This window comes from Pogona vitticeps, chromosome 1 (genome assembly GCF_051106095.1).
Source record: "Pogona vitticeps strain Pit_001003342236 chromosome 1, PviZW2.1, whole genome shotgun sequence".
Lineage (NCBI taxonomy): Eukaryota > Metazoa > Chordata > Lepidosauria > Squamata > Agamidae > Pogona > Pogona vitticeps.
Genome location: NC_135783.1, coordinates 120,574,020 through 120,704,147, shown reverse-complemented (window position 1 = coordinate 120,704,147; position 130,128 = coordinate 120,574,020). Strand labels below are relative to the sequence as shown.

General features: G+C 41.9%; 2 protein-coding genes and 1 long non-coding RNA gene across 3 annotated transcripts; 1 reads left to right on the top strand and 2 right to left on the bottom strand.

Annotated features, from left to right (window-relative positions):
- The first annotated feature begins 20,174 nt into the window (after positions 1-20,174).
- On the top strand, positions 20,175-27,524 carry LOC144586989 (uncharacterized). The gene is made up of 2 exons (XR_013542105.1): positions 20,175-24,451; positions 25,436-27,524. It is a non-coding gene; the product is annotated as an uncharacterized LOC144586989 (long non-coding RNA).
- Positions 27,525-29,185: 1,661 nt separating this feature from the next.
- LOC140708128 (uncharacterized) lies at positions 29,186-32,333 on the bottom strand. Its single transcript, XM_073003191.2, has 2 exons — positions 29,526-32,333; positions 29,186-29,273 (listed from the first exon to the last, which is right to left on the bottom strand). Exon 1 carries the CDS (start codon positions 31,874-31,876, stop codon positions 29,540-29,542), a length of 2,337 nt encoding a protein of 778 aa, XP_072859292.2. The 5' UTR covers positions 31,877-32,333; the 3' UTR covers positions 29,186-29,273; positions 29,526-29,539.
- A 17,721-nt stretch (positions 32,334-50,054) lies between these two features.
- LOC140707324 (protein eyes shut homolog) lies at positions 50,055-129,069 on the bottom strand. Its single transcript, XM_078386198.1, has 4 exons — positions 128,914-129,069; positions 112,903-113,056; positions 66,881-66,989; positions 50,055-66,410 (listed from the first exon to the last, which is right to left on the bottom strand). The coding sequence occupies exons 1-4, from the start codon at positions 128,966-128,968 to the stop codon at positions 66,084-66,086; spliced, it is 645 nt and encodes a 214-aa protein (XP_078242324.1). The 5' UTR covers positions 128,969-129,069; the 3' UTR covers positions 50,055-66,083.
- Positions 129,070-130,128: the final 1,059 nt, after the last annotated feature.

The following is a 130,128-nucleotide window of genomic DNA, read 5'->3' as shown; positions in this document are numbered from 1 at the left end:
GAGAAGACATCCCTTTTCTTTTTTGGAGGTGGTCCCTCGACGCCGACTGGCGCTGTCTGAGGCTGTGACGGGACTGCAGCCGATGCCGACGTTGAAGGTACTGGTTGCGGTGCAGGGGCAACCGGTAATGAAGGGGGTTTAGCCCCGACGCGGATAACTCGACGTCGACCTCGAGGACGGGTGGACTCCGGCGAAGAGGACAGATAAATGTACCGGATCTTTCTATGATACCGATCCCGAGACGCGGACATCGAAGACGAGGAAATGGACCTCGAACGACCATGTCGACGTCGATGGTGTTTACGACGTTTGGGTCGGTCCGAATCCGCGGAATAGGAAGAAGAGGATCGACGTCGGTGCTTGCTATGACGTCGATGGGACCTGCGCTTCTTCCTAGAGCGTTTACGCTTCGAAGATTTCGATTCCGAACGGTGGGAAGAGTCGGACTGGGTCGAAGCTCGATGCTTCCTCTTCGACCGTTTTCGTCGAGGAGACTTCGATCTCGAGTGGTCGGTAGAAGGGGACCGACTCGAGGAACGGTGCTTGTCCGTGCGAGGACGCTTGTCTCGAGGGGATTTCGACCTCGAACGCACGGGAGAGCAAGGACACTTGTCCCGTGAAGATCTCGAGCCGGAGTGTACGGACGAGATCGACAGAGGAGACGACCCCTGGCCCGCAGGAGATGGGCTATGTGGGGCAGAAGTCAGGCCAGTAGTGGCTCCAACCAACTGGCTCGGCGTCAGGGAAGACATTCCCGTCGGCGGCACGGCTTCAGTGCGTCGAACAGGAGGTGGAACGGCTGCCCCGGACGAAGCATCGAAGCGTCTCGACAACTCCTCGAGGATCGGAGAAGGTATCGACCCGGAGCCTGGAGACAGCCGAAGGGACGTCGCCTTAGGCTTGGCAGACGCCTTGGCTTTTGACGTTTTGGACGGCTTCGATTTCGGTGGAGCAGGAGCCGGCGGCTCGGGGTTCGAAGCAAGAGTGGTCGACTTCGACGCCGCGGACTTCTTCGACATTTTTGAGACTTTAGAAACCACCGATTGTACGGGGGCTGCTCTGGAAGTGGAAGCCATTTCTCCCTCCGAAGGCGCTGTGGAAGATAATGTTGACTCCCACAGGTGAAGTTTAAGGCGCTGTTAGCGAGCCTTAAGGGCGGCTTTAGTGAAAGCTTTGCAGTGTGGGCAAGTTTTGGAGTTGTGCGATTCCCCTAAACAATACAAACAAGTATCGTGGCCGTCCTGGTGGGGGATTTTGCGATCGTACACCACACACCTGCTAAAGGGTCCGGACGGGGACATAGGGTGGTAAGACACCGACGTCGACTAGTCCGAAGGAGAAGGCAAAGAAGTCCGTAAAACAGTCCGAGTGAAAGCCGAGGAAAATAGAAAAAGAACCGAAGTCGTCTAGTTTGAAGGGAAAAGACACGAGGGTAGTCCGTATAGCCAAAACTTTAGGTCAAAACGAAGGAATAAATCCAATTTTCTAAGATATAAGAATGCAGCTAGAAACGAGAGGTTCCAAACCGCCAGGCGGAAAAATGGAACTGAGGGACGGTTAGGCTGGGCGTGCGCAGTAGGGGTAGTCCTAAACATTGTTACTTTTCTCTTGCAGCTAGAGAATGTTCCGAGAGGACCGACGCTGGCGCTGGTATTAACCCTTTGTGTGCATTCACAGAAGACCACGATGAAGAACCACTTTTACCTGTTATCCACAACCAAGTGCACTGTCACCTGGGGCTGATAGGCATTGTAGTCCAGCTGCGTATGGGTGGCCACAACGTTATCCAGCCCTAGTGGAGAGCTGTGGGAAAGAATCTTTGACCGGCACCTCTACCTTCCCTTCTGGCAAAGTAATAAGAAAACTGCCTGCCATTAATTGGGGGAAATCTCTGCTGTGCTCAGACTCAAGAATGGCCTGTGATCAGTTTATGAGTTAATGAGCAAGCTAGAATCATAAATGAGGGGTTGATTCTGGTTTGTTTTTGTGAAACTGGAACTCTGAAGTACATGTGTTGCAGTTTGTACTTCAGAATCCCCATGTTGACACACATAAAAAGATGAGGAGCAGGTCTTCTGTAAATTTAATGGCTCTTAATTGCCAATTCAAAACTAAACTAGTCTCAATACTTTTACATTACAAAAGGGATAGTTTGAAACAATGTACAGTTCCCAGGCAAATCCATTTCTCCTTCAGTTACTGAGAAGATTGCAGCTAATTTCAGAAGGAATAGTGCAGCCTGAGGAGGGTGGCAGATGATGTCATAGTCTCTGTTGCTCAGAAAGTCCCAGATCTTTGACTACGTGAGCCCTACCACCACTATATTAGCAGCAGACATATATTTCTCCATGCATAATTGAAAAATATCCATAGAATCATATAATGCGAAATGTGCACAAAACTATTTTTAAACCCATTGACTATTTACTTAGCTTTAATCGGCTAGCCTTCCTAAAGATCATGCTTCTACCAGTGAGATAAGCATAACAGTGAGAGTCCACCACAAATTCATGCTCATAATGTTTCCTTAAAATGATGGAAATTTATTTGTTTGTTTGTTTGTTTACTCAGGGCAGGTTCCATTAAACATTATAAACTAAAACAGTTAAAAACAACTCAAAACTATAATGTTAGTAATGTATTCATGAAGGCTTTCACGGCCGGGGTCTCTAATGGTTGTTCTGGGTTTTTCGGGCTCTTTGGCCGTGTTCTGAAGGTTGTTCTTCCTAACGTTTCGCCAGTCTCTGTGGCCATGGGCATCTTCAGAGGACAGTGCTGTACCAATGTTAGTAATGCTCAAGATGGGAAAAACTGAAAATTATACTGTAGTAAGAATAAAGTCAAGTATTGACAGGAGGGAAGGCCTGCCTGAAGAACCAAGTTTTTAATTGGCTCTTAAAAACATCCAGCGAGGGAGCCAGGCGGATCACTGATGGAAGGCTATTCCAGAGCCAGGGGGCCACTGCCGAGAAGGCCCAGTTTCTTGTTCTTTCTTTCCAGGCCTCTCTCGGCGTTAGGCCCCTCAATCATCCCTCCTGGCCATGGCGAGTGAATCAGGTAGTTCTAGGTGGGAGAAGGCGATATGCCAGGTATCGAGGTCCTAAACCGTTTAGGGCTTTATACATCATCATCAACACTTTGAAGTCAATGCAGAAGCAAATGGGCAGCCAGTGCAAGGCAGCCAGAGTGGGAGAGATGCATTTAGACCATCTGTATGATTGGAAATACACACACAGCTGGAAAATAAAAATCAAAGAAAAAGAGATGGATCTCATCCCATTGCCCCTGGCAACAGCACTATGGATATAGGCATGGAGGTGGGAAAGACAGGACATATTCACCTGTAGATTTTTATAGATGGGCTCTCCTCTACAGCAAATCACAAACAACTGACTATCAGCAAGAACAGCTGGAAAGCTCAGTGGTTTAGGTACCTGGCTGTAGAGCCAGAGATTGGGAGTTTGATTCCCCACTGGATGTCCTTGACAGGTGCTGGACTTGATGATCTATGGCAGTGGTGTCGAACTGTGGCCCTCCAGATGTTCTTGGCCTTCAACTCCCAGAAATCCTGGCCAGCAGAGGTGGTGGTGAAGGCTTCTGGGAGTTGAAGTCCAAGAACATCTGGAGGGCCACAGTTCGACACCACGGTCCCTTCCAGCTCTGCAGTTCTGAGATTATTATTATTATAAGTTACAGAATTACAGATGTTCAAGTTCCATTGGTTTCAGAGGACTCTATGAGCACAGCTGTGCGTGGTGGTATCTTGCTGTTAAATTTATATTTATAATGGTGCAATATTTGATAAGTTTTGCTGGAATGAAGCTAAGGCAATAGTTCCTTTTAAAAACTGTAATTCAGCGCTTCGACAATAGAAGAATATACACAACCATATCACAAAAATCCAGAGCGAAAGAGGCTGCTTTTATTTTATTTTATTTTATTTTTAAAAAACCCTCTCCTGACACTCCTGTGCCTAGCAGTTCATTAGTGTATTTCAAAGCGGCCCACCCACAGTTCTGAAGCAGGGAGAATCTTGGCTGGGAAGCCAACCAGAATGAGTCCTCTTGAATAATGTCTCGGCCAGACAGCTTTTAAAAGGAACATTGCTATCAGCTGAAATAATAAATGTCTGTGAATAGTGCATTGTATGGAAAGAGCAACTGCTGGAGTGGAGAGCCAGAGATGAATGTCAATGGATGTACAGCACAGAGGGGTCCTGTATTTTCAATCATTTTGATCCCCGTGGTAGGCCTGCCATTTGATCACAGTTCCTTGAAGGGCTGAATCCGCTGTGACATTTTCTTGTACAACCCCAGTGAAAGGAACGGATAGAACTCTTATTCCATCTCCACTGACATCCATGGACTTGCAGCGGGAACTATCTCGGACTTTTGCCGATGGCACAAGTGCAAGGACATTGGTTTGGATTGGTTTAGCCCAAGACCTCTAATATTTTGCTTTGCCAGAAAAAATGCAGGAGGGATGAGTGGCAGCTGACCCAAGGGAGACTTCAGAAGGAACCACCACCATCGCAGTGCCCTAGAACAGTGGTTCTTAACCTTGGGTAACCCAGGTATTCTTGGACTGCAAATCCCAGAAGACCCAACCAGCATAGCTGGTGGTGAAGGCTTCTGGGAATTGCAGTCCAAGAACACCTGGGTTATCCAAGGTTAAGAATCACTGCCCTAGAATAACAAAACAAAATGGCAGCCAGGCTGCCAATCCAGTAGCTGCTGTTAGGACATTTCTCCTCCTCCTGATGAAATTTCCTTCCTAATTTCTTATCCCACAAGCAGTTGTGTCATGGGCAATTCTAAACAGGCATTGGGTGACAATGTCATAGTCCCCATGACTCAGAAAGTCCCGAGTCTTTGATCCGGCAAGCCTGCTTCCACTTCGTCATTACTCACAAACAGAGTGGAGAATTTTGAAAGGTTTAAAAATGCCTAGATTTTTGGAGAAAAGAACAAGTGTGAAAGTACTACTTATCTTGATAATTTTTACAAAATAACTGCAGGTAAGCCAAGTGGGTTTTCATCCTAAGTTGTAGACCTTTGTGTTAAACAAAGGAAAATCTAAGAGACCTCAGAGTGGGGAGAGAGAATAGGAGCAGGGACTGAACTCTGCTTATACGCCCAAGGATACTATGATTCTATGTGTGTGCCATCATTTGCCTACTACCCACTGAGTTTAGTGCCTTGGAGTGAAATAAGAGTAAATAATTTCCGGTTTTGAAAAGGTGAAAGTGTGGCTCCCATGGCCAACTCTGATGTGGAAAGCTTGGCTACTGCATCTGAAGGTGACACAAGGCTAAATAACACAAGGCACATTACTGCTCACAGTTGGTCTTTACAGCACCACAACTCCACCTCCCCCCCACCTTTTTTTGCTCTTGTCTTGTTTTCCTTTTTCTGTCTCTTGTGGGAATGTTTACAAAACCAGACTACAAAAGAACCGAACTCCAAACATAGCTCATAAATCAGTACACATGTGAGATGCAACCACACACTGCTGACTCTTAAAGTGGGCATGCATGTTTCACTTGGAAACTCCATATGTCTGAAGAAGTGGACTTGTCCATGAAAGCTCAAGCTCACGTAAAGATATATATATATCTTTATATATATATGTATCTTATATAACAAGGAGCCACGAGGTTTTGGTCTCTTTCCCCCCTTTTTCTTTGGGTTTTGCCTGAAAGGCTAGGAGAGATGCCAATATCCAAGAAGATGGTGGTCAGCACAAAATGAAAGCATTGGCTTTGGTTTTTAGCTTCCCCAAAACAAAACTAACCAACAAAACCAATCAAAAGCCCACGTGTAGGATAGATGAGATCCCACTTGCCAACAGCACTTGTGAAAAGGGCACAGTTGTCCTGTAGTGGACTGTAAGGTGAACGTAAGCCAACAACAGCTAAGAGGACAGCAGCTAAGAGAACTAAAAACAATCTTGGGCTGCAGTTCCAGAGTAAAGATGGCCAGAAAGAGCTTTTCAAAACTTTCCACACCATTTGTGGATAGAGAAATGGGGGGATGGGAACAATTCCAAATTTGATGAGATGAGACCATTTCATCTAATTTGGAATGAGAAAGTCTCCCGGAGTTTCTCAGAGGCGGGGCACACCAATTAGCAGTGATTGCAGCACATCTTTGCTATGTTTTGGTTTTGGCAAAGCCAATGTCTGGTGTTTTTTTGGCACTGCCATTGCAAGGGGCAGCCACTATTGCCCGCAGCCTGGTGTCATTCTAGGGCATTCTGATGGTCACGGTGGGGAGACAGCCATCAAATAAAAGGTAGGGAAGTTTTGGGAATAATTCTGTGACGTGGCCTCCTACTTCCAAGAAAGGCAGAATGATGGTCAGAACAATGTCTTCTGAGAAATTTCGGATCAGTATTTGGCTCAGTATCTCATAGAGCACATTTATGTTCTGTTACTACAGAAGACCGGATTAGAAACCAAGAGTGGACATTCCAGGTAATCAAATCTTCATTAACATCATGAGGAACTTCCTAATATGAAATCTGTTCAGCAGTGGAACAGATTGCCTTGGGACATGGTGGGTTCCCCTCTGCTGGACATATCCAAGCAAAGGTGGGACAGCTACCTGTCAAAGATGCTCTTTCTAGCTCCTTTCTTTATTGCAAGGATGGAGAACATATGGACTTCCAGATATTTTGGGATTCCAGTTTCCATTATTTCCACCCAGCTGATCTAATGATGATGCTTCACAAGAGTTGCAATGGAGCAACATCTGGAGTTCACATATTCCCCCTCTCTGCTTTACCCAATTCTGGGCTATCATGGAAGTCCTTTCTAATTTTGTATTTGTAATAGGGAGAAGTAAGTGAAGAATTCTTCACATGTATGTACATTACTGTGTTCATCTCTATATCTCTATCTCTCTGTAAATTTTATGCATAACAAAGGAAGACTATAGAGTTGCTGAGTATTGACCTTTTACTTACACTTTTAGCACTGCATTTTGCATATTTCTGGGTGATGGCTATATATTATGAAAGTGATTTATAAAAAAAGTGTGAAACCTAATGCTAAAAAACTGAATGTTGACATTTTTCAAATGTGCAAAATGTATGCTTTTGCAAGCGTAGAGGCACTAGAAATGAAATGCAAGTGGATCATACAGTAGATGAAATGATTCAAAGTCTAGTAAGGGGAGGAAATCCTTGCCAAACAGCCTGACCTTTAGAGCCAATTCAAAAGGTCATTGGCTCTCTATTACCTCAAGTGAAATAAGGCGAAATAAACCCAGTGGAATTAAATGTTGTCAGATTAGGCATTCAGGAGGTCAGCTGGGTTAGATAATACACGGACGTGCTCTCTTACAAGGAATGGTGAAAAATCTTCAGAATGTGACCTCATTTGATGAGAACTGATCTCCAGGACATGTTTACCGCTGGATTTTACCAGCAAAGGGACATTCAGAAGAAATAGTAGACCTATTCATTTTCTGGGTAACTCATACATAGAGAGCAGTGCTCTGGCCCCACCCCTGTGTCACAGATTTTGATACCCTCCTATATGTGGAAAGTGACAAGTGTGAAGAGAGAGCTTCACATCAGGGTGTGAATGTCTCTGCCTCAACTGAGGCTGTGATTCTCCAAAGTCCTGACCTTCATGGAGAGTCCCACTTTTGCAGAGCAGAGGCTGTCCTGCCTCAAACTCGTCACCTTCCATTGTGTTTGTATATGTGCACGTGCACATCTGTGTGTTTGTGTGTAAGAATGTTTTATGGGCAAATAAGCAGAGAGGCTGTTTGTTGTGGGTTTTTCAGGCTCTTTGGCCATGTTCTGAAGGTTGTTCTTCCTAACGTTTCGCCAGTCTCTGTGGCCGGCATCTTCAGAGGACAGCACTCTGTGTTCTGGTGTAGTTGGCTTTATCTCACAGCCATAAATACTGCACTCCCAAGCCAACTACACCAGAACACAGAGTGCTGTCCTCTGAAGATGTCGGCCACAGAGACTGGTGAAACGTCATGAAGAACAACCTTCAGAACACGGCCAAAGAGCCCGAAAAACCCAGAACAACCATAGATCCCAGCCGTGAAAACCTTCATGAATACATTGAAAGCAGAGAGGTTCTTCGTGAAACCATTGGGTTTCCTCACACATCCCTAATTTTAATCAAATGCATGACCATTTATAACCAGTAGCTGAGATGGGCTTTATAGGTAGGGCAGAAAGGGGCCAGGTGAAAAACAGGACAGAGCTTCTGCATGTTTGATACCTGCTCAGGAGGGATTTCTATAGGCATTGCAGCAACATCTCTGGAAATTACTTTTTCTGCAAAAGAAGACGCAGGAGCCACATCATTTTTTCAATTGTCTACTCTTCGTAGGAGGCATTTTCCTTTCCTAATTTGTTCTTAACCGTATAACAAACATTTATGTGGGTGGTGAATTATTCTCTTCCATTGTTCTACCTCTGGAATGTCTGTCATAGTTACAGTTGAGCTGGGGTTGAGTGAAGACATGGAAAGCATCTGAGCTATGACCAGGAAACTGAGACAGGGAGCTGACCACAGCAGCAACAGCAGCTGGAGGGAGCTGTCTTTACAGAGATGATGGGGAGAGAAGAAATCTGGAGAAGTTATCACATGGCTGTTACAAGCAGAGCCCTGCTAATGGGAGGAATAGAAGGTGTGATGGACAGGCCAGAAACCACACCTGTCCATCACAATGGAACACTGGTTCAGTAGCCAATGATTGTGCAGGAGGGCGGAACCAGGAAATATAAGAAGAGAATGGAGGACAGTTGGAGTTAGGATTTCAGTTAGCCAGGAGTTAGGGGCGTTGGTTAGTGATGAGATAGGACAGTTAATCAGGAGTTAGGGAAAGAGTTAGGTAATTTGAAGAATTGTTTTGGAAAGAAACACTTGAAAAGAAACGTATAAGAGAACTGAATGCAACAGTTATAAAGTGATTGAAACTAAATACAAAGTAACCAGCATATTTCTAAGTTAAATGAAGTTTAATGAATGGCAAGTACAATTCCATCTATGATTTCCTTGATTCTTAAATATGTTAATCTATTAATAAACAATAATATACTTGACACGATTGATTCAGTGGTCCTAATTGGTAATTGAGGAAGGATTTCCTTTGGTGGCAGCAGAAGTGGAGACCAGAGAAACTGTCATGCCCGAAGGCAAATCTGTTTGTTAGGGAGAACATACAGAGTAGCTGGGTGTGTGTGACAGAAGGCTTTCTCTCTCTGTGGGATGATACTGGATTTCTACCTGTAACCATGCTTTTTGGTTCTAGGTGGGTGGGAAGGCAGAAGCAGCAGCTACACAGTAGCACAGAAAAATGTTCTGCCTATGAAATCTCTCTGAGATTTGAAATCTCTCTGATTAAAAATGCTCTCCCCATGCTCTTTGTTCTGATTTATTGTTCTTCAGTATTGCAGTGGATCCAGGTTGTCTAAGTAAAATAAAGATATTGTTCTTCATTAACCTTCCTCAGTCTAAACGATCCACACCATGTTTTTGAATGGCGAGTTTGAGCGACCTACAACGTTGCTGAGGAGTGGAGCGTGGGACAGAAGAAGGATGCAGAGAGCAACAAAGCTTCATTGAGCAGATCGTTAGACTTGTGTTTTAGGGAAGCCATCTCCAACCTGGCACTTTCCAGATAAGTTGAACTCAAAGCTCTACTCTAGCCAGACATGAACTGAACTGTGTCATTTGTAGTTCAAGGCATTTGGAAAGTGACAAGTTTGGGAGACCAGCTTCAGAGAGAGCTGGCTTGAAGAAGCGAAGAACAATGTCACCCACAGTAACGTGCCATTTTCTCACAGAGTTCCTTTTAAAACTAATTATCTAACCAGTTATCTAATGTTGACCTTAATGAATGGGAAGCTTTACTCACTAATATAAATCTAAGCTCAGAGCCTTACATGAGGAAAATATGTGAAGTACTATGGGTTTGGGGCAGGCTGATACACAATTTTTCCCATTGATCACAGGATGCAGTGGGAAATGTGAATAAACCTGGAGTCCCACAGCCCCAATCCATAGTTTTCCTTCCTCACCAAACACCTTCACTTTTTAAAAAAAGCTGAATCCTTTCACTTTGGTTCAAAGCATGGAGTTACTTTGAACCAAAGCAGAAAGGAAAGACTAGATGAGCACATGCACACACACAAGGTAAGTTTGGCCTTGGAGTTCAAAATGAAGCAGGGCAAAGGCTAATAAGAGTTTTGTCAAGAGAACAAGCTGGTCATCACAAACACTCTTTTCCAATAACACAAGAGGTGACTCTACACATGGACATCACTAGATAGGCAATACCGAAATTAGATTGATTATATTCTCTGCAGCCAAAGATGGAGAAGCTCTATACAATCAGCAAAAACAAGACCTGGAGCAGATTGTGGCTCTGATCATCAGCTTCTTATAGCAAAACTCAAGCTTAAACTGAAGAAAGTAGGAAGAACCACTGGACTAGTCAGGTATAATCTAAATCAAGTCCCTTATGAATACACAGTGGAAGTGAAGAACAGATTTAAGGAACTCGATTTGGCGGAGAGAGTGCCTGAAGATCTATGGATGGAGTCTCGTAATATTGTACAGGAGGCAGCAACAAAAACCATCCTAAAGAAAAGGAAATGCAAGAAAGCAAAGTGGCCGTCCAACGAGGCCTTACAAATAGCAGAGAAGAGAAGGGAAACAAAATGCAAGGGAGATAGGGGAAGTTGCAATGCAGAAAATGGAATGCAGACTTCCAAAGAATAGCAAGGAGAGACAAGAGGGCCTTCTTAAATGAAAATCTGAGATGTTAAAGGAACATTTTTTGCAAAGATGGACATGATAAAGGAGAAAATGGTAGGGACCTCACAGAAGCAGTCTCTCTGCATATTTAACTTATATGCAGAATACATCATGCGAAAGGGTGGACTGGATGAATCCCAAGTTGGAATCAAGATTGCCGGAAGAAATATCAACAACATCCGATATGCAGATGATACCACTCTGATGGCAGAAAGCGAGGAGGAATTAAGGAACCTTGTAATGAGGGTGAAAGAGGAGAGCGCAAAAACCAGTCTGAAACTCAACATCAAAAAAACTAAGATCATGGCCACTGGTCCCATCACCTCCTGGCAAATAGAAGGGGAAGATATGGAGGCAGTGACAGATTTTACTTTCTTGGGCCCCGTGATCACTGCACACGGTGACAGCAGACACAAAATGAAAAGAGGCCTGCTTCTTGGGAGGAAGGTAATGACAAACCTAGACAACATCTTAAAAAGCAGAGACATCAGCTTGCCGACAAAGGTCCACATAATGTTGTATGGAAGTGAGAGCTGGACCTTAAAGAAGGCTGACCGCCAAAGAATTGATGCTTTTGAATTGTGGTGTTGGAGGAGGCTCTTGAGATTCCCCTGGACTGCAAGAAGATCAAACTTATTCATTCTGAAGGAAATCAACTCTGAGTGTTCACTGGAAGAACAGATCCTGAAGCTGAGGCTCCAATACTTTGGCCATCTCATGAGAAGGGAAGACTCCCTGGAAAAGACCCTGATGTTGTGAAAGTGTGAAGGCAAGAGGAGAAGGGGACGACAGAGGATGAGATGGTTGGACAGTGTCATCGAAGCTACCAGAATGAATTTGACACAACTCCGGGAGGCAGTGGAAGATAGGAGGGCCTGGCGTGCTCTGGTCCATGGGGTCACGAAGAGTCAGACATGACTTAACAACTAAACAACAACAACAAAACTGTGTTTTAGATTCCTCTAGCTAAAATTATAATGGATTAGGTCTTTTATACTAACATTCAGGAAGGATGTCCCAGTTCAGACTAAATGATTACTTCCAGACTAGGGGTGGACAATTTTGGCCAGTTTGAGGGGGAGCAATTTTCTCCCCCCTCCCCCAGGATCTATCATAAATAGAAAACCCTCAAATAAAACCAGGAGTTGTTTTGAAAAAGATTTTTTCAGAAGCAAAATGGTACAGTGGGTCCTAAAGCCTACCAGAAAGCCAAATTGCAGGTCCTGAAGGCTTCAGTAACAACACTACAGGGCTTTTACAAATGGAAACTTTGTTGAAGTGCAGGAATTGGGGGGGGGGGTATAAAAGCAGCCGGGGGTGGTGAGTACAGAACCACACTTTGCCCGTCCCTGCTTTAGACCAACAGCTCCTGAGTCCCACCCATCAAACAATGGATTCCCCTTTTCCCTTCCTTAATTGATTTTCTTTGGCATGAAAGAAAGCAGAAGCAGCACAGGGAAGACATGAGCAGCACATTGGCCAGGAAAGAGCCCAGTCGAACAGGGTGGCAAAGGGGTCCAGGAGATTTGGGCCTGCAACTTCCCATCTGTTCTAGCCAGCACAGCCAAGTGGGAGGAACGTTGGGAGCTGCAGGCCAACAGCGCTCGGAGTGCTATACTTTCCTCATGCCTGCTGTAGAAAAAGCAGCCTTTATGTGCGTAAATGTCTGAGGACAGGTAGGATGGTGGGGGGGGGAGTGTTGTTTACTAGACCTTATTAATTTGTTTTCCTCCCCAGAAGCACAGAGAATATGCTTTGATAGGTTTGTAAGTGGGAGTAATTAATATGATGCCTCGCATACTGAACAGGTGCCTGCAGCTTTAGCATTGCGGAGAGTTGCCTGGGTCTGCAATTTATCCCTTCTGCTTACGTTGGCAGCAATTCAACAGAGCTGTTTGCTCAGAAAGAAGATTGCGTGTGTGGAAAAGGGCAGGCGGAACGTGGTGCACAAGACAAGCATACTAAGCTGGCTGCAATATAAGCAACTACAAAGCCCACACAGAACAGCTCAGGTTAATCCTTAGCCTTGAGGAAACTCACACATTCTCTCTTTGAAGGTAGGCATGATTATCTGGAGGCATCAAGTGCAGGAGTGATGGATCAGTGCAATTATCTTCCCTTTTAACCATGAGAAAAGTCAACAAGGGACTTCAGATTCATCTCTTACGTATAATCTCTTCAAATTTGTCAGACCGTTCCCCCACCCCCCAAGTAATCAGAATCATGAAAGGATCTGCTGAAGAAAATGGAAATTAGCTTTTGTTGGTTTAATTGTTTTGAAAAAGCAATATGTTGACTTAGATTGAAAGTACTTCTTCACACTGCTAGAAGGTATGGAAAAGGCCACGAGTTTACACAGAAGAATCAGATACTGATGCTCAAGAAGATACGAGGCACTAAGGCAGGGGTTACTGGCCTTAGTCGAACCCTCTCAGCCCAAGAGCACTGTTGAAGGCCACTTACTCCCTCAGGGGACGAATATCCCCACCATATCTAACCCCAATGAGCCCTCTATAAGGATGAACGCTTGCAAGGGTAGGATCTCCCCACAAAAGAAACATACCCAGGTAGAGCCGCCTCCAGTGCAGGTATTGCACCCTGGCATCTCATCTACTTACACCCCAGTGGGCCTCCTGTCGTCAGCCTCTCCACTGTCTACTGGTGCCCAGTTCATTGGAGCAGCTCAAAAATCGCAGGATGACCAGTCAGGACATGGCAGCAAGGGGTCCAGCAAATCCTCTCAGTCATCAATCCCCCCCTCAGTGGCATAACACCAAAGAGACTAGGCAGAGCAAGGAACCACTGGCACCACTGCAAACATCCCGCCCCACTTCAAAGTCAATCAATGTGAACATGGACACTCACAACTATGTGAAGCTCAGTGACTGCCCCATGGACCCCACAGGTACTGCTAGAACCCTTGGCTACCCCTGCTGTAGACAACCTATCCAGGGTGGACTCTCATGCAAACAGCCTGCTGCTGAACCCCATGGTGTGTGCCCCACCGTTGTCTGCCAACTGACACACTGCCCACTTGCCCATTGATGCCCCCTCTGATGCCCTAAGATTGATCTCTTGGAATGTGGCCGGGTGACACAGGAAGCTGCAGGACCCTGAGTTTATCAATCTTCTCCGAGGCTTTAACATTATCCTACTTCAAGAAACATGGGCAGTTTATTCTGTACTACTAGCAGGATATGCCTCATATTCCCTTCCAGTGCAGAGGCTCAAGGCAAAGGGCCGCCCATTGGGGGCCTGGCAATACTGGTTGCTGACTGCTTATCCTCAGACTATGTTCTCATGTTTGATAGTAGCTGCAAAATCCAGGCGATTACACTTAAAACTAGGAACCAAGAAATATTGATTGCCAATTTTTATATGCCCCCAGCCTCCTCTAAGTCACACTGGGTCTGTCAATGGAAAGCCTTGAGTCATGCCTTAGATGATATTGATCTTAGGTTTCTAGGGATCCCTCTTCTGCTATCAGGATACTTCAATGATAGAGTAGGTCAGGGTGAGGCTATATTCGATCGTGTATTGGATACGACTAGTGATGCCTCCCTGTTACATCTTTATGTCCCAGAGAGGCAGTCCAAATGCCATCAAATCAGTGATGTGGGACTCATTTGCTAAAACTCTGTCTACTTAGAGGCTTAATTTGGCTAAATGGCCTTACAGAGCTCGATGACGATGGCAAGTTCACATACATTTCTCTCCATGGATCTAGCACGATTGACTCTATCCTGATCCCTGTTTCCCTACTACCATGTGTAGTCGAGTTCCAGGTGCATGAACCCCTTGCTAGTGACCATGTCCCCTTATGTTGTAGTCTTGCTCTTGATACAAACTCTATAGTTTTGCCCAACATGGCACTTCATGAGTGCCTATTGATCCTGCCGAGAATTAAACGGAACCATAGAGCAAAGTATCTCTTCGAAAAAGCAATTAAGCAAGATACTACACCTCAAGGCTCCCTCAACTGGCTATCTTCAGTAAACCCTGAAGATCTCATCAAAGGCTTTGGGAACCTAAGAGACACTATAATAGCTAGCCTTGGCCAGTTCCCTCAACAATCTCAGAACAGACAGGCCACAGACACATGTCCTAGGCAAGACAAGGAATGTTTTGCTTTGAAGCTGGATATGCGGAGCATCTATAATCACTACGAACCTCAAGGACCTCCAGGCTCCCTTTACAGTATTTTGTGCTGGAAAACCACCCCAGAATAGCCATTAAGAAGCTCCATCATCATTTTATCCTGGACCACTGGTCTCATTTAGCCCAGGCAACAGCAAAAAATTTTGGGAGGTGGTTTCAGATTCTTCCATCTTCAATAAGAACTCACAGGACTTTCCCTATATACCAGCTGGGACGTGGGAACAGCACTTCTTGGCACTTTTTTATGGTAGCTGCAAGCCCACAGTGCCAACCGATCTGCTCCTACCCAGAGATCTCCCAGAATGGTCCCCAGTCACAACTAGCAAAATGAAAAAGCTCATAGGACACCTTAGAACTGGAAAGGCACTGGTCCTGATGCCCTTCCTCCGGAACTGCTAAAGGCTGACCCCGATTGGTGGGTGCCTGTTCTTGCTGCTCTATTTACTTCTGTCAATCAAGCTGGTATCATGCCCAAAGCATGGATACAGGCCATAGTGATTCCCATCCATAAGAAGGATGATAAGAAATCCCCTGCAAATTATAGACCAATAAGCCTTCTTGCCATCACTGTAAAGTTGTACGCCAGCTACTTACTCCAAAAATTACAAGACTGGCTTCTAGACCAAGATATTCTGGGCCCTGAACAAGTGGGTTTTAAGGCAGGATGACCTGAGAAAAATTCGACACCTCCTAGGTGGCACTATTAAGGAACGTAGCCTGATAATAGCCAGATACATCTACTTCATCATGCAGAGGTGATGCAGTGTACTGCTGCTGAACCCTAAATAGACATTTGGCTGTTCCCTGCCACATGTCAGCTGTTGAATGTTTTATGGTGGATGCTTCCCATGCATCTGGTTCTCAAATAGGATCACATGACCATCTGTCTTCCAGCACTATGAGTCTGCTTGCAAACAATCACACCTTAGGAGTATTCAGGCATTATATCCTCAGGGCATAAATAATTATGATAGATATGTGAATCCATCCCACGTCACCAGATGTCTGTTGGATCTTCGTATGAAGAACATGTAGGCCTGAAGAAGAGCCTATAAATCTGTGTGCCTCCTGTGACTGAAACCATATTTTTTCAGGACTCACAATCAATACCAGGAGGTTTCTCACTCTTGAGTTGTTGGCATGTTGATGGGATGAAGAACCTAGGATCCTGATGATCCTCAGTCACTCCACTACATACCTGCAGGCCGCCCTGTTCTGGGCTCCATCATCTGGCAGCCAGCAGGGCAACCACACGGACAGAGCTTTCTGCCATCAAGACATGCCTTTTGGGACAGATCTCATCACGGGTCTCCTCCTCTGCTCGTAGTAGCAGAGGAGGCTATCCTTTCAGCGAACACTGACTGGCTCTCTTTGATGGCTTGGAAAGGGGAACAGACCTTTTCATGGAGCACAAGTCTCAATGACTCACCATCATGAAGCCTACATAGAGCCTTCACTATCACTTGTGGAATGGTAGCAGAGGGAGAAACTATTTTCATTGTTTTTAGGACTTACTAGAGCAGGGGTGGGCAATTAATTTCTATAGGGGGGCCACATGAAAAATCTGAACGGTGTTCGGGGGCCGAACCAACTTTACTTAAAAATAAAATGAAGCAGTGATGTTATGATTGTTTATTATATTTATTTTAAACTTGTTAATCTTCACAAATACTAAAGAGTTTTTTTTGCAGTATGTTAAAGATAAGCAACTGATCAACTTTAGACAAAAAAAAGCTATAAATGGTTTTGATGTTCAAAACTGTCCGCGGGCTGGACAGGAGCAGGCCGTATGTGGCCCTCAGGCTGCACTTTGCCCAGGTCTGTACTAGAGCATCTGTTGGGCTGCTGTGGGACCAGACGAAGGACTAGAAAAACTTTTGGTGTGATCCAGCATGCCTTTTGATGTTCTTAGTTTTTACTTAGGTTTGGTATGTATGATGAAAGGTGGCTGCAAAGCTCACTGAGTTGGGTATCTGACTTCAGAGGTAGAGGGTGGGAGTCTGACTCCCCTCTGTCCCTGATGGGAGAAGAACCAATCAATCTAGCCTGCTGCATGCTCTCAGAGCATCCCGAGAAGGAGGTAATTGCAAACCACTTCTGAGTACTATACTCTTTACCTAAAAAACCCTGGAAAGGGTCACTAAAAGTCAGAATCAGTTTGATGGTGCACAATGACAATGATGTAGGATGCAAATGACAAACGTTTAGTCTAATGAAAGGTATTGTCTGTGTTCAAGAGAGACACACACACTATGTTTTAGGATCTGGGTGTTCTATTCTTTTGTTGCACCCAGGTCTTGATAACAGCAATACTTCTAAAAAAACAAGTCCTGCTTTTGCCAAAAACTATGAATCCCACTGACAGGAGTCAATAACACTTGAAATGCTCACTGCTGGACTGAGGAGATCAGAGCTTTCATCTGTTTTGCCCTTAATATATGATGTGCTTTCATTCTTTCTACATGTTGCTCATGCTTATCAGATGGGAAGTTCAAATGCTTTCTTCTTTTTCTCATGTAGGGCAGTAGGTGACTGTCAACATGAATCCCAATTAGAAGACACCTTAATTTGCCCAAGGTATACCTTTAGGCAGGCCTGCAAGCCAACAAGCAGGCACACACAATAAGCAATGGGGAAGAAAGTTCAAAGTAATATTTATCCAATAACCTGTCCTTGGGAGTAGCTTTTATCATTGTAAGAGGATGCTAACCAGACCAAAATAAAAGCTGCATGACTGCTCACAAGGAGTAAGCCTGACAACTTTTACATGTTTTCACAAAAGGAAAGTAGGAAGTGTTGAATATATTGCACCCTCATATGATGCTTTTGAAAGGTTGTAGTTGAGAGGGAACTACAGTGAATGCCAATCAACTCAGTAACAATATATTCACGAAGGCTTTCACGGCTGGCATCTATTGGTTGTTGTGGGTTTTTTGGGCTCTTTGGCCGTGTTCTGAAGATTGTTCTTCCTAACGTTTCCTCAGTCTCTGTGACCGGCATCTTCAGAGGACAGCACTCTGTGCTCTGGTGTAGCTTGCTTGGGAGTGGAGTATTTATGGCTGTGAGATAGGCTTTTGTCTTATTCAGGGGATGGGTGATTAGTGTGTCTTGTTGTGGGTGTATTGTTGTGATAAGGAGGAGAGATTATCTGTCACTGTGATTGATGGGTGTCATTAGCTGGTGTGTAGTGATCCCCAGTCCTTGTGGCTGGGTAGAGGTCATTGATCTTTTGCACACTGTACAGTATTTTTCAGAGCTGGAAGCCAAGTTTTGTTGAGTTTCAAACTTTCCTCTTTTTTGTTGAAGTTCTGCTGGTGCTTGTGGATTTCAATGGCTTCCCTGTGCAGTCTGACGTAATGATTGCTGGTGTTGTCCAGTATTTCAGTATTTTGAAATAGAATTTCATGACCAGCTTGTTTTAGGGCATGTTCAGCTACTGCAGATTTTTCTGGTTGTTTTAGTCTGCAGTGTTTCTCATGTTCTTTGATTCTGGTGTGGAAGCTTCGTTTTGTGGTTCCAATATATACCTGGCCACAACTGCAAGGTATCCGGTATACTCCTGCAGTGGTGAGGGGGTTGCTTCTGTCCTTTGCTGACTGTAACATTTGTTGTATTTTTGTGGTGGGCTTGAATACTGTTTGTAGGTTGTGTTTTTTCAAAAGTTTCCCCATGCGGTCCATGACCCCTTTGATGTCTGTTTCTCTCTCTATCTCAGATTCTTTGTTACATCTTTTTTCCAGTCAGGATTATGTCAGTGTTCTGTTAGTGTGTGTGTTGCAGAGTCAGAAGTGTGCTGTCTACAGTGTAACTAGTCAGTCAGTTAATAATGAACAGTTGAGCAGTTATTGAGCAGTTGAGTTCAGTAATGTAACAAGTTAACATTTCCACAAAATATGTATTTTTTATATAAGAAGAACTGTGAGTAAATTGAAACATTTTATTCTTTCTAATTTACCAGAGTCTCTGAGTGAATGTATTGAAACAAATAAGTGTCAGTTGAGGTGAACTAACAAATAAAGGGTGGTCTATTAAGGAAGAATGTCGTTAAATCTGCATTGGTTCCTGCCAGAACCATTTTCGTCTGAAACACATACTTTCTTATTTTCTTAGTATAAGTTTGGATGTGATTCCTTTACCAAAGTGGGGGGGGGGAGTGCATTTTGGAAAGCATCCTGCCTTTAAAAAAGAGGCTGAATTCACAAATTTATGTCACTCTTCTTCTGCCGTGTGCTTCTTTCCCAACAGTCTGCCACTGACATAGATTATGACAAAGCTGTAATTCCTAGGATTACTGGGATAACAATTCTGGAAGGAACAGCCTGAAGATACAAACCAAATTCTTAACTTGGCACTGGTTTTCCATCCTCCTAAAATCATGTCTGCTGCACAAGTGCAACATCTACACATCACTGGCAGTGTTACCAGTATATTTTCATGATCCCTTCTTTTTACATTCTAGACTCACAAAGAGAGTATGGCTTAATAAGAAGCTGATGCCATATACAGTACCAAGATCCAGGTCTATAGAGCCTGTGTCCTGAGCACACTCCTGTACTGCAGTGAGTCCTGGACCCTTTGTGCACGGGAGGCGAGGAAGCTGAACACGTTCCCTATGTGTTGTCTCCAATGGAGTTTTGGTATCACCTGGCAGGACAAAATTCCAAACAGAGTAGTCCAGAACGAGCTAGAATTTTTAGCACGTATACATTACTGAAACAGCGACGTCTACATTGGCTCAGACATGTTGTAAGAATGGCTGACGATCAGATTCCAAAAGCTCTCCTGTATGGAGTATTAGTACAGGGAAATCGCCCCAGAGGGAGACCACAGCTGTGATACAAGGATATCTGCAAGCAGGATGAAAGCCTTAGGAATGGACCTCAACAGATGGGAAACCTTGACATCTGAGTGTTCAGCCTGGAGGCAGGCAGTGCATCATGGCCTCTCCCAACTTGAAGAGGTACTTGTGTAGCAGGCCGAGGCAAAGAGGCAGCCCCGAAACCAGCAAAATCAGGGAGCTGGACAGGGGAAAGCTTGTATTTATCTTCAGTGTGGAAGGGATTGTCACTCCTGAATCTAGCCACACTAGACGCTGTTCCAAGTCCTCCATTCAGAGCACGTTACCATAGTCTCTCAAAACTAAAGGATGCCTAATGTCATCTTTTTACAGTGGAAAAAAAACAGACAATACTGAGTAAACAAACAAACAAACAAAAGAGGTGGGGGGAGAGCATAGATTAAGCATACATATTACATAGGAATCAGCAGTTGATGTAGCATCCAGAATATCTAAAGAAGTGACTAGATGGCTCTTTGACCTATTGTTTATGCTGATTCTCATTGTTCCTTCAATATTTATTCTGTTGACTACACAGCATTAGTGCTAACTTCAAGTAGAACTGTTCTTTTGGCATAAGTATGCAGTATGTTTCGTTCAACTAGTAGGGCTTCTGGGGACTTCTTTTTTTGCAGAATTTCAACTTGCATTATTTTGACTTCTTTTTGCCTGGTGTGATTGCTTATGTCAGTCCTTTCAGATTGTTGTTGGGCATGTCCAGATGACATCACTGGTGATGCACTAAGTGGGGCACTGTGTGGGAGTGAACCTTACTCCTTTGGCCTGCCTTCTACTCACACTAGTAAGGATTGCAATTGCAATACAATTGGTAAATTGTATTTCTTTTCCCCTAGTTTAGCACTATAGCACTTAATTGATACACCACTAATTCAAATTGTTCCCATGTCTATTTAGTTCATCTTTATTTTTCTTGCTAAACATTTTTAAAGGATGTGGAAGCTGCTAAAAGAGGTGGGTGAGAAGGTGGTGATAATGGTAGAAAGAAATTAGGTTGTTTTGATTTAAGGGTCAATCACACCTACCAAAAGAACTCCAGCTAAACCAAATTGGTAGTTATTTAGATGGTTTCATTATTTTCCATTCACATGATGCATGGCCAACATTGATTCATTTGTCCCAGCAATTGGTTTATTTCCCCCTTGCCAAAAGGGTTGTTTTAAATTGTACCCATGATGTATTACTTCATTCCTTATCATTTCAGCATGTATGAATGTAGGGGTTGATTTATTTCCTTTGTGAAGAAGTCAGGTCTCTGGGTACTGTGGGCACTTCATGGCCACTGTGCTTGTACCCTTATTTTTTTAAAAAACCTAGTAGCCACTGCCACCGCTGGCACAAAACAAAATGAATACATGGCTTACAAAGAGACAGCCTCCCCACCTCCCCTTCTGCCCCACTTGCAGGTGAAATAGGGCTTGAGATTTCTTGCTCTGAATTGTAAAGAAAGGAGCGTTGCATTTTAAAAACCCTGCTCTTCACAATCCTTTGCAAATTTTTTAAACCTCACTTCCTCCTCCTGACCCTGTTTAAAAGAGAATAGAAAAATGAAAGCCCCGAACTGAGAGGAAGAGATAGACAGAGAATGTAAGTAAAGGAAGGAAGGGAAAAGAGGAGGGGGAGAGAAGCCTTGTACCACTTCATTGATAATTTAATTACCTTTGGTAGTTTTAAAAAAAAGGACAAGGAGGGAGCTGATTGCCCCAAGAAACAGTAGGGAAAATGAAGTGATGCAAAATTCAAGAGTAGTGTAGCCTGCTATAATGGTTCAAATAGAAAAAAATGAATCAAAACAGTTAAAAACAATGTGAACACTCATGCTGATAGATATACCACATGACTGCTGAAAAAAATGTATTGATACAAAGGAGGTATGAAAAGTATTGGTGTAACTAGGGTTCTTTTCTCACATGTGATCAAGCCCTTGGATACTGCCCCATAGTGCTAAAGCACTCCCTGAGTGGTTTATAACATAATTATTTGAACAACACTTAGATGAAACGGGACTGTGTGATGTGTAGACACTGTGTGATGTGTAGACACCTTCCTGGATAATTAAACATTTCTAATGGCAGCAATTTAAATGCAAGATGGTAGTGCTGAGAAGTTCGCACCAATTCAAGACAAACCTCTGTGTAACCATACTCTATGAATGATAGCCTCTACAACACCTTGTAAAGACCTGCTTCTTCTTCTAGATCAGAGGCTCTCAAACTTGGGTAACCCAAGTGCTTGGACTGCAATTCCCAAAAGCCTTCACCATCAGCTGTGCTGGTTAGCTGGGGTTTCTGGAAGTTGCAGTCCCATAACACTCGGATTACTCAAGGCGAGAACCACTGCTTTAGATCCTTGACAACATTATGGAAAGGCCAGTACACCTCCAGAGTGGGATAAGCAATTCTTTCCTTACAATACCCTGGTCTTGAGTCATATCTTCCTTGCTTCATATTGGCACCTGCTTGGCAATTCACAAGCTTCCTTCTTTGTATCAATCCTTTGTGCCAGAGCATAATATGTATCATACTTTGGATAAATCATGAGAAGAAAGACCCACTGGAAAACACAATAATGCTGGCAAGAGTGGAGGACAGCAAGATGAGATGAATCAACTCACTAAAGGAAGCTACAGCCTTTTGCATCCGCAACCTGAGCAAGGCTGTTTATAACAGGATCTTTTGGACATCAATAATTCCTAAGGTCACAACAAGCCACAAGGATCGTAACTGTACAAAGTAACAGCAATGTGTACCCATCAGCTCAGAAGAACGAAACATCATTTGTCATACTGATGGGAACTTTTCTAATTATAATTAAATCAAAGATTTAAAAAATGGCTGAAGATGGCTGGATGTTGGATGCTCCTAAATCTTTTCACTGGAAATCATCATCATGATCTTAGAGCTGCAGAGCTGCAGGGCACAATTATGTCAAGTTGATTCTTGCTGGACTACCCTGACCATTTAGGTCATGCCTTATTTCTCAGTGGGACCTACGCCCTGTGCAATTTACAGAGTAAATGATAACCCACCACAAATATTCACCAGGATAGGACTGGCAAAGCTCAGGCCCCTACAGTTGAATCCAAGGTGCCTGGGGACTCAAAATAGCCATTTGGTGGTTCCCCAGCATGGGTACTTTTTTCTCCACGCCAAAGCGACACTCTTTTAAGGAATACTGACTTGGCAGAAGAGACTCAATCTAAAATACACTGGTACATTACCCCCCATCCTTTTGTATTAAGTAGCACCCATCACTGGAACATAAGTCTCAAGAACTTCTTTGAAATGGAGTCTAGCTTTGAGGCTGAAAGAGCTTTTCCACCTTGTGGAATGCCCACTTTTGTCAGAATAAGAGTTAGAATACAGCGACTACATGTTAAAACAACCATGTAAGGCTCTAAGACAGTGATCACCACTATCCCTTTATCTTAGAGCCTTTACCATGTAGCCTCTGTGCTCTAACTCTTATGTCTGACAAAGGGGACATGTTCCATGAAAGCTTACATTTAAATGTACCAATTAGTCTTTAAAGTGCCACAATGTCCTCCCCACCTCCCTGTTTTCTTTTGTTTTGTGTTTCTTGTTGAAATCGTTTATTTTAGTGGTACCAACTTCACCAGGACCTAAGTTGAAGTTAAAAGTTTTGTTGAGCTTGATTTCTAGATGCTGCTGTTGCCTATCTTGATAATCCCCATGGCAGCCATTTTAAACATATCCATTAACAGATGAATCAGATAAACATCTCGAAGTCTCTTGTTTTATTTTCTTTATGCATCAATGCCAACATCTGAACTTTCAGATTCAGTGTTAAAAATGGAGGTGAAAATTGCTGTGTCTTTCAAGGCTGTGAAAAGCCTTATTCTTAGAGAAATATATATGCCACTACATTTCCAAATATTAAAGGTGAAAGCTAAAAAAGCCAGCCTCCAAATACACAAAACCTAACTCAGCATGTTATCTCATTGTTCAGTGCAAGTTACATTAGACTAATTCAGTCTGACAAAACTTCAGAGAGATGTTATTTTGTTATTTCTTCAGTAAATTTGGAAACAGGTAAGCATATAAAAATGCACCGTGGAACGGTCCTTATTTTGTTCCTTGTTGTAAGTATAATGCGTATAATTATCTGGATTTGCACATGACACTGACATCCTGATTTTGAGAACACAAGTAGTCAGTCTGAGGTCTGCAAATCTAGGGCACTGCTGAAATTCCACTTATACCAGAAGATCAGAAAGCTGTTAACAGTGTTGAGGTTTTTCCTCTCACTCTACCAACACAGTAATCTTCTTCAAATTGGTTGTTGTGAGTTTTTCGAGTTCTTTGGCTGTGTTCTGAAGGTTGTTCTTCCTAACGTTTTGCCAGTCTCTGTGGCCAGCATCTTCAAATTGTTTGATATTTCTCATTGCTAATAGCTTGATTATGGGTGCCCAACAGATCTACTTTAAAACTGTTAATAGAACATAATTATAAAGTTAACTTCACAGCCATCAACCCATATCATGGATGTGAAACTTTGGCCCTATTTTTTTTCTTTGTTTCAAGCTGCAGCATCTGGAGCATCCATCGGTACATCTGTAGGTGCTGATAGGCATAGCAGACCAAGACTTCCAGAGGGCCAGCATTTCCTCACCCCTGATTTACATAAAGGTGAGGTTTCACTTAATTTAGGTGTATGCTGTGGTGATCCCACCCTTTCCTAAACTCTCAATGTATTAATGTAATTGACTATGCCAGGTTTGTAAGAGGATAACATCTTATACCTAAATAGTGAATCTCTTATGGGTGGAGTGGTAGGGTGATTGGCAGCTGAAGGAAACTGAATGCTGATTGATTAGTGAGATTAGAATGTTTCGAGGAAGAGCTCCGTTTTAATTTTGTTAATTAGTTAGAAAGTTAGATCAGAGAGTTTAAAAAGCAATGCTAGAATTGTTTAAAAAGAAAAGTCTGTTTAGAGAGCTGTGTGTGTGTGTGTGTGTGTTAGAAAGATTGAGAATCTGTTAAGAAGTTATTTTGATCTTTAAGAACAGAAGAAATATATCTACATTCTACTGTTGTTTTAACTTATCATTCACATCCCTTCCCTTCATCCCTATTATCTATGATCCCTCAATAAAGATCCTATTTGTTTATTTATATCAAACTCTCCTTTTAATTTATTTTATATGTAACTAAGAAGAAATAGAATAGACTACAAATAGACAACAATACACTCACACAGAACTACATTCTACTAGTAGGAACAGAGTGATTAATTTAAAACAGAAAAACTGCACCGGGTTTGTATCCTTGTAGACTACAGTTAACTCTCAGCAACCAAATAAATGAACACCAAGGACCAGCTCATGCTCTGATACAATAGATTTCTATCCCAAGAGTATTTTCTTAAAAATATTTTATTTATCACTTCTTTTGTGTACCTTATCCGTCAATGCAAAATGAGTAAGAAGCAATAACACAAACCCCACCCAGCCAAAACAAAATACAAAACACAACAAAACCGGGGAGGGGGAGGTGCCGGGGAGGGGACACGCAACAACAATCTCTCACAAACCTTTAACCAGATAACTCAGCAGTTCTTAAACCTTGCATTGAGGGATGAGGCCATAGTATGCTTTGGTTTTGTATTTCTAGGGCAACTGGAAGACAGAGTCTCCTGTGGACTCCCAAGAGATGGTGCCAAACCAGCGCTCAGACCTGCAGCCTGTGAACTGCTCTCTAAGCTACATTCACAGAACAGTCAGTGGAGCTCAAAGCTTGCGAAGCATGTTGCAAATGTCTAGTGGGTGCCGTTTGTTACCGGGGCATAATGAGCTACTTCAAGGTTTGCTATCAATAGGCGAAGAAAATGTTAAAGTTCTCGGCAGCCCAGTCAAGTGGCTTCATCCATCAGGTTTCAGAATTGTTTTATGACCATTTGTAATGTTTATGGTGCTGGCAACTGCCTCTAATGTAAACGCTGCAGCCATAAGGATAAAATAACACCCTGGCACTAATACAGTAAATCAAAACTATCCACAGAGCTTTGCCCTTATATTTCTGCACCTTTCATTTAAAGTTATCTTAATGGATGGCAGTGCAATAAGCAACTGTACATTTTGCAGTAATGTGCTGTTGCTTAAAAAAAAAAAAGCTGAAAGCCTTTATTGAAACCATACCATTCAGTATTACTATTGTACAGTATTGCTGAGTATGCTTTAAGACAATGGTGTAATGTACTTTGAAAATCATGGATAATAAAATAATCCATGGGATCCTAACAGTATACTATGCGTATTTTTCTTCTCAACGTATATAGTCATGTTCACATAGTTCTAAATTCCTTTCTCTTGTACAGTAGCCCAAAATGTTAAAAAAAAAAAAAGATTCCTGGTTGCTTGCTTGTTTCTCGTGTTTTCGCTTATTCATTGCACAAAGAGCAATCAGGGGCCTCCCTGCATTGCAGGCTCTTTTTTTAATAAGCGTTTCTTTCATGCAGTAGATGTTCCAAAAAAAGCTAAAGGCTTTTCAGTACACCTTTGGGTAGGGGGCCCGTTCCTTTGTGTACGTGAAGAACAACGTAGGAGGTGAGCGAGCAGAAGGAGCATTCTCCCCTTCCTCATACACTGAGATGAAAAGAAGGGTAGTTTAAATATTCTGTATTTACAAGTGTAACACACATATGAGTGTAATATATAAAGGGACTTACTGTAAATTGTATGTCAATGTTCATTTTTAAATTTCATCCACACAACATACTGGTTTCTAAAAAGACCGCACTGCTCTCAGGTGTTCTAAATTGGGCTTCCCCAACTTGGTTCTCTCAAAGTTTTTGGACCTCAGATGCCACTGACCACAGACATTATAGCCAATAGTCAGGGACACTGGGCACTGTAGTCCAGAACATGGGGCCATGGAAGGCCTGTAAAAAAACAAAATATGAAACTCGTGTCTTGCCGCCACATGCTGATAATAATTATATGTGGAAGCGAACACAGAAAGGAAGAGTGAGGACAATCTTGTGTGTTCTGGCACACTCATTTTCCGTTCTCTGTTCAGATGGAAATGACATCCTATTTGGCCTATTTGCCCATCATGATCAGATCAGAATCCCACCGTGATTTGTATTTATACCAAAGTGCACTAGATGGCAGCAAAATCCATGTATCGGTCAAACCTCCGAATTAAAGCACCAATGGAGATTTTGTGTGGCAAAGAAGGTTCAGTGAAACAACAAAACCTTTCCATTGTTTTTCCTGTGAAAAAAGAAGACCTTTTGAAAAAAAATACTGTGCTCAGCCAATTATCCTAGGTAAATATTTTTACACTTGTTCTTCCTTAAGACCGGGTTCTTCTTTTATGTATGCCTGTGCTCCTCCGCTATTAGATGGGATGCAGCTACAAAAACTGTCAAATGCTGTTTCTTATCCTTTATTCCACTAATATGACAGTGTCAGTGAGCATAAGCGCAGTAACTAACACCCAAACAGTGTTAACATGAATTATTTTTAAAATGCTGCTTTGCAGGGTTTTATGCCATTCGAACAGATCCAAGAGAATATACAAGAAAAGGACAGAAATGAGGCTGCCTTGGGGCAGCGTAGTTAGAGGGCAGAAAGTTAGTTTTTGAAAGTAGCTATAGTTACAGTTCTGACACTCCTTTAGATAGTTTTCATTATTGTTTCCATTTTGAGTTGTTCCAATATTCTGTTCCTGTAGTGGCCGATTTGATGCCAGTAGAAAACCCAGTAGAAGACTAGCTGCAATGCCCACTTGCTCTCCAGCAACTGGCAATATGATGCCTACTGCTTCCAATACTTGGCAAGTAATGACTGACACCCTTGACGTCCCTGAGTGTGCGTATTCACATTTATGGCTCCCTAGATTGACTGTTTTCAACCAGGGCAAGGTGGTGCTACAACAGGCATCCCAAACATCAAAACAAAATTTTATTGGCACCCTGAAAAGGCCCGGATCTACATAGCTCAGTGTGAGCCTTCATGGATTACACTGTTTCTGAGGCAGTGGATTGTAATCCATGAAAGCTCACACTGAAATTAAGGCCACCAGCCTTTAACTGCCACAACTCTTTTGCATGCGTGGCCTTGGGCAAGCGGCACAGTCCCAGGGTATCTCCTGAAGAACAAAAGGGTAAACCACTTCTGAGTATTCGCTACCTGAAAAACCCTGAAAAGGGTTACCATAATTCACAATTGACCTAATGATGATCATGGTTAGATAGAGTAGCTTAGTTTTCTTGTTATAAACTCCTACTTGCTTCACTTTGTATTGCTGTCTTTAATGCTTTTACAAACTATTTGGACTTTACGCCTTTTGTCTTTTTACTCTCTTCAATAAAAATATAAAATCGTTCTAATGGTTTTATTTCCGGATTGCTTTGGTCTACCTATTGAGAGTTTTGTTTCTTTTTTGGGTGTGGTGGCAATGCCACCATAAAAGTTTTGGACTCCTTTGAAGCTCAGTTGTGTCTAGTAATACTAGACTGGGATACTGGAAGATAACTGCAATTCACTTCTCTGGTTCACTTACCCTGGGGCAACAAGGGTAGAGTTGCCTAGTGGTTAAAGAGGGGATATCCTGATTGGACCTTTTCCCCATAGATCCCTCAGGAACTGTTGCCTATATACAATTTGAGCTCTAATATGTCAGGATCATGGGGCCAGATATGACAAAGCAGTCATTTAGCTTGGTCTTCTTTCCAAGCCAAATTAGGACTGTCTACTCACAAATACCTCCCCAGAACAACTTAGACCGCAATGTACTGCATGTCACATGCCCCAAAGTTGGTCACTACCCCAACCACTTAAAAGGGGGACTATTAGCTTTTGTAGAAGGACAGGACTAGAAGTGAGCCTAGAGCAACACTCTCTGTGTGGAAGGTCCTATATTTAATTAATGGCCTCTCCAGATCAAAAACCTTGGAAAGCTCTTGAAGATGATACTACACTAGGCAGATAACTAGACATCAGGTTTGGATGTGTTCTTATGTCTGAACCCTTGATGATATCTGAAGCAGCTCTCCTAGTAACTTCAGTTGCAAACACAGGCATAAATGCAAATGCAGTTGCTACTCAGCGCTGCTTTATTCAGAGGGAAAAGTGGGCCTTTGAACAGTGGCCACTGTCTGTAGGGGCCCACATGAAGAGGCGGATTTTTTTTGGTGTGCTTCCCATAATGGTGCTGTGCAGTGTGCACTGCTTGCTGGGGCTTTGAAGTTTTATGTACACTGACATCACATGACAAGACCATGATGTGTGACCTCACGTCATCTGAACAGTGGCAGCATGTACAGTGGACCCTCGACTTACAGACGGCTCGGCTTACAGACTTTTCGAGTTACAGACTTCTCTGGCGGCAAAAGAGTGGTTACTTACCTGTAAATATGGTTCTCCAAGTGATACTCTGTGAATTCACACATTTGGGTCTTGTCCACGCTTGCGTGGAACGTTCGGAATATTCTAGAGCTTCTTATCTGAAAGATCAAAAGGATACATTGCCCCTATTGCGCATGAGCAACCTCCCTTTCCCTCCAGTTCCACACATCCGTCATCGCCAAACCAAGGCTTGCACGTGGCAGCAGTGACGGACAGTGGGGAAGGATGGGAGGGTATGTGTGAATTCACAGAGTATCACTTGGAGAACCATATTTACAGGTAAGTAACCACTCTTTCTCCCAAGTGAACTCTGTGAATCACACATTTGGGTGACTGACAAGCTAACTTACCGGACGGTGGGCCGTCACTGGAGAACTGATGTGAGGACAGCCCTTCCGAAGGATGTTTCCTTTTTAGCCCGAAGGTCCAGCCGGTAATGGGTGACAAAAGTGGACACCTTGGACCAGGTAGCCGCCCTGCAGATATCAGGTAAGTCGACCCCTCGGAGCAAAGCGGTAGATGTTGCCATTGATCTCGTCGAGTGTCCACGAATACCTTCAGGAACATCCTTCTTGGATAGCTGATAAGCCAGAACTACAGTGGAGACTAACCACCTAGATAAGGCAGGAGCTGAAGCAGCTGACCCCCTGCGTGAACCATAGTAGCACAGGAAAAGTTTAGGAGAAGCCCTAAAGTCCTTAGTCCTCGAAATGTAATAGGACAAAGCCCTTTTGACGTCCAGAGAATGCAGCATCCTTTCAATGTCCGAGGATGGGTCAGAGAACAAGGTTGGCAATGATATGGGCTGATTTAGATGAAACTCAGATACCACCTTAGGAAGAAAGGAAATGTCTGGAAAGAGAACTACCTTATCCTTGTAGAACTGTAGATAAGGTGGATCTGACCGTAGAGCTGCTAGTTCAGAGGCTCTCCTGGCGGATGTAATAGCCACCAAAAACAGAGTCTTTAAGGAGAGAAACTTGAGATCACAGGATGACATAGGTTCAAAGGGGTGCTTCATTAACACATTCAGAACAAGAGTCAGAGACCATTGAGGGATAGGAGGTCGGACAGGTGGGCGAGCGTTGATAAGTCCCTTAAAAAAGGTCTTAACAGTCGGGTGAGTAAACAGCTGTGCAGAACGTGAACCAGAAGGCTGATGAGCCACAATAGCAGACGCATAAACTTTCAAAGTGGAAACAGACAAACCAAGGTCAAACAAATGCCTTAAATAGACCAACAAAGTCCTCAAAGAAACAGGAGATGTTTGAAGGTTCTTAGAAGAAGCAAAACGGACAAAGTTGTCCCATTTGTATTTGTACAGGGATTTAGTAGAAGGTTTCCGAGACTTATCTAATATTTCTTTAATTTCTGGCAGATCCTCCAAGCGGTCAGGTGAAGGGATTCCACGTCCGGGTGAAGAATGGACCCCGAGTCCCTGGAGAGCAAGTCTGGCATCATCGGAAACTTGAAGACGTCCGTGGCTATCTCCTGGAGGACTGGGAACCACGGCTGACGTGGCCAGAAGGGGGCCACCAGGATGGCAGAGGCCTTGTGTTGAATCAGCCTGACTATGGTCCTTTGAATCAGAGGAATCGGCGGGAATAGGTAAATGAGATGTTCCTTCCAGGGAATCATGAAGGCGTCTCCCAGGGATGAGGGATCCTTCCCTGCTCTTGAGGCATAAGCGTGACATTTTCTGTTCACGCTCGAGGCAAACATGTCTATGTGAGGATGGCCCCATCTGTGGCATAACTCCTGAAACATGAGTTGGTTTAGTTCCCACTCGTGGGACTGACTTTTTCGCCGGCTCAGAGTGTCTGCTAGAGAGTTGTCTGTTGTCGCTATATGAATGGCCATGGGATAGACATGATGGACACAACACCATTCCCAGAGTAGTACAGCTAGATAAAGTAAGGAGAGAGACTTTGTTCCTCCTTGCTTGTTTATATAAAACAGGGTCGTGGTATTGTCTGTTACAACCTGCACACCACGACCCTGTATTATGGGTAGAAAAGCTTTGAAGGCCTTTATTACAGCTATCAGCTCTAGATGATTTATGTGGAGGCCCTTTTGACGAGAGGTCCACAGGGCATTTATGGTGTGGCCGCTGCAATGAGCCCCCCAACCCGTGGGGCTCGCATCCGTTGTAACTTGAGCCGACAGTCGCAGTGGTCGAAAAGGGCGCCCCATGAGAAGATGTGGTCGGAAGCCCCACCATAACAGTTGCCTTGCCAACTCTGGAGTGACTCTTAACTGCTTCTTTGGATGGTCGTACAACGGGTTGAAGTGATGAAGGAGCCATGCTTGTAGTGATCTCATTCTGAGCCTGGCGTGAGGCAAAGCAGCCGTTGTTGATGCCATGAGGCCTAGCAAATGCTCGGCTTGATGTGCTGACACTAGGGCATGAGGTAGGAATCCCTGCAGGGCTATTTGAAGCTTTTGTATGCGTTCTAGAGGCAGAAACAGCCTTGCCTTTTTTGAGTCCAGAGTGGCTCCTATGTAGGACATCACTTGAGAAGGCGTTAGCGTCGACTTGTCCCAGTTTATGGTGAGACCTAAACTTTGTAACGTGTGTATAGTGAAGTTTGTGTCCTGAACTGCCCGTCTTCTGGAGGGTGACACCACTAGCCAGTCGTCGATATAAGGAAAAATTTTTACACCTTGCAGGCGAAGAAAGGCAGCAACCGGCGCCATACATTTTGTAAAAGTGCGTGGAGCCGTTGCTAAACCGAAGGGTAAGGCCATATACTGTAGAGCGGTTTTGTTTATGATAAACCTGAGGTATTTTCTGTGACTGTGATGAATTGTAATATGAAAATATGCATCTTTTAGGTCTATGACCGTAAACCAATCTCCTTTCCTCAATAGGTGGACAATGGACTCCAGTGTTACCATCCGGAACCGACGAGGATGCAGGTAAGTGTTTAATTTTCTGAGATCCAGGATCGGGCGAAGTCCCCCGTCCTTCTTGGGGACGGCGAAATATCTGGAATAAAACCCTCTTGGGATTTTGTGATGAGGGACCAGTTGGACAGCTTTCTTTTGGATCAGAGCCTGAACTTCCTCTTCTAGGACAGGGTTGGAAGCTGTGACTTTGAGGTATCCTAGGGGAGGAAGTTTGAGGAACTCTAGACGGTATCCGAATTGTATGATGCTTAGGACCCAGGAGTCCTGAGTTATGAGTTGCCAATTTGGTAGAAACGGGGAGAGTCGAGTTTGATGGTGGGGGCCAGCGACTGTCAGGAAGTCAAAGAAACTGTCTGGACTTCTTAGAAGGAGGACGGAAAGACTGACGTTTAGTCTGCTGTTGTTGTCTATATGCAGGTGTGAAGGACGACTGCTGAGTGGACCTAGTACCAGATGTTCGGAACTGGCGGAAAGATTGCGAGCCCTGCTGCTGGTATTGCGACTGAGGATACTGTCGCTGCCATTGATGCTTTTGGAAACGTGGCTGCTGATGAATAGTGTACGCCTTGGCCGTTTTCTTACTTTCATGTATGGATTTTAAGGATTCATCAGTCTTTTCGTTAAATAAACCCTTGGTGTCAAATGGCTGGTCTTCTATTTGTTTTCTTACGTCTTCAACAATACCTGAGGCTCTAAGCCATGCATGCCTCCTCAGAGTAATAGCAGAATTAAGAGATTTAGCTGCCACATCGGTGGCGTGTCGGGCTGAGAGAGTCTGATGCTTTGAAAGAGTCATGGCCTCAGCATGTGCATTAAGACAGTCCTGTCTGATATCAGGAGAAGCAGATTGCAGGGCTGGAAGAACCTTGTCCCATAAGTGCTTTTGGTATGCACCCATCATGGCCTGATAGTTAAAGATCTTAAGCAAGAGAGATTGAAAGGAATAAAGTTTCCTTCCCAAAACGTCTAATTTCCTGCCTTCCTTGTTAGGAGGGGTCACATGAGGCCTCCCCGAGGCTTTGGATGCATTAGCGTGAACTATAACTGAATTGGGGGCTGGATGTTTAGACAAAAAGTTCACTTCCTCCCCATGAACTCTGTACATGTTTTCAGTCCTGCGTGTGACAGCAACTGGGTTGGCAGGTTGGGAGCAGGCATCCATAATCAAAGCATAAAGCTTAGCAATAAAATTGACACTCAGAGGTTGAGCAGAATCCTTATCAATCTCCCCAAAAATGGGATCAACAGTAGGAGCAGGTGGAATGTTTGCCTGCATTGAAAGAGCCTTTGCCATTCTCTCTATCATTTGAGAATAAGAGGAGAAATCCTCAGTAGGGGAGGATGGGTGAGGATTCCCAGTATCAGAATCAAAGGAATCAGCTTCAATAGGAGATTGCCCTTGTGGAATCTCAAAATCCACTGCTTCTCCATTGGAAGACAGTTCGCCAACTTCCTCATCCTCTTCAGAAGGAATAGCGTGAACAGAGACCTCAGCTAGGGAAGGTTGAGGGCCAGTACCCTTTGCCTTCGACGTCGAAGAAGGGGGAACCTTCTTAGTAATATCAGCAGTCTGAGCAACATGGGTAGAATGAGGCTTACGACGTCGTACAGGGGAAGGAGAGGACGACGTCGTGGACGAGGAGGAGTAATGCCTCTTCCTGTGCCTACAGCAACTCGATGATGAAGCAGAAGTGTCATCCACGTCGTAGTGACGACGTCGATGTTTGACACGACCCCGTCGGGAGTGGGAGTGCTTAATCTTAGTATGCTTATGCTTTCTACGACGTGAATCGTCCTCCACGTCGGAGCCACCCTCGGGATCGGTGGAGAGATGCTTCCTCTTTGAGGTCCGTTTATGAGGGACCTCTCCCTCTTGAAACAGAGGAGGAGACTTCGACGTCTCAATCGCCCGGCCGGCAGGAGCAAGGCCAATAGGGGCAGAGTGAGGGCTGGATAATGCAGCCTCTTCAAGCCTGACTGGGCTCGGAGAATGCCCACGTCGACCGTCGTCCTCTCCACGTTGGGAAGGAGGCAATGAAGGAGCTGCCTCCGATAGGGAATCCCTATCCCTAGACGAATCCTCCAATATAGGGGAGGGAAGAGAGGCAGAGACAGGCTGCAAAGCCACAGCATCCTTAGTTTTTGCCTTTTTAGCGTGAGCAGGCTTCTTTGTCTTAGAGACCTCCTTCCCTGCGGTCGACGTCGAAGGCTTTTTGGCGGGAAAGGCAGTTGCCTTCTTAGAAGTTTTGACAGACTTAGAAGTGCCCGCCGGAGGAATTGAGCCTGTTGCCTCAGATCGAGGGGTGCTAGAAGGCTCAGAAACAGATTCCATAGCCGATGAATGGGTTGATGATAGGGATGTCTCCAAAAGGTGAAGTTTAAGCCTTTGCTGGCGCGCTTTAAGAGCCGCCTTAGTGAACTCTTTACAAAAAGAACAAACAGCCGTATTGTGCCCCTCACCGAGACAAAAAAGACATTTAGAGTGCTTATCATAAAAGGGAATTTTCTTATTACATCCCTGGCACTGTTTAAAGGGACCGGATACGGGCATAAACACAATAATAAAGGGCTAGAAGCCCTAGTTCCCAGGACTATTAATGTTAAGTGGATAATGAGCCTCCTGCTGAGGCGATAATAGGCCTCCCCGCTGAGGCGGGAAGCCTCCAATTAAGGTCGCAAAGACCTGTACCAAGCGTCAAAACGAAGCCAAAGTCCGAAAAACAGAAGAATGGTCAACAGTCCGTGGTCAGGGGCAAGAGAAAATCAGCAAGAAATACCGTGTAATGAATAGCCAAAGAGGAGCAAGCCGAAAACGTTCCGTACGCGATGGCGGATGAAAAGGAACTGGAGGGAAAGGGAGGTTGCTCATGCGCAATAGGGGCAATGTATCCTTTTGATCTTTCAGATAAGAAGCTCTAGAATATTCCGAACGTTCCACGCAAGCGCGGACAAGACCCAAATGTGTGATTCACAGAGTTCACTTGGGAGAAATTTAGATTCGACTTGCAGCCGGAGAATCGACTTACAGACCAGAAAAAAACCAAAATGGAACAAAAATAGAATAAAAACTGCAAGTTATGGGATTAATCAGTTTTCAATGCATTGTAGGTCAATGGAGATTTGACCTACAGACTTTTCGACTTGCAGCCACCGTTCCAATACAGATTAATTCTGTAAGTAGAGGGTCCACTGTACAGTCTTTTCTCCCACTGCCCATCATTGAGGACCCCAGCTCAGCAGATACACATTTTGTTTTCTAGTACTGAAGTACTGCTTATGGTCATAAGCTAGATTTCCTTTTCATTTTACGTTGTTTGGTTACCTAAGTGTTGTTCACTTATTTACTGTTACCAAGATCACCTTAGAGAGTCACAGAATCATAGAATAATGAAATTGTAAGGGGCCTGTCAGGCCATCGAGTCCAATCCCCTGCTCAGTGCATAAATACAAATCAATGGATATCAGCCAGGTGGTTGTCTAAGTTTCTCTTGAAGGCCTGCAGTGTTAGAGCTCTCACCATCTCTCAAGGTAATTGATTCCATTCTCATACTGCTCTAACAGGAAGTTTTTCCAGATAGTCAACCAAAATCTGGTGTCCTGTAACTTGAGCCCATTATTATGTGTCCTGTACTCTGGGATAATTGAGAGAACAGTTCCTGCCCCTCCTCTGAATGACAGCCTTTCAAGCATTTGAAAAGTGCTATTGTACCACCTCTCTGTCTACTTTTCTCAGAGCTAAACATGCCCAATTCTTTCATTCTTTCCTCATAGGTCTTGGTTTCCAGTCACCTGCTCATCCTTGTCACTCTCCTCTGAACTTGTTCCAATTTGTTGGCATCCTCCTTGAAGTGCGGTGTCCAGGCCTAATCAGTGCCAAATAGAGGGGAACTAGTACCTCAGGGGATTTGGAGACTATACTTCTGTTAATGCAGCCTAAAATAGCATATGCCTTTTTTATAGCCACATCACACTGTTGGCTGGTATTCAGCTTGTGACCTACGATGACTCCAAGATCCTTCTCGCTCATAGTATTGCTGAGCCATGTATCTCCCATCTTGTAACTGTATTCAGTGGTGCCTCGCTTAGCGATTGCCTCGTTTAATGATGTATTCGCTTAGCGATGAGGTTTCTGGAGTGATTTTGTGCTCTGTTTAATGATGTTCCCTATGGGGAAAATTCGCATAGCGATGTTTGGGACCTTGCCTCGCTTAGCGATGACAGTTTTAGGTCCCCTGTTTCGCTTAGCGATGTTCCGTTTTGGCAATTTTAAGTGTGTCTTAAAAGGTTCAAAAACAGTTTTAAATGCTTGGATTCGTTAGAGCACCTTCTAAAACGTATGCGAACTTAATTTGGCTTTGTTCTGACTTGTTTTAGAAGGTGCACTAACGATCACAAGCATTTAAAACAGTTTTTGAACCTTTTAAGACACACTTAAAATTGCAAAAACGGACATCGCAAAACCATTGAAATGCATTGAATAGGCTTCAATGCATTCTAATGGAGGATACATTGTTTCACTTAGCGATGTTTCCTATGGGGATTTTCGCTTAAGGACGGCAATCCGTTCCCATTGGAATGGATTAACCGGTTTTCAATGCATCTCTATGGGAAAACGTGTTTCGCTTAGCGATGTTTTCCCATAGCGATTTTTTGAACCAATTAACAACGTTAAGCGAGGCACCACTGTTTTTGGTTTCTTTTTTCCTAGGTGCAGTGCTTTGCACTTATCCCTGTTAAAGTTCATTCTGTTGTTTTCAGCTCAGTGCTCCAGCCTATTCAGATCATTTTGAATTTTGTTTCTGTCTTCCAAGCTGTTAGCTATTCCACCCAGATTTTTTTTTTTGTCATCTGGAAATCTGATTAGAATTCCCTGCACTCCCTGATCCAGTCATTAATAAAAATGTTGTCTTAGGTATGTTATATTGTTCATGTTGTGCGACCTATGTAGGTGGGAGGTAAAGGAGAGGGAGGGAGGAGGAAGAGAGGCCTCCACTATTATATATTTTTTGCCCAGGGCCCACCAGAGTTTTGAATTGGCCCTGTTGCTACTCCCAGCCACAAAGGACCCAATGAATCAATGAATGGTAATTCAATGCTTATGTAAAGCCCACTGGTTCAGTAGGTTTCATGTTAGCATTTGGATTTAGACTATGATAAACCTGAGTCTGTATCTGCTAAATACAGGTGCCTTGTTTTGATGCTCAGTTTCATAAACAAGCCAGCCTACATTAATAATGGTGCCACAGTGTGATCTTTGAATGTGCAGGGATCTGCAGGGGACCTCCTTGGTCTGTGCAACTAGCTACTGTGGACTCAGAGAGCATGTTTTGAACCAGACATGTGTCTATCCACAGTTCAATACGCTACAGAATTTTGATGGGAGATTGAAACAACGAAGCAAATTGCGATAGCCACCAGAAATTAGGTAATTCAAGTAAAGAATATTCCGAGTGATGAATGAGAAGGGCACAGTTGTTCCTATGATGTCGAAATCTGTTTCTTTGTATTTTCCATAATACTTTATATTAAACAGTTCACAAAGTTTACAAATATAGTTTACAAAGAAAATGAAAAAAAAACCAGGAAGATAATGGCTTTCCCTATTGTTCAAACAGGAGTTTTGTCTTCATAAAAACAGCAGTCACAGCCCTTTCCTAGCACAAAGTTTAGTCTATAACTGCATAATCTCTTCATTTCACTCATATGCCCTAATTTTAAGCATAAATGGAACAAATGGATTAAGAACAGGGCTAATGAAGAGTAGAACTACTCTTATTCAGCCAGATAGAGAAGCAAGGGCACAGAAGACAAATCTATAATATCCATTTCCATAGATTTCCTTGGGCTCCTGAAACGTGATGGAGGTATGTCCAAATGAATCTTCACTTTATGTTCCCCCCCTTTTTTTGTGGTAGTGGGGAGGCCAAATAGGAAATCTGAATGCTGGTGGAGTTCTGCCAGTGAAGTAATGAACCTTAAGAGCAGGAGCTTGATTTTACAAAAATTTCCCAAGTGATGTAAAATTACTCAAAGGGATAAAAGAGTTCTCATTATCTCTTAACACCAATAAAATCATCAAGCAAGGCTTATTATTACAGAAATTATAGCTAAGGGAAGGGCCGTGTTTTCTCAAGACCCTTCTTCAATTTCATCGGATTTTCTTTCCAAGAGGGAATGGCCTTTGAAAAGTTAAGGAACTTGTCCTTTGGAATGAGTGAATGTCATTGTTACATGAAGACAACAGATTAATGAAGGAAGGTTAACAACGGCTTGGTGCTTAAGTAGGCAACCACCCAGAGGAATGAATGCAGTCGGTACATGCCAATGGTGACCCATCAGACCTGCAAACTTCTTCAATGATCAGAGATAAGGTAAAGGTTCCACTTGACATTTAGTCCAGTCATGTCTAACTCTAGGGCATGGTGCTCATCCCCGTCTCCAAGCTGTAGAGCCAGCATTTGTCCGTAGACAATTTCCGTGGACATGTGGCCAGTGCAACTAGACATGGAATGCCGTTACCTTCCCACCGTAGTGGTACCTATTTATCTACTCACATTTACATGTTTTCGAACTGCTAGGTTGGCAGGAATAAGAGCAAAAACTTAAAAACATGTCATTCCTGGTTTGAGACACCTAAATTCTGGTGATACTCTTAAATGATTAGATAATTTTTTTCCTGTTCAGAAATCCTCAGTTCATTTTAAGCTCAACAGATTCCTCCTTCAAGTGTTTGCTTCCAGGGCCTTGATACCAGCTCTGCTACAACCACAGTTTGCTTTCCTGCCATTCTTCTCCTCCATCTTTCTTTTCAGAAATTTGTTGTCCTGTGAGACTGGAGAGGGAATCTGCAAAAATGGAGGGCTCCATCCTTGTGTGCGTCCAAACATTTTCAGGGCCTCCTCAGCCAGCGGCAACTCTGGAAGTCACAGTTCTCTAGTCCTGAGAAGAAGGAAACTAAAGTTTCCAGAATTCCTTTGGTCCACAAAGGCTCCAGGCATGCTCAGAGGAGGTCACGGAAGGCAAGAGTTCAAGAGACCAAGAACAAAAGCCTATGAAAGGGGGTGGGAAGAGACTGGTTTTGCACAGAAGTTCCACTGTGCTAAGTCTTGAGTTCAGGAAAATGCTCGGGAGAACAAAACAAGCAAAACATCAAAATTCCATGTTTCATCAGGGGTGGTTGTTGCAATTAGCAAAATTGCTATATTTCTCTAGAGCTGGCTTTAACACAAGGTGGAGTAAGATAACTTTCATTAGCCCAACAAAATGTTGATCAGTTTTTTTTAATACTATTTTCTATCCAGAAAATCTGTACAGTTTTTTTTTGTGGCCTTGGATATGAAAAAGAACTTATCCCTCCTTGAGTATTATGTATTTTGATTTGGGAGATGATAATGGGTAACATTTCCTGTTCTGCCTCAGGCAGCGGAATGCCTTGGGCTAACCCTGCTCTTTTCCCAGTCATCTAGCATTTAAATTTAGATTTTTTTAAACAGTGTTAAGGAGATAACACAGATCTAAGAGATTATAAGAACTCCATCAAGGATCAGTGATATTTCTATTTTCTTTCATTTTTCAGAGCAGGTCAGATTTAAAACACTACACTTATAGTATTAGGGCTAGAAAGAACACCACATAAATCCAGATCTTAGGCACATGAATTCAGATTGCTTCATGAAGGTCAAAGTAAGTTATTAGATATCCTGATTTAAAGTTCTCTATAGGAAGGGCAACTATAGCCTAGGCCAGATTTCTGGGCTCAGGCAATGTGTACTATTCGCCTTTCTACACAGGGACCCTGAAAAAGGGTAGAGGTCTTGAATTGAATGGCAAGGAGTTGAAAACACACATGAACAACAAAGCCAATAAAGCCTGCTCCTTTTTTTTACCCAATAGTCACCCAGCTGGTGACTTGCCTGTCTGCCCACATCTAATTGCTGTGCTGTGTTTTCAAAACCAAGGAAGTAACTCCCAGCCCATTGGGAGGTGTTGTTACTGGTACGGCTCCAAACCTCAAAGTTCTGCAAAATTACATGAACACGCATATTTAGAGTGCTGTGCGAGCCAATCGAGGACACGTGGTTGAACAGCAGTGATCACTCCATTAAAATCTTGTGCCGTTTAGTAAGCTGCAGCAGGAGAAAGCCCAAGAGTTTCCCTAAGTGAATCTGAAGGAAGAAAAGGAAGTGCAGTGGGATTCTAATTCAGTTCCCCACTTCTCCACTGTACACAGAAAATGCTAGCATTCAAACAATGTCTGCATTTCATCCAATCTTGAAAAGAAGAATATGGTTAAATAAAATTTAAGGGATAGAGTTTGCAAGGCATGTGGGAAAGGCATGATTGGGGAATCAAATCCCACTGGGATTGCCCCTGTGCAGGCCCAGTCCTGTGCATTTTCGGATTACACTGAAGGCGCTTCCTGATCAATAGCTCTCTGTGCTATCAGTTAAAAGGTATTATGTACCCATTCCATCTTGCACTTATCTTTTTATTTTTATTTGCATCCAGGAGGAGTACAAATGGAATCTGGTGTCATTTGGATCCCGGTACAACTCTTGTGTTTGGGGCAAGGTGACTGGACAATAAAAGCCTGGTCCGGAATCACCCTGAGTTGGGAGGATTCCAGTTTTAATTTGCAATCCTCTGATCTATACAAGTGTATCAATGTGGGCTAGTGGATAGTGTAATGGACTAGGACCGAGGAGGCCAGGGTTCGATTCCTGAGCTCTGCCATGGAAACTTACGGGGTGTGTGGAAATGGTAAAACCAGTCCTTAAATACCTCATTTACCTTGAAACCCCTCTTAGGGTTGGAATAAGTCAGTTCTGAGAAAATGGCACAAAATAACCATACAACAAACCATTGTAACTGTGACTAACAAACAGACAATTGCTACTTTATTTGCAGTTGCAACCTGATGCTTCTTCACAGGAATCCAAATGTTACCGGGCATATATTGTTCTGCTGCTGCCGTCCTGCATCCAGCCCATTGCAATTGCTTATAAAAGCCATTCTGTGCACAGGAGCTCATCACGACAGCTCAATTTCTGTGGCTAGGTTGGGGAGAAGGGTTCCATCAAGAGTTATGCTGTCTTTATGATTGCTTTGGTTTTCCCATTTTTTTATTAACACACTTCCACACTCATCCCTATTGCTTAAAAAAAGAGAGACCACTCTGTTTCTGAGGACAATAAAACTGATATGAGGAAAGCAAAAGGAATAGTTGCTTGGAGGGGAAAGCCCCACATTAAATAACTGAAAATGAATTGTGAATGCATTTTACGTTGCTGAAAATTAAATCCCGGCAGAAGATGTATTCAGCCTTTTCATCTTTATAGAAGGGTAATGGAGTCTGAGCATAGATCAATACGTAAGACAAATACGCTCGCTAAAGGAAGAGTGTGTTTCAGCAGTCTTAGCTCTTCTCAGTTCACCAAATCATTGTTAAGTTCTTAATAATGAACCATGTACATATGCATTAGTGTTTAATTAGATTGTGGCTAATACCCCTGGTATGCCCGGAAAAATCTGATCTCTGCAGATGAGAAATAAATGAATGTGCTTTTTGTTTCTGGTTTTGGATAAACCCCTGAGGTGACTAGATAAAACTGTGAAATGCCTCTGGTGTGTGAAAGTGACATTAAAGCTGCATCAGGTAGGTTAAAAATGCATTTTGTTCTTACAGCGACTGCTTTCCCTTATTTAAAACGGTGTGCTGCGATTCCATTCTCTTCTGTAAAGCGAAAGCCCAAGAAAATTAATGCCAATACATACAAAGACACGAGCCTATTTTGTAGAGAAAATTGGCCATCCCTCCAATACAGCATTGTCTCATTTTGACTTAAGATAGCATACAGTGGTAAAAGTCTGAAACTGTGCATGGAATTGAAGAATATCTTTGCATCAATACAAACTGGATTATCCTACTTCACCTCTCAGATCTGTGACTACCTTGAACCTCTCAAGTGCCTCTTCATTACCTGTGATGTCCTGCTTAGTCCCCCTTTCCTCCTTATTCTTTGCTTATGATTTTGCCTCCTTCGGGACTAAAACTTGATACATCTGATTTGACTTCACCTCTCTCATATTCCCTGTGTTTTCCCCCCTCCATCCTCTGACAGTTCTTCCTATTCTTCCTTCTTTCTCTCCTGCCATTTTTCATGAGTTGACTATCCTGTTATCCTTTCTTGCCAGTACTCATTATCAGTGGTTGGAATGAACTAGTTACATGAGAGCACTTTCTCCACAAATCCTGCTCATGAGGGAAGATGGAAATATTCACAATAGCAAAGCATGGTGCTTTTATACCGCCCCATGGGATTTCAAGCACTCTCTGGATGGTTTACAAATTGATCATGAAGGCTACACATCCCCCTCCCCCCCACAAGATGGCTACTCATTTTACCAACCTCGAAAGGATAGAAGGCTGAGTCAACCTTGAGCCGGCTACCTGGGATTGAACCCTGGGATCTGAGCACAGTTTTGGCTGCAGTACAGAAGTTTAACCACTGCACCACGAGGCTCTTATTAATACAATAGCCTGAAGGAACCATGACAATGAGCTTCCAAAAGCCAGCAGATTTCTGTAGACTCAAGATTAACAGGCAGAACATACAGTCATGTGAAAAAGAAAGTACACACTCTTTGAATTCTATGGTTTTACATATCAGGACATAATAAAAAACATCTGGTCCTTAATAGGTCTGAAAATTAGGTAAATACAACCTCAGATGAACAACTTGTCATATTGCACCACGTCATGATTTACTTTTCAAAATAAAGTCAAAATGGAGAAGCCATGTGTGAAAAAATAAGTACACCCCTTACTGCTTCCATGGCTAAGTAGCAACCAGGTGCTGCTAAACAAATACCCTTTAATAACTGATCATCTGCAAGTGTGACCACCTCTATAAAATCTGAAGTTGATTTTTACTATGCCCTGATATAGAAAACCACAGAATTCAAAGAGGATGTCTTTTTTTTTTTCCAGAAGACTGTATGCTTGATAGTATGAAAATGTGTTGCAATGAACTTCCTTCTTGCCTCTCCTCATTGAACAGGAATATTCATGGTTGTTCTCCCCTGGGCTTCATTTTTTCATATGATATTGTTGGAAAGTTTTAAAACTTTATGGTCTTTTTTAGGGTGAAAGGGGAGACATGGCACATGCAAGGAAACCTAAAAAAAAGTGGTAAGGAACAAAGGGGTTAGGAAGAATCTGTCAAGGAACAGTCATGTTTTGCATCTTGCAAAGTGCAGGCGAGAAAATGCTGTAAGATGAAACATGTAAAACCTGCTACACCTTTTGTAATTGTACATTCCACCAGAAGGGTTTATTCCCCCAGCTCCACATGAGGTCTCATCGTATTTTGATTCACAGTGGACCCGAATAAACACTTTTCTTGGGCAGTGCAAGCTAATGTTGCTGTCATTTTTTTCTGCTTTGCTGGTTCATTTTTCTCCTCCATGAAAAGATCTTAAGACAATATCTTCAACAGCAGACAGTCATCTAGAAACATATGTATAGATAGACAACAAACGGCAAGAGTGTTTTATTTTGCTTCTGTCCTTTGAATAAGTGACGAAACTGAGGTTTCAGTAAATATGCACATGCTCACACATGTAGTTTTGAAACCACTGGTTCTGCACTTAACATATTCCACAAAGTTTCAAAAATCAAAGGCTCCAGGTCTCTTTAAACAGTCTGCTTTGACCCAGGGAATCTTTAAAACCTGAAGGCCTTCAAAACTTTCTTTAATGTACAATGAAGCAGGTGCTGAACAGGCATGCAATAGCTAGAATATGCCACAGAAACAAACTAGCTCCTTATGGCCATTCTTAACAGATGTACCAAGCGAATGATATCCAGTCACCAGGCTGGTTCAATTTAAGCCTGTGTGCTAGAGAGACAGGTTCTCTCCGTGCCTTGCATTTTAAGATGTTCCTGTCCACGTGCTACCACACGGTGCACCTGAAACAGGATGGTTATCTTAGTGGGTGTTGAGGGATTGAAGCTTTGCATCTTTGGCTGCTAGTCTGGAGCCTGCTTCAGTCCATCAACATCTGGCCTTTGTTGAAAGCACTATGCCTTTGCATCATGGTATCAGCGCAACATCTACTAAGGAACAATGGGGTGACTGTAGATGTTGCGCTGATACCCACATGGTCCTATTCTAGTCTTTAGGTTGACCTTTACCCATTCTGGCTGAATCCTGAACAGACTCGTGCCTATATGTAATACATTAGGGAGACATGTGGCATGGAGAGCCAGAGCTTTCCCACAAACCCCATATTGTGCTGATGCCTCTTGATCTTTATGCGGTTGTACACGGTACAGGATGTGACAATTTTTCATCTTCCTATTCCAAGTTATGTGCAATGTTCATCTTTATGTTCAAAGTTTTGTAATGCCTTTATTGGACCGCTGAATTATAATAAAAAGAGAAAGGTTTAGGTTTTGCAAAATCTTCTAGCATGCTGAGCATGACAAAATTTGGGGTACAGTAGAAACAGAAAGAGGCAAGAGGAGAATCGGACGACAAAGGATGAGATGGTTGGACAGTGTCATTGAAGCGACCAACATGACTTTGACCCAACTCCGGAAGGCAGTGGAAGACAGGAGGGCCTGGCGTGCTCTAATCTATGGGGTCATGAAGAGTCGGGCACGACTTAATGGCTAAACAACAAGGAAACAGAAAAGAATCCTTCTGGCCATGTTCCATAACTTGCAAGATCTGTTGTTACTTCGGTCCCCAAGTGGTATGTTGCAGGCTTGAAGAATCAACTCAAAGTGTGATGGTATCAGGCAGAATTTTGAAGGACTCAGAAACTTGCCTTTTTAATGACGTTTCTCAGTCAAAGGTAGTACCCAGCTCTGATTTTTCTCTGTACTCATGGATAACATGGCTAAATTTCTTTTTTATCATCTTTATTTTGTTTCAGCAACATTCCTACTCACCCTTCTCATTTTGAGGACTGTACACGAGAGTAAAGCAAGTTTCCCTCTGACTCTTCATCTTCTTGAAATGTATATCAAATAGATTTTTCTTTTCTTTTAAGAGAACCTGCATCCATAGGGATGCCTGCTGGTTGCAGCAAGAAGGTGACACTAGTAGAGTTCCCCTCAAGCAGCATCATTGATCTAACTGTTTGGAATGAACTGCACACAGTAATAGACTGTGCTGTTCCACCTTTTTGTTTTTAATGTCCTTTGCTTTGTTTCTTTTGCTTTCCACTTTCTGCTTAATCTGGATCGACATCTTCTTTGAAAGGAAGTAATGGAGCAAAATGGGATCTGCTTTTAAGTTAATAAGCTCCACAGTGATATCTTTTATTTAATGAATTCAGGTTATTCCTTTGCATGGATCTCTCACTATAGGTTGTTTTTTTTTTTGGTAGTTCAGAATAATCCTGTTTTAAAAAACAAGAAGTGAAGATCAGCCTAGAGGACATTTTGTCACTTTCTAACTAAGCCTCGAATCAACTCGGTATGGTTTCCACAAATTCTCTCTTGAACTGTGGTCTTCATGAGTTCATAGCAACAGCCCTATGATCAATGTTTGACTCCAACATGTTCAGTACATGAAAATTTTGACTTGAAACATGACATCATCCAAGTGTTAGGACCTTATATAAAATATGAACATCAGCTTAAGTTTTTGACTCCATCTTCTGACTGGTGAATCTCTTGCAAAAAGGCAATGTCCACCTTATTTTTCTTCAATAATGGTTCTCTTCTTCTTCTTTTCTCTATCCATCCTAGGCCTTTCACATTGAAAGTGGCTAGTCTTATTCTCTTACCCATTTGAGTTCAAGATCTCTCCTCCTAACAGGCCCTGTGTGCAACCCTTCCCCCCCCCCAACAAACATACACTAAAAATTAAAGTCAACATTACCCAGACTTACAATACTTTACCCCTAACAACACTCTGAACATTTATCTTTTCCCCCACCCAACCATATTCCCCTGCCATAACTACTTGCAAGGGCACAAGGTGGGGGGGGGGGGAGGACGCCACCACCATCCGGCGGAACTGCAACCAGAACCTCACCTCTGCTTTTTTAAAATTAAATTTTCACATTTCTTCTTAATATTTGATAATATTGAGCGCCTTTTCTCTACCTCTTTCTCCCCATAATTATAAGTAAAGAAACAATTAAAATTGAAAATTATTAGTATTTTTAGTTTTATTGTTGTTGTTGCTATCTAATATTAAGATAATTAGTATAGGTATTACTAAAAACTAGAAAAAAGAAAGAGAAAAAAATCATTATGAATGAATAAAGGAAAGAGAGAAGAAAATTAGAAGTAAGGAGAAGTAAAAGAATCAGCAAAGGACATAAGGGATCCCCTCACCACTGCAGGAGTATACCGGATACCTTGCAGTTGTGGCCAGATATATATTGGAACCACAAAACAAAGCGTCCACACCAGAATCAAAGAACATGAGAGACACTGCAGACTAAAACAATCAGAAAATTTGGCAGTTGCTGAACATGCTCTAAAACAAGCTGGAAATGAAATTCTATTTTAGAATACTGAAATACTGGACAACACCAGCAATCATTACATTAGACTGCACAGGGAAGCCACTGAAATCCACAAAAACCAGCAGAACTTCAACAAAAAAGAAGAAAGTCAACAAAACTTGGCTCCCAGCACTGAAAAACACAGCCTGCAAAAGGTCAATGAACTCTACCCAGCCACAAGGACCAGTGATCACTACACACAAAATAACAGCTAACAACACCCATCAATCACAGTGACAGATAATCTCTCCTCCTTATCACAACAATACACCCACAACAAAAACACACTGATCACCATAATCACCCATCTCCTGAAAAGGACAAAAGCTGATCCCACAGCCATACTCAACTTCCATACAAACTGCACCAGAGCACATAGTGCTAGTCCTGTCCTCTGAAGATGTTGGCCACAGAGACTGGTGAACCGTTAGGAGGAACAACCTTCAGAACATGGCCAAAGAGCCCGAAAAACCCACAAAAACCATTAGATCCCAGCTGTGAAAGCCTTCGCGAATACACAGAATTAAGAGAATTCGGTCAAAGCTTGACCAAAGCACACTGACAACACAATCTTGTCTATTCATAAATAAGTCTGCTTGTGAACAAAATCTGATTGGATTCAGCAGGGTTTAATTCCACACTCAAACAAAATAGTTGAGAATGGCAACCTACTATATATTGTGAAATGTTGCAAATAATTTTCAGATGTTCGGTTGCTTCCACTATGCATACTCATCGGATATTCTATGAACTGGGATTGGGTACCAGATTCAGCGAAATGTCGACTTCTATATAAGGTCAAAATTAAAGCAAAATGGCTAGGTTTGTTTCTGGAGAGAAGCAAAGCAAATGTAAACATAAGTTCAGATCTGACACAGAAATGAAATTTGAGGGTTCACAAATCACTTTAGATTATTAGTATTTTTCTTTTAACAGCAAACATTGACAATGTATAGTTTGCAAATCCCTAAAGTCTAAAATATGGCAAGCTTGGGATCTTTTATATCTCCAAATTTCATTTGCTTACAAGCAAAAGATACCCACTACTGATTTTCCAAGGCATTCACTCTAGATTTTACAAACTGACTTAGATTCATGGCAGAGATCAAATTGGATGGGGTACCTCCCAAAGCTGCTAACTGGCCTCCAAACCAAATTGGCAGACTTGTTTACAGCCTCACGTTAAATAATAGAAGGCCCTCATTTTCTGCAATGCAAAATCTACTTATTTGAACCCATCCCTGGCTTTTGGGAGGAGGCTTTCTTATTGTAAGTACTACATGAACTGGCACAGCTAATGTGTTTCAAGATGTATTTGGTGAACAAGGTGAGCCGAATTAATTTGCAGCCGCAAACTCTCTTGCCTGTATCACACAAGAAGAGGGGGAAAGCACTGAAATGAGATGAGATGTGGCAAATCACACTGAAGCTTGGTGTTTGAAGAAAATAAAAACAGGAAAAGTATACAGAATAAAATCTAGGGTGTGCTGTAATTAGAGGAAAGGCTCTTATCTCTACTTAAAAAAGCAGCACCAAAGGGGTACCATTACTTAAACAATTGTCTATTATTTCTTTGAAGGGGAAAATTCCTTAAAATAAATTCAGTGAGTAAGAACAGCAAGTGAGAAAACAAGAAGAGGGAAACACAGGAGGTAGAATGCTGGCAGGCATCATTATTCCAGTGCCCTCAAAGGAGTTACTAAGAAAAGGGATTTTCTTTCAGTTTCTCCTCTTTTATTTTGAAGGGTAATACAAATTCTATGGGTAGCCAAGTGGAGGAAAACAGAAAAATTCTGAGCCCTTTTAAATGGGTGCCATGTATAAAAGCCAGGCAACCGATATAGGCCATTGCGCAGCAGGAATTTTTCTCTAGTAAACCTTGCCCTGTATCATATACTAGCCCAAATCAATACAATGTATAAGAAGCCTAACTCCTTTCAGCGTTTTTGACATTCTGGAGCACATTTTAGTTGGACAATAGTTTTATATTCCATTGGTGATCCCTGTTTCATTTAAAACACACAAAACGATAGGAACCTTCTGACCCAAATTAAACCCAGTGTCGTCTTGCTTTGTGACAAAAGACTTCCAGATTTTTCTGTTCTATGATAAAAAGGCTTCATCTCTAAATCTTTGGCTGCTTATGCATTCAAAGACTGATCTTCAGAGATAAATGTTTCAAAACCCAAAGAACTGATTTAAAAAAAATACTGGACTAAAAATTCATTATAAGCTTTTGTAAAAAAAAAAAAAAGATTGCCTGTAGTGGGAGTAAAGGAAGCCGATTTTGATTTAACAATGTGAAAAATACTGGCAAGTATTTAAAATTTCTCCATACGACAGAAAAACACAGGGAAGCATAGGCAAGTGGTGGGTGGTATTCATCTTCATCATCCTTACTATTTTATAACTTTCTTATTGGTTGTAAAAGCCACAAGAATTTGTATGGTAAGTATGAACAGATTTATTGTAGCATATGTTTTATACATTAGAATTAGAGATGAATTAGAAATAAAAAATGGTGATTCGTTTTGATCCGTTATTCGTCAAAGTTAACGGATCAACGAATATGAATATATGAATACTCTTTGACAAATTGATGAACCAACCTGTCGATTCATCTGCACTTAAAATGGCTATAATGCTGGCCCCTGAAGACCTAGAGACACCACATTTGCAAGGGAGCTTCCTCTGATGCTTTTCTACAACTTCTGAAAGTTGGGTTAACATTGGATCACAGATCCCCAAGTTATATAGTCACAAAGAGGACCCCCCAGGAAAGCTCCCCCCAGGTACTTAGAGACTTGGGAATCACAAAGTAGCTTCCTATGTCTTTCCCCAACATGCCTGCCAATTTTGGGGAAGATTGGATATCGGACATCCGAGTTATTCACCCACAAATTTGGTCCCCTCAGGAGAGTTTACCACAGGGCACAGAAGCCCATTCTACCTACCGGCTGCCAATCAGCTGATCAGAAGCCGATAGGCAGCCCCCCCCCCCCACAGCCAGCCAACCCAACAGCCTACCCCCCATCTCCTTCCTTTGTCTACCTTAGCCCCCACCCAACTTCCACTGATACCCCCTGACCTTCATAGCTGCTGCTGAGGTCTCCATCAGGCCTTTGCAGCCATGGCCTGCAAAAAGGGAGACTGGCTGCCCTTTGCAAAGATGGCAGTTGCAGCTTCCCTACCCTAAATGAAGCCGCAGCCACCATCTTTGCAAAGGGCAGCCTGTCTCCCTTTTTACATGCCGTGGCTCCAAGCCCAAAAGACCTTGGCAACAGTGATTAAGGTAAGAGGGTGTTGGTGGGGGTGGGGTGGGGCCTAAAGTAGGGAAAGGAAGGGGGTGGGGCAGGCTGTGGTATTGGGTGGCTGTGTGGGGTGGTGGCTGCCTATCTGCAACCGATCAGCTGATTGGCAGCCGGTAGGCAGAATGGTGGTTTTTTGGTTTTGTTTATTTTTTTAATATGAAGGACGGATAAAAACAGGTAAATATTCATCCCTTTGTATTCATGGGGGTCTCTGGAACCCACAAATACAGATCAACGAATATTTAACAAATTGGCTATATTCGTTGGAAAAAGTGATCTGTTTTTATATTCATCCCCACCTCTAATTAGAATCCATTGGCTGAAGTTCTGTTAATTATAGTAAATTGCACTAGAGTAGGGCTATTGTATCAATTGAGATTTGGTGAGTCAATTGCTTCATAGGTTCAACTGATTGAAATGGGCCAACTTTAACTGCAGCTTACTTTAGCGTAGTAAGCCGTAACTCTAGTAGGCCTGTTTGAATCAATGGAATGTATAGAGAAGCTGAGTCTCCAAATCCCACTGGTTCAATGGGCCAGATTTAGGGTGGATTAATACAATGAGCAATAAGATTTCAGCCAGTGTCTGTGTTGCATCAGCATAACTAGGCAAGAGGATCTGGGCTACTGGCTTGTGTCCTGAAATACCCAGAAGGGACCAGAAGGACTCTATTCATTCACAAATGTTCCTTTGTCTTATCGGAGGCGTCCACTGACAGAAGAGGGGTGGAAGTAATTTTCCCCACAAGATTTCCTCTGAGCTTTCACTTGTTCCCATGTTCTGGAGCATCCCACAGCCGTACAGAATACACTGGCTATGCACACAGATGGTGTAGGGGAATCACTTCTGTGGATTCCCCTTATCCATCCTATTAGTGCAATTCTGTTTTTCCAGGATCTGATCTCTAGAGATACTTCCCAGCAGTGCTATTAGCGCAGTCCTCAGAGAAGACCTAAGCACAAATATGTCACTTTGTAGTTCCACTTCTATTGCCCTATTGAGAACAGCAAGATTGACTCCTCTCTACATCAGTGGCTCAAAGGGTTCTGTGCTTGTAGCCATATTATGGTAGAACTGCAAATAGGCCACAAGGAACATAACATCTAGAATTGTCTGTATACGTGCAGGTTTAAAACCTGAGTTGGTCCCCATGTAGTCTTTCATAGAGGAACAAAACGATGATGTGTAGGCAAGGCAGGGGAGAGAACAGGGTTGTACATGCTAGACTTGTCCCCCTCTGCCCCCAATCTTGGTGTGTTGAGCAGCACAATTTGCAATGGACTTCTCGTCAACTTTGCTTAAATGAGGCTTGGGGTCGTTGCTGGAAAAGCTGGCCCCATGTCATAGAGAATATTCAACCTTTGTTCAGGTGAAAAGCAACAGACCTCTACTTCAGACCATGCTGTTCAATGCAGCAAGGTTAGAGACGAAGTAGAAAAGGAGCTGGGATAGCACGTATGGTGATGTAGGGGACAGGATGAGGTGCCATGATCCTGCCACTCTGCAGTCTTTGAAGCCTCAGGTATTCAGGAGAAAACCTGCACAGGGCTTGCTGCACACTTTAAAGCTGAGTGTGAAAAGGCTGATTGCAAAAGCAACTTTATTGACTTCAGGTAAAACTAGGTGTTACACTTCCTGCAATTAAATTATTTTCCTCCCTACCATGGAATTGTCCCAGAGGTATGTGTCTCATCAATCAGACTTGCAAGTCAAGCCTTTGTTTACATTTTGTGGTAGTGGTCAATCATAAAACAAAGCACATTCAATGCAAGATACAGACAAATTCAAGATACAAACAAAGCACGTACTGTGACAAACAGACACTTTTCACCACTCTTCTAAAAATGTGCTTAACATGTTGTCTAGCTGGGCCCTTACTTCCTGCTTTTGACCATTATGTCACCAGCGTCTGACAGATCTCTGTCCTTCCACTGCTACTTCTATTAACTTGTCTGGCATGGAGAGGGATATGGACATATGAGGAAGCTCCAAGTTAACATGCTTTCTTGCTGTGCCTAAATTATTGGTGAAATGTGAGAAGAAGAAATGCAGCCACACAAGATGGCCTATCCTCCTAATGTTTCTTTGTTTGTTCCTTCCTGGGCTGAAATGTGCGTTGTGGTGGCAGGTCGGGTGGGAGAAGTGAAAACAGATGAGGTAAGCAAACAACAGGAGGTCTGAATCCATCTTGGATGGCATACAGTTTAAGGATGGCATTTTAAGTTAGGGTAGGAGGTGGCAAAGTGTCACATGCAGCACCCCATGAACCTCCCTTGCCCTTCAGCAACAGCAACAGCATGGATTTCTCCTGAAAAAAAAAATAAAACAAAAAAACAGCCTGAATTACCATGCCCGGAAGCCTTCACAGCCAGCCGTTTGCCTTTTAAGCAGCTTGCAGCCCTACTGCCAGGGATGTTGGCAAATCTTTGACTCTGAGTCCCAAGTCTGAGTCTTAGGTACCAAGAGTCACTATTGAAAACAAACTCTTTTCCCCTGAAAAAAAAGAGTAGAGGGCTGGGCGGGTTCTGAATCGTGAGTCAAGTCTGAGTCATTGAAAAACAAGCAAACTCTGAATAGAGTCTGAGTCGAGTCTCTGGTGCGATCTAAGAATGACTTGGCAGCAAGTCCTGTGACTTGAGTCCCCTACTGCTCCCCCACAAGTGCTTCACACCCAGAAAGATTACCCATTTTGCGAAAACAGAAGTATTTTTAGTCACATCTAGTTTTGGTTTTTGCATACATCTTTTCCATTTTGGGCAACCTGGAGGATCCCAGGGGAACAGAATTCGCCAAAATTGTCCCTCTGGGTTAAGAGCATATAGAACGACAGCTCACTGTTTTGCTGGCTCTAAGGAACAAGAAGGTCCAATAGCGGAGCCTGCAAGAGCCTGCCTGATACCCAAAGCTAATCTACACAATTCCATTAGTGTATGGACAGGCAAGCATTGTGTACGACAGGTACTCTGAAATACAGCACAGCAAATGGTCAGGGATTATGGCAGCAGCCATCCAAAATATCACCAGTTCCCCTTGCCCCTGCATTAGCATTTAAATGGGTTTGGGGGAGCTAATACTTGTATTTCCTATCTTCTCCATCCTTCTTTGGACAGGGGCTGTAAGCCAGTGATACAGCACATGTTTTGCAAGGAGACTCCTTAGGTTGGAAACAGACATTAGAGATAGTCCAGGACTGGAAGAGGGATATTTTTAACTAGTGAGACCTTCTGAGTGTCACAGCATGAACAATTCTCACCTCCAGGATTATGGAAATGAGCTTGCTTTGTTTGATTATTGGTCTTCAGGATTTAAGCATGGAATTCCTTGGGAGTCGAATTCCACAAACGCAGAAAGGTTGTCTCAGTCAACTTTGCAACATTGGCGTGCTTTCGGTTCTACTCATGGGTTCTCTTTAGGGTCTGTTTCTGGCTTCAGTGTCTCATATCATCTGGTCCCCAGCTGGGCTATTTTACAGTTACTGTTGTATTTTGCAAGATAAGACCATGCCCTGAGGATGCTAAACTCATTGTATAAAATCTCAACATTTCACTTTCAGCTCTGTGTCTACAAAGCCGATCAAACAAGTGCTCAAGGACAACTATCTCCTTGCATCTGTTCTGGACATGTTAAAGGACCATTTTGACTTAAATCACAGAGAAATGTTTCAAGGACCTTTGCCTTTCTTTTCTGGTTTGTGTGTGGGAGGATGCAGGGGGTATAGGTTAGAAAAACAGCTTTTAGGTATTGTTCAGTCCCATTGTTGTGTCTGCTTTGTCTTTTGCTGTGCCAGATAAACAAATCATACAGAACTCACTTGTCCTTGATATTACATAAAGAGCAGCAAAGCCCCGGGAAGATTTGTTGGAACTGAAAGCAGACGTTATATTTTAGTGGGGGGGGGGGGAACGGCGGCTCAAAGTGGCATAAACTATGGCATTGCAGATCTCTACGCTGAGGTTCAAAGCTCATAAAAGAAATAAAACAAAAATTTATTGCTTTGCAATTTTTCCATTCCACAAAACATCATTTCTAAAATTAGATTTCAATATTATTTATTACATTAGCTCACTTAGAGGATGCGACTGCTAAGCAATTAAAGTCCGACATCATTAAAACTTGATGGTAAAGGTAAAGGTTCCCCTTGACATTTAGTCCAGTCGTGTCTGACTCTAGGGCGCAGTGCTCATCCCCATCTCCAAGCTGTAGAGCCAGCGTTTGTCCGTAGACCGTTTTGTTGGTCACGTGGCCAGCGTGACTAGACATGGAAGGCCATTACCTTCCCACTGGGATGGTACCTATTTATCTACTCACATTTACATGCTTTCAAACTGCTAGGTTGGCAGGAGCTGCGACAAGTGACGGGAGCTCACTCCATCGCGTAGATTCCATCTTATGACTGCTGGTCTTCTGACCTTGCAGCACAGAGGCTTCTGCGGTTTAACCTGCAGCCCCACCACATCCCCTAAAACTTGATGATCCATCCATTAAAAGGGGGGGGGATATGATAGCATTACCAGAAAGGAAGACATAAGTATAATCCTGGGTAGGTCTACTTAGATGAAAATGTTATGGCAATTAAGTCTACAGTACAGTGGTGCCCTGCATAGCGACGATAATCCGTGCAGCAAAAATCGTCGCTATACGGATTCGTCGCTATGAAAGATTAAAAAGCCCATAGAAATGCATTGAAACCCCTTCAATGCGTTCCTAGGGGCTTAAAACTTACCTTTTAAGTGAAAATCCTCCATACGGTGGCCATTTTAGCTGCCTGGTAAGCGAGGAATCTGTCCCTATTTTACCCGGTGGCCATTTTGAAACCGCCGATCAGCTGGGGAAAAAACATCACTATGCGAAAATTGGTAAGCGAAAAAGCTTACCGATCATCGCAAAGCGATTTTTCCCCATAGGAAACATCGTTATGTGATCACAAAAGCGATCGCAAAAACATTGTTGCTATGCCGATTCGTCGTTATACGGGGCGCCCGTTATGCGAGGCACCACTGTACCTAAATTCTGGACCTGCTGAAATTTGCATATTGTTTTCAAGAGCAGCCCTACCTAGACAATGTTATTGCAACCTGTTTTTGAGATTATCAAATGATGTACTACTGTTTTTAGATACTTTCTACGGGGTGCTGCTGGGCAGTCAGCCCAAACTGATAAAAGGTGCTCCTGGTTGCAGATGAAATCTGAGCCAGGTCCTCTGATCAGGAATGCCTCTTTAGGACTCTTTAATTGGTGTTAAAGACACTGATTCTGGTAGAACAATAATGATGGTGTTTTTTGCTACCAGGCCAAGGAATCATCTGAGAAGAGTCATAGGATCGGACCACACAATTACAGTCTTAAATGTATTATTATTTTCTTGTTTTCCATGTTTTTCTTGAAGGGAACTTCCTGTTTTGAAGAACAGATTCTTGCTTAGTAAATGAATGCCATGTGCCTAAGAGGAGAAGAGCCATCAGCACAGTATGATAAGGGGCAACAGTGGAGAGGCATCATATGACACTAAGTGCTACAGATATTTGCCTGTCTTGAGGTCAATTTGTGAATGCTTAACATTTACTCTAGGGGCATCTGCCACACACTGCCTGTGCAAACAGTCTGCCAGATATTTCATGTTTTAAATGTAAATGTTACTATCCTGGGTGCCACTGAGGTTGAAGAAAAAAAATAAACATTGAGTCGGTTTCTTCATACCCAAAACCCAACCAAGGGACATGTGTTAAAAACAAGGATGCCATGGTGCTGATACCATATTTTCCCATTTCTTTATTTTCAAGAAAGTGGAGGAGGAAGGCAGGAATCAAAGCACTTTGATCCCTTCCCTCTCCTTACTACCATGTATAAAACGACCCTCAATTTTTCCTCTAATTATTTTAGGAAAAAAGTGTCATTTTATAAATGGAAAAATACAGTAACTAATAAGATTACTATTAAGGTCAAACAAATCCTTCCTAAACTGGTGCGCATGGTGGTGTACACTCTGAAATGCACTTGACTGAAGGGAGAACTACCCTTCCTTGGGCTAGAAGTCTCAGAGGCCATTTTGTGCCCTGCTGTGCTGGGCTAGTGAGAAGGTAATTTCAGAAATGCTTCTGTTTCAACTGGACCATGCTGTCCTTCAGTATCTGGGCTGGCTCGGTTGCTTTTACAGACCCTGACAGTGGAACATCAATCATGAATATCTGCTCCCGTGATCCCAGTATGTATATGGACTAAGTCTTTGCACCAGCCACTAATATTGGGAGGATTTGCCAAGAACTTTAATAACTAGGAGATATTTTCCTCTTTTCTTTCTTCCCCTGTAAATCCTCAGGAAGTAAATCTGGAAAGAAGGCCACCTTTAGTTTCAAGGTGATTGCTGTAATCAGAAGTATTTTTTACTGACTGCATGATGCAAAGGCTGATTTGAATTGGTTCAAAACCCTTTTTTGGGTTTTTCCCCCCTCTGCTGCTGGAGGGCTCCTACTTTTTCAAGCTGGAATGATTCAAACAGGTTTTTTCCCCTCTGTGGCTAGTTGTGATATGTTCTTGTGGTGTTTTGATGATGTAGGCAGTTGGGGTGTTTTGCTTAGGCCCGGGGAGACATGCCTTTACATTTTTTCCTCTTCCGTGACTGTCTGCCAATTTAAATTTTGTTTTTTTAAAAAACCTCTTACTTATATTGGATTGCGCTAGATCACCTTATTGCTGTTGTTGTTATGTCCTGTCAACTCATAACTGACCTATACTGACCCTAACAGGGTTTTCAAGGCAGGTGAGATATTTTAAGAGTAGATTTACCAGATCCACTCCCTCCATCAGTTTCCATGGCTGAGTGGGGAATTGAATCCTGGTCTCCAGAGTCACAGTCCATCACTGTATCCACTACACCACACTGGGTACCCCTGATCACTGGGTTCTCATTATTATTCTTGACACTTATGCTCCATAAAAGGAGTGGCAGAGGTGGGACCAGAGGAAAGGTGTGTGTGTGTGTGTGTGTGTGTTTGGGGTGTGGGGGGGCTATAATTAGAATCTCACTGCATCCAGGATGGACAGTGAGGTCCTGAGTCAATCTACAGCCCCTGTCTGAGCACTGATTGCAATTTCAAATATTATACAGGCTGTGAATCAAGTCACAGCAAAGCTGAATCATTTTGATTCCTTCTGATTTTGCTTTCCAGTGTAGTCGCCCCTCCTCTTGTTTCATATTTATTTATGGTCAGACTGGTCTAGCACACCAAAAGGCTGCAAAACGTCTCTGATGTTAGTTTCTCTGCAGACATTCTGAATGTGAATATACACACCCTCATCAAACACAGCTCTATTGTATCTTTAAAAATGTATCACAGTTCTTCTGCCAAATGTATCCTATCTCTGTAAAAATACATTATTAAGGAACACAATTTTCAAAAGCTTAGTCCAGCATTTGTAATTCTCCTATGCCTTAGTTCAGAAATGGCTGACTAGGGGCACACAACAGTTTTCAGTACTGATACTAAGGATGTTTCTGAGAAGAAATTAAAATAATTCTACTTTCTTATCCATTACTATCCCCGCTCTCACAATGGCTTCTGTCAGCTATTTTGTTAGCAAATTCCAAGATGTAACAGCACCATAGTTTATGTCTATTACCCAAACAGTTAGGGTTCTGAACCTTATTTATATTGGGAACATCACTTTCACATTCTGCCGCCAAGTTCTGCAAATGTACACAAAATACATTTTTAGTATTTTAGTGACAGTCCTCCCTGCCACCATTTTAAAATCTCTGCCTTTTATATCATCATCATCATCATCATCATTTTAGAACTGAAGAGTTGGAAGGGACCCTATGTATTATCACCAGCTTCAGTCAAGGAGACACAGTGGGGAATCGAACTCCCAACCTCTGCCTCCAACCACTGAGCTATCTGGTCTCTTCAAACAGTCCCCCTTCAATTGTCACACTTGTTAAGGATTATTGAAAACAGAGGACAAAATAACTTGCTTCCCTCTATTATTTTGAAATACAAGAAAATAACTTGCCCTGTTTACCTTTGCAGATAATGCAAACACGGTAAAGGTGAGAAGATTTGGCCTTAATCCAGTGTTGCGCTGGTGCTGCTGGGCCAGTATAACAGAAGTCCCCTTTCTCCTCATCCCACCTGTGGCCCTTGGTACCATCTAAATGTTGCCTCCAATGTTTCCTTCGGGGTGCATGGAGGATAGCAAGAGGGAGGACTGCTGTTCCTGATTACACTGATGAAGGCATCCTTAGATGTCCCCACTGGATTCTGATGCTCATCTGTCTGTCTGTCTGTCACTCACATCTGTAGCATAATTTTGCTGAGTAAATTGACCAAAGAGAGGAGATGCCTCTGTCCTCTGGTCCCATTAAAGATCTCAGAAATGTGGTGAATCACATGTCTCAGTGTTCTTTTCTTAACAGAACAATATCAGATGGAGAAATGGAGGAACTCAGCCCTTCTGCCCTGTTCTTTGGTTTGGAACAGGAGAGTTGACATATTCTTGCATTTTCCTCAACCTCGTCTCACTGCAGGCAGAAGTCAGTCACTGAAGAGACAAGTACTCCAATCATTTCAATGCTGTGCCTGGTTTTTAAATGGGGAAGCTTTGCTACTCTGGCTACCTACAGGCAGATCTCTCTCTCTCCCTGCCCCCCCCCATTTGTTTAACTTTATAGCAAAGTTGTGAGGCAGGCACTGCACTGTTACCCTGAAAACCATAATTTCTTTGGACAGAAGCCATGAACATTTAAGGGTTCTGTCTCCCAAATTGACTCTGTGAATGTACAACAATCAGGTGACTTTCTCTTCATTTGCAAAAGAAATCTCATTTGTTTAAAGAGGCTCCCACAGGGTCCAAATGATTTTCGCATTCCAAGCTAATCGCTCAAATGTGCCAACTGGCAAGGGTTTTGGTAATAAAATCTGTTAGGAAAACAATATAAATGGCTTTGACTACACTGAGGCTCCATTGACACACACAAGCACACTCACACTTGGAAGAATTATCCCCCCACCCCCGATATCCGAGTTGTTGTCTGAAAAACTTAAAGGCTTGTCACTTTCTCCACTGCAAAATGAGCAGGCGAGCCTCGTTTGACTCCCAAAGTGAATTTGCAAATCCCAGAAGAATGCAGAAGACAATATTAGTGCCGATAATTGAGCAAATAGTTATGAATAATGCTCTGCCCTTAGAGAATATTTCCATTGTTTACCCCATTTATTCTCCCCACATGTTCTGCTCCAAAAGCAATCTATGTTCTCATGCAAAAAGATCTCTCAGACATACTAGGAACATATATGTATAAGGCCAGAACATCCCCTACCCAATTTGAAATCCTCTGCTTTTTCTACTGTCTTATGAAGACAGCTAGGGCCCAAAACAATGGGTGGAATAGCAGTAGTTTAGAAAATCCCAAAGAGAAAGCATGACTTGACAATCAATCCAGCATTAAGATAAACATTAAATTGTTTAATTCATTTAACTGAGGCTGAAGAGACAAACAGCAACAGGAGTTTGGGTACTGTACGTTCTGAATAACTGGGATTAACAAAAGGAAACCCAGTTGGTTTTCCTTTTGTTATCTGAAGAAAATCAGCTGCGGGGACGGTGCTGAGGAGTAAGAATGTCAGGTGGCAGTGGGGAGGAGGAAGAGTCCAGGAAAAATTCAAGGCACTTGTTGGGACTACATTTCCCAGAATTCCCCAGCATTCAGAGAGTCATATGTGATGGACAAAGATTCTAGGAAATTATGGGAAGTGCAGTCCGGGAAAGAAATCTTTCCAGGTTTTGATCCTAAAGGATTCTCAGCCACTTTGAGATTTAATATGTGTACATATCCTTGCCCCTGAAGACTTTGGTTATTAAACGAAGCACAATACAGACCTAAAGAACACTCCTATCAATATGGTAAACAATTTTTCCTCCTGGATTGGCTGGATAGGAGTGGGGAAAAGGTTGGGATCAGTGAAGACCAGCCCCTTCAGTGTGGCATTTTAATCTGAATGCATGAATGAGTCACAAGCGGCCCAAGTATATGCATGTTTACTCAAAAGGAGGCGCCACAGAGATCAATGAAGCTTACTTCCTATAAAACATGCTTAGGATTGGAGCCCGTAGCATTTTCTGCTAGTTCCAGTCAAATAATTTCTTTCCCACCTCTGCAAATATCACAGAGGTTAACTCTGCCTGATAACCTGCAAAAATAGCTTTGTTGAAATGGCAAGACAGGCCAATCAATTTAAATCCGGGCTTATCTAAACAATCAATTCGAAGAAGGTTTTTGGCCTTTGCCGAATAGTCTTGCAAGTCCTGAAATGAGCCAACATCCCTTCTGCCTGAGACAAGATCTCCTGTGGAGGCTCCTTTTTTATTTTTTTATTTTTGCAGGGGCGGGGAGCCATGCTGCTGCTCTGCCTGTCTCTTTTTCAGGGCTAGGTGATTCTATTTACATGCAGGAGAGATGTATGTTTCGCTTTCAAAAGAGGAGACTCAAACTTCATCATCATGAAAGATCCATATCCTCTTGTTGCACTGATGATATGTTCTCAGAGATGCATGCCTCTCCAATTAGGATACCTTGTAATGGCCAATGAGAAAACAAATCACAAGGTGAGGGAAACCATGTGCAATGATAGATGTCACTTTCAGCACTTGAGGGACCTTGTATTGTCTAGTTTGACCCATTAGCAGTGTAAAAGATTACCCCTTGAACATTTCACATCAGCTGCAAGTCTAGCCAGAGATGGCTTGCAGTTCCTCCACTAGCTGTGAATGCAGAGCAAAAATCTAACAAAAATATCTTGTGATGAATGATGCTACCAAGGAAATTTGGAAGCATCCCCAAGCTACCGTATTTTTCCATGTATAAGATGAGACTTTTTAACTTAAATAATTGGACCAAAAATTGAGGGTCGTTTTATACAGGGCAGGCAGCCGCATTCCCTGCCTTTTGCGAAGCTACAGAGTAAAGCATCCGAGAAAGGGAAGCACACTCGCACCCCTTTGATCCTGAAGCAGCCATGAAAGGGCATCAGGATCAAAGGGGTGCAAGCGCACTGCCCTTTCATAGCTGCATTAGCCATTTCTTAAGCTCCGCAGGGCTTAGAAAGTGGGAAAGGCAGCCGGGAAAGGGTGCGAGGATTAAAGGGGCATGCGTGCGCTGCCCTCAAATTTTCTAATTTGGGTATTAGAAAAGGGGGGGGTCCTCTTATACTGTGGGTTGTCTTGTAAATGGAAAAATATGGTATTTATAAGTGAAGCCCAAATGCTACCTTAGTTCCATCCTGCTTTGTAACAAAGCCAGTCTGCCTTCTATTACCCAACTCCTGTTGATAGTAGCAGCAAGGAAAAACCATGACTTTGGGCTGAGTGTGGGCTTGATGCAGAAATGGCTGTCAGGGACAATAAAAACTTAAAAAGTCAAGGACCATGGGAATTGCTGTTGATCCTTTTAACTCTAGATGCTGTGCCATTTGGAGCATATAAGCAATGTTCAGGGTCAACAAGAACCAGGCAGGAAGTAGTTCCCAGAGAGTAAATCATTCTAGAGCCTCATGGTAGCCATACTGCTACATAGAAGCCCTTCCCCCTTCTTCACAAGGTAGATTTAAGGAGGGAAGAGAAGGTGCATGGGCTAGATCAGACCTGGGCAAAGTGTGGCCCGAGGGCCAAATACAGCCTGCGAGCCGCTCCTGTCCTGCCTGCGGACAGTTTTGAACATCAAAACTATTTATAGCTTTTTGTCTAAAGTTGATCAGTTGTTTATCTTTAACATACCGCAAAAAACCTCTTTAGCATTTGTGAAGATTAACAAGTTTAAAATAAAAACAATCATAACATCACTGTTTCATTTCATTTTTAAGTAAAGTTGGTTTGGCCCCCGAACATAGTTCAGATTTTTCATGTGGCCTCCCCCTATAGAAATTAATTGCTCACCCCTGGGCTAGATCCAAGTCAAACTGAAGTTAAATGAATTTAAATGTGATACCAATTCAAATCAAATCTGTTGAAGCCAAAGACATTTCATGTCAAGTTCGCTGGGGTTTGTCCATCACAAATTGTGATTTGAATGCTGGAAAAATTACTGCTTGACACATCGACTGCCCTGAACAGTGAGAAGTTCTTGGAGCAGCCGCTACAAGGTCAGTTTTCTCTTGGAAGGAGAAAGTATTGGAGACTTGAGGCATTTTTGTAACATGCCCGTATTTACAAATATGAAAGATATGGAGAGAGAGAGAAATCTATAGTAACAGCAATTTCTGCAAATGACCAATACATTATCAAAAAGAAAGAGTTTCCTTGAAGATTCCACAGATTTGTTATGCAATAAATTGATCCTCTGGAATGACTCTCAATATAAAATGACTTGAAGTACTGAATATGTTTCAACTGTGTGGAAAATGGGTACCTATATCATCATTAACTCTAGTCTTAACAGATAGCTATATTATTATCTTCTTTCTTGTCTGAAAAGTAGTGCTAGTTTCTTATGAAGACTGTACTTGAAACACTACTAGTTTATCCTTGGGAAATCTTTCTTCTTGAAGATTTTGAGAACTATGTTATTCTAAGAGTCTAAAATCTGATGATAATCTACTCTGCATTGGAATTTATTGTTAATTCAGTTTGATTTCTCAGTCTTAATTCATTGATTAACATTAATGGAGCCATCTGCTGCTCCAATAGATGCAGAGCAACAATAAGAATAATTACTGTGAGAATTGTTTAGGACACTGGAAGCACATTCATGTATGGATGTAATTAACTTCCTAGTTGTACTCAGCACTACAAAAATTAAGCTCTTGCATGTTTACATTTTGATGAGCCTTTAAGCAGCCAGATATCAATCTATTCATCAACCACTAACACTGTGGTCTTAACACAAACATTGGTTTAGTAATTTTATGAGCTGTTTTCACAACATCCATGATTCAGTTTAATTACTGCCAAACTCAGGCGAAAGTCTGGTTTATTGCAGGATTATCTTTCTTGAAAGAGCTCTGTCAGTTGAGGTTGTCAAAATAAATTTGATTGCCTCAGCTGATATGGTATACCTTCAGTCCACACAGAGTACCTGGAATCAGGTCAAACTTTAAAGTACTGTCCATTTCCTTACTGATATTCCTTGGATTGTAATGCTTCTTCCCCTTGTGTGACCAACTCTGCTCTTGAGACCTACATTTCTGTATTGTACTTAGGTCTTAGATTGCTTTTCCATTTCTCTAACAACTGTTCCACTCCATATTTGACAAACTTTTTCTTCCCCTCATCCTTCTCACTGTTATTAGGCGTAACAAGGTAACAGTCTGCTATACAGTAAAAAAAGTGGGTGCTCAATCAAGTCAAGTCTGAACTCTCACTAGAGCAAAAATGTGTACATTGAGACTCTCCTATCCTTGTACATATAACGAGAACTGTCAGAAAAAAAACAATATTGCTGAAAATAGTGGTGGGAGGGAGTAGGAAAAGAGGAAGTGCTAATGTGAGATGGGTTGATTCAAGAAAGAGATCCACAGTTGCTATTTGCAAGACCCGAGGGAAAGAATTTACTGGCAAACACAATAGTGCTAGGAAGGGAGGGTGGCAATAAGAAGAGAGAACAATCTAATATAAGATGTTGATTTGCAAAATCTGAGCACAGCGGTTAATAATAGCACATTAGTTAACTGGCTCCTGACTGACAAGGCTAAAATTTCAGATTATCCCAGATGTGGAACTGATTTCCCCTTTGAAAATTTAGATGAGGAAACTATTTGGTCTTAGAAATCCTGGTAGAATGTTCACTGAAAGTGCCAGAACAAAACACAGCTGATTTGCGTTTACGAAGCCAGTGATTCCCAACCTTGGGCAACCCATGTGTTCTTGGACCGCAGCTCCCTTCAACCCCAGCCAGCACAGCTGGTGGTTATCAGCTACATGCCTATTTTGCTGACACCAGTAGGCTGCCTCACCAATTAGTAGCCCAATATTATTGTCGAGAAAAACGGGTGAAGCCTCGTGCTTTCTCATACTCTTAATACATAGTTGTTCTAGGGTTGTTTCTTTCCATCAGATATGAGCACTGACATGAACCAAGGGCAAATCTACCTATTAATTACCTAGCAGCTGCCTTTCTTCTTCCTTTTTTCATTTTGTTGTTGTTGTTTAGTCATGTCCGAGTCTTCGTGAAACCATGGACCAGAGCACGCCAGGCCCTCCTGTCTTCCACTGCCTCCCGGAGTTGGGTCAAATTCAACAAAAGGCTTCATGGTGCAGTGGTTAAACTGCTGTACTGCAGCCAAAACTGTGCTCACGACCTGGGGTTCAATCCCAGGTAGCCGGCTCAAGGTTGACTCAGCCTTCTATCCTTCTGAGGTTGGTAAAATGAGTACCCAGCTCTCTGGGGGGGGGGCAATGTGTAGCCTGCATAATTAACTTGTAAACCGCCCAGAGAGTGCTTGAAGTGCTATGGGGCGGTATATAAGCAGTACACTTTGCTTTTTCATTTATCCAGAAATAATTGTGTGGGGACAATACAGGTAAGAACCATAATGCACATGGATGTCCCACAACACACATAATTAACCTTTATCTCTGTTATCGTGTGTATAAGTATATAATTTGACTTCCAGTATGGAGAAGGTGGCTATGAATAGAATTGTCTTGCTGTACCTTAAAGGACGAGATGGTTGGACAGTGTCATCAAAGCTACCAACATGAATTTGACCCAACTCCGGGAGGCAGTGGAAGACAGGAGGGCCTGCCGTGTTCTGGTCCATGGGGTCACCAAGAGTCAGGCACAACTAAATGACTAAACAACAACAACTTTAAAGGCAACTTGGAAAGAAGGTTAACACTTCAGCTTTATGTCTTCAGAGACAGTATGGTTCTGTGTCACTGTTAAGAGGCTTAGTCTTCTGCTCTCTGCTCGCCGTGAAGCAAAATATTAGAGCTTTTCAGAACTATGCTTTCTCTCCCAATAGTTTTATCATAAACAATGGAATGGAGACATGAGTTCTAGTTTGTGGGTTTAATTGCTTATTTAATGGCCTGTGGTTTTTCAGAGATGAAATCTCAATGAAGATTTTCTGATGTCCCAGCATCACCACGTAATGAAGAGAAGAATATTTTAAAAGTCTGTTTAGCCAATTCTGGCTAAAATATTGTCAGCATTTCAGATGGCTGTGAACTACGAGTATTTCAGTTTGGGAAGTGCAGTCAAATACAGCTCTCTGTGAGTATGCTTGTGTTTGAATAAATCAACACATACCATAAATTGACATACCAAAATCCTTAGAGCCCCTCAATTATTTTAAATGTGTTTTCTCTTTGGGATTTGCAATATATATAAAATGTAAGACAAGTAGATTGTATTTGAATTCACTTAAGTTGCTCTTAACTGTTGCACTGAACAATTCCCATTGGCATCACATGGACTGGGATTAACCCTAATCTCACATGAAGTGGCTATAGTATTGTGTATATGAATAAAAAAACAGATCTTGCTCAATAAAAGAAGAAGCATCTTAGTGAACTCCCTGCCTTGCAACTCCTTTGGGAATGAGTAAAACCTTTGTATGTGTTACTTTAAAAGGCTCAGACTGACGGTTTCTTTTTAAAAAATGAAAATAAATACGTTGCTTCTTATTCAATCTGGCTGGCGACAGTGGAGAGAACACTGAGAAGCCGATCCATTCAATTCGTTCTGCTGAGAGTCCAGCTCTGCTCTGCTGGGCTCTGCTCTCCATCGCCCATCACTTGGTAGAAATCACTTCACTGCTGCAGAGAGAGGAACGGGAAGCGAGACCACTTCCTAGGCTCAGCCATATTGTTGGCTCTTCTTCCTTGCTGTTTTCAATCATTATATGAACAAAGAACAATGATCTATGCTTCTTTCTTCTTCCTTCCCTTCCTTCCGTTTTGTATCATGTCTTTTTGATATTGCACGTCTGTAGGTTTCTTTGTTTCTTATTGATCTTGCGCAAGCTACTGTGGAGGGGTCCTTGTTTTGGCTGAAGGTTGAAATGCTCTTTTAAAAATAGATAAACTCCCTGAAAAATTATTTCTTAGAGTTAGAGGAGTAGCTCCCACATTGTGAATCAAAGGCGGCAAAAATTCAAAGAGAATGGATGTAATTTTGTTACACGACAGCTGATACATGTGGCAACCAAGCAATCAAGAAGGCAATTAAATGGATAAACAAATAAACACCCTACATTCAATGACTTTATGAAGGAAACCAATCAGGGAAGGAAGGAAGTTTTTGCAAGGAGAACAAACAGCCAGCACATACCTAGTGCAGGTCCCTCCATTGCGGCATGGGAGATTATCACAAATGGGGACGTTGCAGTTCTCAATGTTCCTTCCTCCTAAGGCCTCATCTATGATGAACAATTCTTTGTTGTTTACTTGGAACTCCCTAATGCAACCTTGGAAGCTAGAAACTGGTCCAGAGCTTGGATGAATCTTAACATGATGAGGTACATTACCAAGGAATATTGGTCCAAAGGTGACCTAAAATGGATTTTTAAAAAAACACGAATCAGTTGAATTGTCTTTATAGGATGCGTTCCTGAAAGAAATCCAGGAAAAGGAGTAAAGGTACTTGTTTTACAGATCAGCCACTTAGCTTTGTTTCACATGTAATGGTTTAACTATATTGTAGGCTTGTCTGCTTCAGACACGTGTTCCAATTTAAAAATTATATGGGTTGAACAATAGCATAATATGCTAAATGTAAAGACATACACCAGAAAGATCTCCATTTAAGTACCATGGAAGTTTACAGAAGTTATAGAAGAATATTATCGTTCATTTCAATAGGACAGATAGGATCTGAAGGAACACCATCACAACAATTGATAGCTGTGCCTTGACCAATTAAAAATGTGGAAGTACTAAATCTACTATCAACTGGTGCTTTATGAGAGCAACTTTTTAAAAAACTATGCAGATAGAGTTTGGGGGCCACTTTGCAAGTTCACCTGGGTCAGCTGATGTGGCAGATGGGTTCCTCGGCGTAAGGGAACATTTTCATCTGTCATCATTTCAATTAGGCAATAACCTTCAGGATTGTCAAACGGCAACATGTAGCTGGAAGAAAACACAAGAACTCATTATTGTTCATAAAGGCAACAAGGAGTGCAATGAAAATGTATTTCTGGCATAAGATTTGTTTAAGAAGACTATCCTGGTTCATGTGGAGCAGACTTATTTGTATGGACGGATGGCACTTGGGGTCTACGCATATGGCCACTATGAACTTAATTGCCTTGTACACTCCTCACCAGCCCCACATGTTCCCACAGGCAAATGCAAGGGGATAAATAAGAAGAGGAACTAGACTATCTTGGAGCAATATGAGAGGCCTAAATCTAAACCTAAATCCAACTGATAGTCCCAGTCATAACAGACCCATTGAATCACTTGCTGGGTGGTACTGGAAAATGTATGTAAGTCCCATTGATTAAACGGGTCAGCTCTAGCCAGGATTAGCATTTGGATCAGCTTTCAAAAGCAGACCAAATATCTACCTTCTCTCTCTCTTTTTTACGCTGCCCAATGTTGTATGTAGAGCATTTGGAATTTATATAGAAAGGACAGTGAGAGCAGGAAAAAGATTTTTACATGTGTATGGAGTAACTGATAAGCGATACGTGTTAGCTGTGGGTGACATACACTTTCCCTTGTGTAGATGATTGCTGAACAAGTAACATCAGCATTGTATGATAGTGAACTCTCCAGACAGACATTTTCCTTTTCTTGGTCTACAGGGGAAAACAGGAATGGAATACAAAATGAAGGGCTATACCTCTGAGCATCAAGATTACACCAAGATAGACTTATCACAATTCGTGAACGATGTTATTAATGTATGCTCTGGTATTGGGCTTCAAAGATAAAGAGGAATACAAGGTTGAGGGAATTTGTAAAATAAACACAAAGAACATTCAATGAGTTGTTGAGAATTCTTCAGGGCTTTTTTTTTCAATGTAGTGAAATCTGGGGGGGGGGGGAGGGAGAATGCTATGTACATTATTGACAATGAAAGCCTCTCTCCCAAAGGACTGCTTTCACATAATTGTTTTCAAATTGTTATTTTTTTGACGGAGGGGAAAAAAAAATCAAGAGTGCTAATTATTACTTCAGTGGTTGTCAAATGTGAGAACATAATGGCTAAGAGCTTAATTAAAATGAGCTCTCAATTTGGTGAAAGCATTTTTTCTCACCATGTTTCAGTTTGAAATTCCATTTAACACTTGCACCTGGCAACCTAATGTTAACATTTGTACTCCAATCAAGAAATCCATCTGTGTTCAGAGGCACGCATGGATCTCTTGCGTGCTTACGGATCCCAATTCCATTCAATGGAGAGAAGGAATCCCCATGAAAGAAAATGCCTGTTACCACACTGAAAAGACTGGAAGGGCATCCAGACAGACAAGGGTGGGCAATCTGTGGTCCACCAGCGGTTTCTGGACTGAAACTCAACTTTGACAACCCCTCACCACTGGCTGTGTCAATTAATACTGATGGCAGTTGGGAGCCAAAAATATCTGGAGGGTGACAGTTGCTCATCAAAGCCAGAGACTGTGATCCCTCACCTCCATGTACTCTGAACAATTGAGGGCAATGTGGCCTGACAATAGTACCACTGGTGTTAACATATTTTTGGACTCTCACAATAAGGTTTATGATCAGGCTGCTAAGCGATTTGGCTGCCTATTCTGCATGTCGTCCCCAAGCACTGGGAGATTTACCAGAAATGGAGCCTCTTTTGTCTCAGCCTCCACTCTCTGACAATGGATGGAGAGAAAGAGGGGGGAAAAAAATCTCCATCTGTAAATTATCAGAGCTTAAAGAGCCTGGTCAAGGACTCATCAACCATAAAAAGATAGCCTCCTCATGGGAGCCATTCAATAATCCTTAAGGCCTGGCCTCAAGATCTAGACAGGATTTGTAGGTCTTTGGTTTCTTTCTTGAGCTCATTCCCACCAGAGAAAATGTTTGTAGTGTTGTTCAAATTCCAGGTCCTCTCCATGAATCTTCTATATCATTTCTAGATCTTTCCTTGTCTCCCATTGCCCAATTGTCTTTCCTCTCTTTGTCTTACAATGGAAAAAAAAAGAGTAGAGTTACTGTATGAGATAGCTCATAAATCTTTTGCATGTCCTTCTGATAGGTATGTGTGACAATTGCATGTACAATGGCCAGCATTGCTCCAGTGGTACTTTCTAGCTGTCCACTAGTGGAGGCTCAAAGCTGCCAAAAACCACAGCTCAAAAAGGGAGGGGTGAAGGAATGCTCAGTTTTGCAAATCTGAAAATTTATCATTTTTGCAGAAGGCAAGAGAAAATCCTCTCCCGTGCTTTCCAAAAACCCTTGTAGCTTTGACTGTAATGTCTTGGGAAGAAGGATGGCATTATTCTGAGCAACCTTGACTTCAAAAAGACACCAGGCCAGAAAGATAGTGGATTGCTGCTCCACTAATGCTCTATTCAAGCTCCATATCCTAGTCTAGTTTCTCTTCCCTAGCCTTCCAGTATTGCATCAATACATTATCAAATTGAGGATATCCAGAACTGGCCTCTTATTGAGAACAGAGCTATCCTGAGACCCAATGTATCCCTGGAGATTACACTGAAACCAAACATCCTAGTCTTTCTTCCATTTGCATACCTACAGCTCCAACTCTCCACTTTCCCTCCATACAATGTTTGCATTCTATTAGGGTGCTTATTAGGGCAGCATGAGCTTAGCAGTTTGATACACATTACATAGAGAAGACAATATTTCACTGCAAATTCCATTAATAGTTCTGCAGGCCTATCGCATTGTAGAGACAGACTTTCTAGGACAGGAATGTTACTGTCAGTTGCTTATTCTGTTTTGTATTCTGATTAATGATCTACATGTATTTCCTATTTTCCGCCAATATGGGGAGATCAGCATAAAAAACACATTGTGCTTTTAGAGAGAAATGTTCATTTCGTTTACAGTGCATAAATATTTATATATGTAATGATAGAAACTGATGGGGAAATATTTTCTTTCCAGTTTAAAAACTGGGCAAAATTCCTGCACATCAACTCGGGAGACAGACTTACACATTCAGACTTTTTGCAACAAGGCATCTAGAAGATCAGATTAGGAAGAACAAGGATCAAGCCGATAGCATTGCCTCAAGACATTTCCAAGCCCTGTTTTTCATAATGCATTTTATATTCTATGATATAGATCTGACCTTACCCTAAAACAGCAACCATCACAATGCCTAATCATTCGCCTCTTCAGGTCTTCAAGGCAAAACGTAGGAGGAGCATTTTCTGTGACTTGAGCTTCTTTTGATCTGGCAAGGACATCTTATGCACCTGCTCCAGTTTTCTGCTACACATTTCAGTTGGGTTTAAACACCAGTGTTCTCTTATCCCACAGAGACCACCAGAAAAAGCCTACAGTGCACAGTGTGACCCTTTAGGAAGACAGGATTTATGTGTGAAGAGTGGAATTTCCATACTACCTGACTAATCAAAAGCCACAAAGAAATGAAAAAGTCATGGCGAAGGTGCTCAGGATTTCATAAATGTTTTCTCCCCACCTCTAAACATAATTTTTCTTCCACCCAAGTTGTGTTTATTTGCTGCAGTCTAGTGGCAGTAGTCCACACTTTATTAGCTTTAAATGATACCAGCAATCCTCTACAAACGGATAACTCAGTGGTTTAAGCATCTGCCTCCAGAGCCAGAGGGTGGGAGTTCAATTCCTTACTGTGCCTCCTTGACAGGGACTGAACTCAATGTCCATTCCAGCCCAGAAGTTCTAAGATTATTATATTATAATTATTATTATAGATATAGATGTAGCAGGTGGACAAGAGGTCTTGCAACATCAAAATAGTCCAAATTATAGAAAATGCTATCACTACATTTTGCCTTAGAAGATCTGGAGATCTTCATATTGATATATCCATATGGATATAGCAAATTTTGACCTAACTCTGGGAGGCAGTGGAAGACAGGAGGGCCTGGCGTGCTCTGGTCCATGGGGTCATGAAGGGTCGGACATGACTAAACAACTAAACAACAACAACAACAATAGCTAATTATAGGTGATGTGAGCTGATGAACTTCCTGCCAGCTTCCCTCTCCCCCTGTTTCTGTCTACAGTGTCAACATGCAATTCATTCTTACCACAAGGCATCTCCAAAAACTCTACAATGACAAGAAATGTTTAAAACCTCGCACAGCATTTTTTATTTGCAAAGTGCTATACAGGGTTTCTTTGGCTAGGGATTCAGCTCGACTCTTCCAGCATCATTCGTCACCAAGTGCAAATATTTATTATGATAGATTATTGCTTGTTCCTTGCAGTTCCTATAAACCAACTAAAGCAGAGGCATTTTTAAACTCGCAGGTTACCTCACGGAACAGAGCTCAAATAAACATTTTTACCAGTGATGGAAGACGCAGCAGAAATGTTGAGCCTTTCGCTGATGGTGGATCACATTTCCATGAGTTCATTGGGAGCAAATTAAACTGCTAGTCCTTTCCTGCTAATTTCCCCATCACTACCTTCAGCTTGTACTGGAACAGCCAGAGACAAACCGCTCTTGGCAAGGGATGGCAGAGGTCTTTCTGCCCTCTGGAACCACAAGGTGGCAGTAAAGACACATGAGGAAAAAAAAACCGAAACTCAACCCACCCCTCCCCAAACACATTCTCCAGATCCTCCCCACCTTCCTTGCCAAATCTCTCTAGTCATTGAAAAGTCTAACTTAAGCCCTAATTGACAGCATGATTGCTTCAGCTTCCTGCTTATATCAAGGGAAACACAGCAAAGTATTTTAAACTGATTACACTTTTGACAATATGGATGAGGATAGGTCCTGAGACATATGATTTTCCTAACTGTGCTCATGCATTATAATTACCTAATGTAATCATGGTGTGTGTGTGTGTGTTTTAAAGAAACCCGGTGCATTCATGCTCATGCAAACACAGGAAAATTTTGTTTACCCCAATTACATTTTTTTATACAGTGTTATCACCACAGCTGTATTTCCTGGGGACTGCCATGCAGATCCAACAAAATTAAAATGTCAAATCAGGGAGCAGAAAAAGTCAAGCAGAGACACATTAGCAGTGGGTTCTGACCTTGTGCATTCAGCTCTTATGCCACCAACCAGTAGGAATTTCACACCGATAACTGGCCAGACCACAGAAAAACCAAGGGATTTGGGATTCCAACAAATAATCATACACAAGGTTTACAAGTACCTCTACAATTTGCATCTGAAGGTTCAGGCACATAAATTTAGACATACTCATCCATCCCTGAAAACACACTAATTTCCTGCTCTTGCGTAACATACAACCGCTATCTGCTTAACATATCGCTTGGGGGCAAGAAAATCAAGATGCTTTTACCTGTAAATGGTTGATATTATGGAAAGAATTTGAAATGACTGCCATGGAACACTGAAGCAGTTGCTTCATTTACACCCTTGATTAGACAGAGCAGTTGTCAAGGGTACAGCTAACCAGCTGTCAAGTAATATATGAGATTTTTCAAGAACAGTGATTTTACTTTTGAGTGCACACATCCAGTTCAGAGGTATAAGGAGCTACAGCATGTTTTTGAGCTATAACAACCTCTGGGTTTTTCTCTTTAAAATCTCCAGAGCCAATGATTAATAAAATGGCAATATCATTTTAAGTTCTCCCTGCCCTCTGCTCATAAAAATGACATCTTCTAGAAAGTTTCAGGCCTGGCAGAGGTGGGCTTTTTCTCCCCCTTTAGTTTTACAAATGCACTAATGTTTTTAAATTGTGCTTGGCTTTAATCCTCTTTTCCCTTCTCCTTTTCTTCTTTTCATTGACAGGGAGCCTTTTTCTAGTTTTGGCATATTTCAGCCATTTCAAGCATTACATTAAAGCTAGGTCATTAAAGGAAAAGTGTTCTTTTTATGGCTGGCATTTTCTTTAAACGGCAAAATGCAAAATCTACTTCCCAAAGTCTCGGATTTGTTAAAACCTGCAAAATGAAAATAAAGCCAGTGGTGGATGTGTAAGCCAAGGTCTAATGGTATTTTTTGGTATAACATAATTGGAATTGATACTTTCTTACTCCTCCCTATCCATCTGCATCCCTCCATATATTGGGGATAAACACCCACACACCCACTTCCAGAGAATCACTTTCTAGCTCTCCAGAGCAGGATTTCAAAATGCACCAGGTTGAAGGTACAGGTTGTAGAAAGGAGGGTAAGACTCTGGCAAGAGCAATCTGGCTGAAGAGTCCGAGGTTCAGGATTTGATTCTCCCACTGTGCCTCCTTGACAGGGTCTGGACTCGATGATCCATAGGGTTGCTTCCAGCTCTGTAGTTCTAAGATAAATACTGTACACTATTGACTTCTGGTTCAGGATTATGGAATAGACCCATGATCTGGTGATCAACCTGGATGCCATACACATGAAGGTCCTTATTGTGAGCCATTTCCATTAAGAAGCCAGCTTTATGAGCACATTTGGGACCTGCACATGCCTCTGCTCTCATCTTCATGTCAGCTGAGAAGTCCTTCCACAGATGAGAGCCCAGTTTGACAGACCAAGCTGGAGAGGTTTGATAAGCAAACCCTATTTAAATCAAGGTATGACAAGTTATTATGGCCAAGGCTAAAGGTGGGTACATGTAAAACATGTTGGATTTGGAATTTGTTTGTTCCTTTTTGTAGTGGAGAGAAAAGCATGGAAAGATCCGCCAAATCTTTTCCCTTTTCTTGGGGGGGGGGGGAGATCATTCTGGATGCTTCTTGAATAAAGGAAGCAAAACAGTTTACTTACAGTTTCAAAGGTTTGTTCTTTTATATACATAGTGTGGAGCTGCATCTCCACATGTCTATCTCTGGAGAGCACAAAAATGAACGAAAGAGAGGAAAGGAAGCTAATACTGGAGACAACAGGAAAGAAGAGGCGATCTGAAAGACTTTAACATGTGAAAAAAACCCACCTTACTAAGTTATGGCAGATGCAGAGCATGCTCCCCAGAGATACCGAGTGTTAAAGGGAAAGCAAAGATTGCATTTCCCCAACAAAATAGTTGACTTGGAATTCTCATATTCTTAAATGACAAATCCTTGAAGTCTGAGATAGCGCAACCACACAGGCCAATAGCCAGGGCATCTCCTTCCTCTTTCTAATCACCTGGCTGCTCTTAGACCAGAGTGACGGCTGTTGTCATTTGAGCCCAAAAACAACTAGACTAGACAACATGGGGTGGTGGCGACAGGATATAGTATGTCATCCAAATGGTAATAACTCCAGTGATAAAGTTATTGGGGCTGGCTTTTTTCTGTAAGACACTCTCTAGATACCCAAGGTTCAGTGTGATAACTAGCCAGAGATTCTGCACTGCCCCTTTACAAAGATGATACTTTGGGCTGGCCCATTTAGTTTCACTTAAACCTTATTTATTCCACATTAAATTATCTGAAAATCCTTCCAACCAATGTCTTCTGCAATAAGGATGATTGGGCTATGAACGTCATTCCTGCAATCAAAGTGACTCTACCATGTTTTCCCTGTATAGAACTTAGTCCTTATCTATTCCTGATCAGGTATCTGTGACTGGAGAACACAAACATGGCTACACAAGAAGGAGGAAAAATATTGAGTGGCATCCCGAATAAACAAAGTTGGTGTTATGTTGGATAAAATCAAGAGCAAAATGTTCTGTGGAATGCTGAGGAGCGTGGTTGTGACAAACTGGTATAGCTGCACCTCCAGCTCTTTTCAAAGGTGTGTGGACATATCTACTACCCAATTCTCTGGATATACTTTATCCGGAGCTCTCCAATTCATGTACTTTGCTGGAAGGATTATAACCTTGATAAAACTCACAATGCCCACTTTCCTTTCCTTCTTGAGTAGACGGAGTCACTGGAGGGAAGAGGGAGAGTTTTCTGAGACAGGACACAGGAGAGTTAGGAGGTTGTGTTCTGTTGTTTGTGGTTTTCTTTAAATACTTTTCTTGTCTTTAGTCCAATATTTATATTCCTTCCTCCTTTACCCACTTCTCTTGCCCGCCACCCCTATCCCCAACAACCTGCTCCAAAGGCTTATTCTGTAGCGTGTGTCTTAATTCTTTCAGTCAGTCACTATTTTTACTTCTACTTTTAGGCTTCTTATGTATGTCTTCTTCAGAAATCAGTCACTTAATCCTACTTTAGCTCATTTCTCCTAAATTCCAACTAGAGTTAGGAAGAAAAATTCTATTTTATATGTCAGTTTGAATCCAATTCTTCCTTGTTCTTCCTCAGCTTTTTGTCCTCTCCTCCACCTTGTGATATTTATTATTAACATTCATTATTAATAACATCATTCAATTTTTTTAAAAAAATCATTATTATTTTATTAATTAATTAATTATTATTGTATTATATTTTCCATTTCCGATTCTTATTTATAAGTTTTATCCTCTCACTTTTCGGGTGGACACATCCCTGATCATGTTGTTGGCTTTACCTGCCCTTCTGCAGCAACATGGCATTTGGCAGCACTGCTCGAGATCCCTCCCAACATTTTTTTAATTACATTTCTTTAGTTTGTCAGTATGTTTCATTTTATTTTACAAACGTATATCTGGGTCTGTGCTCTGGGTGATAAGATGGGTTCAGATGCACAGAAGCCAGACTGCACAAAGAACCAATGGGGATACAATACTTCATCTTCTTTTGCTTTGAGGGGGAAATATTTTCCAAATGTAAAGGCTGCACAAAAATCTTGCCTTCCTCCTTCAGCTGAAAAATAAATTTGGTGGAAGAAATGAGATTTGGAATGAAATTTGGAAGAAATGAACAAGTAATTGCCTTAATTTCCTCAAAAAAGGCAACTACGCTGTACATTTCTTCCAGTTCTGCCACCAAATTTATTTATTTATTTATTTGTTTGTTTGTTTATTTATATATTTATTTGCTTTTTCATCCTGCCCAACTAGTAGCGAAGCTACTACTCTGGGCAACGAACACAACCAGACATAACAATAATCAAAAGCAACAGAAACATTTGTAGGTAAAACATGAAATCCCAGGACCATGACAGTTGTGAACAGATGGGTGCAATAATTCAATCAGCCCATGGGCTGCAGAATTAAAAAAAACACACAGGAGGTGAACCAAGAGGTGAAGGTAAGATTATTTAGGGGCAACGTAAAGAAAGATTTGGTTAAACAACCAGGTTATAAGTTGCCTCCTGAAATCCAGGAGGGATGGGGCTAGCCACAGCTCTAGCATAAAAGAATTCCAGAGTGAAGCAGCCACCACAGAGAAGGCCCAATTGCGGGTGGAAGACCGCTAGGCCTCCCCTGGTGTGGACACCCAGAGCATTTCCATAAGAGGTGCAGGTAGGACGGGTGGATGTTTTGAGGGAGAGGATCTCAGACAAGGTCCTAAACAGTTAAGGGCTTTAAAAGCTAACATAAGCACATTAGATTTGGCCTGGAAGCATATAGGCAGCCAGTGCAAAAGGGCCAGGATATGGGTTATATGGTCATATTGAGATGTTCCAGAGATCAGCCTGGAAGAAGCACTCTACACCAGCTTCAGCTTCTGAACTGCTGTCAGAGGCAGTCCCATACACAGAGTGTTGTAATAAGTTATTTTTTTGAGATTACAAGCACTTGGACCAGTGTTGTGAGGAATTTCCTGTCAAGATGGCGGCAGAGGTGTGCAATCCACCTTGGCTGGCAAAAGGTGGATGTGGTCACAGCCAAGATCTGATATTCCATTATGAGGGCTTGGTCCAACAGTACACCATGATTTTGCACTTGATTCTCCAGGAGGAACGTGACCCCATCAAGACCAGTCAGACAGCCACCAAGTCTATCAGGAGTCCCTCCCAACAACCGAACCTCCATCTTATCAAGATTCAATATCAACCTGTTGGCCCTTGCCCAATTTATAACGGCCAGGGTCTGCACAGCTTCCACTGCTGAGAAGGAGAAGAAGGAGAGATAGAGTTGCGTGTCATCAGAGTACTGATGACAGCAAACTCCAAAATGATCTCTCCTAGTGGTCTCATATAGATGTTGAACAGCATGGGTGAGATGACTGACCCCTGTGAGACAGACACCGCATTGCAGCACCCAAGGGGACGAAACAGCCTCCCCCATCTGAACTCTCTGGTACTGGCCTCTGAGGAAGAAATGGAGCCAGCTCAGTGTTGAACTTCCAGTCTCTAACCCTGAGAGTGGGTCCAAGTGGATACCATGGAGAATTATAACAAAATAATTTCATTACATTTTGAGAGAGAGAGAGAGAGAGGGAGAGAGAGGGAGGGAGGGAGGGAGAGGGAGAGGGAGAGAGAGAGAGAGAGAGAGAGAGAGAGAGAGAGAGAGAACGCGAACCCTTGTTACAGCTGTTTTTTCTATTTCTGGTGGGAGTCAGTAAAAGACAAGAATCTCCACACTTCTAAAATCTCAATTCCGAGTCAGGTGGTGATGAAAGCAAACTGCTGGTGAATTGGTCTGAGCTGAAGCAGGCCATTATCCACAGTGCTGCATCTGAACCAAATCTGTTGGTCGCCTCACAACATTACTTTCAGTTCTTCCCTCCACGAGGAGTTGTCTGTGGTGGAGGAATCTGTTTTCTGCTAGTAGTGTGTTCATTTCAGTGCTAGAGGGACATAGCTGAATACAATCCAGGAAAAAATGCTACCAGTACTAAACCTCCATGTAGCAGCAATATTTGCAAGCATTTTTCATGTAAGTGGTGCTCACTGTAGACACTGGTGGTTTAGCACACACTCTATAAAAATAATGAAAATGTTTATGTTTCTTTTGAAACTTCACTTAATCTGCACTGAGATTTCCCCAGGAGTCTATGGAGGAGACATTGAAAATTCTGTCTTCAGGTTTAGTAACAGATTAACGACTTTGTATTTTGGTGGGAATTTCGTCTACATATGTAACTCACTTCCTTGCCTCACTTAAGTTATTCTGCTCTTTATTTTCCCATGGCATTCTTCTGCTCTTTCCTCTGAAATGCACAGAGATCGTTAATTCGCTAACAATCGTTGCAGACTGGCCTGAGGTTCAGATCATTATATTTGTTTTTTTAACCGTCCTTTCTGTGAAGTTTGTTGTCTTGACCTTTCACACTTGCCAACAACAAATGAAAGCCAAGGCTGCCGGGCTTAATATGCCAATGTAATTAGAGGTCCGGTATGTTTTGCATAAGATTGCCGGCAACCATTCCAGCTGTCGTTTCTTTGTACCTATTCTGGGCTAAGTTCAGCTTTCTTGAATATGGGCGAGACCAAATCCCGCCTCCCAGCTTCAACATCCTTCATTCATTACCTGGAAAGGTCAGAACAGGGATTGCTCTGGGTTCCCAGTCAGAGGGAGAATTATGTATGTGCTCAGCTTAGCACCTGAGGAATCCCCCTTCAGACCTTTCCACTAAAGACAGACATGTCTTGGGATGGAGCTGGCGCATGTGGAGATGTGTGGCATGGGGCCAGGATGCACAGCACTGCGACTCCCTCTACACGTTTGGACAACGTTTGGGGGCACCACTGCTCCTAGGACAGCTTGCTCAAGGCTTGCATTCTGAATTGGCATTTCATTTTGAATTCTGAAGGCGTTTCTCTCTGTCAGAGTGTGTGCAGATTAAACACAGCGACTTACTCTGCAACGTTGACTCATCAGTTTCTTTTATTTTCTTTCTCCTAATGAGCTCTCAGACGCATCACGCCGAGCTGTCCCCATAAGAAAAGGGAGACAAGAGACTTTTCAGTGGCAAGGAAGTTGTGGCACATGGGCTATTAAGGCAGCAGGCCATTTGTTTTATCAGGTGCCTCTTCTTTCCTCTTTCCCATCTTCTATGCAGAACCTATTTTTATTTTTTTTAATTGCATTTGAATCCTGCTGTTCTGTCCCAAGTACTGGCATTTGCTTCCTCTGGTTTGGAGAATGACAGCATAGACTCTCATAAGTGAGGGCCTGTGGTGGAGGAATTTGACCCTGTGCTGGTCCCAGATGTCTTAGGACAGCGACAAAGCCCATCTTTCACTGATCTACCTAGTCAAAACAAAATATCATACTGCTTGCTATACAGGAACTTCAGTCCAGAAACTGCCATGAAATTGCATTCCTCTCAATGCTCCTGGACCAAAATATTGAGCTGATGGTGGCTGAAACAAGTTGCTAAAAGCCTCTTCAAGTACCAGAGTATTTCCCCCAGGAAAAGCAGAGCAAGCTAGTTTGAGGTCTGTCTTGTGGAAGTATAAATCAAAAGCTCCTGACATTTGCCATCCAGCCTCCATTTAAAACCTTCAAACGATAAAGGATGCATGACCACCTCCACTGTTATACAGATTTTGCTTCCCAATAACTTAATTGAAATTGTCTTTCATGTAATTCGCATCCATGAATTCAGGCTTCTTTTTCCCCCCAGGCAGGAGAAGCCACATTTGCCCCATGCTCTAAATGATAGTCCTTTAAATTTTTTTGAAGATGGCTATCCTCTCATTCCTCAATCTTCTTCAGGCAATGCATAACCAGCGATCTCGACCTTTCTTTGCAGGGCTTCCTTTCCAATCATATTCCAGCTTATAAATGTTTTTTTTAAAAAGTGATACTCAAATCTGGAGGGGAGGTCTGACTGAAGCAGAATAGAATAGAACGGCAGATATTGCATGCCTTGACCTAGACACAGTTTACGTTTGCTGATGCAACCTCTTATTGCATTTATCTTTTTTCTTTTGCCTAGCTCTCTAGGTAGCTTTCTCACATACTATTGCCAAGCTAGGTGTCAGCTACAAAATGAAATCCAGTAGTGAGTTACAACTAGAGTAGGCCCATTGAATCACTGGGGGGTCAGTCAACTCCTCTGTAAGACAGATTCAATGGGCCTGCTCTAATTGCAATTTACTGCTGGATTTCACCCATAGTGTCCTATATGCATCTGTCTGATTTTTCTTTCCTAAATGCAGAACATGATCATCTTCTCTAGTGACACTTGTTTGCTTTGACCCATCTAGTACAATCATCTTGATCCTGATTCTGTCTTCTGAAGGACTAGCTGCCTCTCCTAGTTCCTTATCTTATTTCATCAGCATCCCTTCTACTCTTTTATCAAAGTCATTCACAAAGATATCGAATAGCATTGGACCAAGGACACTCGCCTGCAACATCCCACCTAGCAGTTCTGTCCAGGAGAGGCATTGTCCTCCAGAAGACAGAATAAGGATCAAAATGGATTTACCAGACAGGTCAAAAACAAGCAAGTGAGGATGAAACCCTGATGAGCACTCTTGGTATTGTCAAAATAGCGACAAACTGCAAGTCCATTTGACAGTGACATTGTGTACCCAACATTTTGCCATCTTTGCCATAAGAATATCTTGGGTTGTCTTGCGAAACAGAAATTACACATCTACATTTCCCTGGTCTATCAAAATTGTAACTCGATTTAAAAACGTAAGATTAATGTACAAAAATTTGATTTAAAAAAAAATCTGTCCTGGTTCTTAGTAATCACAGGCCAGTCTTCTTGGTCATTACTCTCCCTGTGTCAGAGGGCAAAAGCTAAGAGTCCTGATCTGGTTCAGCAGCAGGTGGGACAAATTAAAATTTCATAGGACAACAACCTCTTGTGTAGCTATGCACTTGATGCTAAGAGTTGGAAGCAAACTGTCCCAAGTTAAGCAATCACCGTAGCCCTTCTCAAGTCGTATGCTGAGCCACACAACTCAGTATACAAAGGTAATATCTACAGTAATTTCTTAACTTAAGACAATTCATCTTCAAAAGATACAGTATTTTTATTAAGTCAGCATTAGCAGGCAAGAGGATTTGAGCCAATGTGTCCTTTTCTCAATGCTCACAGATTGTTTAATGAACTGTTCTAGAACCATTTCTGCTATAAGTGTCATGCTGAGCCATCACTACTGCCCAGATCTACTGGGACAAATGGGTGTGAGAGGAGCCAGTGAGCATCATGGCAGGAGATACCGTTAGCCTGGTGGCTTCTGCTATGGCAAAACTGCCCAAGAGCCATGCATACACTGAGCGTGTGACCACTCATAGTACAGTATATAGCATCTCCAGTTTGACTTATGTCCTGATTTCTGTTGGAAACAAGCCTCTTTTGTAAGGACTGCTCCAGTTTATGGAAACAACTTTCTGCTCTACCAGTCCACCCACTGGATCAGCTGAGGACAAAATGTTCTCTGTTGACTTATATCCTCACCAGGGACGGGAAAAGACCAGGTGCGGATGGAGGAGGAAAGCAGTTGCAGTTCTCTCCGTGTGGTCATACTGTAAACTTTAACTGTTAGTGCCTGTACAGAGCTGTGTAGCCCAATTACTGCTCATCATTATACATCACTTACAGTGTCCTAATGAAATAATTGCCATCTACAATCCGAGTCTGACAGTTGGCTTCAGCTCCCCAGAACACCAGATGTTCCTTAACTGAGTTTGAGGTGAAATGATTTCTTAATTATGTGGACAGGGAATAAATATGTGAGACTTCTGCGAACATACACAGCCACACCCAACTGAAGACTGGTGGACTTTCCCATGAAACAGTCCCCTTTCTTCCCTATCCCAACAACTAAATAGACAGACATATTTGTCTTTCACATGTAACCTTTTGTTTCTTTTTTCAGATTCCAGGGCTCAGCTTTATTCCTTTTACCATGAGCTTGGCATTAAGTATTTTGCTAGACGTCACATGAGGCATCTGTTTCTCACTCCGACTTAAGACTGTTCAGGGTTCAGTTCCTAAAAGGGAAAAAGGAATAATTCCTAATGCTTTAGAGCAGGGGTGGGCAATTAATTTCTATGGGGGGGGGCACATGAAAAATCTGAACTGTGTTCGGGGGCCGAACCAACTTTGCTTAAAAATAAAATGAAACAGTGATGTTATGATTGTTTAATTTTAAACTTGTTAATCTTCACAAATACTAAAGAGTTTTTTTGCGGTATGTTATAGATAAGCAACTGATCAACTTTAGACAAAAAGCTATAAATGGTTTTGATGTTCAAAACTGTCTGCGGGCCAGACAGGAGCGGCTTGTGGGCTGTATGTGGCCCTCGGGCCGCACTTTGCTCAGGTCTGCTTTAGAGCAACATGCTATTTTTCTCTGCCTTCATCCAGTTCTGATTCCTGGCACCTATGATTTAAGGTTATGACACAATTTGAATGGATGTAATCAGACAATTTTAAAATATCTGCATTTTGCAATTGGTTCTTCTCGATAATTTGTAGGCATGTTGCTTATATTGCTTTTGCTTTAAACTTTTGTATTTTTTGATAATTTCCAACACTGAGTCTTTTCATATAAAAAGCAGTCTAAGAAATCTAATAAACCATAGAATATTAGCACAATGTTCCCTTGAATATTTACTTATTTTTGCTTATTTAGAATATTTGCATTCCAATCCTCAAGCTGAAACTTCCGCAAGCTAGTTTTCACTTTAAAATAAACAGCATCAGCAATGTAACCAAAAGCAGAAAAAAAGCAACTGTAAAATTCTGATTATGTTGTTGTTGCTATAATGTGCTATCAAGTCCCCTCGAACTCTTGGACACCTTTTGCAACTGAGATTCCAAAATGTCTTGTCCTCAACAGCCCTGCTCAGCTCTTCCACATTCAAGCCTGTGGTTTCCTTAAGGGAGTCAATCTACTTCATATTTGGTCTTCCTCTTTTCCTGCTGCCGCCAACCCTTCCCAGCATTATTGTGTTTTCCAGAGAATCCTGCCTTCTCTTGATGTGGCCAAAGTAGGACAGCTTCAGTTCCAACATTTTTGTCTCCAGATATCCTGTGTTCCAGATACCCTGGACTGCTATAAAGATGAAGAAGTGGATCCTAGACCAGATGTAACCTGAACTATCTCTGTATGTAAAAATGATGACACTACGGCTGTCCTATTTCAGGCACATAAAGAGAAGGCAAAATTATCTGGAATTGAGAATATTGATAGGGAAAAAAAACACCTGAAGGCAGCAAGAAAAGAAGACCAACTATGAAATGGACTGACTCTGCCTTAAATGTAGAAGAGTGTTTTTTTCTGGTTTTGCATTTTGTCCTGTCTCTTAATAAATACAAAATCAAAAGATGGGGGGGGGTGGAATGCAAAAACATACCAACATATCTGAAAAACTAAAGAAAATTAAAATGAACTTACTAATTGAGACAAGATTGGGATGACGGAGGAAATCAGAAGAAGGAAAAATCAAAACTCTTTATCTAATATTTACTGTGCATTCTACCAGTGAGCATGTATGACCAGACAGGGACTGAGCATTCAAGACTCTTCCACATTGTCAGCTGATAAGGTCTCATCCCTCTCAAAGATGGATGAAGACAGGCAAGTCTCTTGCTCCCCTCCCCCACCATTCCTTAATTCCTTGAATGCAGTGGTTTGTGAAGGGGACTACAGTTTACTGGTATTCAACATCCACGTGCCACTGCACTGCAGAAACCACATGTTAAAAGTCATTTTTTAAAGACTTCTCAGGAAGGAAAACTGAATAAATCCATTCCCTCGCTGCAGCTTTGCCTCTAGAGATTAGTTTTGTTCTGTTCTATTTTTTAAAAATTCTGATTCCAGGGCAAACTCATGGCTTCTAGTTGGAAGCCTCCAAGAAAGAAATGGACTCCCCATAGGAGGCACTGTAATACTAACCCTCTCCCACCCCACCTCCAAGACAACAACCAGCAAGAAGAACACACTGGATCAACTCAGATTATGAATCGGCAGGTTGACATCCTGTGTCCAAAAATGGGTCAGTTTTTGTTCCAATTACAGAATCCTATCTGTGAAGACTCTTTCCCATGGAGAGATCTCTCCTCCTCTTTGGACACAATAAGTAGGTCTATCCTAATACACCACACAGACTGTTAGAGCTCGAAAAATTACTTTTGAGAAGAATTAATATAAGGGTAGAGTGAAGTCATCCATAATTGAGCTGTAGAACGATGATACTGAACCATCATCTGTCCACTGTTCAGGAATGCCATTCAATGCCCTGTTTTCACAAGTGATTTTCCAGATTGAACACCCTAAGGACTGAAGTCAATGATTTCATAGATCCAGAATCAAATTTTTTTTTTGCAGTTCACTGTACACACAACCTCCCCCACCATCCATGCAAAGTCCACCCTAGCCAACTGTATGAAAAAAATATATTCGTATAAATAAACCTATTTGTTCTCTCCCTTCTAAAATGAAGAAGGAGAAATCTTCCTGCAGGAATCCAGATTTTCTGTTTGTCTGTTTATGTACAGTACAAAACATGTCATCTGGACAAATAGCTGAACAACACTCTTGGGGGGGGGGAAGAGTACAGGAGGTTCATGAATATTAATAGGTAGGAGAAAAATGTAACACATTTACCATGGATCACTAAATGTACACACACACAGTTTTGCCTGGATTCTTCTCTTTCAAAGCAAGGCAGATTACTTTTGCCACAATTATTGCACTGTTGGTAAGAACAAGCCTCATGTTGCATTAAAGATGATAGATCCCGTAATGACAATATGAAGTGTTGCACCAAGCATCTGTATGATTTGAAACTTCATAAGTTAGCATTACCAGAATATAATTTATTAAAACAGTATAGAAAATGAAAATCCAGCTCCAGGATGTTTCTTTCTTGATTGCTCTGAGTTTGCCAAGTCACGTACCATGTACACCGTATCGAAACCCCTTAGGTTTTGGATTTAATATTTTCATGGCTATTGGATAAAATTAAATTTCAGTTTTCTCTGCAATATTATGACTCTTGTACCACATTTGTTAACAGCTAGATTTATTGGAGAAGAGTTCACCAAAGGGAAATAGTTGAGATGTGATATCTCATTCTCTGAAGATGCTTAGGGGACATTAATCATGGAGATACTTTAAGCACAATGCGGTACCCTGAGTAAGGTTTCAATTTATCTGAATAAATATTTCTAACTGACAAAAAATTCATTTTAGATTAAACTGCCTCCTGATTTGTGACTGTGTTTGGACTAGATGCAGAAGTTTAATCAGAGTCAATTTAACTTTTCCACTTCCATTTGATAATGTGGAATCACAAACTCCCTGCCTCTGAGCATGTATTACCACAGATCTGTTTTTCGCAACAAAGTAAAAACACATGTGACTTGATTTTATTTGCCTGTAAAGTGAACAATTTATATAGCCAATCCCATTTTTGTATTAAATTAAATATAGAAGACTGTGTGGTGCAATCGTTTTGCAAATCTTGAATTGCATAATGGCAACGCGCTCTCTCTCTCTCTCTCTCTCTCTCTCTCTCTGAAAGAAAGTATTATGCATCACTTTGCAACTTAGCAGTGATTTGTCACTAGAGCGCAAGAATGTGGGTGTCACTTTATCACCATTTTAATATGCTGCAGCACAAGAGAATAAAACAGAAGACTGAATATTCCACTACCTCAGTTCCAAAACTACTGTCCAATCTTAACCATGTTGATTTGGAAGCATCATGTTTTGCCTGGAACTTGCAGCATTCCTTAGGAAGCCAGTGTAGTGTAGTGGACAGCTTAACGGACTTCGGTTCAAAACCCAGTTCAGCCATAGAAATTCACCAGGGAATGAGTGGGATCGATAAAAGTGCTCCTTAAATGTCTGGCATATTTTGAAAACCTTTTTATGGTCAGTATATGTTGGATGTGACTTGATAGCACATAATATAACACAAAACATTGCACAGGACTGCATGGTTCAGCAGCCTGGTATCAAAGGTTGATGGACCAAGAATAAGAAGGAACCAGAGGTTTCAGCCCCTTCACAGAATGTGGCCTTGTCGTGGCAAAGGGGCTGGAGTAATTCAGAGAAGCTACGGCTATGCTGTGCAGGGACACCCAAGACGGACAGGTCATGGTGGAGAGTTCTGACTAAACGCAATCCACCTGGAGCGGAACTGGCAAGCCACTCCAGTATCTTTGCCAAGAAAACCCCATGAACAGAAACAAAAAGGCTAAAAGATACAGTATGATGCTGGAAGATGAGCCCCTCAGGTTGGAAGGCTCTACTGAAGAAGAGCGGAGGACAACTACAAGTAGCTCCAGAGCTAATGAAGTGGTTGGGACAAAGCCGAAAGGATGCTCAGCTGTGGACATGCCTGGAAGTGAAAGAAAAGTCCAATGCTACAAAGAAAAATATTGCATAGGAACCTGGAATGTAAGATCTATGAACCTTGGGAAGCCAGAGGTGGTCAAGCAGGAGATGGCAAGAATAAACCTCGACATCCTGGGCATCATTGAAATAAAATGGATGGGAATGGGTGAATTCAATTCAGATGATTATCATGTTTACTATTGTGGGCAAGAATCCCGTAGAAGAAAAGGAGTAGCCCTCATAGTCAACAAAAGAATGGGAAAAGCTGTACTGGGATACAATCTCAAAAATGATAGAATGATTTCAATACGAATCCAAGGCAAACCTTTCAACATCACAGTAATCCAAGTTTATGCACCAACTATCCATGCTGAAGAGGCTGAAATTGACCAATTCTATGAAGACTTAAAACACCTTATAGAACTGACACCAAAGAAAGATGTTCTTCTCATTCTAGGGGACTGGAATGCTAAAGTAGGGAGTCAGGAGATAAAAGGAACAACAGGAAAGTTTGGCCTTGGAGTTCAAAATGAAGCAGGGCAAAGGCTAATAAAGTTTTGTCAAGAGAACAAGCTGGTCATCACAAACACTCTTTTCCAACACAAGATGAGACTGTACACATGGACATCACCAGATGGGCAATACCGAAATCAGGTTGATTATATTCTCTGCAGCCAAAGATGGAGAAGCTCTATACAGTCAGCAAAAACAAGACCTGGAGCTGATTGTGGCTCTGATCATCAGCTTCTTAATGCAAAACTCAAGCTTAAACTGAAGAAAGTAGGAAAAACCACTGGGCTACTCAGGTATAATCTAAACCAAATCTCTTATGAATACATAGTGGAAATGAAGGTTTAAGGACCTATTTTTGGTGGACAGAGTGCCTGAAGAACTATGAATGGAGGCTGCCTCTTGTAACATTGTACAGGAGGCAGCAACAAAAATCATTCCAAACAAAAGGAAATGCAAGAAAGCAAAGTATTGGTCCAGCTAGGCCTTACAAATAGCAGAGAAGAGAAGGGAAACAAAATGCAAGAGAGACAGGGAAAGTTACAGAAAATGGAATGCAGACTTCCAAAGAATAGCAAGGAGAGACAAGAGGGCCTTCTTAAATGAACAATGCAAAGAAATAGAGGAAAATAATAGAAAAGGAAAAATCAGAGATCTGGAGGTATCAAAAGAACATTCTGTGCAAAGATGGACATGATAAAGGACAAAAATGGGAGGGACCTAATAGAAGCAGAAGATATCAAGAACAGGTGGCAAGATTACACAGTGGAATTATACCAGAAGGATTTGCATATCCCGGACAACCCAGATAGTGTGGTTGCTGACCTTGAGCCAGACATCCTGGAGAGTGAAGTGAGGAGGAACTAAAGAAGCTCTTAATGAGGGTGAAAGAGGAGAGTGCATAAAATGTTCTGAAGCGCAACATGAAAAAAAAAACTAAGATCATGGCCACTGGTGCCATCATCTCCTGGCAAATAGAAGGGGAAAAGATGTAGGCAGTGACAGATTTTACTTTCTTGGGCTCCATGATCACTGCAGATGGTGAGAGCAGCCACGAAATTAAAAGACACCTGCTTCTTGGGAGGAAAGCAATGACAAACCTTGACAGCATCTTAAAAAGCAGAGACATCACCTTGTCGACAAAGGTACGCATAGTCAAAGCTATGGTTTTTCCAGTAGCAATGTGTGGAAGTGAGAGCTGGACCATAAATGCTGACCACCGAAGAATTGATGCTTTTGAATTGTGGTGCTGAAGGAGACTCTTGAGAGTCCCCTGGACTGCAAGGAGATCAAATCTATCCGTTCTGAAGGAAATCAACCCTGAATGCTCACTGGAAGGACAGATCCTGAAGCTGAGGCTCCAATACTTTGGCCATCTCATGAGAAGGGAAGACTCTCTGGAAAAGACCCTGATGTTGGGAAAGTGTGAAGGCAAGAGTAGAAGAGGAGGACAGAGGATGAGATGGTTGGACAGTGTCATCGAAGCTGTCAATATGAATCTTAAAAGATGACGCTGTTAAAGTGCTACACTCCATATGCCAGCAAGGTTGGAAAACTCAGTAGTGGCCAGAGGATTGGAAAAGATCAGTCTACATCCCAATCCCAATGAAAGGCAGTGCCAAAGAATGCTCCAACTACCATACAATTGCACTCATTTCACACACTCGCAAGGTTATGCTCAAAATACTACAAGTTAGGCTTCAGCAGTATGTGGACCAAGAACTCCCAGAAGTACTCCCAGAATTTTGAAGGGGCAGAAGAACTAGAGACCAAATTGCTAACATGCGCTGGATTATGGAGAAGGTCAGAGAGTTCCAGAAAAACAACTTCTGCTTCATTGACTACGCAAAAGCATGGCAGAAAGTGAGGACTTAAAGAACCTCTTAATGAGGGTGAGAGTGCATAAAATGGTCTGAAGCTCAACATCGAAACAACTAAGATCATGGCCACTGGTCCCATCACCTTCTGGCAAATAGAAGGGGAAGATATGGAGGCAGTGACAGATTTTACTTTCTTGGGCTCCATGATCAGTGCAGAGGGTAGGAAGAACGACCTTCAGAACACGGCCAAAGAGCCCAAAAAACCCACAACAACCATCTTTCAAGTATTATTTACCTCTAACCTTTACTATTGTCCTTGGCTTTCTCTTAGTTTGCATCACCATAGCTGTGTCTGAACATTATCAAACAGACATCTATTCAATTATTTTAAAAGCCTCCAGTTCATGAATGTTGGATCTAGTGCTTCTGTATCCACTCAAAACACTAGGAAATGGCCCAATATTACTGCACAATATCATGCCAGCAGGAAAAAGGATGGCAGGTTTTACAGAGCAAAGGGCAGCCTGAATGTTGGCAGCATTCAAGATGCTCTACACTGTGGCATACTCTCACAAAGTGACATCAAGCAAGAGAAAATCCCAGAAGCTGGCTTTTGGGATTCATCTGCCAACCACTTCTGACCCAAACCAGCATAATAACATCCATGCACTCTCATGCAGTGATAAAACTCTGCCCTGGTAACATTTAGGTTACATTACCCAGTTACCCGAAGCAATTTGTAAACTTCTGACCAGGTCTGTCAAGGCAAAAACAAGACGTTGGATCCAGTGGCAATGCACTGTGAATCTTGTCAGTGATGAAATGTTAGTTTAAAATTGTAGCTCCAGAATATGTGTAAGGTGAGATGAGGTACAATGGCTTTGCACAGCTCAGCTTGAATTTCAACCAAGCAATTCCTTGCAGCTTCATTTGCTACCTAATGTAGCTGCAAAGGTGCTTTGGCCCTTTGGTCTTCTGCATTTGTGATAAAACCTCCAGGTTACTAAAAATTCTTCTTATTCCAGTAAGCCAAGGTTTGGGAGTGGAGTGTAATTTACCACAGCTCGGTTTGCTTTCTCTGCATTTCTTTTCTTGGTGTCCTCAAATATAATCCCATAAAACAAAACAAGGATCTCTTTGTATCTGGACAAGAACCACAGGAATGTGCTGTGTGATTTGATAGATGCAGGATGCAAACGGTGAAAGCTCCCACACAGAGGATAAGAACATTACTTTTTCAAGTGTAGCTCCCAGAATCCCCAGTAAGAATGGCCACTGGGCATGATGGATGGGGCATTCTGGGAGTTACAGTCCAAACTGTAACTTTCCAAGCTGTTCCCCCATTGGGATACAGGACTAGTTCCATTGTTAGCTAAGGAGAGCAGGTGATTTATACACTGATGCCACAGCTTAGTAAAGATGGACTGCTAGCTTTTAAATCGTAACACTAAAAATAAAATAGCACAAATCAAAATAGTTCATTTCCATTTAGATCTGGATTAAGCATTATTTGGCAAAACTCTTCTGACTGAAGTTCAAACTATATGATACAGCTAGCATGTTGCTACCAGTGGGCATTACTTTAAGCGTCGAAAGAGATTTGATTGACACAGCACAAGTTTTCTTCACTATTAGCATTCTGCAAGTTAGCATGCTTTCTTGGCAATCAGTCATTGGGAGGTAAACACTATGATGAGATTTTCATAATTCTAGGGCTTCCTAACCCAGAGGTTCCCTAGAATTTCCCAGGTAGGAGAGGAGAAACCAGAAGGTGAAAGACATTTCTTTCTATTGACATTGTTTTGCTCCACATCGTTCAGCTGTTTCCTGGGAATTGTCTTGCTGCTCCACAAGAAAGATAGTCTCCCGGGGCGGGGGTTCCTAGGAGTTTTCTGGGACTGGAAGTCTGTTAGAATTACAAAAATTTCATCCCTAGTAAACACAGGCTTTCCTTGTAGGTTTAACTACTCAGGCATGAATCTCTGTAGAACTGCCATTTGCTTATAATGACATCCGAGCTGTATCCTCATTTGAGTTCTATGCAATAGCTGGAAGTGAAGGTCAAACAGGAAATTATAACAGAAAAACAAGCCCTAACACCCAAGAACAGGAATGGGTGATCTTAATAGCACATACATTTTAATATTGCTAGCAGCTTGAGGGCCACCCTGGAAAGGAGGCAGAACTGAAGGAGGTGGGTCTAGCTATGGTAAATAGGCTAATTTGCATATTTTACTGAGTTTAAATTAAATGTCATTTCCATATTTTACAGGCCTTTGCAAAAATTTAGCCAAAACAATGATGTTATCATAGTGGCTACTTGCCAAATGTTGAGTTACAAGCCATGGATTTTCCTCCATAGATTTCAAGCTGGTTTGACAGGATGAGCATTTGGAATTATTTTGTGCATTTTTTTAATAAGAAAGAGGATAGGAAAGTCATTTGATTTAATATATTTTTATTGTTAAGTAGTTTAAGAGATGTATTCTCTGTCCTTGTTTTTTCAATGTGTCTTTTAAAGCTATAAATGTACATTTTTTAGAATGTAACTAACAAATTCTTTTTAGTATTTTTTTTTTACTTTTTATGGCTTCTGTATTTTGGATTGAATTCTGATTTAAGTATTTGCCTGCAACTTCAGTTTAGTTTTCATATATTTTTAAAAATTTGTTAATAGTTTAACATAGCTGTGTGATTAAGCTCGATGTTTTACAACAACCTTTGTACTTTTTCTTTTGTATGTTTTATAACTTTTAAGTACTTTTGTGCTTATGGAACATAGAAACAATGCAGAAATAAAGCTTGTAGAATTAGAAAAATTGAGTTCCCTGGAATTATTGCAACAATGAAAGGACTAATACCTTGATCCTCAGATGAATTTTGTTATGATTGGAAATGATTGTCTGGTTTCAATCTGGAATTAACCCTTCACTGGGATAAATGCCAGCTGTGAGGAACAGGCTTCTGATTTTTCACTAGAAGTCTGTAAAGGCCCGTAGCCCTCTTAAGGCATCAGATTCCCTGACACTCTCATCCAAATTGTAAAAGTGTCCTGCTTATATGTATGCATAGCATGAATGCACTTCTGCTGCTGTTGAACAACAGACCACTGTAGCAACTTTAGCAACATATTCAAATTAGTAACAAAGATCCTGGTATGGATTACCATACCTACAGAATATCCTGTGTCATCCAAGCTTTGAATAAGCCACTGCATTTTAGAGTTTTGAGTTGCACCAATTTGATAAAATAATAATACAAGAATCACATATTTTTCATGCCTGTATTTTCAAATACTGAAGTGGGCATGTTAAGAAGTCAGTATTGGCAATCCATCAGCACTCCTTTTGTGGAAAAATACTGCTTACGTGAAGAGAAGCGCCATTCATGTAATTTCTTTTCTTTCATAAAAGGAAAGTTCAACTAACGGGTATTTTTGTGGGTTTTTGCTGTTGTTCTCCTCCTTGGAGATACAGTGGTACAATCTCATTTAAATCTGCAGTTCCATTATTCTTGCACCACTAAAAAGGACCCCACATGTGAGTATATGTTTTTGGCATTGCTGCTGGTGGTGTTCAGATTTAGGAAACAGTCCAACAAAAAGATTCTTGAAATGCTGCAGAAAGCAAAGCAAAAAAATGCTGTTTCTATACTGCCCCTAGCACTTAAAACACTCTCTGGGTAGTTTACAAGTTAATTATGCAGGCTACATATTCCACCCACCCACCCCAGCAAGCTGGGTATTCATTTTACCGACCTCGGAAGGATAGAAGGCTGAGTCAACCTTGAGCCAGCTACCTGGGATTGAACTCAGGTTGTGAGCACAGTTTGGCTGCAATACAGCAGTTTAACCACTGCGCCACGAGGCTCCTTATATACAATAAAAAAATTAGAATTTCACATGAAACAAGTGACATATGGGGGATATCCATAGAGTAAACTTACAAACAGCAGTAGGATCAAAGAGCAACACAATGTTATGCCTTAAATACTAGCTTTACTTTTTGCTCAAGGTCTGTCTTTAGTTTTTCCTGAGACTGGCCTCCAAGATCTGGTTGGAAGTGGTTCTAACCTTTCTGATACCTTTTAGCACTCCTGCAGTGAGCTTGATTTCAATCATGTTACCATTAAAGCAGCAGCAACTGAAAGGTGATAGCCTGTTGAGGCTTACCTACTCTCAAGGGGGAGCAGTGGTGCAAGTAAACACTGCCAGAAAAAGCTAAAGGCAACACTGTGACCAACAGGAGGAAAGAGAAGAAAGGAAAGGAAAGGTGAGAAATTAGACAAAGAAGACCTAAAGGCAGCATTTACATCTTGGCATCACGCCACGTCAGTGTGTGACTCAGTTAAAGAGCAGCAGATAATGAGGACAAGTTGACATTCAGGATAGAATGAATACAGAAAACACAAGCAAATAATTATATATCCCAAAAAGACTGGTGTATTGAACTTCCCACAGCTTTAAACACACACACACACACACACACGCATGCATGCACGGACACACACACACAGCATTTCCCAGAGACTTCTACTTCAATCTCTTTAGCTTGCACTCAAACAATGTAAAATTCTGTATTGAATTATTTTTGGATTCATTACTAAGAAAAATTACAGTAACTAAGAAAAAAATAATTCAGTCCATTCATTACTCTTCAGTGCAGGATCTCAGGATTTTCTGGGTTTGCATCTGACATTGTGATTACTCTTCCCCCCCCCGCCCCCAGAGTACCAGTGTGCATTGTCAGTCAGATTACAAACCATTATTGGTTTTGCTTCCTTTTCTGTTTGCCTTAATTTGCAGACAGCCCACAGAAAGTCCACTGCTTCATTTTTCAATGTGCCTCTGCTACTGCGTTGGCCCGTATTAACCTTCAAAGAAGTCAGCTTAACAGGCTTTAAGTAAAATACTAAATAGTTTGCAGTTGCCAAACAGAAGCATTTGATAAAGGAGAGAATCAGAGCTGGCTGAACCTGCGTGCTGATTAAAATAATCAACCAGCTCCTATCCTTTCGTGGTGCATGTATGCAAATTATAAATTGCGTCCCAATTCCGAAGCTGACTGGGAAGGCGCAGGGTTATGAAAAATAGGATTATATAGTGAATGAACTGGTAGGGGAGAACTTTGCATTTAATTTGCTGCAAAAGACTCAGGCAGATGAATTTTGACAGGAGCATTTTGAACGTCCTTTAGTGTTTCCTTTGTTGCGCCCCTCCCTCCTACACCAAAAGCCTGCATTCTCCCACGGTTTGGGTGCCACCTCCTCCACTCTACACGAATGCCAAAGAAGTCAGAAGCAAAGGACAATGGCAGTGGAATTGTACATTTGGTTGGAAGCCTCCTCTCCCCCCCACTGCATAATGAAAGCAAGTACCAAATCAACAAAGCTTTCAGAATGATTAAAAAGAAAGATGGACTTGTGAGGGCAGAGTGAGGAGAAAGGACATCTTGGAATTTTTAATATTTCCCCCTCTCTCACAATATGTTCCCCTCTAACTTCAGTCCCAACATGAAATGATATTGTATGGAAACAAGAAACAAGCACATAAATAAATTAAGTACAGTGGTGCCTCGACTTACGAACACCCCTACCTATGAACATTTTGACTTACGAACAGCTCCGGTCGCAAAATTTAGCTTCGACTTGTGAACGGAGCTACGACTTATGAACAGAAAAAAAAAACGTGGGGAAGGAGGGGGAAGTGGGGAATTTGAACGCATTAACATCACTCACTTTGCAATGATATGAGAAGTTCAAAGATATCAAAAAAGTATTAAAGGGCCCAGAAAATGAGGAATTATAATGGAAGCCTCTTTCATTGAGAAGTGAAGACTTTCGGGCAACTAGAGGGCAAGGTATGGTACGCACTAACGTCACACTTTTTCCTGGTTCTTCAGTTCTCTCTTTGTCATGTCTTACAGGCAAGAATCTATATTATGTACCTCTGTAGTAGGGATGAAGCCTATCCATGAGTATGTACTCCTCCTGCCATCCTGTTACCATCTAAGAAGCTATGGAAGCAGACCCTCTCTGAGGTAAAGAAGGCAGTTTTTGTACTTCATCCCTCATATTTGCATTTTTAGTTTTATTTTTTTGGTCTTGCTTTTTGCCTTGTGTGATTGCCTGCAATAATTATTTGGGGCAGAACACTGTGACCTTATGACATTGAGGGTGATACTTTCAGTAGGGCAGCGTGGTTCAGCATTGTTTCTTTCAGGCCCACAATCCCTTGGGTCTACAGCTCTTCAAGAAACTTTTTTTTTCATTTAAAGTGTTACTAGTTTGCAGCTACATCAGGTAAATAATGAAATCAGAATGGCTGCATCTTCTCAATTCAGTGCTGTGTTACTTCACAAACTGAAATTTAAAAAAAGGGAGACTATCGGGAGAAAAGAAAATTGCAGAAAAAGATGTGGTGTAGCATGGGGAGAAATGTGCCTAATATGATGCTCTGTTTTGTGAACAGTTGCAACACACCTTTCTGAAATAATTAAACATCTCTGTGTCAAAGACAGGAATGATTTCAGTCAATACAAAGTTCCAGGGTGCAATATAGAAACCTTTGTGTTAACCCAGGACTACCTTCCCTCAAGTTCTTCTCCCAGTTACAATAGTACAGTATAAAATAACAAGAAGAGCTGAGGTAAAGAGAATAATAGTTTTTAACCCCCAAAAGGAATAAGACCCAAGTTGTGCCAAAACCATTGGTGCCAAAAAGGACAGAAGAATCCGCGTGTGGCTCATTCTTACAATTATTACACAAAGCTATGTTGCAGCCACAGCTAGTGGCAAAATCTTCATCTACGATGGTTGGAGAATTTCTCTTTTCCCTTTAAAGAATGATGAAATATTCCCCAATTTTTCTGTCCATAAATAAGGTAGAGAATCAGAAAAATTGGTGCATAGGGCTAAAGTCAATGTCCTCCACTAAGCCACACACCGTATTTATTTGTATATTTAATTTATATTTTAGCTTTTTCCCTTGCAAGATCTGAAGTGGCTCATAACACAAATTCTAAAAACTAACAGTGTTTAAAAGAGAATAACAAATTACAACACAAAAACAATATTATCATGTGGATACAGTGGGGTCTCTACTTAAGAACTTAATCCGTATTGGAAGGTGGTTCTCAAGTTGAAAAATTCTTATGTTGAATCTGCATTTCCCATAGGAATGCATTGAAAACCATTTAATCCGTATCTGCTCTTTTCCGTCCATAGAAACTACAGTGGAACCTCTACTTAAGAACTTAATCCATTTTGGAATGGTGTTCTTAAGTTGAAACGTTCTTAAGTTGAAGCAAAATTTCCCATAGGAATGGACTGAAAACCAATTAATCCGTTCTAGCTGTTTTTTTGTTATGTAGAGGTGCCTGTCCTACTGAATACGACTTGCAGGCTCTTCAACTTGCTCGTAGCAAAGTCCAACAGACTGCCAGGAGATGTTCCAATGATTATTGGCTTCAGCTCTGCTCTCAGATATGGACAGCGCGGACACAGGTAACATCAAGAGAATGTATGACGGTATCAAGCAGGCTTTAGGTCCAATACAGAAGAAATCTGCTCCCTTGAAGTGTGCTACAGGCGTGATCATCCAGGACCAAGCACAGCAGATGGAACGTTGGATGCACCACTACTGTGAGTTATATTCTAGAGAGAATGTAGTAACCGAAGAGGCATTAAATAACATCGAGTGCCTGCCTGTCTTGGAGGAGTTGGACAGCGAACCAACTTTAGCAGAAATAAAAGCGGCCTTGGATTCCCTTGCCTCTGGCAAGGCACCTAGGAAGGATAACATCCCTGTTGAAGTGCTGAAATGCTGTAAAGAGATCATCACCATCGAGCTGTATTAAATCTTCTGTCTTTGCTGGAGGGAAGGTGGAGTACCACAGGACATGAAGGATGTGAACATTGACAAATTGTACAAGAACAAAGGCAACAGGGCGACTGCAATAACTACCGTGGCATCTCTCTTCTCGGCATTGTAGGGAAGCTGCTTGTCCTTGTTGTGCTGAAGAAGCTCCAGAGTCTATCCAGAATCACAGTGTGGATTTCGAGCTAATAGATCCACCACCGACATGGTATTTTCTCTCAGACAGTTGCAGGAGAAATGTAGGGAATGACAGCCACTCTTTGTGGCCTTCATAGATCTTACAAAGGCCTTTGACTTGGTTTCAAGGTGAAAATGAGACATGTAGATATTGCCATCAGATGGTTTATATCTTATTTTCTAATTTTAGAGAAATACAGAGCAAGACATAAAGATGATGGTCAGATTAAGAGAGCAGAACAAGTTAAATAAAGATCATTTCCAGGAGAATACAATGAATGTTTGCTCCGAAATGCATCCCCTAAGTTTAATGGGGCTTACTTTCAGGTAAGTATGAACATAATTTCACACAGTGACTGAAATCCTGTTGCTTAGTGTCGGAATTTTCAGTTCTGCACCCAGCCTTGTGCATAAGGTACCATCTTAACACTTCCTCCTCCAACATGAATTTATTACTACCTTCTTACCATGCATATAATTTTTGCATGGCAGTTTAAATTCATTATTTGTTTATTTCAATCCAGTTTGTTCTGAGTTGCAGGCAGAATGGAACACTCCCTTAAATCATTGCTGGGGAAGGCTCTTGCTAATGAAAAATTGGTAAGATCTTCCTAGGCATAATTGCCTCCTGTTTATAAGTGTTGAAGATTAATGGTGTAATACTGATTATATATAAGGATGTATGACAGTCATTTCTCATTTGTCCATGTTGTTTAAATAAATATATATATTTATATGACAAGGTCTATAAATATCCTTAATTAGTCCCATTACTTTGAACGTGAAAAAGTAAGAATGACAGGTGAGCACCAAAATACTTTACAATGCTTCCTTCATCATCAGCTGGTTACTCCATCATCTATCCAATATACTGTACAATGCTAATATTTTTTTCTTGGTTTTGGGATCAGAATGTTAATATAAAGAATGACAAAGATTAAGAATGAGACTATTATCTCCCAATGGAATTCTACAACTTATAATGAAGGCATTTGTGTTCTCTCTTGCTGTAAGCGTACATGGGAATTGCTACAGTCCTGTTTAGACACTCTGTGTGGAACTGCAGAAGGGTGAATGGGTTATGGGGTGCACAAGAAAATCCACCCTACATACCCAGCTTTTGCTTAACATCAAGGTGAATGCATTTATAGTGTCACTGTGATCAGAAGTCTTGCCTTTGCAGAGTTTATAAACACAGTATTGCTCTAAGTCAGTGGTTCCCAATCTTGGGTCCTCAGATGCTCTTGAGTGAAAACTCACAGAAGCCTTCACCACTAGCTGCGCTGGCCAGGATTTCTGGGAGTTTTAGTCCAAAAACATTTGGGCACCCCAGATTGGGAAGCACTGATGTAAATAGATTCCCCTCCCTGACACACATACCAGCAGGCTCCTTTCTAAAACTCCTTGCTAAATATATTGTTATCTTTCTGATTTCAAACTGTAGTGGGAACTTTGGAGAAAAGGGTTTATATGCATCCCCATCACCCATTTAGCCTTTCACAGTTGTAAGGCCTGAATAGGGCTGATGTATGATGGTTTGACATGGTGGCACTGTGGGTTAAACCGCAGAAGCCTCTGTGCTGCAAAGTCAGAAGACCAGCCATTGTAAGATCAAATCCACGTGACGGAGTGAGCTCCTGTTGCTTGTCCCAACTCCTGCGAACCTAGCAGTTTGAAAGCATGTAAAAATGCGAGTAGATAAATAGGTTCCACTATGGTGGGAAGGCAACAGCGTTCCGTGTCGAGTTGTGCTGGCCACGTGACGGCCTACACATGGGTCCAAGCTGCAAGTTGCATCCTGAGTCCCCACTAAAACCTACGAGATGAGTGCAAGTCAAGTCACCGCTATGACTTAAGTTGGACCTGACTATGACTTGTAAGTCCTCATCCCTGCCAAAAGAGCTTCTGCATCTTCAGTTAAAGGCAAGGCAGTCCTGGGCTACAAGCATACAATCTCAAATACAGGACACAAAGGGGAAAATGGGAAAATGAAGGAAGAAGAAAGCCAAGCCAGGCTGCTTTCCATCTGGTTCTTTGTTGCAGCCTCATAGAACGGCTCTTGTCTGATAAAAACTGAGGAAGGGAGAAGTTTCACAGAGCCAGTAGTGTGGTTCAGGCTTGCATCCTTTATGACAGGTTCTTTTAACTGACAGATTGTCTGGAACTTTTCTGTTATAACTCCACTAGCAGAAAGAGGTGACACAAGCCAAATGAAGACAAATAGACAGGGTTGACTAGGCACTGAGATGAGGTCAAGATCCACCACAGGCTACCTCAGCTATTACAGCTGTGCAACAAAAATTTAGCAGCAAGTTGGAAAAAAGTCAGTGAAACAAAGAAAATCCTTGTTCTAAACAGGTTTTATTTGTTTGTTGTCAATCCCACGGCAACCCCTTTAAGCCAAGAGGCAATCCTTGTTTTAATGGCATTTAATGACTTGCCACTGAACGTTGGTATCAGGTTTTGCTACAAGATTTCAGCTGTGCTGTTTGGAGAAGTTTGAATGTCATGTGTTATAAGTCCCTGATCTAAGGAATGCTCTTTAATCTGCTCCTCTAAACTTTTTCTTAAAGATTTTTCTGTGAAGTCTTTGAAGATCATACTAACCAGGATGTGATGGCATTGAACAAAATGGTTCTTATTTCCAAGTCAATATTTATAGGATTCTAGTTCTTTCCTTATCTCCTCAGTCCTCATTTATTTATTTATTTATTTGATATATATCCCGCCCATCTGGTATATTCTACCTCATCTGCAAATCATACCAAAGCCTACACACCTGTAGCTCTGATTCTTTGCATTTATTGTTACTCTGCCCTCTATTTATTATTAAAGACATATATATTGTCATTTTGGCTCATGTAGGACCTTACGACACTTTCTTCTCTCTAACCCCCAAATGTGTACTGCAAGCTCTATGTACGCTTATGACATCATCAAAATCAAAACAGGGCCATCTACACAAGACCAGTTCTCAGTATGCTTCTTTCCATTAATATGCCATCTAAGTATTGTGGACCACTGCTGGAGATACGGATAATTATTCAGAAGGATGAATGCTGCTCTTGGACTGTCATTGTCTTAAGATGTCATTATCAGGCATGGCAGGAACATTGTCAGTATGTTGAACTTTATCTTCGATTCACATTGTCTCAAATGTGTCTTAGAACACATGGCACAATGCAAAAGAAATAAGGGTAATAAAATATTGCCAGGACATGTTATGTAAATATTGCCCTCTAAATAAATAGCCATCTTCAGATCGTTGACTTTGTGTCATATAAATGCAAATAATTTATTCTTGTGCTGATTCACAAATACTGTGTTTTGAAATATAGGTTTTAAAAATGAAGATTTGTTTCATTAAAACAAAAAGTTTCTTCCTGGTTTGTTCTCTCTAATAAAATCTAACATTTTTCCTTGTCTACTCCACCTAAGGCACATGAGATTTTAATAATCGCACACAATATCCTGCTTTGTGTGCTCAACTGTATGAATCTAAACATGACAACAAACAAAATCAGGCCAGCCTCTTTTTAAAAATTACTGAAAATGTTCACAGAGAAATAAAATGTTACAGATTAATTTAATAAATGTATCTATGTTGCATCTATATTTCCTAAGAGGAAAGGCTGAAATAATTGGTTTTGTTTAGCCTTGAGAAAAGAAGACTGAGGGAAGATATGATAGCATGTTTCAAATACTTGAAAGGTAGTCATGCAGAGGCACGGCAGCATCTGTTCTTAACCATCCCAGACTGCAGAACGTGTAACAATGGGCTCAGGCTAGAGGAAGCCAGATTTAGGCTGAATATCAGGAAAAACTTCTTAACTGTTAGAGCAGTGCAACACTGGAACCAGTGTCAGGAGGTGGTGAGTGCTCCAACACTGGAGGCATTCAAGAGAAAATTGAACAACCATCTGTCAGATCTGCTTTGATTTGTATTCCTGCATTGAGCAGGGGGTTGGACCTGATGGCCTTATAGGCTCCTTTCAACTGTATTATTCTATGATTCTATGATTTTATTACCATTCAGTCTAAGGCAGATACATCCACCAACAGTTAAATGAACAGGGCCTACTGGCTACAAGAAATGTTAAGTTTAAGAATGATCAACTAGTTCAAAGTGCACAATCAGGGATGTCTCACAATTACAACTAGACTGAAAACTAGCCATACAGTTAGGTAATCATGTTGCAGATCTGGAGCACAGAGTGCGGTCAATTTTTGAGTTGTTATTATTTTTCTGACACTATGGGAGATACTACCTGAGGTTTATGGCCACTCATTTTTTTTTGTCTCCCTTGGATTCTGTTTGTCGGCATTTCCCATGAAACAATGATGTCAAGTAGTGCTACCCAGATTGGGCTCTTCTCTGGGACAGTGTCTTCTGTACTTGCAGTCGAGGTGCAAGACCCCAAATGCAGAGAGAATACCTCCCAGTGTCGCAGTGATTTATTATTCCCTAAATACCTCTGATGTAACAAAACTTAATGTTTCCTAATGCAAATATGGGCAGCAGAATTCAACCTCTCCAAAATGGGTGTACTTAGCATATGGCATTTAATCAGGCAAAGTCAGGTAGATTTAAGAAATACAAAAGTTGACTAAATCTGAAGTTGACTAAATGTGAATCTGAATGTTTCTGATGATTTGTTAGCCATTTGGATGCAAATAGGCAGAGTGACACAGGCACTCCAAAATGTATAATGTTCTCTTCCAGGTTGCCATATGAGGAAAACACCACCTGCGGCAGGAGGAGATGCCAGTGTAGTTTTGTGACTAGCAGATTGAACATCCAGTCCATCCAATAGATGCTTTCAGGATGAGTCTTCAATACCAGTGCTTTGAAAGAGGGTTGCTGAAATAATCTTTCACTAGTCTGATCCAGTATTCCATGCTTTTTGCTAGTTCTCTCCCCCAAGAACAGACATGTTAAAATGGCATCCATGGGCCACAGAAAGGTATAGATTAAAATTATTATTTTTTAAATGCTGATTATTCAAGTCTGTGTACCTTGGCCACTGCTTTTCCCATATCCATCATCCATGTCTGACTTGCTATGCTTTTTGTGACTTCAGTATCAACAAAACAAAATCTTAAACTGATGGTTGTTGTGAATTTTCTGGGCTGTATGGGCATGTGCTCAAGGTTTTTCTTCCTAACATTTCACCATTCTCTGTGGCCAGCATCTTCAGAGGACAGGAGTCAGAACTCTGTCTGTGCTCTGGGCAGTTTGTTGGACAGTTGAGTATTTATAGCTGTGGGACCAACTTTTGTCCTTTTCAGGAGATTGGATGATTATGGTAATCAGCATGTTTTTTTGTTGTCAGTGTATTGTTGTGATAAAGGCAAGAGATTATCTGTCACTGTGATTGATGGATGTCGTTAGCTGGTCTTCTATGTGCAGTGATCACCGGTCCTTCTGGCTGGGTAGAGTTCATTGACCTTTTGCAGGCTGTATTTTTCAGTGCTGGGAGCCAGGCTTTGTTGAGTTTCAAACTTCCTTCTTTTTTGTTGAAGCTCTGCTGGTGTTTGGATTTCAATGGCTTCCCTGTGCAGTTTAACATAATGATTGCTGGTGTTGTCCAGTACTTCAGTGTTTCAAATAGAATTTCATGTCCAGCTTGTTTTAGGGCATGTTCAACTACTACCGATTGTTTTATTCTGCAGTATCTCTCATGTTCTTTGATTCTGGTGTGGATGCTGCATTTTGTGGTTCCAATATATACCTGTCCACAACGGCAAGGTATCTGGTATACTCCTGCAGTGGTGAGGGGGTCCCTTCTGTCCTTTGCTGACCGTAGCATTTGTTGTATTTTTGTGGTAGGCCTGAATACTGTTTGTAGGTTGTGTTTTTTCAAAAGTTTCCCTATGCGGTCCATGACCACTTTGATGTATGGCAGAAATACTTTATTTGTGGGTGGCTGTTTTTCCTCTTCAGTTTGGTGTTGTTTTCTTGGTTTGATGGCTCTTGTGGTTTCATTCTTGGAATAGCTGTTTGCCTGTAGGGCCCAATTCAGATGGTTGAGTTCGGTGCTGAGAAACTGAGCTTCACAGTTTCAATTTGCATGGTCTACCAGTGTTTTGATTATGCCTCTTTTCTGTCGTGGGTGGTGGCTGGAGTTTTTTGTGTAGGTACCGGTCTGTGTGGGTGGGTTTTCTGTAGATCTTGTGCCAATAGGAGGTCAGTTTTGTGTATGACCAGGACATCTAGGAAAGGGAGTTGGCCTTCTATTTCTTTTTCCATGGTGAATTGTATATTTGAGTGGATGCTGTTGAGATGGTTTAGAAATTCTTCCAGTTTTTCTTCACCATGGCTCCAAATTGCGAAGGTATCATCCACATATTGGAACCAGACTGTGGGTGCAAAGAGTGCCGAAGCCAGGGCCTGTTTTTCAAAATGTTCCATGGAGAAGTTGGCTATAACTGGGCTGAGGGAGCTCCCCATGGCCACTCCATCTGTTTGTTCATAGAACTCGTTATCCTACTGAAAATAGCTGGTTGTTAGGCAGTGTTGGAAAAGGGCCTTGATGTCTTCTGGAAAGATCTGCTGGATGAGTGTCAGAGTGTCCTTTACCGGTATCTTGGTGAATAGGGATACTACGTCAAAGCTGATCAGTCTGTGTCCGGGGTTGAAATCTTAAACTATTTTTCATTTGTTTTAGATTCCCAGCCCCTCTATCCATTTTCATGAAATTTAGCAGGTTTGTGTCCTAGCAACTCCTCCCTCCTCTGTGCCATTTTCACACCAAGTGCCAAAGCCATATGGAGGATAATAATGGGAAGGAAGCTGCTCCTCCCTTCTTGAGAATAATCTCTCTCCCACTGAACACCATATGCATCCTTCTGAAAGTTTGGATGTGTCCTTAGCAGGGCCACCCTTAGTATGGCATTCTATTAAAAGGTGTCCAAAAGAAACACAACAGCTATGGGATGAGTACATTCTTTGTGGAAGCCCCTATAGAGGTGGGTCTTACATAAGCCCCACCCACCTATTCTTCTGAAACTTGGTAGGCCTCATTTCCTCACAAAGGATAACAATGTTGGCAAATTTCACCCAATTCTGTCAATAAATTTAAAAAGAAAATATTGGTAGTTCCATTTTGTAAAAAATTACCGATGTTCAAAGTGTTTAAAACAAATACATCTCCATGTATCGGGACAGAAGCAATCGCCTCTTCAGAAGCTTCTATGCTTGAAAATATCCTATTCTGACAATCTGAAAAAATGTATTCGCGAAGGCTTTCACGGCCGGGATCTGATGGTTGTTGTGGGTTTTCCAGGTTCTTTGGCCGTTTTCTGAAGGTTGTTCTTCCTGACGTTTCGCCAGTCTCTGTGGCCGGCATCTTCATGGACAGAGCATGGACAGAGTTCCTATTCCAGGCCTCTGAAGATGCCGGCCACAGAGACTGGCAAAACGTCAGGAAGAACAACCTTCAGAACACAGCCAAAGAACCCAGAAAACCCACAACAGCCAATCTGAAAAAAATTAGGACAGCCAGTCACAAATTTTGAATGTCAGTCAATGGAAGGAACAAAGACTTGAATGTGCAAACTGAGGTTCTGTTTTGCATGCAAGATGAATCGAGCAGCCTCCCAATGGATCTCAACTAAATTACACTTCTTTCCAAATAATTATAGGTGTAATCAGAATTCAGCAGCCAGTGGTAACCTCCACTGCAGGAGCAGTTCAGGCTTCCATGTGCCTACATATTTTGCTGCCCACAGAAATGTTAAATAGGTGTTAACCTCTGCATCGTGGCTAGAAATCTTTTATCTAACCAGTGGACACACTATGATATCAAAAGCATCCACATTAATAAAGATGCATCTGCCTGCTTCATTCCCTGATGGGAATGACAACATAATTAGAGCACATCCTTGAAGTCTCAGTTGGTACCCATATAGTGTGAGTCATTACATTTTCAAGGAAAGTCTAAAAAGCCTTGGGTCAAACTGCATAATGCAATGTCTCCATCCCAGCAGTGCCCATTGTACATGTAAGCAATCTCATTTTTCATGGCAGTCCATAAACATCTATGTGTGCAAAATGCAAGCTGCATTGATTATGACAGTGTTTGCCATCTGTGTGCTGGTGTCCAGACTGAATTATGTTTATGATGTGGGAATAAGCTTAATAATGAGCTTGGAACTGCAGAGCTGGAAGGGATGCTGTGAGTCATTGAGTCCAGCCACTGTCAAGAAGGCACAGTGGGGAATCGAACTCCCAACTTCTGGTTTCACAGCCAGATGCCTAAAGCATTGAGCTATTCATGTGTGATGCCCAAAGAACTGTCTACAGATGTTTTTACAGGTATGCATGAAAATTCAGCAGATATTCTTTTCCTGTCTCAAGGAATAAGCCAATCTCAATGTTCTGAAATGAACTGAAGAAATTCCCAGAAATTTAAAAAGTAATTCATCGGCTACTGCCTTTTAAAGAAAATATTGAGTTATTTTTAAGAATGACATTGGTCATTAGTAACATGTTACATTTTAATTAATTCTAAATGGTTTTATTTATTAATTGTAATATTGTGTGGATCATTTAATTATATTAATTTTAATGTTATTTACTTTTAATAAGTCACCTTTAAAGTGCCAAAAATGTTGAGAAAAAGTCATATCCTCCCATAGGACCTTCAAAAAAACAATGTAGAGAGTAAAACAAACAAACAAACATTTTTGGTTCCACTTTCCTTCTCCAAAACTCAATGACAGTTCTAGTCATTACTTATAAAACCTACAGAGTTAGATAGAATGAGAAAGGCAACATTACAATGAGAATAAACATGAAACTTAGCCTCAAATGGACCAACTTTTCGTGTTTAGATACTTTGAGAAAGAGAGGAGGATATATAAATATAAACTTGTTCCACTCAACTAAATTGAGGATCTAAGCTAAAATTACACTTAAGAAAAGCTGGTTAAGCATTTGTTAAAGCACCTTTACAAGGACCATTAAGTTGTGAAGACCAAACCCTTTCCAAAGCATGAAGGATACAGCAGAGCAGACATCTGCTCTTCAAGCACTTGTTTAATAAGCTTGAATAGTTACAGCAACTCCTTTGTTGTCTTTGCCAATTCATCTTAAAGGACGTGCAGATTTTTCTTACATACTCCAAGCCAGGTGTCTGGAATAGCAACATAAGCAAGCAAGATATTTACAGAATTTAAATAATGAAACCAATATAAGATGAAGGAGGGAGACGGGGACTTCTTTTTGCATCTCCTTGACTTTGATGAGCACCCAATCAGGTAAACAAATGCCGTCCATCTGCCAGTGGCATTGACACCGATGGTGAAATGGATCCCCTCCCCTGGCAGCAGCCCCCATGTGCCCCAGATCTATTCTAGAGCATTGGAAAGCCCTCCAGAATAGATCTGGGAGCATCGGGCAGGCAAAAAGAGAGGAATTCCCTTCTGTAACTGGAAGCCAGCTGCTACAGGGAGCTCTGATACTTCCATTTAAGGGTGTAGCGACACAGCGGGAAAACACAGTTTAATCCACTATGTATTAGCAGCTTATCAAGTTGAGTTTCCCTGGGTAAATCACTGTAGCCACTGATGGCTATTTGCAGTACAATGCTGCCTCGCATAACGGGCGCCCCGTTTAACGACAAATCCGCATAGCGATGATGTTTTTGCAATTGCTTTTGCAATCACATAACGATGTTTTCTATGGGGGAAATCACTTTGCGATGATCGGTAAGCTGTTTCGCTTACCAATTATCGCATAACAATGTTTTTTCCCCAGCTGATCCGCAGTTACAAAATGGCCACCGGGTAAAACAGGGACGGATTCCTCGCTTACCGGGCACCCAAAATGGCCACCGTATGGAGGATTTTCGCTTAAAAGGTAAGTTTTAAGCCCATAGGAATGCATTGAAGGGGTTTCAATGCATTCCTATGGGCTTTTAAAATCCACATAGCGACGAATCCATATAGCGACAATTTTTGCTGCACGGATTATCATTGCTATGCGGGGCACCACTGTAGTAAGCAGGGCAGAGAGCTCAATTTACATAGCACTCCCAACAGCAGAATCTGCCTTAAGGTGATTATTATTATATTGCAGAGTGGACTGTCAAGAATATTGGATTAATTGGATGGTGACTTGTATTTCGTGTAGGAGCAGGAACTATGCCAGTGCTCCCAAAGTTGTCCAGATCACTGTTGAAGTGACTGAAGAGTGATGCCCGTATGTGGCCATTGTTTTCTTTTTATTTAAGTCATCCATCCATAAACTTATTTGTTTTGGTGTTGGATAGTACGTCTCCATCAAAGGGAAAGTCCTTGATACAAACTTTGCAATTGTCTGAAATATTGCAAGAGTGCAGCCATGCATGCCTCCACAAAGTAACTCAAGCAGTCATATCGTTGGCTGAACCTTTCCTACAACATGATGAGACAAATGAATCTGGTGTGCTGCTAAATTTCTCGTTGCAAGATAGTTGACACTTTCCTATCCTTCAGCAGACTGTCCAATAGAGGCGTTCACTTTTCCCATATGTATTGGCGGTATGCTTCCATACCAGACTGGTAACTAGCATTTTTTATTCCCAGAACAGTTATGTCCCAACAAGTGGAGTTTATGGCCCTCTTTGAGGGCGTGGAGACAGAATTTGATTGCATTTTGGACCAAGCGGTCTCCATGATTATTGAGTTAGGCTACGGGTACTTAAAAAGAAAAGTCACCCTTTCTTCCTGCGCTTTATACAGATTCTCAGTCCTCTTTGAAGTTGGTAGAATTGAGGATGGTTTGTCCCATGAGCACTTTATGAAATCTGTAAAGGTTGGAAGAATGGACAGTTGTGCTTGAAATATACAATTCTTGTCAACCCTGTTGAAATATGGATTAGATGCTGGGGAGGTTTCTTGACTTCAATGTGTAAGTTTCTGGCTATCCTCACAATCAGATTCACGTAGGACCTCAAATCCTTTGAAGGAGAGAGTGGGGAAGTGTCCCCCACCACTGAATCGAGAGATGATAATAAGTGAACCAGAGTTACGAAGGGTGAATGTTAACTCTGAGTCAGATCCCCCTTGTTGCAGTTGGGTGCTCAACAGTGGAGTCCGAAACTCAAGCCAATGGCCAGAGGCGACACTCTCCGAGATGCTGAGCTTGACCTTTGATGACATGGAAGGAGCAAGGTGGAGTCCTTGTGATGTGACTAGGCAGACCTCAGCATCTTGTAGTGGCTGAGGAGAAGGCCACTAAATGATGGAGAATAGAAAAAATGTTCTGATCGGTACTATAGAATACTCCCTGTGGTATCTAAGTGGGTCAGTGAGCAGGACTCATGTCTGGACCTTGTTGGAGTCAGGAAATGAGACTGGTGCTGAGATTGATATGATGGAGATCTCAACGGAGATCTTGACTTTGACCATACCACCTTTGGTGCCTTCTCTGAGACAAGGCCTGCGGTTGAGGAATAGATGGCAATGACTCCATCAACGCTTGTTGCCCCAACCCACCTGAAGAGCAAGGTAGTGCATGTGGCGTGGAAAAAGCAGGTGATCTCACTAACTCCCCCTCTGGTACCAATCTCAAATACATATAATCCCCATTCTCAGGATTTGAAGGGGTGATGAATTGATCAGATGAAGAAGCCAGATCTGGAGCCAATGTGCTTGTTGCCTGTTATCACATTTCTTAGAAGTAGGCCAGGATAACAAGTCATTATGTCTCCCCCCCCCTCTCTCTAATTTGTCCCGTTTATCTGTAGCACACTTCTTTCATTTTGCTGGGGTTGACTTCAAGGATGCCTTTGATACTGAAATCCAAGTTGGTGCTGGAACTGAAGTGGATTCCAAAGTTGACACAGGAAAGTCTGAGTTCAAAAGATCCACATTTTTAATGGTCCCATTTGCTAGGACAAAGAAAGTTTTTCTACTGCTTTTTGTGCTTGTTGACAACGAAGGGATTACGTTAATGGATTTAGCAATTATCTCCCAGACATAGGACCGCAGTCTATTAGGGTGATTTTTTTTTACAGAAATACAGGTAAAGCACTTACAAATTTTGCACTTCTGACTGATATGACTCCCACTGAGACAAAACAGGCATTTATTGTTTCCATCAGAATGCAGCACTTTGCCCCCACAAGCAACTCACTTTTTGAAAAGAGCTCCAGAGGCCATTAAGTGAGAAACAGGGAAAGTCTGACAATAACACTAAAGAACAAATCCGATAATAACACTAAGAACTCTTTTTTGAAAAGGTGACCAAAAATGAAAAACAAATATTTAGAGTTTGAAGAAGAATAGAATTCAAAGATAAGTAAGGTTCCAGCGTTCTCGGGTTGCTGCTCATGCAGCAGACTGAGGGAGAGTCATTAGGGTGTACCTGGTCATGTGTGGTAGCACTGGGGAGGAGGGAAACACTTCTATTTAAGATAATTATCACTTTAAAAATAATTACCAAATGTTGTGCTCTTTTGCATTTCCACGCCCTGTCATTCCACAGCCCAACCAAACACCTGCATATTAATGGGTCAAAACATTGTCTATCTGATGGGAATGAGCTGAAGTGCAGCAAACTGTAGGATAAAAGGCACTTGCCAATTTTTAACGTGCCACAGGCCTCTTGCTTTTGATGTAACAGACCAAGACAGCTATCCTCCAAAAAGTAAAAAGCTGTTTCTTTGTGTAAGAAATGTACCTATTCAAGGCCAAGGGAAATCAATATCACAGGACAGTTCTTGCTCCTTAAAAATACTCTTCCATATTTTGCTTCCACATTGTGTGAGTAGAAATCATTGATGCACCCACCCATCCAACAGCTGCTATTTTGTTTTACTGCTATATGCTACTCAGTAGGTGCCAATGTTTATGGGTGCTTGGAAAAGTTACTTTTTGAATCCCTTACACAGCATTGCCAAGGGAGATTCTGGAGGTGTCTTGGGTCCAGTGGAATGTTTCTGCATAAATAGCTGGACTGCATACAAAAAGTGAAACTAACACAAATAGGAACAAATAGGAGCTTTGTGGTACAGTGGTTAATCTGCAGCACTGCAGTGAAAACTCTGCTCACACCCTGAGTTCAATCTGGGACTCAGGTAACTGGCTCAAGGTTGACTCAAGTTTCCATCCTTCTGAGGTCAGTAAACTGAGTACTCAGCTTTATCGGGGGGGGGGGTCAGGGGGTGGTGGTGGCAGCAGCGGTGGTAGCCTGTATAATTAAACTGTAAACCACACTTTAAGCAGCACACTTTTATGCAATCCTCAGCCTGTGACTGGGGGCAAACTGTCTAGGAGACTGTTCTCCTCTCTGCATTAGCTAGAATTATGAACAAGCATTCTATTTTAATCAGTCCTCTGCTGCTGCATTGGCACTTAGCAATAGTGGGAAAAGAGAACTATCTATTATTCAAGCACTAGTTGTGGAATAAAAATAAACATTTATCTCATGCATACATATTTTTCAGCTTATAGCACCCAGTGCTGAGAGAGCTCACAAAAACAACTTCATGTTTGCTTATTCCTTTGGCCACATGATTGAAGATGACTGCTCAGGGATTATAAATTTGCTCTTGCTCGGTGAAGGATATATTCTTCTCTTAAAACAAACAAAAAACAAGCAAACAAACGGAAATCACAAACATGATCACCACCGCATCCTGCCAGAATGGTATACATTCCTATCAGAGTACAGAGGTGCACATGTGGATGACACCAAATAACTATACATCCATGTACATGAAAACATGTGCACATAGATGCCTTTCATTGCATTGCAACATGATATGGAGTAAATCTGTAGATGCATGTCATTCTTGTAAACATGGAAATGTGAACATCTGGACATAATGTCCCAATGTCACAATGATCTGCCCTCTTTAGTGCATTTTCACTGAATGTATAACTCAGATCTATTACAGCCTTCTGAAACAAAAAAAAAACAGCCTTAATATTTCAGTTATATGGACCACAGACAGTGCTGCCATAGGTAATGAGTTGATCAACATGTAACTGGAGATTAAACCAGAGGTATCCCAACCCCTTGCTATTGAAATGCCACAGAGAGATTTCCAGCAGAAGAAAAGTCTGCTTCTGAGGTCATCTGGGTGGATAGCATTCTCCTCTCTCTTTCTATCTGTGCCTTTGTACATGCAATCAGGTGTTTGTGTATGACAATCCATAAAGCAAATTAGGTGTTTGTGCAAATGGAACACAGGGCTGTAATTTACTTCACATTATTGAAAGCTTACTAGGAGGCCACCTTGAAAGAAACCAGCAAAGAGAAAACGAGATAAGACGCTTTGAATTTGATTCTTAACAAAAGAACGGAAAGCCAAGAAGAAAGAAAATGTGATGGGAATGGAGGAAAAACACCATCATTTATATTAACTGACGGATTTTTGCTCATATATCAAAGAGGGCCGTACAATGCACCAGATTGGACTAAGAGCAAACGTGTACTTATAAACCGGTAGGGCGTACATCTGTTAACAGATTAGCTTTTTGTAGCCTTAAGTGACCTCCCCAGACAGGACAGCTATTCTTTTCTCGAAACACTGGGACAAGGTCCCCATTAGAATGGTTATACTGGAGGTCCTCTTTAAGAAAGCACGATCCTCCATTTGAAAGGCTGGCAAGAGAACTACGGTGCTTCTGAAAGAGCCCTCTATTTGAAGGGCTGTCCAGTCTGAGTCCCATTTAAAGACAAGGAACCAAAAGAAGCAGTTCTGAAGCAGAGTAGGACTTGCTGGGTCAAAGTATCCTGATCTGCTGGGACTAGGGCATTATTTATCACCCACCTCAGGCTCTCCTCTTTCTGTGAGGTTAACTGTAGTCCTTACAGTAGCTGGAAGAGAGGGATTTTCTCAGAAACAGCACAACCCTGCAAGCTATTTTTTTTTTGTTGTAATGCAAATTATATGACAGAGATTGGGTCCATTAAGAACTATTGTTCTCCTCCTTAGTGGTCGATATGCATTGATCCAGCCACCTGCACATCTGGATTCTCCTTACTGGTAAGGTGGTTGTGTTGACTGTCACCACGAACACTCATCACCCCAAAGACATCACTACACGATTGAAAAGAGGGAGATCAGGAACCTTGAAATTCTGAACACCTGGGACTCAGCAGGTACACAGACTGCATAGTCACAGTTTTCTAAGCTCATGTGAAATACATTGTAATTCCATTTAAATTTTAAAAATTCTAATTTTGTGTCCATAAATATGAATTAGCACATGCCATTTTATACAAAAATGTCACTGGAAGGGAAGATCCTGAAGCTGAGGCTCCAATACTTTGGCTATCTGATGAGAAAAGAAGACCCTGATGGTGGGAAAGTATGAAGGCAGGAGGAGAAGGGGATGACAAGATGGTTGGACAGTGTCATTGAAGCTACCAACATGAATTTGACCAAACTCCAGGAGGCAGTGGAAGACAGGAGGGCCTGGCATGCTCTGGCCCACCCTGGGAAAGCCTGCGTCGTTGTCGTTGGCGGGACCTCCGGATGCCTTCCAGGGCTTCTCTGCCGCCATGAGAGGCATCTTGGAGGTCCCGCTGCCATCGCCAATCGTGCTTCAGAGGCATGATCGGCAGAGGGGGGGGACCTCTGGATGCCTTCCAGGGCTTCTCCACCACCATGGGAGGCATCTTGGAGGTCCCGCTGCTGCTGCTCGTGCTTTGGAGGCATGATCGGCGGAGGGGGGACCTCTGGATGCCTTCCAGGGCTTCTCCGCTGCCATGGGAAGCACCTTGGAGTTCCCCCCGCTGCCACCGATTGTGCTTCGGAGGCTCGATCAGTGGGAAGGACCTCCGACAGGCCTCCCATGGCGGTGGAGAAGCCCTGGAGGCATCCAAAGGCATGATCGGCGGCCTACGGACTGGAAGGGGGAGGCGGGGAAAGCACCAAATTTTAATTTGGCACTTTCCCCGCCTCCCCCTTCTGGTCTGTAGGTTGATTCTCCGGCCACAAGTCGATGGGAAATTTTGTGGCCGGAGAAGTCCGTACCTTGAAAAGTACGCACGTCGAGCCATGCGTAAGTTGAGGGTCCACTGTATACCGGAGGGAGGGGTCTACACTAATGTGTTTTTTTGCTACCGCATAAGCTCTAGAATATTCCAATGAGGTTCCGTGCATGCACAGATTACCCAGAGTGTGATTCACAGAGGCCACAAAGAAGAAAGAAGGATTCAAGCTGAACACTCCAAGACAGTTCATGTTGTAGAAGGCCATGTCTACGGAAAACTAGTTGGGGGAAAAAATAACATATCTTAGGTTACTCCCTTACTCCTCCAAAGAACTGAACCTGGAGTATTATATATTCAAAGCATGTAATTTACCACTGAGGTATGGTCTCTCAAAATTTTCCTGAAAGAAAATCTTAATTGTTACAGAGAAGATTATACTTAATATTTGCATGTTGTTCCCATTTAGGTTTTTCAGTGCTAAAAAAAACAAGTATATATGTACAATACAAATCTCCTTTCATAAGGAAGCAAAAATAAATCCATACCTTATTGTGATAGGCAGAAGGGTGTCTCTGCTAATGGAGCGGCTGGAAGTCACTGTCAGAACATTTGTTGAAGTGCCACAACCAAACTGAGCTGTTGGTCTGCCGTCCACAAGGTAAAGGTGAAGGAAATTCTCTCCGTCATGCTCATCACTGGCTTTAAAGACAACAAAACGATACTTCTATAATAGCCATAGAAAACAACACAAAGAAGGTAGAGGGCTACATTAAAATATTGCAGTGTGTTGTGTATTTGTTACACTTTCTGCCCCTGTTAGGGCTTGTCTACATGGTTGTGCAGGCTAAATAGGGTTGTTTATGGTTGGTAGACACACCATTTGGTACTATCCTGGTGTCCAAATGGCATATGCACTTCAAGTGGCTCCATTGGTCTTTTAAGAAGGCAAAGAAAAAAAACCTTCCTTACCCTTTCCTGTCTCTTCCCATTTTCAGAAGGAAGTTTCCAATATTTTTTCCAAGTGATACAGCAAATCAGCACTGCCCTGCATCACATATATATACGGTTAATTTCTGCCTCTTTATGGAGCCACTTTATGGAATCTTTCCTTCACTAAAAAAGTAGTAGCTCTTTATAGAGACCCAGAAGGGTGCAGTGGGGCCAGGAACACTGGGAACCAGATGGTTTGTACTAGTGATTATGTCATCTGATCATCAAAAAAAAGAAGTGAATCAGCCTGTTGTCACAGCAGACCAAATAGCAGGACAAATGTCCATCTGATCACACCTTTGGTTGCCTCTCAGTGTTTTTGTTTCCCCTCCTTTTGGTGGTGGTGGAACAGTTGTGCCAATGTCTACCTACATTGAAATCTTTGATTTCTCTCCTAATGGCTATGAGCAGTTCTCACTATCCCACTGGCACCTCAGTGTGAACTAGAACATGGCAGATTTGGGAACAAGTGTTCTGTTTACCATTTGACCCTTTCTCCTTCGCCAATGGCCTTGTGCCATTATCCTTCCCACCAAATTGCTCATTTCTCTCTCTCTTTGTTTACATAATGAGCCACCGAATTATTATTGACCAATCTGGATTCTTTCATACCCATGGAAACCTCAAGATTATCCTAATTTTGCCGATACCTTTGTACTGTATGAGTGTCTTACAGTTTAGCTACAGTCATATAAGTATATGAACGTGAATTATTATTAGAAAGAATTGATGCCTGAAACAGCAAGATTTTTTTAAAAAAATAAAATACAGTGAAATAAAAAGTCAGTAATCTCAGAGAGCTTAAGTTCCCCCACAGGTGACTAGTTATTCTTCTACAATGTGTGTTCAGTGATGGCCATCTCAATCTCTCCCTCTCCCCTCTAGAATTTAAGCTTTCAGACAAAATGATTATGCAGACATTACTGCCACGACATCTTAATGATGTTTGTACACACAGGCATGAGCCCCAGAAGGAATATACAACTATGTGATTCTTATTGAATTGATGATATCTGTGCCTGTAGGAAGGGTCCTCGTGATATAGTTGGTTCTGCTAAATTTCCTTTTCTCCCTGCAGAATGCCCTAAAAGGTCACACTGGCACTTGAGAAGCTCTAAGGGTCTGAAGCTATCTGCAAGCTATTCTTGTTGATAACAAGCCATCAGTGTCTAATCCCTGGACACTAAAACACCAGAATGTGCTGCTAGCTGGCCTGTGAGGTAGAACAATGCTCCACGCTTAAGAATAGAGGGGAAAATGTATTTCAGATGTAAGATACTGTTCCAAAAGTATTTCTGTCAGATACCCTTCACATCATCCTGTCACCAAGACACAGTTCCTTTTCGTCCATCAGGCTAGTAGCGTTCATCAAAGCTTTCACGTGCTTCCTGATGTTTTTGTTGAGTAGTATTTATGAGTCGTATTTATCTCCCCTCCCACTTTGTTTTTGGGAGATTTCCTTCTATTGTGTGTGTGTGTATGTGTTTTTTTTTTTCTTTCATGACCTATATGCCCATATAGCCCCAATGTGACTGACACACCAAGTGTTTTTTGTTCCTTTTCCTTTAGATGAATGATGCCTGACATAGCCGTGCTCTATTGGTAGATGATGCATCAAAGCAGGCCTTTGAAATAAGAAGTCCAAAGTTCGCTCACACCTCTGGGAAAATGTCACTCGAGGCTGCAGGCCTGGCTGCTAAGAACAAGCCTTTGCATACTACATCTTCCTCGACTGGTAAAATCCCATCATGACAATTCTCTCAGGCCATTTATCAGCCTGCCCTCAAGACTGACACAACCCCTGGTTTTCTTTAAGTTGCATAGTAATTTTCTGTGAATTGTGTGTCTCCTTTTCCCTCCTCCTCTGCTGCCTTTTAAAAATAGCTGCTGGGATATAGACAAAAATCATTTAACTTCCTGGTACTGCAGAAAGACGATGTTAATAAAATCATCAGATAGAAAAGTGCTTTTCAGCAATGATTTGGAGCCTTGAATAAACTGCCACAGTTCAATTTACTGTTGTGATAATCTACCCACAGTCAATAATGTTCTCATTTAAAGTAATGACGTTTTAGATGAGAAAGCTTTTTTCTACAAAGTCAGTAAAAGTGGAACACATTTTAAAGTCTCTCTCTCTCTCTGTGCAGTTTTTGTAGTTTTACAGTAAGAGCTGAAAATTAAAGTCCTAAATCAGTCATGTTTTTTCAATGTATTTTGCTCCTGCTGAGATTGTGCTTTGACAAGAGCAGACCAATGGCTGAAATGTCCAAGGACAAGGGTCACTTGCAGTTAAAACCATTGTATGGTAATGATCAAAACCAGGATAGGTTACGTTTTTTTGTACAAGATGATCTTACAGCCAGGAACTCTAAAACAGAGGTGGGTGATCTCCAAAGGTCTGGAGACCACGCATACCGTTATCTGGACCGTGGAAGGCCACACCTGCTCACATGATCTCAACACCCATTTTTTTCCTCATTAAAAAAAAACTGAAAATGCCCCCTTGCTCCCTCTAAGGGCCATTCTTCTAAATTTTAAGGAGGGCTGGCTCCTGTCAAAATATGTCAACCTCCCCAAAGACATCACAGGCTACAAGGGGACTTTTCAGCTAATCTCCCAGAAAAAGTTTGGTTCGGAGCAATGGAGGTGCTGCGGGCCTGGACTGAAGCCCCTAGGGGCTTGCCTCCAGTGCACAGGCAGGTAGGTGTCCACTCCTCCTCTAAAATGAGAGTGTTGGTTTTTACACACCAACTTCAGAAAGACAAATAGGTTCTAGCTGGCCATGACGTACAAAATGCCAAACTGTACAACATCCTGAAATGACTGAGTTGTTAAATATTTGCCTTAAAAATGAGGTCTTTGTCTGCCACTTGAAGGACAGTGTAGGAAGGAGCCAACCTGGCCTCACAAGGGAGAGCATTCCACAACCTGGGAGCAGCCACTGAGATGGCCCCCTCTCACATCTTTACCAAATGTGCTTTTAAAGGCAGCTGGAGGAAAAGTGCCTCCCATCAAGATCTTAAAACCAGGCAGGCTCATAGATACAGTCCTCACCTTTTTAATTTCCACCCTACCCACCAGTCTATCAAGGGACCTGAGTCCCAATATAATGGAAAGAAAAGGATCTCATTTTCCAAAAGGTAGGTTGAGATGTTTTCAGATATTCTGCTATCATTTGCAATAAGTTGCTATCTAGGGAGAATGGGGTGTTAGCAGAGACAATGAGTGTCCAGAGTGACTGCTAGTTGGTAAGAGATTTTTGATGTCTTGGATTTTGTTGTTGTTTAGTCATTAAGTCATGTCCGATCCCTTAATTTTCCATTCTGGGAGTTCTACCTGACAGCCCATACCTGTAGTCGCCTACATGTGGCTCACCTGGAGAAAAAGTCTAGCTAGGAAGGCTCCATGGCCTTGGATAGGCTTACTCTTTCCTGTTCAGAAAGGAAGATCCTAGTTAGCAATGGGGTAGATTCTTTTCTGAGCAGGATGTTAGAACAGAGCTAGGCCTACAGCAGGCCACAAAGCCTTTTCAGCTAGGACATACCTTCAGGCAAGCTACAGCACATATAGGTGTCTGCAGGTAAAGGATTGGAATGGAGAATTATGGGATTTGTAATCGAAAAGAAAAAGAAAAAAACTCCAAAATACCATACTGCTAGAATGTAATTTATTTTTTATTTCTTTAAAATATTTTTATCTCACCTTTCTCCTTAAAAAGAACCCACGGCAGCTTCCATAATTGAAAAACAATATTTTAAATCTAAGAACAATAAATATAAAGATGCAGCTTACATCATTAAAAGACAAAATTGAAGCCAAACCCCCAAGTATACAACTATTAAAAAGGAACAAACAAATACCACTCTGAGAGATGCTAAGTCACCAAGGGAAGGCTTGTCTGAAGAGAAACGTCCTTGCCTGCTTGTGTAAGGACAGCAAAGATGGGGCCAGTCTGGCCTCCAGAGGGAGGGAGTTCCAAAGTCTGGGAGCAGCAACAGAGAAGGTCCTCTCCCATGTCCCATTAGACACATCTGTGAATGTGATGGGACTGAGAGAAAGGCCTCCCCTGATTATCTTAACACCCAAACCTGCTCACAATGGGAGACATGGTCTTTGAGATTGCTTGAACCCAAAAAGTTTATACAATTTGAGAATATAGACAAGATCCTTAGCAATATGTGGTCAATGCCATGCATGCTTTATCTGTTTTTCTTCTGGCTGATTAAGGCAGCTTGGAGTGTCTGACTGGTTGGCTGGGTATGGACAGTAGTAATAATATCTTTTGAAGAACAATGTATGCCTCCCAGTCTGTAGGATGCAGTGGTATAGGGACAATGTTAATTTATGGATTGAGCCTTTTTAAAGTTAGAATGATTTCCCGAGTACATTTCTTTCTTTGTTTAGAAAACAGATCAAATTCAAAATGTTTGAAAAAAGCATCTGAACTATTTGGAACTATTAATCAATTAGAGTTTATGGCTGAAGCAATACAGAGAAACACACCACAAAATAAGAAAGTTATCTAAACTATCTGGCACTTACTTACACACTAGTGTAGCATCAGCATAGTTTTGGCCCATGCACAGAATGCATTTCCTCTCCAGCACAGCATAACAGGATAGCAACTGGGCACAGTGTCTCCTAAGAGATAACTAAGCCAATTAAAGTAATTTTGAACCCTTTTATATATCACATTCGGGACCTTTCGAGATGGTCTGCCAATCAGGCTTCAAGTTCCATCAAATGTTCATGAAAACCAGCAGCTTCTCCCTCCCCTCCCCTTCATGCAGCTGAAATAATTTTCCAACTAGCACAATACCAGGAAATAAGCCAACTTGGCCTTGAAGTCTTTGCTCAAAAAAGATGAACTACAGGTGGTACTCCCCATTCCATTACTGGCAGAGACTGTTCCCCATTTTCTCCCAGAGAGTCATTTCCAGGCACTGACAGAAAGCCTGGATTTTCCAGAGAGGTCCTCAAACCATGACCCTCAATTTCCCAGTTTCTTCACCACAATCATATGCGAATCTGGTATAGGTTACTGCAATATGGGGTTTACATCCTGCACTCTTTTTCAGTTTCAATCAATTTGTGGGGAAGCTCTTCGTGTTCTGAACTAGTGTCTGGAGACAGACATGAGCTGAACAGAGTTTAATACAGGGCAAGTTAATCCAGACAAGACAGGAGTGCTCTCAGTTACAAAAGAGATGGAGTCTGGGAATCAGCAGTTAACTTGCTTTGTCTCTTGAAGAATCAGATTTGCTTCTGGACTCAGCTATGCATACTGAAGTGGCAGTTGCGGCCAGATGTGCTTTACCCCTTGCCCTCTTGTCTATTTGTTGTAAACATGATAGATACTTCCAGCCCTATATAATGGTGTGAGTATTTATCAGCTTGTTATGGGTTTTTCAATGTGCTCGAAATTACTTCCTCAAGAACAGACTCAGTCATGCTAGGCCAACCAAGATGACGTGCTCTAATGTATCTCCTCAGTACAGCATCATCAGAAATCATATTGGCTATCAAAACTATTCAAATTAACTTGAGGCCTGGGAAATCAACAAATCATTTACTGCTTTTCACTCCCAGTCTGTGCAAAATATGGTCTCTGCAGAGAGACACCCTCCTTTTGTTTCTGAAGATTCGTATTGTGTGGATAGAATAAGGCATGGCCCTTTAATGGGTCATCCATATACACTCAGAAAGACTTTTTAAATTAGAATCCGCAGTTTGACTATTCTGCCACCGTTCAAATTATATGGCTCAGACAAACAAGTCACCAAAATACTTGTTTTGTTTACAAATACAACTTTCAGCATCAAAGATTCATAGATGTTTTGTTAACAAAGACTTGATTGTATGCTATGGGGCAATTTGCAGGGACAGCGTCAATTGTAAATGAGGTCTGGTATAGATTCAGCTTCCTTCCTGCTGCTTGTTTTGTGCATATAATGCTTAACAGTGGCTGGTAACACCTCTTAGAATGCTTGATCTGTATATTTACAGTTATTTGTCACTAGCCTATCATAAGCTACTCTGTCCATAGTAATGGATTATGGTTATGACAAAAAAAGAAACTAATGCCTCTAAGACATTCTGATTACTTTTCTTGTAGATTTTTAGCCTTGCCCAATCTTCTGTCCTTCCTTCCTCCTTGTTGTGGCACTACACAGAACACTTCCTGCCACTGGAAATGCCAACAATATAGGAAGCTGCATCATTCTCTTCAAGAGTATCAGATATCACGAACTCTGTGTCCAACAGACATTATACAAACCATTTCCCCCAGCTCCATGGTATAGGCTGCTCTTGAAGACATACACAATGCTTCCAGCCACTCCATCCATATCCTTCACTACCACTATGATTGGGAACAAAATTGTATGTTTACAAGGGAAGGGTTGGCATCAAAGCTGGCTGTTGTTGGGTACATGCCAAGACCCACATCCCAGTAGGGGCCTTGCTGTCAGTCACTGGCCTTTCCAGGCAACGTTGCTTCTTCTCTTCGTTATTGCTGACTGATCAAGTCAAGTCTCCAAGTTGTTAGTAAGTGGGAGGGGCAAGCAGAAGCAGTAAGCAACATTGAACTTGATTTTTCCCTTCGAAGGGTGCTGCAGACTGACTGAGCTAAGAGGGAGAGGCCAGCAAATGTGTAGCAAGTGTGTAGCAAGGGGAAATAGGTCAAGGTGCTCAAGGACGATGGCCTACTGATAGTATCTTGCTGTCGTCGTCTAGTCGTTTAGTCGTGTCCGACTCTTCGTGACCTCATGGACCAGAGCACGCCAGGCCCTCCTATCTTGCACTGCCTCCCGTAGTTGTGTCAAATTCATCTTGGTTGCTTCGATGACACTATCCAACCATCTCATCCTCTGTCGTCCCCTTCTTCTCTTGCTGTCACATTTTCCTAACATCAAGGTTTTTTCCAAGGAGTCTTCCCTTCTCATGAGATGGCCAAAGTACTGGAGCCTCAGCTTCAGGATCTCTCCTTCCAGTGAGCACTCAGGGTTGATTTCCTTCAAAATGGATAGGTTTGTTCTCCTTGCAGTTCAGAGGACTCTCAAGAGCCTCCTCCAGCACCACAATTCAAAGGCATCAATTCTTCGGCGGTCTGCTTTCTTTATGGTCCAGCTCTCACTTCCATACATCACTACAGGAAAAACCATAGCTTTGACTATTCGGAATTTTGTTGGTAAGGTGATGTCTCTGCTTTTTAAGATGCTGTCAAGGTTTGTCATCGCTTTCCTCCCAAGAAGCAGGCGTCTTTTAATTTCATGGCTGCTGTCTCCATCTGCAGTGATCATAGAGCCCAAGAAAGTAAAATCTGTCACTGCCTCCATATCTTCCCCTTCTATTTCCCAGGAGGTGATGGGACCAGTGGCCATGATCTTAGTTTTTTTGATGTTGAGTTTCAGGCCATTTTTTGCACTCTCCTCTTTCACCTTCATTACAAGGTTCTTTAATTCCTCCTCACTTTCTGCCATCAGAGTGGTATCATCTGCATATCTGAGGTTATTGATATTTTTTCTGGCAATCTTAATTCCGGCTTGGGATTCCTCCAGTCCAGCCTTCCGCATGATGTATTCTGCATATAAGTTAAATAAGCAGGGAGACAATATACAGCCTTGTCGTACTCCTTTCCCAATTTTGAACCAATCAGTTGTTCCATATCCACTTCTAACTGTTGCTTCCTGTCCCACATGTAGATTTCTCAGTAGATAGATAAGGTGGTCAGGCACTCCCATTTCTTTAAGGTTTTGCCATAGTTTGCTGTGGTCCACACAGTCAAAGGCTTTTGCATAGTCAATGAAGCATAAGTAGATATTTTTCTGGAACTCTCTGGCTTTCTCCATAATCCAGCGCATGTTAGCAATTTGGTTTCTAGTTCCTCTGCCCCTTCGGAATCCAGCTTGAACTTCTGGGAGTTCTCGGTACACATACTTCTGAAGCCTACCTTGGAGGATTTTGAGCATAACCTTGCTAGCGTGTGAAATGAGTGCAATTGTACGGTAGTTGGAGCATTCTTTGGCACTGCCCTTCTTTAGGATTAGGATGTAGACTGATCTTTTCCAGTCCTCTGGCCACTGTTGAGTTTTCCAAACTTGCTGGCATATTGAATGTAGCACCTTAACAGCATCATCTTTTAAGATTTTAAATAGTTCAAATGGAATGTCATCACCTCCACTGGCCTTGTTGTTAGCCAGGCTTTCTAAGGCCCACTTGATTTCACTCTCCAGGATGTAGGCCATCTCAAAAGCAGAGACAGGTCTGAGAATAAGCTGTAAGTATTTGAAAGCTAGGATCTCAACAGAGGAGGAGCATAACAGTAGCATGATATAACTTATACATTTTAGTAAGTGTACATGAGAATAAAGCAGAACACCACCACCACCCCCCAAAAAAACCCCCCACACATACACATATAATGATCAAAACCCTGCTGTGAAGTTAGGTAAGAAGTGTGATATTTGGAAATGAACTGCAGTAAGTTAAAAAACCTCTGTAAATGTTACCTTTATTGCATATTGAGTTGTGTGACCCAATCTCCCAACAGATAATGTCTACAGAGATTTCTTAACATATGGCATTTTGCATCTAAAAGTTACATCATTTGCTTAACTGTGCAACAGGATTTCAGTCAATGAATAGAAAACACACTTTTGCTTAAATTTCTTTTCCATCTGGGCCACATCTGAATATCTTTAGCATAAAAGGGAGGCATTTGAGACTCTACTTACAGCTGCTATGATAACATATATATTTCATTTAAACACCAGTATTTACCACAGGGATGAGAAAAAGGTTTCCTCTGACCAATCATTTCTTAAAGTACTGGGTATAATTTACCTCCTAGGATGTGGTCAAGTGTCTGCTTGAAAACTTTGATCATAGGCCTTTTGGTAGAGACTTAGTTCTTTTTCAAACGAAATGCACAAAAGTTAAAGTTTGCTCAGTGCCTTTACATCCTGTAGTGAAACCCCCCAGACTCTTATTGCTTCAAGGAAGACTATTCAAGATTCTCAACAAATGCACCTCATGACATATTTTTCATCTTATCTCTCCCCCACTGCCTTTTTTTTGTACAGGGCCCAGAATTCAAAAGGGCTGTTCAATGGCAGGTATGAAAAGCTCTCTTTTTAATCTCAACTGATACCCATAACTTCTGCTCTGCTCCCATGAAGTCTATTTCAAAGTGTTACTTCTAGCAAGATCCATCATTCTCTCACCAAAGGTATATACCATCAGGCTCCTGGCTTTATCTTCCCCTTATCCCACCACTCTAGATCAATTATCTGCTATACAGGGAGACACATGACTTTTAAGCTAGAATTTGATACTAAAAGGTGAGTGGTCTTACATTCCATAAAAGATTACGCCGTGTCATTGAATACTGTGTGGAAAATATCAAGTAAACTCAAAGTACAGTATGCAGTCTAACAATTCATTCAAATCTGTATATGCCCTTCTTCCACTTTTCAGCTCTTAATTCGGTTTTAGGGCTGACAAGTAACAATGCAGCAGTGGCAGTTGAAGCAATTAGCAAAAATCCTCTTCTGTCGTCTAGACAAACGGCTACTTGTTTTAGGCATCTTGTCTCTTGAACAATTCCAAACTTTTCCCCTCGTCCTCAGTAGTGTACAGCCTCTTCCTTGACCATAAGCATTTTGTAGGTTCTTCATAGTGCCTCATGTAATTAGCCCTTTTTGTGTGTGCTTTTCCTCTCTCCTTTCCTTCATTTTTTCATGCCACCTAATTTTTTTTCCACCTCCCTCTTTCTAAGTCCATTCTTTATGGACATTCATCCATCATGTATTTTGTTGTGCAGTTTTCTGTTCCTCCGGTCGCCTTTCCCTGAGACCACTACTCCTGGTCCTCAATGTGCCTCTGCCTGTGCTTTTATTCCCAGCCGATCTGATAACCTTCTCCTCCCCAACAGAAATGGGCTGCAAACACTGTCTGTTGCCCTGGTAACCGAACATTTAATGTAATCACATCAGCAAAGCTGTTCAGCATCAGAGACTCACCACCACAAGGACCAGATCAATACTTCTGCCAATTACTAACAGAGGGTTTTGTACAGGATCATACTGTTAGGTTGTAATTCTTTTTGAGTGGATGCCTTATTGAACCTAGTGGGACTTAATTTTAAGTAAACATGCATAGGATCACACTGTTTCCGAACAGTCCAGATACTCTTTCCCATTACATGCTTTCCCATTTGCAAGATGACCCCAATGAGAATTCTCCTGACAGGTTGTACAGTACGTGCAAAAGTCTTATGCGAATGGCTCACCTATGGGGAACTGTGTGGTAAAAAACTCGGATCATTGCCTTGTGCTATGTTCAACGGCTAGTAACATCTGGCTTCATTCTACTTTTTAGCTCTCTGCTGGTCCTGATGTGTAAAGTGGTTTCAGAAATTTAAATGCAGGATTCCTACAGAGTTGATTGCTGTTATGGCTATGCTTAGGGGAAGTACGAGCACCAAAGGGGATGCCAGCTGATAGCTCCACAGGGATTAGCTTAATATCTCCACAGGGAGGAACTGGATAAGCGATGTACAAGGGAGTAATGGCTTCACAGTGGGATGGCCCACTGGTCCAAACAGAGATGGCAGAGTGAGTGAGACATGCTAAGGATGTCACAGCACACGAGGCACTGCAGTTTGTGGTAGTAAGAGCAGATATACCTTACGAGCAGGCATTACAACAGTTAGGAAGTAACCTTCTGAAGTTAATTTCCAACATTCTTTTGTATCTCATAAATGTGTGGTATATTGTATCTATAGTTAACCTATATTTACTTATATATATATATTTTTAACTTCATCTACTGTCTTCCAAACCCCCTCCCCCACACGCTTCCTCTCTCCCCTCTCATCTTTGCTCAGGGCAGATGTCTGTTTTATGTCTCCTGGAAAACAGTTTACAACATAAGTAATTTATGCATAGAAACAAAATGACAGGATTTCAGCCATTGCCTTAGATGTAGCCCCTATTGTTCTTTTCTTGTGACTGACTAACATGGCTGGATATTGTCTCAGGCAAAATCCAAAGAAACAAAACAAAACATACAAAAACATGTGGCACCTTAAGGACTAACTATTATATTTTAATGTAAGCATTTATGGATACGTCCTCTTCGGCAGACATAGAAACAGAATGAAATGTCGAATGAAATATCAGTTTAACAAGTAAAACATTCTAAATATTAATTGGCCCTTGGGTGTATGGTATATCTACATGCAGTAATTTATGGCCTGTGTTGTTTTAGGCAATGGCTGAAATCCTGTCGTTTTGTGTAGTCCATTGCACTAGAGGAAGCCCATTGAATCAATGGAAATTTGGTGAGTCAACTCTTCCATGAGTTCCATAGATTCAAACAGGCCTACTCTAAGTGGAACTTAGTAAAGATAAAACCAAAGTGAGCTTCCTGCTTGAATTTCCCAGCTGGTTTCTATATTCTGGTATAATTAGTAGATTAAACAGACAGTTTAACCAAATAATGATATATGAAATTGGGAAATGAAATAAAGAAATCAAAATCTTCCCATCTCTGCTCCTCCAAATTATTATTATTATTATTATTATTATTATTATTATTATTATTATTATTATTATTATTATTATTATTATTATTATTATTATTATTATTATTATTATTATTATTATTATTATTATTATTATTTAACAACAACAACAACAACAACAACAACAACAACAACAACAACAACAACAACAATAATAATAATAATAATAATAATAATAATAATAATAATAATAATAATAATAATAATAATAATAATAATAATAATAATAGCAACCTTAGAACTGCAGAGCTGGAAGGGACCGTATGGATCATTGCATCAAGCCCCTGTCAAGGAGTCACAGTGGGGAATCAAACTCCCAAGCTCTGACTCCACAGCCAGATACCTGAACCACTAAGCTCTCCTGCAGTTGCAGGATATAGACGAATATAAATATTTTTAGAAAAATAAAGTAAAGAAGAAAAAGTAATGTAAGGAGGAAATCTCATCACAGGCGAAATGAGTGGGACAGAAGTCAGATACCTAAACCACTGAGCTACCCAGAAAAAAATTAAAAAAATGAAACAATGCTTTCAGAAGCAGGGGACAGGAGGGAACAAGGACAGAAATTTTCTTTTCTATTATTTGAGTTCTTAAAGGAGCCAGACCCAATAGGGTTACTTGAGGTAAGTATCCTTTGTGGCTGCAAGGATCACACCAAATGGCATACGAGACCTCTCTATGACCTTGGTCGTCGTTGTTTAGTCGTTTAGTCGTGTCCGACTATTCGTGACCCCATGGACCAGAGCAGTGGTTCTTAAACTTGGGTTGCTCAGGTGTTTTTGAACTGCAACTCCCAGAAACCCCAGCCAGCACAGCTGGTGGTGAAGGCTTCTGGGAGTTGCAGTCCAAAAACACCTGAGTAACCCAAGGTTAAGAACCACTGGACCAGAGCATGCCAGGCCCTCCTATCTTCCACTGCCTCCCAGAGTTGTGTCAAATTCATGTTGGTTGCTTCGCAGACACTGGCCAGCCATCTCATTCTCTGTCGTCCACTTCTCCTCTTGCCCTCACACTTTCCCAACATCAAGGTCTTTCCAAGGAGTATTCTCTTCTCATGAGATAGCCAAAGTACTGGAGCCTCAGCTTCAGGATCTCTCCTTCCAGTGAGCACTCAGGGTTGATTTCCTTCAAAATGGATAGGTTTGTTCTCCTTGCAGTCCAGGGGACTCTCAATAGCCTTCTCCAGCACCACAATTCAAAGGCATCAATTCTTCGGTGGTCTGCTTTCTTTATGGTCCAGCTCTCACTTCCATACATCACTACAGGAAAAACCATAGCTTTGACTTTTGTTGGCAAGGTGATGTCTCTGCTTTTTAAGACGCTGTCAAGGTTTGTCATCACTTTCCTCCCAAGAAGCAGGCGTCTTTTAATTTTGTGGCTGCTGTCACCATTTGCAGTGATCGTGGAGCCCAAGAAAGTAAAATCTGTCACTGCCTCCATATCTTCCCCTTCTATTTCCCAGGAGGTGATGGGACCAGTGGCCATGATCTTAGTTTTTTTGATGTTGAGTTTCAAGCCGTTTTTTGCACTCTCCTCTTTCACCCTTATTACAAGGTTCTTTAATTCCTCCTCACTTTCTGCCATCAGAGTGGTATCATCTGCATATCTGAGGTTGTTGATATTTCTTCTGGCAATCTTAATTCTGGCTTGGGATTCCTCCAGTCCAGTCTTCCGTATGATGTATTCTGCATATAAGTTAAATAAGCTGGGGAACAATATACAGCCCTGTCGTACTCCTTTCCCAATTTTGAACCAATCAGTTGTTCCATATCCAGTTCTAACTGTTGCTTCCTGTCCCACATATAGGTTTCTCAGGAGATAGATAAGGTGGTCAGGCACTCCAATTTCTTTAAGGACTTGCCATAGTTTGTTGTGGTCCACGCAGTCAAAGGCTTTTGCACAGTCAATGAAGCAGAAGTAGATGTTTTTCTGGAACTCTCTGGCTTTCTCCATAATCCAGCGCATGTTAGCAATTTGGTTTCTAGTTCCTCTGCCCCTTCGGAATCCAGCTTGTACTTCTGGGAGTTCTCGGTCCACATATTGCTGAAGCCTACCTTGGAGGATTTTGAGCATAACCTCGCTAGCATGGGAAATGAGTGCAATTGTATGGTAGTTGGAGCATACTTTGGCACTGCCTTTCTTTGGGATTGGGATGTAGACTGATCTTTTCCAATCCTCTGGCCACTGTTGAGTTTTCCAAACTTGCTGGCATATTGAATGTAGCACCTTAACAGCATCATCTTTTAAGATTTTAAATAGTTCAACTGGAATGTCATCACCTCCACTGGCCTTGTTGTTAGCCAGGCTTTCTAAGGCTCGACTTCACTCTCCAGGATGTCTGGCTCAAGGTCAGCAACTACATTGTCTGGCTTGTCTGGGATATCAAAATCTTTCTGATATAATTCCTCTGTGTATTCTTGCCACCTCTTCTTGATGTCTTCTGCTTCTGTTAGGTCCCTCCCATTTTTGTCCTTTATCATGTTCATCTTTGCACAAAATGTTGCTCTAATATCTCCAGTTTTCCTGAACAGATCTCTGGATTTTCCTTTTCTGTTATTTTCCTCTATTTCTTTGCATTGTTCATTTAAGAAGGCCCTCTTGTCTCTCCTTGCTATTCTTTGGAAGTCTGCATTCAATTTTCTGTAACTTTCCCTATCTCCCTTGCATTTGACCTTAAGTGACCCTATTTATTCCACTCCAATTGAGTCTGTGTAGACAAACCCTAAGCTGCAACTACAGCAGATCTATTTCAATTGGTTGAACTTGTGAATGTGTCTCACCAAACCCTCATCAATTCAATGGGCCTACTCTAGTGCACTTTCCTATGCCAAACAACAGGGTTTCAGCCCATGGATTCTACTGTACTGCTGGATAGGTCAGTGGTTTAGGTATCTGGTTGTGAAGCCAGAGGTTGGGAGGTGCCATTCCTCACTGTGCCTCCTTGACAAGAATAGAACTCAGTGATTTGTAAGACCCTTTCCAACTCTCCAGTTCTAAAATGATGATGATAATGATGATGGAATCTGTTCTTATTTATCATGCCACAAGACATGGTGGCTTTTACAACCAACCAAAAAATTATAAAAAAAGTAATGGAGGTGATAATTGTGCTGCTGTTGTTACTGCTGCTGCTAATAAAACATACACTACTTGCTTATGTGCTCCTGTTGGGCTTATTCACAGAAATTCTGTTTAGTATATGAAAATTTGTATTATCAAGTCCATCCCTAGCTGGCAAAGAAAATGCCCCTGCTGCCATTCAGGGTGTGGTTGAGTGCAAATGCAAATTATCTTGGTGCCTCTGCCCATGCCCCTGAGAATCATGGATTTAATATTATTAATTCTTTTCTGCTTAGTAGCCAGATTTTTGCCATGATATGCCAAGAGGTTACAAAACAAGATAAAAGTGTGCTCTTAATTTTACACTAACAGCAATTTGAAATCAGTTGATGAGATTCTAAAATATGTTCTAGATCAGAGACGGAGAAGCTTTTTGGGCCCGAATGCCCAAACAGGAAAAAAAAACTGGCAGGTGACAGAACCGGAAGTGGTGGCGGAAGGGGAAATCCCCGGCACGGAGGTGCCTCAAGACCCCATTTGGGATCCACCGCCAGTGCCAGCTGCTCTGGATCCTGCCCACTGCCTGTCAAAGCGCCAGCACCATGGCTGCAGCCACCCCCTCAGGTTTGGCTGCGGGGGGGGGGTTGTGACCTGGCGACATATGGCTCGCATGCCCGCAGAGAGGGCTCTGCATGCCAGCTGTGACACGCTTGCCATAGGTTCTCCATTACTGTTCTAGATGTTTGGTAAAATCCACTAATGTTGGCCTACTAGGAGAGCAGTAGCACTCTAGGTTTGGGGAAGCATTTGGAGCTGAGTGGGGCAGGCAGAGGAGGATAGGGAGGTCCCATGGTGTTCACAGACGTTACCTTGCATGGCCTTAGATACCACTCAGTGCTCATACAACATCTGTACTTACTGTAAAGGAGAGTGCCATTTAGTGCACTTGTCTTCACTGTCAAGTAGATGGTCATTCTGTTCTGTTCTTGCCCTGTTGCAAATCCACCCTCAGCCAGAAATGATAGTGATGGAAGTTCCAAATATGAGTTTGCACTGAACGATGGGAAAAACAGTGTCGTATCTAGAAGAAACATACAAAAATTACAGTCGGTATGAATAAAGTTAAAGGATACTTCTTGATGAATCAGAGTTTGCAACATCTGTTCATCTGTGTGCTAGGCAAGCACCATTTCCTGGGGCCCAAAGAGAAGCTCCCTCTCTCCATCCCTTGCCTGTTTTGGAAAAAAAAAACCGACCAAAAGAAAAGCAACCTCAAGTCTGAAAAATGAAAGGTTTGATCCCCATTATGATTTAATTATATGTTATCTTAGCAGCAGGGTCATTGGCAAAAGGACTGCCCATTGTTCTTTATTTAACTACAGGGTTGACGCACCCAACTGTTTTCAACACCACAGTATATGAGGGCAAATTTAGCCCTATTCTTTCCTGCAGCAAACATTGCTTCAATTAGGCTTAGATGGGGAAAAAAATTTCTCCTATTATTGGTGGGGATAATTTTTCTTGTGTTTGTGGAGAAAGAAAGCCTTAACCTCCCTACTGTTTGATCCTGATAAGAATTACCCTCACACTTCTACTTGAATAAAGAAAACAACCACCATAGTGTGATTGCAAGTGGCACAATTAGCACCAGAAAGTTAGACCTTTAGTTCCCTTGATTTAAGCTGCCATCAACTACCTAATTTATATTTAACATGGAAACACTATTTATACATATTTGTCTGTAATCCTGAACACGCACATGCCACAGCCAGAGGCTGATTACATGGGTGTTTAGCCCGCTGTTTGGTCCACTGCAGGGACAGGACGGTTCATTCCTAAAGATGTTGATCAGATGATGTCTTTGCTGGAGTGAACCAGCCTGTCTCTGTAGCTGTTCTACTGGCACTTTTCTGGCTGCTATCAGGGGCTTCTTCTTTTTTGGTGTGGGCAGGATTGTTCTATTTTGGTCCATTTCTATTGTGTGTGATCATGGCAGATGAACCAACATGAGCCTTCCTCTTTTGACTTGCCAGTATTGTGAAAGAACCCACTTTGCAATACTGGTAAATTAAATAAGGAGGCTGAGGAAGCAATCCCCCCCCCAAAGTATCTATTAGAGCAGCAAATATGCACT

Bases quoted from the DNA above. Each gene is read 5' to 3' on its own strand.
- LOC140708128 (XM_073003191.2), bottom strand. From the start codon at position 31,876: ATGTATGGCGCCGGTTGCTGCCTTTCTTCGCCTGCAAGGTGTAAAAAT.
- LOC140707324 (XM_078386198.1), bottom strand. From the start codon at position 128,968: ATGACCATCTACTTGACAGTGAAGACAAGTGCACTAAATGGCACTCTC. The intron at 66,990-112,902 runs GTATGGATTTAT...GTTTTCTTCCAG, and splicing joins CTTCTGCCTATCACAATAAG to CTACATGTTGCCGTTTGACA. The intron at 66,411-66,880 runs GTGAACTTGCAA...AATCCATTTTAG, and splicing joins TGCCACATCAGCTGACCCAG to GTCACCTTTGGACCAATATT.